Source organism: Cervus elaphus, chromosome 12, assembly GCF_910594005.1.
Source record: "Cervus elaphus chromosome 12, mCerEla1.1, whole genome shotgun sequence".
Taxonomy (NCBI): Eukaryota; Metazoa; Chordata; class Mammalia; order Artiodactyla; family Cervidae; genus Cervus; species Cervus elaphus.
Genome location: NC_057826.1, coordinates 76,527,510 through 76,649,405, shown reverse-complemented (window position 1 = coordinate 76,649,405; position 121,896 = coordinate 76,527,510). Strand labels below are relative to the sequence as shown.

The 121,896-nt window shown below is 40.5% G+C and overlaps 3 pseudogenes and 8 gene segments (V, D, J or C); all 11 read right to left on the bottom strand.

The window, feature by feature from the left end:
- Positions 1 to 17,770: 17,770 nt before the first annotated feature.
- On the bottom strand, positions 17,771 to 18,699 carry LOC122705781. The segment is given in 2 exon segments: positions 17,771 to 18,183; positions 18,626 to 18,699. Coding segments are annotated over 2 exon segments (453 nt in total).
- Positions 18,700 to 19,294: 595 nt separating this feature from the next.
- LOC122705780 lies at positions 19,295 to 28,856 on the bottom strand. The segment is given in 5 exon segments: positions 19,295 to 19,386; positions 22,731 to 22,741; positions 27,809 to 27,813; positions 28,217 to 28,533; positions 28,749 to 28,856. Coding segments are annotated over 5 exon segments (474 nt in total).
- Positions 28,857 to 32,848: 3,992 nt separating this feature from the next.
- Positions 32,849 to 33,462, bottom strand: LOC122705779. The segment is given in 2 exon segments: positions 32,849 to 33,270; positions 33,411 to 33,462. Coding segments are annotated over 2 exon segments (474 nt in total).
- A 7,540-nt stretch (positions 33,463 to 41,002) lies between these two features.
- On the bottom strand, positions 41,003 to 41,694 carry LOC122705777. The segment is given in 2 exon segments: positions 41,003 to 41,421; positions 41,611 to 41,694. Coding segments are annotated over 2 exon segments (471 nt in total).
- Positions 41,695 to 49,078: 7,384 nt separating this feature from the next.
- On the bottom strand, positions 49,079 to 49,945 carry LOC122704650 (annotated as a pseudogene).
- A 5,260-nt stretch (positions 49,946 to 55,205) lies between these two features.
- Positions 55,206 to 97,804, bottom strand: LOC122704630. The segment is given in 4 exon segments: positions 55,206 to 55,607; positions 55,773 to 55,990; positions 97,443 to 97,560; positions 97,688 to 97,804. Coding segments are annotated over 2 exon segments (399 nt in total).
- LOC122705776 lies at positions 64,581 to 65,078 on the bottom strand (annotated as a pseudogene).
- On the bottom strand, positions 67,102 to 67,924 carry LOC122705775 (annotated as a pseudogene).
- Positions 72,958 to 73,534, bottom strand: LOC122705774. The segment is given in 2 exon segments: positions 72,958 to 73,283; positions 73,416 to 73,534. Coding segments are annotated over 2 exon segments (435 nt in total).
- Positions 85,812 to 93,369, bottom strand: LOC122704611. The segment is given in 3 exon segments: positions 85,812 to 86,205; positions 86,321 to 86,601; positions 93,346 to 93,369. Coding segments are annotated over 2 exon segments (507 nt in total).
- A 12,032-nt stretch (positions 97,805 to 109,836) lies between the features above and the next one.
- Positions 109,837 to 110,461, bottom strand: LOC122704641. The segment is given in 2 exon segments: positions 109,837 to 110,178; positions 110,311 to 110,461. Coding segments are annotated over 2 exon segments (372 nt in total).
- Between the last annotated feature and the right edge of the window lie 11,435 nt (positions 110,462 to 121,896).

Below are 121,896 nucleotides of genomic sequence, written 5' to 3'. Positions count from 1 at the left end.
AGCCTTCCAATCGCATTGACTTTGCACTCTCTTAGCAGTGATTTTTAACAAAAAAGACAATCTATAAATATACTTTTATGCTCATAAGAAGATTCCTTGACAGTTTTGTTTTCTTTAAAAACTTTGAGAATGCTTTCCTTTTGTGACTGCCGTTGCTTGTGATGAGAAATCAGGCATCATTCTTAATGATGTTTCCCAGAACACAACATATTGGTTTCTCCTGACTATTAGCAAGATTTCCTTCCACTAAATTAGACCCTTGGATTTGTCTTCAATGCCTTGCAAACTTCTGCCAAAACCATAGTGGTGAACTTGCAGAATTCTTTATTCATCTTTAAGACTTTTCACATAGCATTGCTCCTGAATAAGGAGCTTGCTTTATAGGAAGTCAAGTAGAACAGTGAGTGGAGGTTCCTGCTATGATAAAGAGCTTATGGAATGGGTAATGGATGAGGTAGTTATAAATACCAGTTACAATCATGTGGTCATTTGCAGTAACAAAAGCTATAATAGTTATAAAATTATCTTCATTTTATGTGAATATATTTATGTGTACATTAACCATTTTTTAGCTTCTCTCTCCTCTTTGCCTGCATGTGGTAAAAGAAAACATGCCACTACAATTTAATCTTACATCTCAGTGTATCTCAGTAGTTAAGATACAGAATTCAATGGGAGAGTGTGATTCAGCTAGATAAGGAAAGAACATCACCTGTAAATGGATAAATGAACTCAGTATTCTCTTTGAAGGAGAGAGCTTGTTTTGGTTGAATGAAGAATAATTGCATCATATTAACAGGAAGCATGTTCAGACTTAAATTGAAGACAGTGGGGAAGACCACTAGATCATTCAGGTATAACCTAAATCAAATCCCTTCTGATTATACAGTGGAAGTGAGAAATAGATTTAAGGGACTAGATCTGATAAAGTGCCTGATGAACTATAGACAGAGGATCGTGACCTTGCACAGGAGACAGGGATCAAGACCATCCCCAATAAAAAGAAATGCAGAAAAGCAAAATGGCTGTTTGAGGAGGACATACAAATAGCTGTGAAAAGAAGAGAAGCGAAGATCAAAGGAGAAAAGGAAAGATATACCCATCTGAATGCAGAGTTCCAAAGAATAGCAAGGAGACATAAGAAAGCCTTCCTCAGTGATCAGTGCAAAGAAATAGAGGAAAACAATAAAATGGGAAAGACTAGAGATCTCTTCAAGAAAATTAGTGCTATCAAGGGAACATTTCATACAAAGATGGGCTCAATAAAGGACAGAAATGGTAGGGACCTAACAGAAGCAGAAGATATTAAGAAGAGGTGACAAGAATACACAGAAGAAATGTACAAAAAAGATCTTCATGACCCAGATAATCACGATGGTGTGATCACTCACCTAGAGCCAGACATCCTGGAATGTGAAGTCAGGTGGGCCTTAGGAAGCACCACTATGAGCAAAGCTAGTGGAGTTGATGGAATTTCAGTTGAGCCATTTGAAATCCTAAAAGATGATGCTGGGAATGTGCTTCACGCAATAGGTCAGCAAATTGGAAAACTCAGCAGTGGCCACAGGACTGGAAAAGGTCAGTTTTCATTGTAATCCCAAAGAAAGGCAATGCCAAAGAATGCTCAAACTACCACACAATTGCACTCATCTCACACGCTAGTAAAGTAATGCTTAAAATTCTCCAAGCCAGGCCTCAGCAATATGTGAACCATGAACTTCCAGATGTTCAAGCTGGATTTAGAAAAGGCAGAGGAACCAGAGATCAAATTGCCAACATCCTCTGGATCATCAAAAAAGCAAGACAGTTCCAAAAAAAATCTATGTCTGCTTTATTGACTATGCCAAAGCCTTTGATTGTGTGGATCACAATAAACTGTGGAAAATTCTAAAAGAGATGGGAATACCAGACCACCTGACCTGCCTCTTGAGAAACCTGTATGCAGGTCAGGAAGCAACAGTTAGAACTGGACATGGAACAACAGATTGGTTCCAAATAGGAAAAGGAGTACGTCAAGGCTGCATACTGTCACCCTGCATATTTAACTTATATGCAAAGTACATCATGAGAAACACTGGGCTGGAAGAAGCACAAGCTGGAATCAAGATTGCTGGGTGAAATATCAATAACCTCAGATATGCAGATGACACCACACTAATGGCAGAAAGTGAAGAAGAACTAAGGAGTCTCTTGATTTAAGTGAAAGAAGAGAGTGAAAAAGTTGGCTTAAAGCTCAACATTCAGAAAACTAAGATCATGGCATCTGGTCCCATCACTTCATAGCAAATAGATGGGGAAACAGCGGAAACAGTGGCTGACTTTAATTTTCTGGGCTCCAAAATCACTGCAAATGGTGATTGCAGCCATGAAATAAAAAGATGCTTACTCCTTGGAAGGAAAGTTATGACCAACCTAGACAGCATATTAAAAAGCAGAGACATTACTTTGTCAACAAAGGTCCGTCTAGTTGAGGCTATGGTTTTTCCAGTGGTCATGTATGGATGTGAGAGTTGGATGATAAAGAAAGCTGAGCACTGAAGAATTGATGCTTTTGAAGTGTGGTGTTGGAGAAGACATTTGAGAGTCCCTTGGACTGCAAGGAGATCCAACCAGTCCATCCTAAAGGAGATCAGTTCTGGGTGTTCATTGGAAGGACTGATGTTGAAGCTGAAACGCCAATACTTTGGCCACCCGATGCGAAGAGCTGACTCATTTGAAAAGATCCTGATGCTGGTAAAGATTGAGGGCAGGAGGAGAAGGGGACGACAGAGGATGAGATGGTTGGATGGCATCCCGACTCAATAAACATGTGTTTGGGTAAACTCTAGGAGTTGGTGATGGACAGGGTGCCTGGCGTGCTGCAGTTCATGGGGTCGCAAAGAGTTGGACATGACTGAGCGACTGAACTGAACAGGAATCATAATTTTCCTGTTTTCCTTATCAGAAAGTTTTGTTCTTCAAAAAGGTAATGATGAATTCTTAGTTAACAAGGAATGAAGATAACTAGTTAAGCTATTACAGTGGCTTTGTACTGTCTCAACTTAACTATCTGGAAATCTGTTTCTCAGAACTTGTTTCCCTGTATTGTTCTCATTTATGGTTGGCCATGAAAGATGTCTGTGTAAGATTTGGAAAGTACTTGCGATGCAGTAGCCATGTTTCTATTTTCCACAGGTTGGTGCAGGGCTCCAGGGACTATGGCAACTCATAATGTTGTTGCTGATCAGGTAGTTCAATTTATTGTTGACTCACAACTCCTTAACCTTCCACCAGATCTCTTACTCATGTTCTCTTTGTCTTTGACTAACTATGCTTGTAGCATGATGGCAAATGACATCCACTTCTCCAAATGTCACCCAGTACTTAGAGCCTAAAGGAGGTAAGAGAAAAAGACAAGGTTCAGTGTATCTTGTGGGTTCCATTGTCCTCATGTTATTTCCATACATGTCACAGTTTTTCTATGCTTTTGTCCATGTCCAACTTTCCTTCACAAATGTTACTCTGGTTGACTTTCTGTGAATTCAGACACAACACCAGATACAGATATAACATTTTTCATCTGTATTTAGTGTTGGAATACAAATGGATCAGACTCTTCCACCGGCTCTAGCCCCTGCCAGTGAATAATCCTTATCAGTTCAGTCGCTCAGTGGTGTCTGACTCTTTGTGACCCCATGGACTGCAGCACTCCAGGCCTCCCTGTCCATCACCAACTCCCAGAGCTTGCTCACACTCATGTCCATTGAGTCAGTGATACCATCTAACCATCTCATCCTCTGCCATCCCCTTCTCCTCCTGTCTTCAATCTTTCCCAGCACCAGGGTCTTTTCCAATGAGTCAGTTCTTCACATCAGGTGGCCAAAGTATTGAAGTTTCAGCTTCATCATCAGTCCTTCCAATGAATATTCAGGACTGATTTCCTTTAGGATTGACTGGTTTGATCTTTCAGTCCAAGGGACTCTCCCCAGGTCTCCTGCATTGTAGGCAGATTCTTTACCAGCTGAGCCACAAGAGAAGTGGAATAATCCTTATAACTAATCTCTTACTCTACATCACTGGTAGTTCTCTGTCTCTGAATATGCCTTGATACGATCTAAGAGGAAAGGGCTGTATAATAAGTCGCTTCTGTTATGTCCTACTTTTTGTGTCCTTATGGACTGTAGGCCACCAAGCTCCTCTGTCCAAGGGATTCTCCAGGCAAGAATACTGGAGTGGGTTGCCATGCCCTCCTCCAGTGGAACTTCCCAAACCAAAGATCAAATCTGTGCCTCTTACGTCTCCTGCATTGGCAGGCAAGTTCTTTATCCCTAGTGCCTGGGAAGCCCTAAAAAGGAAAGAACTAAGGAACAGATTTTCATTACATTTTCAGATACTATATCAAGATTTGTGATGTAAAGACCTTTAGGTGAAAGTGTCATTTTACATTATTATGGGGCAAGTTTTCAAATTTAGACAACTTTACACATGTTCTGTATGGTTGATTTAAAGTCAAAAATTCAAGAGGAGAATGTATCTGTAGAAAGTTACTCTGGACACCTGCTTCCATATGACACGGAAAGAGCTTTTATTTAGAATTAAATCTTCTGATCCAGACCACAGATGAAGCAACCACAGGACTACCATTTTTTGTCTGGGATCTGCAGGTGTGTATTTCAGCTAGGGTCCTACAGCAGAGAGGCTTTCTCTTATTAAGCTTGGGGGTTTTTGTTCAGCTTTTCCTATTGCTTCAAGCACTGTGAGTTCCCAGAGAGCACAGAAGTACTTTGCAGAATCTTCCAACTGTAAGGTTGAAATGGTGAGGCTGGATGATTTACGTGATCTCTCAACATTTACAGAGTAACGGCCACCCCTTGTAAGTAAAATCATTGCTCCACTGGGAAGTTGCTTGTACCAAAAAATGCTGTAACCGCTCCAACTTGTTTCATAACGACAATTCAGGGTAACTGACTCCTCAACTCGACTGGATATGTCTGGCTGGTCTTGAATAACTTTCTGATCCTGGATCCTGTGGGGAAAATCAGAAAACAGAGATGAAACAGTGAATAAAATAATATAGGAATTAGACTCATTTAGGACCACAGCCCCCCAAAACAGACTGAAATCATAAGATGCTTGCTTTTCTCCAGTCCTCCTTTCCTCCCCAAGTCCCTGTGAATCACCACGTGCCTGTGTGCAGTCCTTTCACCTGAACACCCGCATCCATGTGTAGGAGCATTCCTACCAGAGAAGGTGAAGGCCAGGAACACCCAGAGCAGGCTGGAGAGCGCCATGAGGCATGGATTCCCCTGCACAATTGTGCTCAGTTTTGCCTCAAGCTGAGAGTGTCTTTGTGCTCCTGGCAGCACATATACATATTACCTCAGGTCCTGTGTGACTCCTTCAAACATTAAGTGGGATTTGTCATTTACATATGTCATGTGGTCTGTGCACAGGTGGGAAAAAAAGTCTGGCTCACCACAAACTTTTACTTTCTCAATTTTTCTTTCACTGGTAATTAAGTCAGGCTGATCCTGAAAGGGGGCTTCACAAAAGCAATTAGTAATAAAGGTTTGAGCTGAGGGGAACTGAGGAACAAACTAGGTGACATTCACTGATAATTATTTAACACAATAATTTTGTCATCCCATTTAAAACAGCATTTATTTTTTGTTTTTGAACTTTTTATTAGAGTTGATTTACAGTGCTTGTTAGCTTCTGCTGTACAGCACAATGGAATATCTGTCAACGGAGGAGCGGGTGGAACATGTGTCTAATGAAATATCCGTCAACAGAGGAGCAGATGGAATGTGTGTATAATGAAATTGTTGCCGTTGTTGTTTAGTTGCTAAGTCGTGTCCCACTGTTTTTCAACCCCATGGACTGTAGCCCTCCAGACTGCTCTGTCCATGGGATTTCCCAGGCAAGAATACTGGTGCTGGGTACCATTTCCTTCTCCAGGGGTTCTTCCTGACCCAGGGGTCAAACCCTTGTCTCCTGTTTGGCAAATGCATTCTTTACTGCCAGGCCATCAGGGAAACCCATGATGAAATCATTCAGCTATATATACAAAAAAAAAGAATAAAATAATGCCATTTGCTGCAACATGAACAGATCTAAAATAAAATTTAGTATAAGCTACAAAGCTATATACCTTCTCGTAATCTACATACTGGTCATTTATTTAGCCTACAGTTATATTGCTCCATCCAGAATCTAAGTACTTTATTTAAAAACTCACAGACCTTTGGTCTTCTTGGTGAAATGTAGTCTTATCCAAAATTTTTAATGTACTTTTTTCTGGGTTTTAGGGCTCTACTTAGTTTTTTCAATATGTAAAATTACTTTGACATTAAATGATCACAAAAAATCAGTCCTTCTGACTTTAAGAGTCTAGTCTATTGATTGTGTTTATATTAATTTATGACAGAAATAAAATAATTATACTTTTGAAACCTGATATTGAGTCTTATTTATTAGATTTTGAGAAGGATCAGAATATTCAGTCTCATTGCCTCCACAAGTAGAATTGTACTTATTAGATCATATGTCTTGGAATCGTCCTCATGTCACATTTTCTATCCCACTGGCCCAAATTGTTCAGTCTCACTAGTTAGTTACTTATTAGTTTTTCTTCTTGCAAAATACACTTTAGATAAGCATGCTGGACCTTTCTGTGCCATAGTAGTATAATGCACTCCAACAAAACTTAGTATCTACGAGCTGTATCTACACCATAGATGGTGATGCATGAAGTTTTATAAACTGTTACATGTTCATTGAAGGCAGGAGGAGACGGGGATGACAGAGGATGAGGTGGTTGGATGGCATTACCAACTCAATGGACATGAGTTTGTGTTATACTTTTTATTATAGAAAGTTATACTTTTTATTTTATATTGGAGTATAGCCAATATAAACTGTAATCATTCCTGCCACAGAATGGCAGGATATATTTTCACAATGCATTTCCATCAAAGGATGGTATTCAGAATACAATGTACTCTCTAAACTCAGCAAGAAGAAACAGTAATAGTTTCTGGTGGACCCCAGGGGGAGTCTATCTGATTAACACTGTAGCATCTGTATTATTGTTTACTTTTCATTCCTTATATTTTTAATTTGTGCTTTCTCTTTTTTCACCTTGATAATTTTGCCTAGGAATATATATTTTATTAATCATTTTAGCAAAATTAACTTGGTATCTCATAGCTATTTCTATCATTTTCTTTCTATTTTTACCAATTTGACATTTTTCATTATGTTCTTGCTTCAGTTTACATTCGTTGTAATTTTTCTTCTTTTTTTTTGTTGAAAACGTACATAATTGTTTTCTCAACCTTTTTCCTTTAGCAGTATAAGCATTTAAAAAGATAAATCTCTCCTATGTAAAATATTAACTGTATCTCATAAATATTTGTATGTATGTGTTCTCACTATATTTTCTTTCAAAATATTTTCTTATAGCCCACTAATTGTTTCTTTAACCTAAGGGTTTTTTTTAAAGTTTAATGCCTAAATTCCAAATATTTGGGAGTTTCCAAAGATATCTTTTTGCTATTGATTTTCTAAGTCAATTCCAATTTTGATCAAAGAATAAATTCTACATAGTTTCAGTTTTCTTAAATGTATTAAGACTTTTCATGCACAAACCAGTGTGTGTGTGTGTTTCTCTACATGGCAGGGTGTGTCTGGAGCCTCGGCTGCAGATCTGGGCACAGGCTGCAGGTGCCCAGGGAGCTCTGTGCACTTGCTGCAGAAGTAGGTGCTGAGTCTCCAGGCTGGGAAGCTGTGATGGGCAGTGAGAGCTGTTCGGCACTCGTACTGAGGAAAACTGTGAGTCTTCCATCTTCCTTTTTATTCATAACTGAACCTATGGCTATCAGGAATGCAAGGCCTTTGCCAGGGTATTGACTGTACCATGGGAAGTGTCAAATGCACTCCTCTCCTACAGTTCAGAATGGAAATCTCTCCTTCCTGGACTATCAAAGATTGAGGGCTCTGTTTCACCTGCTGTTGGTCACTTTTTTCCTTCTCTTGTCCACCCACCCCTGTTTAAAGAGATAAAAAGTCATTAGGTCCACAAATTAATATTTCCTTCTTAAAGTTCCCATCTGCATGAATTTGTCCATTCCCCAGTTTTCTCATTCCCCCTAATTAATGAGATATCTTAGTTTTTGTCCACCACAACCCACAGTCTAATTGAAACTACAGAAGTAAAAACGATGCATCCAGAATCGTGTCCATTGTTCTTGTTACCAAAGGTCAGTGACAACTCAAGTTCCTCTTCTGGTCTTCTCAACCAGCTAGAACTCTGACTTTAAGTTCACATCTGCTTTAATGCTTTCAGCAGACCCCATCTTCTTACAAGTGCTTTCACTTAAACCTATCTCTCTCAAAGAAAGTATTCCCCATACTGAGACTAGAAGTGCTGTAAATTAATTTCACTGGGAATCAGAAATACTCTGCTTATACATGGATAAAGAGCAGGTTAGAATTTCTCACCTGCTCTGCACCTCTTCCTTTCCTTAACACCTCCTAGAAAAACTCATATATCATGACAGCATGATATGTTAATGGAGATTACATTATTTTACAAAGGGAAAGAGAGAGACTCCCATGAAGTTACAAATTAGTGTGCAGAGGGATATTTAATTTTTATTATAAATACTAATAAAGTCTATTGAAGATACACAGAAGCATAATATATATAATTACAAGAAAAGTCATGGATCTGAACAGAGAGAACATATAGCCCTTTTGCCATGATGGAACGTCATTTTTGACACAATCTTTCAGATGTGTCCACATTTTACATGACCCTAAAAAATGATAGAAAACCAATCAAGTTCAATTTATACTTTTCCTAAAATATAATTTAGGCAAATGGAATATTTCCAAGGTGATCATGGATCCTAAGCTGACATTCGGGTTGCTCAGAATACTTTTGATAAGGGTTGAAGTATAAAAAGTGAGTGTTAAATTATGAATCTGTACAGATTTAAGACATCCACATACTCTGTCTCTTCCTTCACACACATCGGTATCACAGATGTCCCTCAGCTTCTGATGTCCTTAAGATCACATGACCATTTCTGCTGATATTTTATCAGAGAGAGAATAAAACAATCCACCACCTGTGGATGGTGAAGATAATTCTGGAAAATATAGTGAATAAGAGAAGCAATATCAAGGGTCAAAGTGTAAGAGGTCTGAAGGAAAGGTTGGGGAGGAAAATATCCAGGGTCAGGAGAGAAACATGGGTTTGTGAGTGAAAAATGTTCTTCATCACTTAGGGAGCAGAGAAGTGTGAAGATTAAAGCAGATAGTGCTGGGGAAGACGTGTGTAGACGTGGCTAGAAAGAGATGAGGGTTGGTTGGATAGGCAGAGAAAGTTCAAAGACAAAAGTGAACATTGGAGAATTTGACTTGACTTTTTCACTGCAAAAGCAGTGAAACCTGTAGGACTGTTCCAAGGAATAAATGTTACAGTGGCTACATTAGACATTGTTGGTACCTTGCTCAAATTTTCTCAGAAACCTCATCTGTGCTCAGTCCCCAAGATCTTTGTGTTTTGCTGCCAGCAGCTTAGATAATAACTGATTTCTGGGACTATCCAATTTTTTTGTCTAAGTGGTACAGTATAGTCTGATATGTGCTCTAGCGCTCCCCACAGAATCAGGCAGACAGAACATTAGGAACATCTGAAATCTTCCTCTTGTTTGGCCTTTTCCTTTGCCCTAGTCGGGAAGATCCCCTGGAGGAGGGAATGGCAACACAGTCCAGTATTCTTGCCTGGAAAGTCCCAAGGGCAGAGGAACCTGGTGGATCTTCCTCTCGAGGTCTGAGTCTGAGGAAGAGTACCCAAGGCAGAGAGTATTTAAATAGCTTGTCCATTATTTTCATTAGTGAAAAACTATACTACTTCTCATAATTATGCTATCTTTGATACACTAATATTAGATATTATAAAAACCAACACTAATCATGCTTTCTATTGAAGAGTTAAAACTTAGAAGATATGACTGTTAATCTTTAAACGATGGATAATAGCTCTAAGTACAAATAGTGTTTCATAAAAGATATGATATTCCTGTTTTTTGATATTAATACTCTCAGAAAACATGATTGTGTTAATATGGAGATCCATGGTAGAATTATATTTGTGGCAGGTTTAGGCTAAAGACAAGAAGACAGCTTTTTTTGTCAATGGAGAAAGTCAATGAGTCTCAAAGAAAAGTTCAACTTTTGATTATATTCTGTCTAATCCTATTCTATTTGTGCTAATAATGTAAATAGCAGACTGTACCTTCCAGAATGACTTTGTGAGTTGATTTATGGATACTCTCTCCAACAAAACAGTTAAAACAGATGAAAATTATTTTTAAGAAACTAAACCACTGGACATAGTCTTTAGGTTATAGAGCATATAAAAAGGGTAACAGAGACACATTTATTCATAAAATCTCCTAAATCTCCATGACAGCAGAAAGAATCTGTGGCAATTGTACCACGACCCACTCCCCAGCCCCAGCTCAAGATGATGGAAGTTCTACTCAAGGTGGACACAGCCAAGGACACAAGGCTCCTCCTCTCCCCAGTCCGCAGTGCAGGGCTATCGTATCTCCTACAGAGGGGCTGACTGCTGTCCTTCCTTACCTCCCCCAGGCCTGGGTTACAGAAACTGTGTTACAAACAAGAAAAGCTGACAGCTCTATGGCCACTTCTCACCTCACTTACAGCACAGAGGTTCTATGTCAGGCATGGTGGACTGAGAATACTGGGTCCTCTCGCTCTCATCCCAGCTCATAGAGTGGTGATTTCATGCTGGCAAAGGCAAGCCAAGAAGACAAGCGGCTACTGCTCCCTTCCATCACGCTTCACATAACACAGGGATGTCACTCTGAGACAAGCAGCCAACTGTCCCTTGATACAGGTTCAGAGCAGTGACTCAGGTGTTGTGCCCATGGAGAGAAGCAGCTGTAAAAACAGAGGTCTCCCTTTGAGAAGATTTTATTTGAAATCATCATTGGGAAGCCCAAGTTTAAGGGTGCTGTTGAAAACAATGGAGATGCTTATGGTAAAGGATTAAGAGGAGGCTGGCAACTCAATGAGAGCAACAAGTTAATTCATAGACAACAACTTAAAATCTTAACAGAAAGCACAGGAAAGGGGATAGTTAGCAAAAGTCCTCTCTGGTCAGAAGAGCTCAAAGAAAATTTTCAAAGTATGTCTCTGCAAACAGGCTTGATTTAATTAGATGAGTCCTGGGGACAATTTATGGCTTCATAGCATTGTTGGAAAAAATCAGCCAGCGATTAGTGAAGTCTATTACTTAGGTGCCAAAGAATTGATGCTTTTGAACTGTGGTGTTGGAAAAGACTCTTGAGAGTCCCTTGGACTGCAAGGAGATCCAACCAGTCCATCCTAAAGGAGGTTAGTCCTGGGTGTTCATTGGAAGGTCTGATGCTGAAGCTGAAAATCCAATACTTTGGCCACCTCATGCGAAGAGTTGACTCATTGGAAAAGACCCTGATGCTGGCAGGGATTGGGGGCAGGAGGAGAAGGGGATGACAGAGGATGAGATGGCTGGATGGCATCACCAACTTGATGGTCATGAGTTTGAGTAAACTCCAGGAGTTGGTGATGGACAGGGAGGCCTGGCGTGCTGTGATTTATGGGGTCGCAGAGAGTCAGACACGACTGAGTGACTGAACTGAACTGAACTGAATACAAACAGAAGCAAATAGTCTAGCATAGAAATTAGAGAAAAAGACTGTTAAAGAGCCTTGCTAACCCACTACTGCATCAGGATGTCTGAGAATGTACCCAAGACTATATCCTTTGAGGAGGAACAACATCATAGGCTGTACACTATGGGAAAAATTAACTTACCTGAAATAATCAAGTCACTAGGCAAATAAACAAGCAGACAACAGCAAGTGTCAGAGGGGTGGAAAATGTATAGCCAGAGTTGCTGTAATGAATGTGGTAGCCTGAAAAAGGACTCCCAAAGTTATTCATGTTCTAATGCTTGGAACCTAAAAATCCAACTGTAAAAGGGATACATTTCTGGACACACACAGTTTTCCAAGACGGAATATGAAAGAAAAAGAAAATTTGAGCAGACCAATTACTAGTAATTAAGTTGAACCAGTAATCAAAAAATTCCTGAGAAACAGAAATCCAGGGCCATATGCTTCAAGAAGAAATTCAACTGAATATTTAAAGAAAAATTAGTACCCACCTTTTGCAAATTATTCCTAAAAATCAAAGATGAGGAAATGCTCTCACTCTCATTCTCTGAGGCCTACAATATCCCGATACCAAAATCAGACAAAGATTCTACAAAAAGGAAAATTCAGGCCAATATTTCTGATGAATATAGATGCAAAAATTCTTAACAAAATAGTAACAAACTGAATTCAACAAAACTTGAAAGAATCATGCATCATGATCAAGAGATTTATTTCACCTGTGCAATGATTGTTCACTATCCACAAATCAAGCAAGGTGATATACCAGGTTAGCAGAATAAAGGATAAAAATTACACGACGATGTCAATAGATGCAGAAAAAATTTTGACAAGATTTAACATTCATGATAAAAACTGTCAACATATTTGGTATAAAGAGAGCATGCCTTGAAATAATAGACCATTTGTTACAAATCTATAGCTGACATCATACTAAATGGTAAAAAACTTAATCATTTTCTCTGAGATCAGTAATAAGACAAGGATGCAACTCTCACCATTTCTATTTAACATAGTACTGGAAGTTCTAGTCCTAGCAACCTAGATGCCCATCAGCAGACGAATGGATAAGGAAGCTGTGGTACATATACACCATGGAATATTACTCGGCCGTTAAAAAGAATTCATTTGAATCAGTTCTAATGAGATGGATGAAACTGGAGCCCATTATATAGGGTGAAGTAAGCCAGAAAGAGAAAGAACATTACAGCATACTAAAACATATATATGGAATTTAGAAAGATGGTAATGATAACCCTATATGCAAAACAGAAAAAGAGACACAGAAGTACAGAACAGACTTTTGAACTCTGTGGGAGAAGGTGAGGGTGGGATGTTTCGAAAGAACAGCATGTATATTATCTATAGTGAAACAGATCACCAGCCCAGGTGGGATGCATGAGACAAGTGCTCGGGCCTGGTGCACTGGGAAGACCCAGAGGAATCAGGTGGAGCGGGAGGTGGGAGGGGGGATCAGGATGGGGAAGACATGTAACTCCATGGCTGATTCATGTCAATGTATGACAAAACCCACTGAAATGTTGTGAAATGACTGGCCTTCAACTAATAAAAAAATAAATAAATAAATAAATAAATTACACGACTATGTCAATAGATGCAAAAAAAATTTTGACAAGATTTAACATTCATGATAAAAACTGTCAACATATTTGGTATAAAGAGAGCATGCCTTGAAATAATAGACCATTTGTTACAAATCTATAGCTGACATCATACTAAATGGTAAAAAACTTAATCTTTCTCTCCAAGATCAGTAACAAGACAAGGATGCAACTCTCACCATTTCTATTTAACATAGTACTGGAAGTCCTAGTCTCAGTAATCAGATGGGAAAAAGAAATAATTGGCATTCAAGTTGAAAAGAAAGAGGTAAACTGTCTCTAATTACAAACAGCATGATACTCTACATAGAAAATTGTAATGACGCCACCAACAAAACTAATAGAAACAATCAACAAAGTTGATTACAAGATAAAGGTGCAGGATACAATATTAATATACAGCAATCTGTTGCATTTCTATATACTAATAATAAATATCAGAAAGAGAATTTAAGAAAGCAATCCAATTTCTAGTTGAATAAAAAAGAATCAAAAGTACCTAGGAATAAAGTTAACCAATGAGGTGAAAGACCTGTTCTCTGAAAACTGTAAGACATTGTTGAAAAGAATTTAAGACAATGTAAATTGAAAAAGGAAGTTGAGAGGGCAACAGAAAACAAGAGTCCATGGCTTTTCATTGGCTGAGTCCTTGCCAGGAAATAAGAGGCATCCTCATCTTCCCCTTGCCCTCCACTATGTCCACAGGTCATGAGAGCTCCCTCTGTCTCCCAACTCTATTTAACTGAGATTTCTGTTTAATATTTTTTATATCTTATAGGACAGAGACAGAAAGATATTTGACTCCAAAAGAGGAAGGAGCTATAGTGAGGGAAGCAAGAAGTTCTAGTGATTCAAGAAGGAGTCATGAACCAAAGAACTTAGTTAGCCTTCAAAAGCTAAAAAAGGCAAGGAAATGGATTATCCCTTAGATCTCATGAAGCAATCAACTCTTCCAAGACCTTGACTATGGAAATAGATTTAAGATTTCTTGCATCCAGAATAATTTTCTTCTAAGTTATCAAGCTCATATTAAACATTGAGTAAGGTTTATTGTTGTTGCTCACTTTGCTGCACTCGTAGGATGGGATGATGCAAGTGTCTTTTGGGACACATTCTGGTGAGGCAGATCTGAATATTCTTGAGACATTTAACTAATCAGGATAACAACTTTATTGGAGTGATTTTTTTTCTCTGAATTCTTCTCACTTTTTACCACTTTGGGTTCAGCATACTATGGTTGAATATTTATTTTATTTTGGCCCTCTTATCAGTTATTCTGCTAGTTCCAAGTTAGAAGTCTCTAATGCGGAAGGAAATATAGATTGAGAAAGGAAGATAAAGACCGAAGTTCACAATCTTGTGGCGGAAAGTGTCTGTGATTAAACTGTACCAGTGCAGGTAAGAGACAATCAGCTCTGCAAATGCCCTGTGGGGGCCTCACGGTGTGACTGGGGCTGGAGGAGGGGCTGCGCCCCGGGAGGGTTCCTGTAGAGGCTGCAGGTGCCTGGGGAGCACCGTGCTGCGCAGCACAGAAGTAAGTGCCCGCGTCTGTGGTCCGCGGAGAGGAAATGTGCAGTGAGCTGCGGCGTTCTGCAGGGACTGTGGTGGCCTTTAATCTTCCTTTCTGCTTTGTCCCTGAAGGGACGGAAAACAGGTGGATGAGGCGGCCCCCAGGGTTCTGAAGATACCAATTCACACTCTGTGTGAAAGTGGAAAAGTTACACCGAAGCGTGTAGCTGGCTCCCTCCTGGAGACTCAGGGCTGGGGGACTCTGCTCCACATCCGCCCCTCGCACACCTGATGAGGAAAGAGAAACAGTCACTGAGGGTCACTGTAACTCCTACTAAACCCTGAAAGTGTCCTCCCCCTCCCCACAGATGATGAGAAGGATAGAAAGTCTGCAGGACTTGTCAGCTCCTCTCCCTCCCTCAACAATAGAGCAGCGCCTCACTCCTCCAGGTTCCCTGTGGGGCAGCCCCAACTCACAGCAAACCTGGGCAAACAGAAGCCCCAGCACAGCGCCTGCTAGCCTCTTCATGATGCTTCCTCTTCTTGTTGGGACATTTTCACTGCAAGACACTTAACTAAACCCTGAGGGAGGGAGTGTCACAAGTCGTTCCTGCTCCTGCAGCCAATCAGCTCACCCAACAAATCCTGCTCAGGTGACGCTGACAGGACGCCCCACCCCCCACCGCAACCAACTCAATGTGCTGGCCAGGGGCGGGTGAGAGGGGGAAATAGAAAAGTCGTTATTTTATGACTTAAGAGATACTTTCTGAGAACATTCGGAGAAGGCAGACTCTGATTTGGAATTAGGGAGAATTTTAGGGAAAATAAAGCAAAAATTAATTGTATAGCCCCATCTTCCTCTCGCATGGCATGGATACAGTAGATTCTTCCATAATGAAATGCTTTTTCCCAGAAGTGCTGAGGATCCAGCTTTTGTTTCTCTTATGTTCTCACTTGTGGTTCTTTTAAAGGGTGCTCATAAATCAGCACAGTATTGGAAGTTGCCCCTATTGGCTGGAACAATTGGCTGTTTTAAACAGTATTTTTTTAATTTATTTTTTAAATTTATTTATTTTTAATTGGAGGATAATTGCTTTACAGTGTTGTGTTGGCTTCTGCCATACAATGATGTGAATCAGCCAGAAGTATACACACGTCCCCTCCCTCTTGAACCTCCTCCCAACTCCTCTAGGTTGTCGCAGAGCACTGTGTTGAGCTCCCTGCATCATACAGCAACTTCCCACTAGCTATCTCTTTTGCATATGGTAATGTATACGTTTCAATGCTATTCTCAACTCATCCCACCCTCTCCTTCCCCTAGTGTGTCCAAAGTCTGTTCTCTATGTCTGCATTTCCACTTTTGTCCTGCAAATAAGGTCCATCAACAGATGAACGGATAAAGTTGTGGTACCTATATACAATGGAATATTACTCAGCCATAAAAAAACACTTTTGAGACAGTTCTAGTGAGGTGGATGAAACTAGAGCCTGTTAACCAAAGTGAAGTAAGTCAGAAAGAGAAAAATAAATATTGCATATTAATGCATATATATAGATTCTGTAAAAATGGTGCTGATTACTTGAAAAGTTATATATATTTCTTTTAGACTAGGGCTGCATAAAGAGCAATTTTAGTTATCTTAACCACTAGCTGGACATTGAAAACTGAATTGTAAGTTTTATTTTTATTAAAACATCTATAATTTTAAAATAAATTATTTTAAAGAAAATTTCTATCATAAATACATTTTTAAAACTGTTGATTACTAGTTTTGTATTCTGCTTGCTAATTTTAGTAAGCTGTTTTAGAGAAAAATAAGTGTTTTTGAAACCATATGAAGATAATTTTAGTTTGTGCTCTTATCTCAGACTTTGTAAATAATATCAATTCTCTGTCAGTGGATTTGGGGGTAAAAGGGATGGAAGATGAGGACCTGTATATTTTCACTGCAGTGAAAGTGAAGTGATCTGCAGGTACTAACATTCAGATGGACAGTTCAAGGATGGTTCAGTAGTAGCAGCACATAAGCCTGGTTGCTCCAAGGCATGTGGGATCTCAGTTCTCCAACCAGGGACTGAATCTGTGACCCCTGCATTGGCAGGCAGATTCTTTACCACTGAGCCACCAGGGTAAGCCCCATGTGCTGCTTGCACACCTGCATGCTAAGTCGCTTCAGTCATGTCCAACTCTTTGCAACTCTAGGGTCTGTAGTCCACCAGGCTCTTGTGTCCATGGAATCCCCCAGGCAAGAATACTGGAGTGGGTTGCCGTGCCCTCCTCCAGGGGATCTTCCCAACCCTGGGATCAAACCCCTGTCTCTCTCCTGCAGCTCCTGCAGCAGGCAGATTCTTTACTGCTGAGCCAAAGGGGAAGCCCCATGTACTGCTTAGGAAATATCAAAAATGATGAAAACTCTTTAGAGAAGCAGGATTTCCAGACCTGCCAAGAAAGTGAAACATTGTCATTCACTTAATTTTTGTTTCTTTCAAAACACTTCTTCATGGGAAATATGAATGTTCTAGACTAGCAGCAATAACATTTCCGATTTTTCTAAGAGAAAGAGTAGTTTGTTTCTGGTAAGTGGAACAACTATAACACATCAGAGTCTGGACTTGGCCCTGGATCCAAGTGAAAGAAGCCTTTGGTACAAGGAGAATTATTTGCATGTTTTCCACTTCTTATGTTGGGACTAGTACACTAAAACCAACATTTTATTGACATGAGGAGGAGCCATAACAAGTTATTAACACCTCTTTACTTTATTGCTATGCTAAAATTATGATTCTGACACGCCTCAAAGTTCTTCTCAGCTGCATCAATAAACTAGGCGCTTATTCCGTGTCCTCTTTTTCTTCTTTTCCTTATCCATCTTCTTCCCTTTCCCTTCCCTTCATTTTCCTCATCTCTCACTGCTCTCTGACTCTCCTTCTAGATGACTCTAGATTTGCTCTCGTTGACTGCTCCCCCACTGTGTCCCCCCTTCTTCCCACCAGAGATACCACACAGGTGCAGCCCCATCTGTCCCCGTGTGCCCCTCTCAGGATGCAGTAGTACACAGCGGTGTCTCTCAGGGTGACCTGGGGCAGGACCAAGGTGCTGGACTTTCTGTCTGAAGCTATGGTCAGAGAGGCTTTGCTGTTGTTCACTGTGCCTCGTAAGCCATGAATGACATACTGTGGACTCTGATTGGGATTTTGCCGATACCAATGTATATAGTCATCTATCCTGATGGTAGAGTGGTTACAAGGCAGGTTTACATTTTCTCCTTCAGCACAATCCATGGAGTTGGGCTGGGTGGTCTTAGCATTAGTCACAGTTCCTAAAGAGTCAAGAAAATAAAATTAGCCCCTGACCACAAATCAGTGTAATTCTGTGGATCAAGCATACAACATTCCCATAACAGCCTGGACCTCCCCCTATTCCAGTGTTTTTATCTATGTCCTGCAAAATATCATTGGTGTTTATTATATAGAGACCAAAGACACATGGCAAGAATCTGAGACTCTATAGCCTTTATCTCATGGGTCCTTTGCTCAGTAAATGCAGGGATTTCCTACAAACTGGTTACTGCTAAGTGGTCCTCTGGGATCATGGCTATGATTTAACCTGTCATGTAGAAGTTTGTGCTCCCTAGCAAATGTATAGATCAGTTCTCAATTCCATCATTATGAGGCTGAATAGAGCAGAGGGAGAGCAGAGAGCAAATAGCACTTCATGACCCTTTGCCCTCAAGTCATCCCTTGTAGACACAGAGCACTTACCCAAGGTCAGAAACATGGTTACTCCAGTCACCAGCCTCATACTCCAAGGACAAACCAGGATCAAAGGCTCACAGCTCAGATTGTGTCTGCTTCTGGGCTTGTTTCCACAGAACAGAAACAACTACTGCTAGTGAAGACTTAGAACCAGAGCAGGTATCAGTGTGTTGTTGCCAAGATCTGTCAGCCAATGATCAAGCAGTTCCTTGTCTAGGTCTTCCTGCCCTGTTTTAGTCATGTCCCCTAAAGAAGGAGAGACATCCCCAACTCACACGGTGTCTGCTGCCATCCTCTGTGAAGTTTAAAGTCTGGCTCTGTAAAAGGAACACCAATCACAATGATATCCAGAGCCATTGTCCTATAATTTGGTTTCTTAAAGAAATTGGCTGGTGTTCTATGAAGCTTATGGAAAACATTAATTAATACCAGAAAACTGTACTGAGCTCTGTATTGTAAGGAGATAAAATTTCCATCCGCATTCCAGAAAATGTATGTGAAACTCCAGAGCAGGCAGTGATGTTCTCTGGAGGACAGAAAATATTAATAATGTTGAGACTAAAGCTATACAACCTGGAGTTCTGGGTTCCTGTAAAGGTCCTGGAAATCATGTGTCCTCCACCATCTAGGTAAACATTTCTCAATGCATCTGTTCTTGATACAGTAACTGATGACTCAGATGGTGTCCGCCTCACTCTTCTTGAACAGTGATCTGGAATCCTCATGTTCTCTATGCCCATGCTTGTAGGCGCTGTGCACCAAGAATGCTGAAGCAGAGAGAAAGACAGGAAGGAATGCAAACAAAGTCGGGGTGGGGTGTAGGGTGGGTGTAAGTGGTAGAAAAAGTCAAGGGAAGAGACAAAAGCGTAAGCAATAGGGAAGGGAAAAGATAATCAGAGGAGGGAAACAGAGAAAGCAGTGTTCAGGAATGTACATGGAAAAGGCTTAGGCTGTTGGGCTAAGAGGCCCAGAATCCTTGGCCACGGACCCTTAGCCAGGGATTATAAAGAACAAGCTGTCAAAAGATAATAACATCTTCCCATTGTTGGGATGTTGGGACCACAGTAAAGTCTCTGTCAGGGAAGACCACTCATTCCAACTCCACTGACCACAGAGGGTGGTTCCGTCTGGATCCTTCCTTCATCATCTTTCTACTCTCATCAGCTCAAAAACGGCCTCAGTTCTCCATTCTAATCTCTGCAAATGGCAAGATAGGTTGTCTATAAACCCAACAACCATCTCCTCCCTCAAAACTGTACTAAGTGTAATACACCGCGTGTCACCTGTTATGTAAAGGACCAGTATGGGTGGTGAAGAAGTTATGCTCAAATATGGAGAGCAGATATTTTTTGTGTGCAATATAGGCAATATACTAAAACACTGAAAGGTGTGTTGGAATAAATACCTTTTCAAATAAAAGCATGCAAAGCTGTAGGTTTTAAATGTACAGACATCCTGCTCAGAAATATCTAAATTGATGGTGGGAGACATCAGAACCTGATATTGCGAAATGCACTGAATTAGAGACGCAGCCTTTAGAGGGAATGGCTTCTGTTGGGACTGTGGATGGAATCTACCAGAACAGTTTGATCTTACTCTTCCTTACTTTTGGATTTCTATTTCCTTTTTTCTTTCTTCCTTTTTTTTTTTCTGGAAATACTTCAGAAATGAAAGTGACTTTGTTGTTCAGCATAAAGGTATTCTAACCACAGGATAACTCATCCTTTTTAACATGAAAATAAACATTTAAACATTAAAAAAAGAGAAAGAGAATGGAAGTATGTCGTTTTTCCTTTTTCTTTGGCACATCAATGGAAAACACGTTTCCCTTTCCCTCTCCCAGAAAGGACCACCGTTTTCAGTTGAAGCAGCCCCCTCCAGTGACTGAGTAAGTGAACTGCAGAACTAAACCCAGGCCAAAAGCCCACTGGTCTGGCTCAGGAGTGAAGAGTCTGCCTGCCAGTGGGGAAGATGCCGGAGATGCAGGTTTAGCCTCTGAGTCAGAAAGATCCCCTGGAGGAGGAAATGGCAATACACTCCAGTATTCTTGCCTGAAGAATGCCATGGACAGAGGAGCCTGGCAGTCTACAACAGTTCATGGGGTCACAAAGAGTCGGACATGACTGAGCAACTGAACTGAACTGAGCTGAGGACATCAGGAGAAAATAAATGTTTCATTTTGCATTTCCAGTTTCATCAGAATCATACATGTGTGTCTCTGCATGTACTAATGGAATGTATTAGATAAGAGACAGTTGAAGAGGTATTGCAAAGACTCAAAATTTATTGTTAGATGACCTAAGATCTTGAAATGGAAGATAATAAGTACCTATTTTTCTGTTGTCTTACAGATTACCCTGGTTGTGAATTATACAATTTGGAGCTCTTATTTATTGTCCCACTGTGTTATTTTACCACATACCAGTGATTTTTTAAAATCAGTATAATTTGACAGGAAGCCTTATCTATCAGATATGACTTTCTCTAAGACTTCCTTAAGCAAAACTCTCAGATAGAATACAATTGTATGGCTCCACAGAATTTGTCACTTATCACAGCACTTACCAGCCCATAGTATGATCTGTTAAATGAGGGGACTGGCCTCAAGATCTACAGAGTGTGTATTGTATCACCTTCAAGAACTGAGCTGTTCTATATAGCAGCTACTAGCCACATGAGGCTACTTAAATTTAAATTAATTGAACTTAAATAATATTAAAATTTTAGTTCCTCAATCATACTGGCCATATAACAAGGGCTAAGTACCCACACCTGACCAGAGGCTATTGAATAGTGCAAATATAGGGTGTTTCCACCATCTCATAAAGTCCCACTGAGTGGTGATTCTCTGCAATGTAGGGTCTATGAGAACAAGGAACTTTGCCTGTTTGGTGTCACAATTAAAGGCCTAGATATGAGGTATGCACTTAATAAGTGTTTGTATATTAACATCACCATGTTCCCAGAAACTACTGGAATACCTGATAAATAGCAGATACTCAAGCATTTGTAGTATAATAAATAAATGGATGTGTCTGCATGTGTGAGAGTTTGAACTCAAAACATTCCAAAGATCAGTTTAAAAACACCCTTCCATGACTGTAATCAGGAGTTGCTTGTAGCTATTTAGAAATGTTGCTTTTGGAAAATTGTGTTAAAACTCCAGTCTGTCATAACAATTTATCACAGATTTGATGGCTCTTACAGAAAAAAAATGGTTCCCTTACGATCTGGAAGGGCTTCCTTAGTAGCTCAGTTGGTGAAGAATCTGCCTGCAGTGCAGGAGGCCTGGGTTTGATCTCTGGATTGGGAGGACCCCCTGGATAAGGAAACAGCAACCCACTCAGTATTCTCGCCTGGAAAATCCCATGGACAGAGGAGCCTGGTGGGCTACAGTCCATGGGGCTGCAAGAGTCTTAGCGACTAAATCAATCTGGAGGCCAGAAGTCTGAGACAAGGTGTCAACAGAAACATACTCCTTCTGAATGTTCTGGAAGGGAATTCTTCAGTGCCTCTTCTAGCTTTAGGTGACTCCAAGTGTTCCTTCACTTGTGACTGTATACCCCCAACCTTCTCCTCCATTGAGAAGGCCTCACAAGGCTTTCTCACCTGTGTGTTTCTTAAAAGAAAAATTGTCACTGAATTTAGGCCCTACCTGAATAGTCCAGGATGACCTTATCTTTCATTTTTTCCCCCATTTATTTTTATTAGTTGGAGGCTAATTACTTTACAATGTTGTAGTGGTTTTTGTCATACATTGACATGAATCAGCCATGGATTTACATGTATTCCCCATCCCGATCCCCCCTCCCACCTCCCTCTCCACCCGATTCCTCTGGGTCTTCCCAGTGCACCAGCCCCGAGCACTTGTCTCATGCATCCAGCCTGGGCTGGTGATCTGTTTCACCCTAGATAATCCACATGTTTCGATGCTGTTCTCTCGAAACATCCTACCCTCGCATTCTCCCACAGAGTCCAAAATTTTGTTCTGTACATCTGTGTCTCTTTTTCTGGTTTGCATATAGGGTTATCGTTACCATCTTTCTAAATTCCATATATATGCGTTAGTATACTGTATTGACCTTATCTTTCTATCCTTAACTTTGTTTACTTTTACAAAGTCTCTTTGTCCAAATAAGTCACATTCACACTTTCTGTGATTAGGATGTGGGCATATCATTTGGGAGCCCTCTCTCCATCCCACTATAAGGTCTTTAATGTCTTTGAAGAATTGTCATGAAAATATATGAATGAGAGAAATCTCAACATTTCTTTCAGAGTCAAAAGTGAATCTGAATCTGAATTACTGCATAATATGGAAAGAGAAAGAAGCAAGTTTCGGATGCACTGGAAAATGAAGATACCATGAGTTAACAAAGTTTTTTGAAATGCACTCTCTTGGGACAACTTTTTCTTCTCAGGCATATTGGATTTGGACACCAAAATGAAGACAAACGTAGCAATGCTATGTTAGTGAAAGCTTCTGCCCCATCCTAAAAGAGCAAGGAGTCTGGAGAGCACTTGGGGTTGCTTTTAAAGTTCCCTGATCTTCATGCAGATCAGGAGCTCTGCTGCAGTTTACACAGAAGGATGTAAACTGGGACAGAATAGTCACCCCTTGGAGAAGGCTGCCCTTTCCCATTCATACCATCACATTTACCGTATGTTATCTCTAGATCTTGGGGTGAAAAGTAGAAATTTGCTAAATGAGGAGAAAAAGACCTGGCTTTGCTTTGGTTTATGGACTAAAAGGGAGCTCAACATGCTTAGTAGGAAATGACTCCACAGAATACATGTATAAGATAGCCCTTATTCACTAATATTCTTGTCAAAGCAATTTTAAAAGAGGACCAGATAGAAGAATATTTATAATAAACTGTTACAATTATTATCCTATGAGATTTCAGATAAGAAGCAAATAATACTGCTTGAACTGACCATGAATACTGAACACAAATGTTCATTTTCACAATTACATGGAGAATTCATTCTGGCCAAAGAGGACAGCATCTGCAAAGGCTCTGATTTAGGAAAGAGTTTAATATGTCTATAAATGGTTAGAATTTTAAAGTGGTTGATGTACATTAAGGAGTATGTGGTGGAAAAGGGGGAATGACAAAACTAGAAGCAATTTAGGGGAAAACTGTACAGTCTCTTGTATTTCTTAATATAGAATTTGATCTTTATATCTTCTAATGGTTCCTCATCACCCAACGATGACCAGGAAGTGATACGATTATATATACATTTTATAATAACTCTATGATCATGTAGAAGTTAGATTCAAGGAGTTGAGAGTAAAGCCAGGAAGAAGCCTAAGAGGTCCCTGCATTTACACAAGAAAGATGCACCAAATGGCTGAATTAGAAGAGTAGCGAAGAGTTTGGAAAGGAGGAGATGGATGTGGGTGCTACACAAGAGATACACTGACGTGACCTCGATGTTTATGGAGGGTGTGTGCTTCATTACACGCTGGTGCCCATCTGCCGTAGACGGTGTGTTTATTCTAACAGGGCTATTTAAAAGGGCATGACTGTATCTCTATTAATAATCAAAATTAAACAGACTGTTTCAACTTCAGATCCATTTGAGGATCTATATGTAGAACAAACTAGGTATATTTCCAAAAGCCATGGCATTCCTGCAGCTAATAAAATAGAATTCTGAAGCATAAAAATTATTAAGTCACTTTCCCTAGATCACTCAACTAATTAGTGGCAGATTTGGAAATATAACCTAAGTTGTTGTGTTCTGCTAACACAGCACATAAGTATCTAATTTATCATGTTCTTACTGTTAATGGGAAATTTGTTCGTTAGAGTGCTATGTTCAGAGATTGGGCGTATGACTAATATGATAATATTAAATAAGTATACAAAGTCATGTTTGCTATGATTGTTTGGTTTTTTCCCGTTATTGAGTCCTGCTCCCACTTCTTGTCAGATTTCTATACTACAAGAAAGACAGAGCAGTAGACAAAATTCACTTACCAGAGGAAAAAACCCCCACCTCATGCAACAATTCCAAACTTTCTGTCCAAGTTAGCTTATTACTCTCCAGGTTCAATTTATCATTTGAAGTCGATCAAGTTCACATCTGGCAGGCAAAAGATTAAAAAGCAGCCAGTTCTCCTGAATCCTCTCACTCATGGTTTCTGCATTTCGAAGTTTACTAATTGCTACAGCAATGGCAGGTCCTATGGTGATTAGGCTTCTGCACAGTTTAACCCACGATCACTGAGGGGAGCAAGGAGGCTAGTGTAGGCCCCACAAAATGTTTGAGTAGGACACCAGGTGGCAATGCTTCAGCTTTCATACTTGCTGCATGCACTCTGCTGGAACCTGATTCTCTAGGAGGGAAAATAGAAAAATTGAGATAAAGCATTCACCAAGGGGTGATATTCGAGTAAAGATGTGAAGGAAGTTCAGAGATACACCGTGTGGGTGTTTTGGGTAATAGCGTTACAGTAGCGAGGGCAAAGGCAAGGGACACAGGTCTTGATATAGAAAGATGTTTAGAGTGTTTACGTAATAATATCTCTTCTTTCTCTCTAACCGCTTATTCTTCCTAGGACACTATTGCATGAGAAACTTGCTAAAGCATTCAGCTGAATATTCGTTGGAAGGACTGATTCTGAAGCCAAAGCTCCAGTACTTTGGCCACCTGATGCAAAGAGCCCTCATTGAAAAAGACTCTGATGCTGGGAAAGAGTGAAGGCAGGAGGAGAAGAGGACAACAGAGGATGAGATGGTTGGATGACATCACCAACTCAACCGACATGAGTTTGAGCAAACTCCGGGAAATAGTGAAAGACCCTGAAGCCTGGCATTCTGCAGTCCATGGGGTCGCAGAGTCAGGCACGACTGAGCGACTGAGCAACAACAAAGCATTCAGCACTGTTACCTGGTTGGTGGATGATTTCCTCATATACTGATCCTGGGGCAATTGTGTCTATGGTTTGGCATCTTCTTTCCTGGTTCCCTTTAACTTCAGGTTTTAACTAGTAATGTCACTGCCATTGAGACATCCAGCCACCCTGGGGTCAAGTGCTTCTCCATAGTCCAAGTCTTTCTCTTTAGGAGCCCTTTAAGCTGTTACACACTGCCTGGCAATAAAAACTAGAGAAGCTTATCACAGTTAGAGAAGTTACGTCTCATTTCTCACAGATTAACAACTTGGGAACAATAAAATCATAGTTTTGATATTTAAATTAGATAATGAATCTGAAATGCATCCTACATTGCCTGAAATATAGTAAGCACAATAAATATCAACTTTCTTTTTTCTAATAAAACCTACCTTTCCTTCAATGTTCAGGTCTGTAACCTTCTACTGCTTTTTTTCTCCCTCTATATCAGGTCAGTGATGGGAGTTTCTAGACAGATACTTAATCACTTATTTTCCTGGAGACTCATTACTCTTCTCTATACTTTTAGGGTTATATCTACTAGCTACACTGATGCATTGATACTCTCAGGGTGCAGAAAAGACATGAAAGGAACACCCAGAGGAGGTAGGTATTATTTTGATTCCCTAGTGAATAATAAAATCAAGGTCATTTTTGTATGTTTACTGGCTATGGATGTGGATATAATATTTCTAATTGGATCTCCAAGATTTTTTCCGTTGTTTAACTATCTTCTTTTCTTTTTGATTTATGAGCTTTTCATATATCCTGCACTTGAGTTCTTTTTTAGAAATATGCATTGCAGATATGGTCTACCAGTCTGGAATTGACTTTCTACCCTCTTGGCAGTTATTATTTTTTTTAATAAAGACTATTTAAAAATACACTTTCTTGTTCATAAGAAGCTAGCTTGAAAGTTTTGTTTGTTTTCTTTAAGAACTGTAGAACTGCTTTCTTTTGGTGACTGCTATTGCTTCTGATAAGAAAGCAGGTATCATTCAAATGATGGTTCCCAGAATATAATATATCACTTCTCCCTGGGTATTGACAAGATTATTTCCACTTAAATAGACCTTGGGATTCTTCTTCAATGCCTTGCAAACTTCTGCCAAAACCACGATGTCCCATTTGCAGAATTCCTTATTCATCTTTGTGGCATTTCACAAAGCATTGCTCCTGAATAAGGACCTTGTTGTAGAGGAAGTCAATACAGCAGTGAGTGGAGGTGCCTCCTATAAGCAAATAGGTTATGGAATGGGTAACAGAAGTAGGTATAAATTCCAGCGACAATTATCTGGTCATTTTCAGTAACAAAAACATAAAATGTTATTAATGTTTTTCATTTTGATATGAACATATTCACACATACATTAAGAATTTTTAAATCCCCTATCTCATTTTCTTGCCTGTAGTAACATAAAATGTGCTAATATAAGTTAATCTTATAACTCATTCTATCTCAGTTATTAAGATACAGGTTTCAATGCAAGAGTTTGATTTAGCTAGAAGAGGAAAGAATATCACCCAAAAAATGGATAAATGAACTTGGTATAATTTTGCAGAAGGGAGTTAACTTATACTGGTTGAATGAGGAATTATTGCAGCAGAAAGAATAGTTTTCCTGTTGACTTCATGACAAAGTTGTGTTGTTAAAAGAGGTACTGATGGATGCCTAGTTAACAAATCAATTAAATAGTTAAGCTATTGCAGTAACTTTGTACTGCCCCAACCTAACTATCTAGAAATCTATTTGGAAGGTACTTGTCATGAAGTAGCCATATTTTTATATTCTGCTGGCTGGTGCAGAGCTCCAGGCACTGTGGCAACTCACACAGGTTGCTGCTGATCAACTACATCATCTTATTGATGACACACAACTCTTCCACCTCCCACCAGATCTCCAAATCTTCTGTTCATCTTAGGCCAAGTATGCATGTAGCATAACATCAAGTGACACTCTTCTCCTCAAGGTCAGTCGTTCTTGTGAGACACTAATGGAGGTGAGACAAGTTTTAGTGTGTTATGCAGGTTCCATTATCCTCATGTTCTAGTATGTCCTTATGAGTCACAGTTTGTCCATGCTTTTGTCTGCACCCACTTTCCCTCACAAATATTACTCTAGCTGGCTAACAGTGAATTTGGTCTCAACACCAGATACAAAGATAACAGCTTTGTATGGACTCCTCCAGCTCCAGCAATTGCCTGTGTTCAAATCTCAATAACTGATCTCTTATTCGACACCACTAGTGGTTCTGATCTACTGATTGTAACTTCAGTGACACAGAGTCTAAGAGGAGAGGACTAAGGAAACGATTTTCATGATGAGTCCAGATAACTATAACTAGACCCATGTTTGTCATGTGAGGGTCTTTAGGTGAAGCTGCCACTTTGATGTATTATGGGGCAAGTATTCAACTTTAGACAATGCATGTTCTGTATGATTGTTTTAAAGTCAAAAATTCAAGACCGAGAATGTATTAGTAGAAAGTTACTCTGGACACCTGTTTCCAAATGACATGGAAGGAGTTTTTGTTTAAAATTAAATCCTCTGATCCAGACCACAGATGAAACAACCACAGGACTACCATTTCTTGTCTGAGATCTGCAGGTGTGCATTTCAGCTGGGGTCTTGCAGCAGGGGGGCTCTCACTTATTAAGCTCTGGGGTTTTTGTACAGCTTTTCCCATTACTTCAAGCACTGTGAGTTCCCAGACTGCACAAAAGTACTTTGCGGAGTCTTCCAGCTGTAAGGCTGAAATGGTGAGGCTGATGGAGTTCTGTGCTCTCTGGAAGTTTACAGAGTAGCGGCCATTCCTTGCATTCCGGCCAGAAGATTCCTGACGAATAAGGAAAGTCATCTCTCCACTGGGAAGCTGCTTGTACCAAAAAAGGTAGTGCGTGTACCCACTCCAACTTATTTCATACCGACAGTTCAGAATGACAGATTGCCCTATTTGACTGGTTATGTATGGCTGGTCTTGAGTAACTTTCTGGGCCACACCAGATCCTGTGGAAAAAATCAGAAAACCGAGCTGAAGTAGTGAACAAAATAAAGTAGGAATTAGACTAATTTGAAACCCAAAGAAAACTCAAATTGAAATCATAATAAATATGCTTTTCTCCAACCCTCCTTTTCCTCCCCAAGTCCCTGTGAAGTACCACGTGCCTGTGTGCAGTCCTTTCACCCAAAACAGTCGCACCCACGTTTGGGAGCATCCCTACCAGAGAAGGTGAAGGCCAGGAACACCCAGAGGAGACGGGAGAGTGGCATGAGGCATGGATTCCCCTGCACAAATGTGCTCAGTTCTGCCTCAAGCTGAGGGTTCAGTGTCTTTGAGTGCCTGGCAGCACATATACATACTACCCGGTACCTGCGTGACTCCCCCAGACAGGAAGTGGGGGTTGTCGTGTTCATAGACCACGTGGTCTGTGCACAGATGAGAAAAAGTCTGACTCACCACAGACCTTTATTTTGTATACTTTTCTTGCTCTGGTCAGGAATTACTTGGTCACTAATGACCTATGCAATATCTGAAAGGGGCCTGAAAAAAACAATTCTCATGAAAGGTTTGAGTTGAGCAGAACAGAGGAATAAACAAGTTGACATACATTGGTAATTATTCAGCAGAATAACTTTACCAGTCCATTTTAAACATAATTTAGTATATGCCATGAACCCTTCTTATAATCTATTTACTGGTCATCATTTAGCCTATGCCTACTCTCTTCCATCCAGAGTCTAATGACTCTTTTAAGAAGCTCAAAGACCTTCAGCTTTCTTAGTGAAAGGCAATCTTATCCAAATAGTTTATATATCTCTTGTTTACTGGACTCTAAGGTTCTAGTTAGGTTTTCCTGTACATAAGTTACTTCAAGATCAAACAATAACAAATCAGTCCTTCTGACTTTCAGAATCTATTCCATTATCTATGTTTTTATGAAATTATAATAGGAATAAAACACTTTTTGTACAGCTTTTCCCATTACTTCAAGCACTGTGAGTTCCCAGACTGCACAAAAGTACTTTGTGGAGTCTTCCAGCTGTAAGGCTGACATTGAGTCTTACTTATTAGACTTTGAGAAGGATCAGGTCATTCAGACCTGCTGCCTCCCAAAGTGGAATCATACTTATTAGATCATGTGGCCTAGAGTTGTCCTCATGTCACGTTTTCTATGTCATTGGCCCAAAGAGGTCAGTCTCACTTGTTAGTGGCTCATTATTTTTCTCTTTGTAAAATAAAGTCAATAGAAGCATGCCAGATCTTTCTGTGACACAATGCTACAATGCACTCCTGCCAAACTTGGCTTCTACAGGCTGCAGACACTTAGTACCCACCAATACCACAGAAGCTGGTGACTGTAGCTGGTGATCTGCACACTGGTACAAGATCATGTAGAATGTAACTGTCAATCTTCCATCTGGTTTCATTGTTTTAATGGAAGAATTAACATAAAATAGTTAAAGGCAAATAGACAAGAAGAAAGGAAAGTACAGACTCTAAAACAGTGCCAGTCCTTTAATTTTAGGACAAGATAACTAGTGATGCAGGAATAAAAGTGTGTTTTTAGTTGAGATGTCTACTCCTCTGTCTCATTTCACCTCGGAGTGCTGATAGGCAGCTTATGCCCTGGTTTGCAATTATTTATAACTAAGTAGAGACCATGGATGCCCACAGCAACCTAGGCAGCAGCATGATAAAATTTTATATATATATATATATATATATATATATATATATATATATACAGAATGATTACAGATATAAATATAAGGAAATTTATATTGATAAATTTTTATCAAAACTCAGAACTTACTCTAATTCACCAGTTTTTACAGGCACTTTTTTGATGCATAGCTCTATGAAATTTTATCACATGTGTGGGTTCTTGTAACTGTCACAGAAATTACAATACAGAACTGTCCCATCACTCTAAAAAATGTCCCTTTGCACACGTTCTCACCCCTGCAATCCCTGATCACCCCTGGCAGCTACTGCTCTCCTTTTCATTTCTATATTTTTCCTTTTAAGAATGTCATGTAAGTAGAATCATACCTTATGTATGGAATCATTGTGGATCATAATCATACTATCCAATAAGTGTTATACATCAAATAGCTTTCTGAGATAGACCTTTTTCCACTCAGCATAACACTCTTGAGATCAATCTAGCTTATTGCAGTAGTCTGTTCCTTTTAATCACTATAGACTTTTCCCAGCTAAGGATGGTTTGACTTATGCTTATTGACTTTATGGTGGTGAGAAAGCCATATGCATTCAGTTGAGAGCATACTTTGAATTTTGATCTTTTCCTGGGCTAGCACCAGGCAGCATGATATTCTCAGGTGATGCTGGGAGTGAGCTGAGCATCTAGTTAGCCCCAGAATCAGGAACATAGACAACCTTTCTGTTCCCATACAACCTTTCTGTTTTTCACTCTCAGTTCAGCAGTCAATAAATTACATGAGGTTTTGCTATACTTTACAGTAAAATAAACTTTGTGTTAGATGATTTTTCCCAACTGTAAGTTAATATAACTATTGAGCATGTTTAAGCTAAGCTAGGCTAAACTAAGATGTTTGGAGGTTAGATGTAGTAAATGCTTTCTTCTCCTTAATACAATATTTTCTACTTACAATGGTTTATTAGAAGGTAACTCCACCATAAGTTGAGGAAGATCTGTAAATAATATGTCTATTTATTCATCAGTTTACCCAATGAAGATGTTTGGGCAGTTTCCAGTTTGGGGCCATCACAAAGAGAGCTACCATGAATATTCATCTACAGATTTTTGTATGAACATAAGTTTTTTATTTCTCAAGCATTAATACCACAAGTGTGATTGCTGAGTTGTAAAGAAAGTGGATAAAAAAAAAAAAGTGGATAAAGTTTATGTGAAACTGATGTACCGTCTTCTAGAATGACTGTACCATTCACCCACCAGCAATGCATGAGTGATCCAGTTTCTCTGCATCGTTGCCAGAACTTGGTATTGTCAGTACTTTTAGTTTTAGCCTTTATGACAGATGTGGAGTGCTATCTCATTGTGTCTCTAATTTACATTTCCTAACTACTATTGATGTGAACCTTTGTTCATATACTTATTTATATGCTTTTATTCCTACTACATATCCTCTTTGGTAAAGTGCCTGTGTTAGTATTTTGTTCATTTTTCAACTGGACTGTTTGTTTTCTTCCTATTGAGTTTAGGAGTCCATTGTATTCTGGATACCACTCTTTCGATGGAAATATAGTCTGCAAACATTTCCTGCCATTCAGTGGTTTGTCTTTTTCATTCTTTTAATAATAACTTTCACAGAGCAATCATTTTTAATTTTAATGAAACCTAAGTTTTTTTATGGGTTGTGCTTTTGGTGTCATGTCAAAAATCTGTTTGCCTAACACTACGTTATAAAGATTTTCTCTTCTGGTTTCTTCTAAAATATTTATAGTCTTACATTTGAATGTATGATCCATTTTGAGACTGAATTCAAAGTTTTGTATAAGATGTGAGATTTAGGCCAAGTTCCAATTATTTGTGTATAAATATCCAATTGTCCCAGTATCATTTGTTGATAAAACTGTCCTCTGTTCAATTGTCTTTGCACCTTTGTCAACAAATCAATTTTCCCCACTTGTGTGAGTTGACTTCTATACTCTTACTCGGTGACATATACTTGCCAATGATTTTTTAATTATCCTTTTAGCATTTGTAGTATGGTTTACTTTTTCATTCCTTGTATTCATAATTCATGTTTTTCTCTTTTTCCCTTGATACTTCTACCTCGAAACAGATCAATTTTATTAATCAGCTTTCTCCCTGTGTGAGTCTACTTCTATAGTGTTACCCAGAGGCATACATTTATTGACAATATTGTTTTATTACCATTTTCACACTGCAGAATCTGCATATGATTTTCTCATGTGTATAAGTCATGTTTTTGTTTATTATATTGATAATTCCCTTGATAATTCTAGCTAGGAATAGATCAATGTTATTAATCATTTTAAGAAAATTGACAATATTTAATGGTTATTTCTATTGTTTGTTTTAGAGTTCACCAATCTGAATTTTTAAGTTTATCCTTCTTTTAGATTATATTGGGTTTTATTTGTTCTTTTTCTATCTGCTTTTGTTGAAAGGTTTTATAGTCATTGTAATTGCTTCTTAAACATACATATGAGTTGTTTTAAATTTAGTGCCTAAATTCCAAATGTTTGGGAGTTTCTAGAGACATTTTTTCTAATTGATTTTCTATATCCATTCCATTTTGGTGAAAGAATAAATTCTGTATAATTTCAGTTTTCTTATATTAAGACTTCTTATGCACAAGCATGTATATGTGTGTATTTCACCTGCACTTCAGGGTGTGTCTGGGGCCTCGGCTGCAGGTCTGGGCACAGGCTGCAGGTGCCTGGGGAGCACCGTGCACTTGCTGCACAGAAGTATGCGGCTGAGTCTCCAGGCTGGGAAGTTGCGATGTGCAATGTGAGCGGTTTGGCACTCTCATTGAGGGAAACTGTGAGTCTTCCCTCTTCCATTTTATTCACAGCTGAACATATGGCTATCAGGAATGCAGGCCCTTTACCAGGGTATTGCTGGTACCACAGGAAGTAATCAAATGCACTCTTCTCATAATTACAGTTCAGAATGGAAATCTCTCCTTCCTGAACTGTCAAAGATTGAGGGCTCTGTTTCACCTGCTCTTGGTCACTTTTTTCCTTCTGTTGTCCACTCACCCCTGCTTAAAAAGATAAAAAGTCATTAGGTCCACAAACTGGTATTTCTTTCTTAAAGTTTCTATCTGATGAATTTGCCCATACTCCAATTTTCTCACTCCCCCAAATTAATGAGATATCCTAGGGTTTCTCCATCATAACTCACAGTCTACTTGAAGACACAGAATTAAGAATGATGCTTCCAGCATCTTGTCCATTGTTCCTGGCACCAAAGTTCAATGACAGCTCAGGTTCTTCCTCTGGTCTCCTCAGCCAGCTAGAACTCTGACTTAAGGTTCATACCAGCTTTAATTCTTTCAAGAGGCCCCACCTTCTCACAAGTACTTTCAACTAAAGCTATTTTTTTTTCAAAGCAAGCACTTCTTGATTTTCTCTATGTTAGACTTGCTCAAAATTACTTTCAATGAAAAGCAGAAATCCCCTCCTTACATATGGAATATGCTTAGTTTAGAATTTCTCACTCCTATTCCTCATCTTCTTTTTCTTCACGTATCCAAGAAGGTTAAAAATCATGTATCAGGACAACTAGATATCTTAACAGGGATTACATTATTTTACAACGGAGAAGAGAGGGATTCCCATGAAATCACAAGATGAGCATTTCTCTTTTTTTAATTACAAATTAAAGCCTATTGAAGATAGCAGTTCATGTTAGTCACTCAGTCATGTACGACTCTTTGCGAACCCATGGACTGCAGCACACCAGGCCTCCCTGTGTATTACCAACTTCCAGAGTTCACTCAAACTCATGTCCATTGAGTTGGTGATGCCATCCAACCATCTCCTCTTCTGTCGTCCCCTTCTTCTCCTGCCTTCAATCTTTCTTGGCATCAGTCCTTTCCATTGAGTCAGTTCTTCACATCAGGTGGCAGAAGTTTTGGAGTTTCAGCTTCAACATCAGTCCTTCCAATGAATATTCAGGACTGATTTCCTTTAGAATGGACTAGTTGGATCTCCTTGCAGTCCAAGGGACTCTCAAGAGTCTTCTCCAAAACCACAGTTCAAAAGAATCAATTCTTCAGCACTCAGCTTTCCTTACAGTCCAATTCTCACATCCATACATGACTACTGAAAAAACCATAGCCTTGACTAGATGGACCTTAGTTGGCAAAGCAATGTCTCTGCCTTTTAAAATGCTGTCTACGTTGGTCATAACTTTTCTTCCAAGGAGCAAGCATCTTTTAATTTCATGGCTGCAGTCACCATGTGCAGTGATTTTGGAGCCCCCAAAAATAAAGTTTGCCACTGTTTCCACTGTTTCCCCATCTATTTGCCCCATCTATTTGAAAGGTAAAATAAATAAGGAGCATATGTTTTTGAAGCCCAGCATTTTGTCTCTGAGCAAACTTTGATGTCATCTCAAATTCAAAGAAAACATCGTTACAGTCAAACAGGAGAAATAATAAAAGTTCTCATTCCTCAGTCAAATCCCATCTACCCCATCATTCTAAGGGGAACATTGATTGTTTGTTAGACTTCTGATATATTTTATTTTTCATTTATTCATTCACTAATACATCTCAATATATATTTAATGAGTGCTGCTAAGTGACTACTTAATATTCAATACTTGGATCTCAAGAAGGAAAGAGACAGTTCCCATCTTCAGTCAACTGAGGCCCAGTACTCAAGTACAATCAGATAAAAGCTACTAAGGAGAAATGTGTATCTCTAAGATGTTACAAAGAAAAAAGTAATAAACTCTGCTTCTCAATTCAACCAGGTAACAGTTTTAATGGAGGCGATACTTGAACTGGAACTTAGACCACTACTACATTTCCCATAAAGATGGAGGACATGAACCCTAGGCACAGATTAACTAAGTGTGGTATACATTTATATTAGAGAAGCTAAATGTGGCCATATCCTTGAGGACAACATGTATTATTCAGAGAAGTGTTGATTTTCAAAGCCATATTTTCAAACTATTAGACTACAATATACATCCATACTACCTAGGTAGATAGATGGATAGATAGAAACATACCATACATTCATGCATGATTGTTAGATGTAAACGGAACCATAATAGGAGATAAAACTTTAGTAGATTTTTAAGGGATCCTTTCTGGCTACTTGAAGAATATGTGTATGTGGGACTAGCATTACAGTAATCTCTGAAGCAGCATTGCCCCTTTTGTGGCCATAGAGAGAAATTACGCTGAAAAAAATGTATATAGCTTCTTAAAAATTCATGTTCACCACCTATGAACATCAATCAGAGCACTGAAATATGTAACCAAGTCTTCATCTTGAATCAGTGATTTCTTGAGACAGAAGGAGATATTACCTTGTTGAAATATTGACCCTCAGACTGAGTCAGTGTAAGGAGCTGTCTTTCTTCCCATAATGTCAACAGCAAATCAAGAAGAGCCCTTTATACTGAAGAGACCATGTCTTTAAATAGATTCTAAATCAGAAAATTTGTTATATATTCTGCCCACACTTAATACTGCTGTCTTTTTATTTTTTTGTTTGCACACTGATGACATGACTTTAGCTTGTTTTTGTTTTTGCATTATTTATTGTATCTATTATTGAGATAGTAACTGTACAGAAATATTTAAGACCCCAACAGAATGAAACAATAAGCAAGTGAACTAGAACTATTCTAAAAAGACCCTTTATAATCATACATCATGATCATCTAGGATTTACTCCAGGTATGCAAGGATGATTCAGTATCCTAAGATCAATCAATGTGATACACCGCAACAACAGAATGAAAGATAAAAAACACATAATTACTTCAGTAGATGCAGAAAAAGCATTTGACAAATTCAATATCCACTCATGATAAAAGCTCTCAGTAAACTTGATATGGTGAAAATGTACCTCAAAATAATGAAGGTTATTTATGACAAACCAACAGCTAACGTCACAATCAGTTGTTTTAAAAAATGAAAACTTTTTCTCTAAGACCTTAAACAAGACAAGTCTGCAAATCTCACCACTTTTATTTAACATAGTACTGGAAGTCCTAGCCATAGCAATCAGATATGAAAAAGAAAGAGAAGGCATCCAAATCTGAAGAAAGAAACTGCCGCTATTTGCAAATGACATGATGTTGTGTATAGAAAATTGTAAAGTACCATCAAAAAGCTATTAGGGTAAATAAGTGAAAGTAATGCTCAGTAAAGTTGCAGGGTACAAAATTAATATATAGAAATCTTTTGCATTTCTATACACTAATAATGAATTATAAGAAAAAGAATTTAAGAAAATATCCAATTTACAATTGAATCTAAGAGAATAAAATAATTAGCAGTAATTTCAACAAAGGAATTGAAAGACCTGTATTTTGAGAACTATAAGAATTGATGAAAATGATTTAAGATAATACAAATAAATAGAAAGATATCTCATGTTCATGAACTGGAAGAGTTAATATTGTTAAAATATCCATATACCCAAAGCAATCTACAGATTCAATGCAATCCTCATCAAATTACCCATGGCATTTTTCACAGAACTAGAAAACATAATCCTAAAATTTTTATGGAACCACAGAAGACCTCAACAGCTGAAGCAATTTTGAGAAAAAAGAGCAAAGTTGAAAATACTGCACTCTCTGATATGAAAATATGCTACACAGTTGTAGTAATCCAAAATTGTATGGTACTGGCACAAAAACAGACATAGATAAATGGGACAAAATAGAACCAAAATAAACCCATGCACCTATGATCAATCAATCTATGACAAAAGAGGCAAGAATACACAGTGGGGGGGAAGACAGATTCTTCAATAAGTATGTTTTGAGCAAACTGAACATGTAAAAGAATGTAAAAGAATGAAACTAGAAATTTTTCTCACAGTATGAATAAAAATAACTCAAAATACTTTAAAGACTAAAATGTAAGAGCTGATATCATAAAACTCCTAAAAGAAAATATAGACAGTGTGCTCTGTGACATTCATCTTTATAATATTTTTTTTCTAATCAAACTAAACTCTTGCAAAGAGAAGAAAACCATTAACACAAAGAAAAGGAAATCTGAAAAGGAGAAGATATTTGCAAACAACATGTCAACAAGGATTTAATATCTAAAATATATAAAGAACTTATACATTTAATATCAAAAACATGATCTTATTTTAAATTAGGCAGAGGACCTGTATAGGCATTTTACCAAAAAAGGCATACAGAATGTTTGACGGGAGGATTCTTACGCGCTGTCTCTCATGAGTCCTTTGTCCCTCTTCAAGCGGAACAGCACGCTGCTCCCAGGGACTGAGGTCATTGTGTGAGGCAGGCTTGGGTCTCCTTTAGTAAACATTCTCTTTAGAACAAAACTGCTTAGTCTCATTCCCCTTTCTTGAGATATGGATTGTCTCCTGACCTTGTGACTAACATTACCCCTTGTTCCCTTGGTAACAGTTGCTGTAAGTTTGGTTTTCTGATCTCTATCATTCCCGAAAGAAGTTTCTTGTACCACAGCCTATATATACTCATAGAAAAATCATTAAAGCACCTTTGCTCCATCAGAGCTTAGGTCCCCGGGTCTTTTTTTGTGTGTGTCTCTCTCTCTTTCTATCTTTTACTTTCTTATCGTTGACTCCGTACCACCAGGCTCTGGTCCATTAAAGGACCCCAACAAACAGGCACATTAAAAGATGCTCAATATCTTTAGTCATCAATAAAATGCAAATGAGAACAACAAATGAGCAAATCACCTTACTAGGGCTGTCATCAAAAAGGCAAGAAATAATGAGGGTTGGTGAAGATGTGGAGAACAGGGAATCTTTGTGCACTGTTGGTACTAATATAAATTGGTGCAGCCTCTGTGGAACAGTATGGAGGTTCTCCCTGCTCTGCCCTCCCCAGATTAAAAATGGAATGGTGTCTGCAACCTGAAGTCTTATCCTTCCTCAATTGCTTAGAAAGGAGGTAGCACCTTTGTGGGGAAAGAGATAGTGAATAGGATCCTATCTGGTTTTAGTGGTTGTGGTGGGAAAGATAACAGCAAATTGACTGACAATTTTTTTTTTTAATTAAAAATAGAATTACTACATGATACAGAACTTCCACTCCTGGGTATTTATCCAAAGAAAACAAAAGAGCTAGTTCAAAAATATATAGGCACCCCAGTGTTCACAGAAACATTATTTACAATAGTCAAGATATTGAAGATATCTCAGTGTTCATTCCTATCATAGATGAATGGATAAAGAAGATCTAGATGATAGATAGATAGATCAATATAGATATAAATAGTGAAATATTACCATAAAAAAATAAAATCTTGCCATTTGGGACAACATGGATAGACCCAAAGGGTATTATACTTATTAAAATAAGTCAGAGTGAGACAAATAAACTGTATATTTTAATACATATATGTGGAATCTGAAAAACAAATATAACAAAACAGAAACAGACTCACAGATATAAAGAAACACCCAGTGGTCACTGGATGGGAGAGAAGTGAGTGTAGGAGTGAAATAGGTGAAAGGAATTAAGTGGTACACACTCTCAGTTATAAAATAAATAAATCATAAGTTTGTAATGTACACCAAAGGAAATATGTCCAATATTTTATAATAATTTTGTATGGTATGTAATTTATCAAAAATATCAAATGACTATCCTGTACATCTGAAACTAATATAGTATTGTAAGTCAACCATGTTTCAATTTTAAAAGTTTTAATTAGATAAAAATGTGGCAAAGTAGACTTTGGGTGTAGGATTAGTTGAAGGATCTTGATACTGAAAGGTGGTTGCTGAACCACGCAAAGATGCCAGGATTCTTGGCCTCTGGAGGAGAAGTATTCAATCTAGGGCCAGAGACGAGGCTTGATTGCTCAGAGCTTTTGTGTAATAAAGTTTTATTAAAGTATAAAGGAGATAGAGAAAGCTTCTGACATAGGCATCAGAAGGGGCAGAAAGCGTACCCCCTTGCTAGTGTTAGCCATAGAGTTATATACTCTCTAGTTAGTTATTACAGTGAATCAAAAGAATGTCTGGAGGATGTAAAGACCTCACTAGACCTACTCTCATAATTTACATTTTAAGATAATAGGATTAGCCAGAAGGTTTTTTCCAGAGACTGTCCTCAAGCAGGATACATTATTGTTATACAATCCTAAGGAATGTAGAGGGGAAAAAAGTTTGTCCTTTCTTCCTCCTTGAGAATTCCAGACACCTCTCTCCTTGGGGACCCCTGGACTTCTTATCAAGCTGCCTAGGAATTGACTCTCTCAATACAAATTATTCTGGATTATCTGGGTAGGTCCTATACGTAACCACGCATCCTTTGCTGACACGGGAAAAAAAAAAAAAAAGACTATCAGATATTTTTCTAGAAGGAAGAGTTTAGCTGGGATCAGCAAAGGATTGCTATTTGGGGTCTGCAACCATGGCAAGCCTCATGCAAGTCCCCACAGGACAAGAGAAGAAAGATTTTATAGAGAAGAAAAGGAAGTTGGGAGTGCTACTGTAAACAGACATTTACATTTGTTTACATTGGGATGTCCCTGGTGGTCCAGTGCTTAAGAATCTGCCTTCCAGTGCAGGGGATGTGGTTCAATCCCTGGTAGGGACCTAAGATCCCACATGCCACCAGGCAACTAAGCCCATGTGCCATAACTAGAGAGCCCATGTGCTGCAACCACGGAGCCCACACACTCTAGAGACAGTGCTCCACAACAAGAGAAGCCCCTGCACACACACACACACACACACAAACACACACTCACACAAACACACTCACACACACACACACACACTCACACACAAACACACACACACAAAATAAACAGAGTCCATGGTTTTTCACTGGCCCAGTGTTTGCCTGGAAAAGAGGTGGCATCTTTCTTCTGCCCTTTAATCCTGTTATCTTCACAGGGTATGAGAGCTCTCCCTGTCTCCTAACTCTATTTAAATGAGTTTCTGTTTATTTACTAATTTCCTACACCTTAGAAGCAGAAGAGTATTTGACTCCAAAAGAGAAAGGAGCTGAGGTGGTAGAAGAGGTTGCAGTGATTCAAGGAAGGGCTATGACCCAAGGATTCCAAGTGACCTCTAGAAGCTAGAAAAATGCAAGGAAATGGATTTTTCTTTAAAGCCTCTAGAGGAGACCTACCAGCCAGCCAAGCAAAATTGATTTCATACTTCTTCAGCCCAGAACTATAAGAGAATTCATTTGTTTTAACTTATCATGTTCATATTAAACATTGAGCAAACATTTTTTGTTTGCTTTCCACAGTAGTAGGATGGCATGTTAATATTTGCAGTTGTCTGTTGGAACACTTTGTGGTGAGGCAGACTTGAACATTCTGGAGAAGGCGACTAAGCTGGATAATATCTTTATTGGAGTGATTTCATTTAATTCCTTTCACTTTTTAACATTTTTTAGTTCAGCTTGCATGCTCTGTCACTCAGTCATGTCCAACTCTTTGAGACCCCATGGACTGTTAGCCTGCCAGCCTCCTCTGTCCATGAGATTTCCCAGTATTTCCCAAGAATACTGGAATGAGTTACCATTTCCTCCTCCAGAGGATCTGCCCCACCCAGGGATCGAATCCATGTCTCCTGTGTCTCCTGCATTGGTAAGCAGATTCTTTACCACTGAGCCACCTGGGAAGCTGTGGTTAAATACTGATTTTAATTCTGTCCTTGTATCAACTACTCTGCTAGTTCCCAGTTCGAAGTTTCTAGTGAAGAAGGAGACAGATTGAGAAGGGGAGATAGAGACCGAAGTCCGTAACCTGTAGGGCCAAACAGTGTCTGTGGTTAAAACTGTCCTGATGCAGGTGAGTAACATGAAGCACTGCAAACGCCCTGTGGGGGCCTCACGGTGTGACTGAGGCTGGAGGAGGGGCTGAGCCCCAGGAAGGTTCCTGTAGAGGCTGCAGGTGCCTGGGGAGCACCGTGCTGCGCAGCACAGAAGTAAGTGCCCGAGTCTGTGGTCTGCGGAGAAGAAATGTGCAGTGAGCTGCGGCGTTCTTTGGGGACTGTCGTGGCGTTTAATCTTCCTTCCTGCTTTGTCCCTGAAGGAACGGAAAACAGGTGGATGAGGTGGCCCCCGGGGTTCTGAAGATACCACTGCACATCGTCTGGGAAGGTGGAGAAATTACACCGCAGAGTAAAGCTGGCTCCCTCCTGCAGACTCAGGGCTGGGGGACTCTGCACCACATCCATCCCTCTCACACCTGATGAAAAGGAGAGAAACAGTCATAGGTGAGGGTCACAGAGCACCGGCAAAACCCGGAAAGTACACCCCCAACCCCATAAATGATAAGGATGGAAAGTCTGCAGGACTTGTCAGCTCCTCTTCCTCCTTCAACAAAAGAGAAGCTGCTCATTCCTTCAGATTCCCCTGTGGGGCAGCCCCAACTCACAGCAAACCTGGGCAAACAAAAGCCCCAGTACAGTGTCCACTAGCCTTTTCATGACGCTTTGCCTTGTTGCTGGAAAACATTCACAAGATACTTAGCAAACCCTGGGTGGTGAGTGTCATGACTTGTCTGGATGTTTCAGCTCCTGCAACCAATCAGCTCAACCAACAAACCCTGCTCAGCTGACACTCTGTGACAGGAAGCCCCACCCTCTGATCTCAACTGAACAGGTTAAAGAGGGGTGAGAGTGGAGGGAAAAGGTGACATTCAATGTTTTATACATAATTTTGAACTTGTGAAATGGAAGTTCCTATTTTCTCCTGATATATATTAATAAATAAATCTTAGGCAATAAAAGTGGAAAAAAATCAGAAAAAGCTGGTATCTATACTTCAAAATTTTCCATCTTACCTTTTGTTTATGACTCCCTGTTTGATCCAGGGGACATTCCTGAGAGCTATGGATAAAGATAACAACATAGATAAAGATAATAACAATCAATGTAAATATAGATATTTTGCATTATGGTCATAAATGTCTAGTTCTTGAATCAGGGAATAAGGCAGAGCTATTAATTGAAAGGAATATTCATCAAAAAGCATGCTTCTTATATGCCGATAATGATTTAGCTTTTCTTCACACAAAATTATTCTCCTCTATTATTACTAACCCCATTTGAAAGAGTCTTCCAGGGGATTGAGCGGTAAAGAATATACTTGCCAATTCAGGGGACAAAAGAGATGGGGATTCGATCTCTGGGTCGGGAAGGTCCCCTGGAGAAGGAAACGGCAACCAGCTCCAGTATTCTTGCTTGGAAAATCCCATGGCCAGGGGAGCATGGTGTGCTGTAGTCCATCGGATGGCAAAGAGTAAGACCGGACTGAGCGACTGAGCGACTGAGCACATGAAAACTCACAATGAGTTTCGGAGGTAAGAGGTAGATGGGCCCCTGGGCTAGACAGCTGGTACTTGTTAAGCAGAGTAAAATTCAACCTTTGTTTTCCCTACACACTCCAAATACTGAGGGAAGAACCAATTCTACCTTGTTGGAACTGTTCCTTTGACTTGCTTTTCACTGCTTTTGTTATTATAATCATATATAATGGGCTGCCTCAGAGAATCAGCCCCTCGGCCTGACAGCTAAAAGGCTTTTGTTCATGACCTATCCACTTGTGGATGGTAGGAAAGAAGAAATCAATACATCCCCTGCCTGAGGCTTGCCATTCTAGGAGATGTTTACAAGATTAAGTTTGCCTTTTTAATTTGTTTCCTCACCTTCCCCCACCCTGTTCTGTAAAAGAACCTGCCATCCAGACCCAGACAAGATGATTATTTTGAGACATTAGTCTGCCATCTTCTTGGTCAGCCAGCTTTCCAAATAAACTCCTTGCCCACACACCTCTTCTCTCAGATTCATTAACCTGTCATGCTAATTAGCCTCAGTAACCAAGACAATTAATGGCAGGAGCTGAGCTCTACTAGAGTAAAAAAGTGACCACTTCTGAGGTCAAAAGGTCAAGGAAAACTGCAGGCACAGAAAGACTCCTCGGAGCTCAAAAAGGAGGTGGCATGGCCTCATAACAGATGATGCCAAGCATCCCACAAAGCTCTGTGCTGGAATCCATCTTGGCAAAAAGATGCACATGCATCTTTCAGGAGTGTCTAAAACAGGTCTGATGTGGGAAAAGGAGAGAGATATCTGGCCAAAGATAAACACAGACCCAGAAGAACTGCCCCCTATGGATGACTTAACCACCTCTTCACTGCACTCCTCATCTTCCTCCTCATTAGGGAGGATGCCCTTGTGTCTCCTGCATTGGCAGGCAGATTCTTTACCACTGCACCACGTGGGAAGCCTATTAATGGAGACTGAAGAATAAAGGAGAACTTTTTTTGCTTCACACTATATTGTGTTTGGAAAGGTCACCCATATACATCCTTAAGTGCCAACAGTAATTAGCTCAACCAGTCCCAAACGCTTTAGTCAAAGAGTTGAAATCCTTTAAGGAAAGAAGCTTCTTAGGATACTAGCAAAATAGTCTGGAGATAATGCAGTTAGAAATAAGGCATTGTCCTGGGTTTTTTGTTTGCTTGAGAGATGAGATTGATATTGTAAAGCAAATTCTCTAACTTGTGTTATATCAACTCACATGGCCAATCTCAAGCTATTATATCTCAGCCCATCACTATTCCAAATGACCCAGCAGTAAGTAGCTTTCTCCAGCTTGTTGAAAATTCTATGGCCTCATTTTCCCTAGAATTCTGATTCTAGAGGACAAAAATGCAAAATTTCAAGAAACAGGATTCTTTCCTTTGCAAAATGATAAGGAAAATAAATAGAAAAGACAAGAAAAAATGAAGAAAAGAAGAATCTAAGATGCCCATGGGAACCAAACACTTCCAGGATTCTGTATTGTCTGTGCTGTTTGCCTTCACAGAACATGCCAACCTCCTAATACAACAAAGACTGAGCTACAGGGTCCAGGAGGTTTGTGTTCAGCTCCTCCTGCAGCCCCAGGCACTGTGTCACTCAGAGCACAGAAGGACTTGGCCGAGTCTTTCCAATGAGCTGGTATTTTCCTCAGGTGGAAGGACTTCTCACTCTTCCTAAATTCAGCCTCAAAACCTCTGATGGCTGAAACAAGATTGTCTCCAGACACGTACTTCAGGAGAAGCTGGGGTCCTTGGTCCGGGTACTGCACATACCAGAGGAGGTATGGTGAAACAGAAGATGAGTAGCTGCACCTCAGCTCCAGACAGGCTCCTTCAGAGACAGTGATGTGGTCATCAGGCTGGGTCACTGACTGGGCTCCAGCTCCTGCTGAAACATCAGTGCTGAATCAGTGAACTCAGCTAAAACAAAAAGTCTCTATTCAACATGGAACAATATTCCATGTGTGGACAAAGCAGTAAAATGGAGTAATACTCAGAAACAGGAGCATCTCAAGCATCAAGGTGAACACCAAGGTCATAGTGGAGCAGTGAAGAGGCAGTGAGCTCCTTTCTAACAGGTTCCCCACAAATAAGTTTGAAGACTGGCTGACTTGAACCCAGGTTTCTCTGAAGTTAAGAATGACAAAGGATATATATTTCTTCTGATGGAGATTGTAGGGAGGTTGTTAGGAAGAGAAGCTGTCTTAACAAAATGCCTATCTCTGGTGTCTGAGATGTTTTACGTCTCACTGTGTTAAAAATGTTCAGAACATCTCTTTAAACCCGAGGGTTTTGTGAGGTTCTGATCCTTCACAGAAAAGCAATTTCCAATTTAGGCAGCAGTGCCCTCCAGAGGCCAAATAGAGAACTACAGAGAAGTTCACTTTTCATTAACATGCCCCACCTTTTTACTGCCCTTCTATGGTTGAATTTCAAAGCATTATGATTATGTACAGAAGAGGATTTATATGTTGTCAGCCTTGAACTATTTGGCTTTTTAAAAAAACAGAATTGTGAGTTAAAAATGTCCTGTGTTACTGTATAGCACAGGGAACTATATTCAATATCCAGGGGTAAACAATAATGGAAAAGAAAATAAAAAAGAAAGTCTATATATGTATAACTGAGTCACTTTGCTCTACAGAAGAAATTAGCATAACATTGTCAATCAGCTATCCTTCAACTTTTAAGTGTTGGATACAAAATAATTTTTAGAATGAAACATAAAATCACAATGTTATAATTTTTTTAGTTTCCAGATTTAACTGAACCAGAAGGATATAATCCAATATATTTCAACTGCAGAAAGAGAAGAGCCATTAATCCAGAAGCCTTCACTAATAAAGGTGAAATTCAGACATTCTCAGTTGAAGGAAAACTAAGAAAAGTGGTCACCAGAAGACCTATCCTAAAATTATGTCTAAAGGAAGCTCTATAAACAGAAATAAAATTATAAAGGAAGGAGTCTTGAAACAACAAGAAGGAATAAAGAATACAATAAGCAAAAATATGGATAAATATAATAGACTTTTCCTCTTGAATTTCCTAAATTATATTTGGTAGAAATATTTTATAGCATATTAAATGTTATATAATAACATATATATAAAATAATATAATTGTATATCTGGGAAAAATTATAACACTGTCTAATGAGGCTCTAGATACACATGGAGGAAATACTAAAGAAAATTATTTTATGAATGGGGAGAATAAATAAGTGTAAAGGGAGGCAATACTTATACATTACATTCAAATAGGTAAAATAATATTACCAATAGCCTGTGTTATGTAAATGCAATAACTGGAGCAACCATATAAAAACAGCTATACAACAAGACACATCTAAATGCTATAGGCAGCCATGAAATTAAAAGATGCTTACTCCTTGGAAGGAAAGTTATGACCAACCTAGACATATTAAAAAGCAGAGACATTACTTTGCCAACAAAGGTCCGTCTAGTCAAGGCTATGGTTTTTCCAGTGGTCATGTATGGATGTGAGAGTTGGACTGTGAAGAAAGCTAACCACCAAAGAATTGATGCTTTTGAACTGTGGTGTTGGAGAAGACTCTTAAGAGTGTCTTGGACTGCAAGGAGATCCAACCAGTCCATCCTAAAGGACATCAGTGCTGGGTGTTCATTGGAAGGTCTGATGTTGAAGTTGAAACTCCAATCCTTTGGCCACCTGATGCTAAGAGTTGACTCATTGGAAAAGACCCTGATACTGGGAGGGATTCGGGGCAGGAGGAGAAGGGGACGACAGAGGATGAGATGGCTGGATGGCATCACCAACTCAATGGACATGAGTTTGAGTAAACTCCAGGAGTTGGTGATGGACAGGGAGACCTGGCGTGCTGCGGTTCATGGGGTCACAAAGAGTCGGCCACGACTGAGCGACTGAAATGAACTGAACTTACTGACATGCTATCGGAGCTTCTCTTGTGACTCAGACCTTAAAAGAATCTTCCTACAATGCGGGAGGCCCGGGTTCAGTCCCTGGGTCGACACAATGCCCTGGAGAAGATAATAGCTATGCACTCCAGTATTCTTGTTTAGAGAATTCCGGTAGGCTACAGTCCATGAGGTTGCAAAGAGTCAGACACAACTGAGCAACTAACAGACACACACACACACACACACTAAACACTGCAGATAAATTGAAGTGTAATCCTAGAAAATGTTGAATAATTCACAGGAGGTTAGAAGGAAAAACATAAGGGACAAAAAAAAAAGCACACAAAAAATCAAATAAAATGGAAGTCTGAGCCCTAAAATATCAAGACATTAAAAACAAGTGATCTACACACAGAAACTAAGACACAGAAGTTGATCTGAACACACAAGTGACAAAACAGTTCAGACAAAAAGTGGATTAAGAAACATGACCCAACTATAACTGTCTGAGAGAAATTAATTTCAAATAAGACATGGTCATCTTGAAAGTAAAAGGATGGGAAAAGATGTATTATGCAAACATTAATCAAAGGAAAGTATAATGGCTATATTAACATCAGATAAAGTAGACAGACTCCTGAACAAAGAAAATTACCAGAGACAGAGAAATATTATCTACTGATGAAGAGGATAATTTACTGAGAAGACATAGAGATCCTAAATGTATATGTACCAACTAACAGAGCTGAAAAATAAGTGGAACAAAAATTAAAGCTAAAAAGAAAAGAGACAAATCTAGAAATATAGTTAAATACTTCAATATTCCTCTCTCAACAACTGGTGGAATAACTTGCCAGAAAATCAGCAGATGTATAGAAGAACTCAATAATAACACCATTAACCAGTAGGATTTAATTATCAGCTATACAACACTCCACCCAACCAGAGGAGAATATACTTCTTGTCAAGTGTCCGTGGAATATATACCAGGTAAATCCAAACCTTGGGACCTAAAAAAACTCAACAAATCTAATGTAAAAGAACTGAAATATAAAGAGTATGTTCTCCAACCACAATGAAATAATAGCATAAATAAATAACAGAAAGATACAGGAAAATTCCCAAACATTTGACAACCAAACAACACACTTCTTAATCATCTATGGGTCATAGAGAATGTCTCAAGGGAAATCATTGAATTTCCCATGAGTTGAATAAAAATGAAAATACAGCATACCAAAATTGGGGGGACACAGCCAAAGAAGTATTGAGAGTGAAATTTTAGCACCACATGCAAATATTAAAAAAAGAATAAAATCTCAGATTATCTAAGCTTCTATCTGAAGAACCTGGACAAGGAAAAGATAAATTAATCCAATACAAGCATAAGAAAATAATAAAGATAAAAGGAGAAATCAATGAAATTTAAAAGAGATAAACAGTAGAGAAAATCAATGAAACAAAGAGTTGGTTCTTTAAGAGGATCAGCAAAACTGACAAAGTTCTAGCAAAATAGACGGGTGGAGGGGAGTGGGAATAACAGGGACAATGTCAGCAGGCTAATTAGCAGTATGGCATCCTATGTGATTGGCTAAGGATGAACATTTGCCTTTCTCCAGTTGGTCCTAGGCTTCTGTCATAGCTCAGTTGGTAAAGAATCTGCCTGCAATGCAGGAGACCCTGGTTCGATTCCTGGGTAGGGAAGATCTACTGGAGAAGGAATATGCTCCCCAGTATTCTTGGGCTTCCCTTGTGGCTCAGCTGGTAAAGAATCCACCTGCAGTGTGGGAGACCTGGGTTTGATCCCTGGGTTGGAAAGATCCCCTGGAGAATTGAAAGGCTACCCACTCCAGTATTCTGGCCTGGAGAATTCCATGGACTGTATAGTCCAAGGGGTCGCAAAGAGTTGGACTCGACTGAGAGCCTTTCACTAACTAACTAACATTAGCAGTTGGTCCTGAGTTGAATGAACTTCCGAAGTATTATGCTAAGTAAAGTAAACAATGCCAAAATGCCATGTATTGTAAGATTCCATTTGCATAAAATGCATAGAATAAGCAAACCCGTGGTCAGAAAGCAAGTGGGTGGCTCCCAGGGACGTGTGCGTGGGAAGGCGGGGGAATGACTGTGTCATGGGCGCGTGGTTTCCTTTCCGGGTGATGACAAGGTTTCAAATCTAGATAGAGGTAGTGATTGTGCCATGTTGTAAGTATACTAGACGCACACTTAGGTGTTCATTTGAAAGAGAGAATTGTGTGAAATGTTGCTTAATCTCAACAAAACTACTATTTTTTTACTTTTTATTTTATATTAGAGAAGAGCTGGTTAACAATGCTGTGTTATTTTCAGGTGTACATCAAAGTGATTCTGTTATACATACACATGTATCTGCTCGTTTTCAAATTCTTTTCCCATTTAGATTGTAAAACTATTATTTAAATTGAAGTTGATGAAAATCTAACAATCAAAGAATTCACAATATAATTTTAGATCATTTTAAAATATTTTTTTAAATTAATTTATTTATTTTAATTGGAGGATAATTACTTTACAATAGTGTGATGGTTTTTGCCCTACATCAACATGAACTGGCCACAGGTATACCTGTGTCCCCACCATCCTGAGCACCCCTCCCACCTCCCCTACCACCCTATCCCTCCAGGTTGTCCCAGAGCGTGGGCTCTGGGTGGCCTGCTTCATGCATGGCACTTGCACTGGTCATCTATTTTACCTATGGTAATATACATGCTTCAATGCTATTCTCTCAAATCATCCTACGCTTGCTAATTGCCTCTATCTGGAAGGAAAGTCAATACAGAAAACCCCTTAATGGAAGAAGTTTCCTCAGCGCCAAGCCAGGACGTGGTTGGAGCCCCATCTGCAGTCTGAGTCCTGGGAACAGGCTCTCTCTGCGCACTGGGGCTCACAGCTCAGAGGTCGGTGGTCGAGTCACTGTGCTGAGAAGTCGCAATGTGTGAAGCACTGTGTCCTGATGGTTTATTCAACAAGACTGTAATTCTTCCACTTGTTTGCTCGTTCTGATTCGCCTGAATTGACAATAGGGATGTGAGCCCTTTCCCGGGATCCTGCCTAAACCACTGCAGGAAGTGCAGAGCGCTGTTGGTGTAACTGCAGTTGAGATCCACGCTGTCTCCCTCTCTCATGCTCAGAGCTTCAGGACTCTTGACTCACGTCCTGCTTACTGTTCACCCCTGTTCAGAAAGAAAACAGAGACAGGCTGGTCAGCGGCTGATTATTCTTGGAAACTAACTTAAGTTTACTTTTTCGCTCTCCACAGGAACTCCCAGAAACCATGCAGGTACAACTCCCTGACTTTCTGTCTTCCCTAGGGAGGAATATCCGGGAGTCGCCCATTCTTTGCCCATTTCCAAATCCCTCTAACTCACAGTTTAGTTGTAACCAAAGGATGAGCAGGCTCAGGAATTTGTCCATTCCTTCTGTCATTTAGACTCACTGGAGAACTGAATTCTTGTGTCTGTAAAATATTCAAGGACTCGCAGGATAAAAGACCTGCTTTACTACCTCTTGTGTTCAAAACTTTCTACAGGAAACACAGAGTCAGCCCAGCCAATCAGAGCAAGTCACAGAGGCACGGAGGAGGACGCGCTAGAAGCCCATCTGCCAGGAGTGCGAGGTTGCCATGGAAACACCACCATCTCAGGGCTAAGCCCAGCCTTGCCAGAGAAATGTTTATCTCTTCCCCTCCTCCTAAGGAAAACAATTTATAACACATCAGATTTGCAGAATGTGGCTAAGTATGTACCTAGAGGGGCTTCTCTGATAGCTCAAACAGTAAAGAATCTGCCTGCAATGCTGGAGACCAAAGTTTGATCCCTGGATGGGGAAGATCCCCTGGAGATAGGAATGACAACCCACTCCAGTATCCTTGCCTGGAAAATTCCATGGACAGAGGAGCCTGGTGGGCAATAGTCCATGGGGTGGCAAAGACTCATACAATACTGAGTAACTCATACACACAGGTACCTAGAGAGAAATGTAAGCATAAATGCTTATGTTAGAAAAGAAGAAATCAAAAGTTTTACTGCACAGCTGCAGCTGAACCTCTTCAAATTCCTGTAACTGCTCCCTCCTCTTGCCACTTCAGTTCTTAAGAATTGTTTTCTTTAATTCACACTTTCTTGAAAATCCCTTTCTATCATTTCTCAGCCATCAGGTTGCAAAAAGAGTTAAGAATCATAATATTCACATTCAATGTGTGTGATATATCAGGAAATGGGCACTTTCACATCCTATACCTGAAGTATAAGCTAAATAAGATTCATAGGTGCTATTTTCATATCATTGGCCAGATATTCCACTTGTCTGAGAATTTTTTAAGAAATAACCTTATAAATACATTATAAAATTGCATATTGTATGCAGCAAGGATATTTAAATATCCTTCAATACAAATACTCAATATGTTATGATAGATCAGTATTATACTATACAGTTGTCAAAAGAGTAAGTAGACTTATTTCTGACTTGCAAAGGTTTTTTGGACTTATTCAAACTGGTTATTTACATTTTAGATTAATTCTTGTTGGAGTATAGCTGATTTACAATGTTATGTTACTTTCTGCTGTATAGCAGAAAAAATTTTGAACTGTTTAATTCTGGAGTTTTTATTTTTTAATTCTCATTTTATGTTGCCTGCAGCATTTATCTCAGAAATCCCTTCATTTTTAAACATGTTTAAGGCTCAGTTTCCTTACCTGAGGATAGATTAATATTACTTTGTGGGTTTTAGATTACAGAAGGAGTATCTAAAGAGCTGAGCAATGGACCTGGCGTATGGTAGTGGTTCAATAAATGATAATAAAGACTCTGATGTTGAAGATGAGAATGACAAAAAGACAGCAGGTAGAAACAAGAATCTCATGATAATTCTCGGATCTATTCCACTGAAGACATTGGGCAGACTATAAAGCTAAAAACCCAAAAGATCAAAACTGAACAAAACCAGGAGGTATGGATAATAATACCTGTGTCTCTCTCCTTGAATCAGGAAGCTTCCACTTCTTTCCTTCTTTGTAAACCCCACCACCTCTTCTTCTACCCACAAAGGAGAAGTGAGGAGGGCTGATTCTGTCATTCAGAGTCCATTTATGAGTAAGAAATTGAAAAAAAAAGCGAAAATGCTAGTCGCACATTCATGTCCAACTCTTTGTGATCCCATGGACGGTATCCTGCCAGGTTACTCTGTCCATGGAATTCTCCAAGCAAGCATACTAGAGTGAGTAGCCAATCCCTTCTCCAGGGGATCTTCTTGGCCCAGGGGTTGAACCCGTGTCTCCTGCACTGCAGGCGGATTCTTTACCATTTGAGCCCCCAGAGAAGCCCAGGAGATGAGTTCTCAGTCTAACTTAAACACAGGGCTCCAGAGTCCACTTATTCTGCTTCTAGCTCCTGCATTTTGAAGTCTTTGCCTACCTGTGATAAATGCATTTCTATAGAGGGCTAATTTAGTGCCCTGGGATGGGCTGCCTCTTCTTTCTATTTCAGCCCAGATGCCTGAAAAGTAAATCAACTCTTGGCCAGTTTGAGGTGTGTCCTATCTTTCCACCTCACCCTTGTAGGAATTCTGAGCTTGCTATTCTGGATTCAGAAGGAAGTAGGAAACTCTACTTAGGCATGAACCTTAAGCTCACCTTTCCTAGAGGTAATCAGAGGACCAGTGATATTAGGTCCTGGAGGTAATTAGGTCCACGGTCAGCTAAAAGTCCTTCTTCACTTTCTGTTTGTCTTAAGCTAATATATACAGCATCTTCAGGAATCTTCCCTGTGGTGAGCAGGGCAGGATTTGGCCACTCTTAGGTCCCACTTCAAATGGAAATATTTTAGTTGAATAATAATGAATATATGACATATCAAAACATGTAAGATGCAGCAAAAGCAGTACAGAAAGTTCCTGACTTATTGTTTTCCAACTTTACGATGGTACAAAAATAATATGGATTCAGTAGAAACTGCACTTCTAATTTTGAGTTTTGTTCATGGGCTAGCATGATGCTGTCTTTTAATGCTGAACATCAGCAACAAGTTGCAGCTCCCAGTCAGTTACTCAATCGCAAAGGTAAACAACCAACACACAACCCTTCTGAACCTAGACAACCACTCAGTTTTTCATTTTCAGTACAGTGCCAAATAAATTATATGTGGTAGTCAGCATCAAATTATAAGATAGGCTTTGTATTAGATAATTTTGCCCAACTGTTGGCTAATATAAGTGTTCTAAACATGTTTAAGGTAGGCTAGGATGAGCTATGATGTTCAGAGTTTAGGTATATTAAATGAACTTTTGACTAAAGGTATTATCAGCTTATGATAAGTTTTTTGGCACATAACATCATTGTAAGTCAAGGAATATTTGTAATTAGAGACAAATTTATGAATTTAAATTATATTTGTCAGGAAAAAAGAAATGTTGAGAATTAATAGGCAAAGTTGCAACTCAAAGAACTGGAAAAAGTAGCAAGTTAAAATAAATGGAAGTAAAGGTAGCAAATAATAAAACATGGGCAGAAAAGAACACAATTTGTCAACCATCATAAGAGAAAACTAAATATATAAAGAACCCTTTATCTGTTAAACTAACTTAATCCATAATTTCAGGATTATTAAGTTTCTCCCATAAGGCTATGCTTACATGGCCTCACTATAGTGAACTTTCTGAAAATTTTTTCTAAATCATTAAAAACCCTACACAAATTCTTCTACAGGTAGAAAAGAAGCCATAAATTGCAAGTTACCTAATGAACCATTACAATCTTGATACCAAAATCTGACATTAACATGGAAAAGAAAAAGTTGAATACTAGTATCATTCAGGAAAATGGGGGGAAAGTGCTCAATAAAATAATAGTAAATCAATGTTTCATTATGTAAAAAGGACAAAACAACATTCCTAAGGGCACTTAACTCTAGATATGAAAGTTGGTTTCACATTTAAAAATCAATTTAAATAAATAAAGAATATTTATCAAAAACACTATAATTAATAATCACAGTGAAATATTGAATTCTTTACCTCTGAGTTTGGGAATAAATAAGAAGAATTCTATTCAACATTTTATAGGTGATCTTAGCCAATTAAGTAGGACTTGCTATATCATTTGTGGGGTGCAGTTAAAATGAAAATGCAGAACGACAAGTGGGCTGGGGAGTCATCTCCTAGGACCACTGCCCAGACCCCAGACCTACTGAAGAGCTTTCCATCAGTGAACACACAGAGGTGCTAGGCGAGTGGTCCCTGGAGAGGACATGGAAGCTCTACAGTTCCTCTCACAAACCTGACCCTACACGTCTCTTCCATCTGGATATTCATCTGTATCCTTTATCATAGCCTTTTATAATAAACAGGTAAAAATAAGTGAAATATTTCTCCTAGTTCTGTGAGTCATTCTAGAGAATTAATTGAGCCCAGGATTTTGTTTTGTTTTATCTTGTTTTGGGAATCTTCTATCTACAGTCTTTTGTTCAGAAGCACAGTTGATCACTTGGGCTTGTGACTGGCATGCCCTTTTCAAGTAGAAAATGTCAGAACTGAGTAGAATGATAGGATACTCAGGTGGGATTGCAGAGAATTGCTTGGTATGGGAAAAAACACATTTGTTGACCAGAAATGTTTTGTGCGAGTAGTAAAGGAGACTCATAGGAAAGAAGGACATAATAGGGCAGAACTGGGTTTTCCCTACACAAGAAGGGAAAATATCTGTTTTTTTCCCCTCACACACAGCTTTTTTTCACAATAGCACAAAACTGTAATCAATCCAAACATCCCAAATATCTACTTCTGGGAGGATGGATAATTAAATTGTTAGATATTCATATAGAGGAACTCTACACATCAGTTAAAAAAAGAACAAACAAGACATACACAAAGTGACACCAGTGAATTGCAAAGATATTATTCTGAGTGAAGAAAGCCAGAGATAATATACACTATGCATGTAGATATTAACAAGTGTAAAATTTCATTGAGTTCTAAGCTTCCGTTTTGTACACTTTATTATATGTGTTGTACCTCAGTTACAGAGAGAGAGAAGAGAAAGCCAAGAAGCATTTTGAATGTGGAGATAAATGTCAGTGTCAGCACCTGAGAATAAAAAGTGGTTCCTCTGGGGAGGCAAAAATAGACTATGTGGAAGAGTGAGAAGAAAAAGAGAGTGCTATTTGATTTTGTAAATAAATGAGAGTATTATTTTGATTAAAAAATTTTATTTTTAAAAAGGATGAAAAAGTGAGAATCTCAGATGAGATGAGGTTGAGAAACAATCATTGGCTTTATCACCACCAAAGCCACTGGTTTAAGTGAGAGCTTCTCACGGAGTAATGCTCACAGAAGTCAGGTTCAAGGAGGGGACAGTAAGTCTAGACAGTCAACTAATTTGATTATTAAGGAGAAGAGAAATGTAGTAATAGGGCTGGTGGAGATATGACCTTAGAGAGTATATTAAAATGGGAAAGATTCTCTTATAGATGTGTGGCCAGATTATTATAAGAGAATGCCAAAATATTTATTTTAGGGAAGAAGTTTCCTGTGGCATCTTTTCAAGGAGCCCAAGACTGGAAACCAAGACTCCATACCACCACTATCCCTTTCGAATCTACACAGGCGAAGCTCTGGGCTGTTTAAAAGAGCAGCCTGGTTCATGTACAGACGGGGGGGACTGTCTAGGATCCTGGACAGAATGCCCAGTAATCTCTGCTGTCTGGCTATGTCACAAGAGTTCATTGTCCATAGGACCACTTGGGAAGAGGCTCTGGGTGCTCGGGAGGAAGGAAAACAGCAAAGACGCCCTTATTCTAGAGCCGCAGCCTCAGGGTTTGGGTACTGTCTGCAGGTGCCTGGGGAGCACTGTGTCTGCACAGCGCAGAGGTAAGTGGCTGAGTCTTCGGGTTTGGGGGCTTCGATGTGCAGAGAACTTCCCTTCTTTAACAAGGTGGCTCTCAGTCTTTCTTTCTGCTTTTCATCCCCAGCTGAGTTAAGAAGGAAGAGGAGTTCAGGGCCCTTCCCGGGGTCTTGTCTATACCACTGTAGCCCTCTGAAACCGCTGACGGTGTGGCTGCAGTTGAGGCTGAGACTGCCCCCCTCCTGGGTTCTCAGGGTCTGAGGACTCTGCTCCACTCGGTCTTCTCCACGCAGCCCTGTTCAGGAGAACAAAGTCAGAAACAACACAAAGCTTTCCGTTCAGCAGTGCTTAAAATCCCAACACAAAGCCTGGGATGAGCAGTGTCTAGACTCCTCTCTCTCTCCTCCCCGTCTTTGGAAAAATGTGCCCGTAAGTTCTCACCTCTTAACCGGCAACTTACATCCAAGCTGAAGCCACAAGACCATGAATGCACATTCCAGCATGTTCTCCATCCTGCCACCTCACTCTTGATGCAATTTTAGTGATTCCAAATCTTCTCCCCTGAGGGGCTGCTCCTGTGTCTTAGTTCTTCTCTAATGCACAAGAGAGCCTTTCTGCTGGGCTCAGCCAGTCAGGAGCAAATCCTCAAGTAGCTTCATGCTTTTGACTTTTAAGACACTGGGAAAATGAAAGGAATGGAATCACTGCCCCCTGGTGGTCACAAACACAAACATCTCACTGGACAACTATGCCACCTACAAAGACAAATATTGAGGGAAGGACATCCTTGATGTTGGTGGGCACAGTACATAGGAGGTCTAAAGCAGTAATCAGAAAAGCCTTCTCTGCCTGCAATTTTAATCATGTATTTGTTCCTTGGATGTACTTTAAAACTAAACTGCTACCAAGGGTTATGGGAGTTGAGCCCAAGCATCAGTGTAATGGGGCTTCTTAGGTGGCACTACTGGTAAAGAGCCCATCTGCCAGTGCAAGAGATGTAAGAGACGTGGGTTCAATCCCTGGGAGGGGAAGACCCCCTGGAGGAGGACATGGCCATCCACTCCGGTATTCTTGCCTGGAGAATCCCATGGACAGAGGAGCTTGGCAGGCTACAGTCCACAGGGTCGCACAGAGTCGGATGCGAATGAAGGGGCTTAGTAGCAGTGGTATTGGTGTAATGAACTGTGTTTCCCTCTATGGTACACAAGAGTCTCAGCAGGGGAGACCTTAAAAAGACCAGAGTGCTGAGAGAAGCAGAGGGATAGAATAGTTGTGCATCTGTCTGGAAAGCTCTTTGACAGAGAATTGGGAATATAAGTTAAGAAATCCATTTCTTCAAATAATTTTATGTCTGGCTTCAGGGACCAAGCATAACTAAAACTCAGGGTCAAGAACTTGATAGATCTTGAGAGGACAGAACAGGCGATCATGGCAGAGGAAAAGAAGAGCTCTCCAATGTAGACATCAGACAGGTCAGAAAGTCACAGGGCAGAGTGGGTAGCAGAAGATAAGTATAGGAAAACTAGCCTTGCTTAATTTGCTTGGTTCTATGACACCCCATTGGATTTTGTCATTGAACGTGTGTCTATGCTGTGGAGTTGACCACCATTTATAGGAGCTCTCTTAAGACTTGTCTGAACAGCACACTCTGCCCCAACTCCCTTAGCGTCAATGCGGAAAAAGAGCATCAGCTCTCAGCTGCACTGTTTTGATGTCATTTTATCCTTTGCCCACTCAGTGACAAGAAAGAATAAGCAGCACAGAAGTTCTTACACTAACAGTGTTTGGAGTTTGTTGTTCTTGGACTTTTTATTTGAAAATTTGGTAATTTCTCAGTGATTTAAAAGTCATTGAACTAACATATCAATTTTAGCATCCTTTCATATAATTCATTTTACCCAGACTTAGCAAGCTCTCTTACAATCATAGTTAGAAGGCAGCTTTTCTTTGTTTCTGAATGTGTATCTCAGAAAGAAGATGAGAAAGATAACTGCAAGATAAATGCAGGAGCTCTTTGTAGAACAGACACTAAATGAATCTGGGAGCTGGATGAGTGATGTGTAATGAAGCTCAAGAGATGATTTACAGTTGCGAACTTTATGAAAATTGCATGTCATTTTAAAAATACTTTTAATTTTAAATCACTATATAGAGTCATGAAAGTTTCCAAAAATGTACAAGGGGGCTCTGTGTACTCTTTACCTGGTCTCCTCCATGGTATTTAAATCAGGAAATTAACATTAGTAAAATCCACAGGTTTCAGTTTTTAGATTTCCTCAGTTTTGCATGCAGATACATGTGTGTGTGTGTGTGTGTGTGTGTGTGTGTGTGTGTGTGTATGTGTGTGTGTGTGTAGCTCTATTCAGTTTTACACATGTACAGATTCATGTATTCATGTATATCACATGTATAGGTTCATCACCACAATCAAGATGCACAACTGCTTCATCAGAACAAGTTTTCCCTAGGCTATGCACACCTTTGTAGCCACACTGACCCCCTTCCCTAATCATTAACCCCAGACAATCACTCATCTGTTCTTCATCCATACAATTTTGTTGTTTGGTAATGTCATAGAGGGGCTTCCCTGGTGGCTCAATGGTAAAAGAATCTGCCTTCGGGAAATGCAGGTTTAATCCTTGGGTCAGGAAGAGCCTCTGGAGAAGGAAATGGCAACCCGCTCCAGTATTCTTGCCTGAGAAATCTCATGGAGAGAGGAGCCTGGTGGGAGTCCATGGGATTGCAGACTCAGGCCTGACTTATCGACTAAACAACAACAATGACCTAGAAATGGAATTATATAGAAGTAGCCAATGAGATTTTTTTCACTTAGCATAAGTAGTAAAAACATGAGATCTATCCAAGTTACTGTATGTATCCAACTTGTTGGTCTTTTTTATTTCTGAAGAGTATTCCATGGTGTAGATGTTCCACAGTTTGCTTAACCAGTAACCCACTGAGGGACACAGTTGTTTCCATGTTTCGGCTGCTGTGAATAAAGCTGTTATGAATATTCAGGTACAAGTTTTTATGTGAATAAAATCTTTTATTTATTTAGAATAAGTGTCCAAATGTGTGATTGCATGTTTAGTTTTATGAGAAACTTCCAAGCTATTTTCCAGAATGCCCGTATCATTTTATATCTTCATCAGTAATTTGTGAGTAATTGAGTTTTTCCCACATGTTTGCCAGAATTTAGTGTTATCACTATTTTTTATTTTAGCCGCACTGAGATTTGTGTAGTGATATTTCACTGTGGCTTTAATTTGCACTTCTCTGATGGCTAATATTGTTGAACATCTTTTCAGATGCTAATTTGCAATCTGTATATCCCCTCTTTAGTGAAACACCTGTTCGAATCCGATGCTCGTTTTCTTCCCTCATAGCTCAGTTGGTAAAGAATCCACCTGCAATGCAGGAGACCTAGGTTCGATCCCTGGGTTGGGAAGATCCACTGGAGAAGGGAAAGGCTACACATTCCAGTATTCTGGCCTGGAGAATTCCATGGACAACTTTCACTTTCACCTCCAGTTCTGTAACTTATCATTTCATATTTTAGCAGGGTCTTTTACAGAGGAAAAGTTTTTAATTTTGATTCAGTTTGGTGTGTGCATGTGTGTGTGAGTGTATCATGCTTTCAGTGTCAAATCTAAGATTTACTTAGCCGCAAGCCTGAAGTTTTTCTCTTATTTTTTTTTAGAGTTGCATAGTTTTATATTTTACATTTAAGTCCATGATCCATTTTGAGCTAACTTTTATAATGTATATATTTTTAATTTTTTTAAAGGGCTGTGTCATCATCTTTGTTTCAGGCTTTACCTATTTGCTGTTATCAAGTAACTAGCTCAAAGCAACATGACCAAAGTGTGAATGGAAGACTTCTTATAGGGGAGTGAAAAAAAAATTCGTTCTTTGAGCCTGTGGCTTTCCCTTTTTATACTTAGTGTGATTTCTCTACCTATAGAGTAAAGTTAAAATTGTAGTAAAAAGCCAAGCCCTTCTCAATTCATCACCTCTGAACTGCTCTATCGTGGGCAATGCTTTCTAGTATAGATTCAGAAAATGGTTACATCTGTCTTATGAGTGAAGATAACTGTAATCTCTTCTAACATTCACATTTCTTTAAACTTTAAAGTTCTCTGAGAAAAATGCTTATCAATCTTTAAGTCATCAAACTGAGCTAAACGTCAGAATCTCCTTCCTTGTCTCTAACTTCTTTCCTATAATTGAGCTTGTGTTTCTTGAAGAAGAGAATATTATTTACAAAATGTCCCAAGAATGAAAATTCCCTCCTTCTGTTATTACTTTTTGCTAAAATTACAGGCTTCCATTGACCTTTTTTCACAGTCAGCATTCCAAGGTCAAACAGCTCATTTCTCCAAGGATGTAGTAATTATTCTTTCTACTGTCCCAGGGGCAGAGTCTTTTAAACACCAATTTTTGAAATACAAATATTATAATTGAGGATAACACTTTCTAAAACTTTTCTTAAGGGTTGTGAATCCAGGAGCTTAAAACTGTTCTTGATCAAAATAAGTCAGCCCTTGAAAACAGAAACTAGAAAAACAGACAAGGCACTTTTCTTGTCTTAGGCTAGGACTCCCAATGATAGGAGTATTTATCCCTAAACTAGGTCTTTAGATTTGAAAGAAAAAATATACAGAGAAGCAGCACAAGTCATGGCAATGGTAAAGATAAATAGAAACAGATAGTTTGACACCATCCAGTTGTACTCATGGGCAAAATCTAGTGTATGGAGCCTACCTGTTATACAAAGGTCATTTTCTTTGAACCCTAGAAATTAGGATGGAAAGGAAAAGTATTGGGACTCAAAGAGAACTAAGGTAACTGTGACTTTCTTTCAGTCTGGACCACTGCTCCCTCCTTGCCCACTACCATCCTTAGCTTAATAGGATTCATATCTTTAGCCACAGCAAGTAAATATTTGAGGCTAAAACTCGGAGATTAAAAAGTCTAGAAATGAAAGCAAGAAAGAGGTAATGCAGGGGTACATTAACATTGGCTGAAACCTAGAAGAATCACTGATAACAGGGACTTCCAAGTTTACAAGAGAACAAGTCGATATACCTCACTATAGACTCACTCAGGTGATTAAGATGGCTCTGTCTATGCCAACAGGAGGGAGACCATTTAATTTAATTGCAAGCCTGAAAATAGTACCATATGAAGAAAATCTGTTCAAACAGAAAGGGAACTTATGACACATATAAACAGAACTATTCTTATGGTGATGAGAAATGAACTACAAGAAAAAATAGATCCACAATTACCTAACAGCATCCAAAGGGTAGATTTTATGATTTAATTATTCTGTTGATTTTATGAATTAATTATTCTTCAGTCAACCAATATTTAATACACAACCACTATGTGCTGTGTACTGTGTAATGTACAATGCATTCACGCTTCCTGACCCTACGGAGCTCACAGTTATAGTCATAACAGAGACATTACTTTGCCAACAAAGGTCCATATAGTCAAAGCTATGATTTTTCCAGTAGTCATGTGTGGATGTGAGAGTTGGACCATAAAGAAGGCTGAGTGCCGAAGGATTGATGCTTTTGAAATGTGGTGTTGGAGAAGACTCTTGAGAGTCCCTTGGACAACAAGGAGATCAAACCAGTCAATCCTGAAGGAAATCAGTCCTGAATATTCATTGGAAGAATTGATGCTTAAACTGAAGTTCCAATCCTTTGGCCACCTGATGCAAGGAACCGACTCATTGGAAAAGACCCTGATGCTGGGAAAGATTGAAGGAGGAGAAGGGGATGACAGAGGATGATAGTTGGATGGCATCACTGACTCAATGGACATGAGTTTGAGCAAGATATGAGAGACAGTGAAGGACAGGGAAGCCTGGTATTCTGCAGTCCATTGGGTCACAAAGAGTCGGACATGACTGAGCTACTGAAAAATACAACACATATTTATAGATATAGATGTAAGTACATAAAAGCATATTAATTGCAACGTCCCTTTTGTCTTAGGCTTTGAAGACAGCCTGCAGTACATGAGAACTCATGGAGAGAGACCACAATACATGCTTGAAGACACTTGCAAAACATATATGAAGCCCACTTTTTAACTTTCCTTAGCCTATTCTGCACAATAATGATACATGAGAAAACTGATAATTCACTAAAGAGTTAGAATAAATAGGGACTTCACAGTTAGAATAAATAGCCACAGGTGCAGCGGCTAAGACGCTGAACTCCCAATGCTAGGGACCTGGGTTTGACCCCAGACAGAGAATTAGATCCCATGTGCTGCAACTAAGAGCTAGCACAGCCAAATCAATTAAAAAATATTAAAAACAAAAGAGAAAAAATTGAAGCTGTGGTGGTGTGTGTTTTTTTCAATCTTTCTCAAGTTAGAAGAGATTCAAAGGACTGACTCAGAGAGTTTGAAATATTCCCCTGGAGTCTGGAGGATTTTGAGGCTCACATTAAGTTGCAATGACAACTTCTCTCACTTTACTGTGGTAAAGAATCTGACTACCAATGCAGGAGATGCAAGTTAATCCCTGGGTCAGGAAGATGCCCTGGAGAAGGAAATGGCAACACACTTCAGCATTCTTGCCTGGGAAATCCCATGGACAGAGGAGCCTGGTGGGCTACAGTCCATGGGATTGCAAAGAGTCAATTCTAGGATACATTTTTCTTCTTTCACACCTTTGATTTATTCCTTGAAACCGCTTACATCTATTTTCTTCATTAAAAGTTGGTCTCTAGGTGACTTTACTTCCTTCTTTCCAATATGTTTTATAAAATTCAACTCTTTTAACTAATTACTTGATTACTTGGCTATGTAAGTCTATTGTCTCTCTCATCTCTGTCCTTCACACACTTGCGTGCCATGCACACACACACTTATACTTTCTTTTCTGGAAAGTTGCTCTTTATTGGGATCATTGTTATTTGTACAATAGGGATAGAAAATCCTTACACAAGGAAGAGTAATATCTTCCTTTTTGGAATTCCAGATGAAAGCAAATCCACTAGGTCAATTCCCACCTGATGTCACCAAGAGTAGTGCAGAGACTTAACTCTTTTAGATGTTATATGACAGCTACTCTGCACATACGTGGTGCAGAATCATCCAAAATTGAAGCCATCTGGAGTTAACTGGGACTAAAGTATAAAGCAAAGTCTTCGTATAAAAGAATTTTGTGAAACAAGGAAAATATGACTATTCAGTAATTGAATAGTGAAAACGCTCTATACTCCAGGGTCACAGAAATGAGCAGGGAGCCACATCAGAAAGATTTAATGGTAAAGTCCTATTAAACTCCTAGGAGTCATCAAGAAAATCACCAAATACCTTTGTGTTTATTCCAGTATTGTTTACTACAGTCAGTAAAACAATCTAAAAATCTAGTAAAATGGAATTAGCCCAAAAGTATGATAAAATCACACATTGGAATATCACCATTAGAATGTGTGATGTTGACCTGTAAATATTGTTGTGAAATAATTATTTCACAATATACTGTCAGGTAAAAATTCAGAAAAGAAATATCCTATAAGGTATGAATCGCTAATAGAGTTTTTTTGACTAGTAAAATTGGTGAGTTATTTTGTTTTTAGCATTCCTTCTTTGCATACTCTATTCTCTACCTTAAACATACATACCTCTGTAATCACATATAGAGAATGTGACCAGGTGATGAGGTTAGTTCTGAGCAAACTTCAGGGTTTCATTTCCCCTTGGGGTGAAGATTTGTGGTAACAGTTACTCTACACACATCATTCCAAGTCATTCACGGCACAGGTGAGGCAGGGCACAGGGAGGGTCCAAGAAGTGTCCTTTCAGAGATATTTCAGATCCACAGTGATGGCCAGACTTAGCAATGCATAAATATCCGTACAGTGAACCTACAACTCTATATAGTTTTAGATTTAGTCAAACACTGTTTGACTAGTATTATTTGACTAGTACTAATAGTCTACTGATAGACTATAAATAATAGAGGACAGGCTCCTCTGTCCATGGGATTCTCCAGGCAAGAATATTGGAGTGGGTTATCATGCTGTAATTAAATTAACAACAATTACATCAGGGCTGCATGCATATTCAGTCAATGCATCTAGGATAGACATACATTTTGTGACAAAAACAATTTATTATGATTATAGTGACCTCTGAGAACAAATAGGCATCATTTTTGTATAGCTGTTTTTGGGGGGAGGGATCTGCAGCCCAAATCTACAGTGAAATTAGCTCGAAAGTTTTTCTTTCATACAGGAAGATAAAACTGCTTACTCTCAATCGTCGAAACTTTTCTTCCTACACTCCAAGGCACGGGTTTCTATGGAAATTTACACTGGATAAAGTTCCTTGTCTGTTTAATGCCATCACAGCAAGCTTCCTGGTGGACAAAATTTGTCCAGCTGTATGTGTCTAACAGGAATCAATAATGTGTGCTAAAATAATCTTGCTTTTAAATATCCACCCTATAGCCAAAATGAGTACAAGCTCACCAGACCAAGCATCCTTATTTCCTTACAACAGAAATGCAGCCCTAGAGGCTGCATGCCGCCGCTACTGAGCTACTGAAGCCGGTGCAGCGGGAGCCCGCGCTCCGCACCAAGAGGAGCCGCCGCGGTGAGAAGCCCGTGCACCGCAATGAAGAGCAACCTCCACCCGCTGCAACTGGAGAGAGCCCAAGGTCAGTAACAAAGACCCAGCCGAACCAAAAATAAAACAAACAAATAAGTAATAAAAGAAACATGGCCACTCAAAAGTCACAGACACTTTTTCATCCCATGGCTGCAGCAGCTCCGGTTCAAAGGCTTTCACTGCAAACAGCACCTCAATAGCGTTACATCTCAGCCACACGCAGACTGCTATGTGATTTGCCTGGTACTTCTGTGTTGGTTTATGATTATGCTTCAGGTGATGTGCTTTTAATCATCTATTCCTTTTCTCTAAATGAACTACTAATTTTGTGACATCTAATATCTATCTTACATTATGAGGAAAAATAGATTTTTTTTGAAAGTCAGTCTAGAGAAGAGGAATCTTTCTGGCTGAACAGGGGTGCTTCTGGGAATTGGAGCTTGGGTCTTCTTTAAGACTGACATCCACCGTATTATCCTGTAGAGCAATTCCCAACCCCCTGAGTTTCTAGGATTTGACCTGAGCTTGATTGGTTTCCCTGAAAAACTCTAAATGTACACTAAACTCTGATCAAGGAGAGAATATACCTCTCCCTGACTTCAGCCTCCTGCTCCCCTTGGGTTTGCGCTCAGCTCCCCCTGCAGCCCTCCATCACTGTGTCCCTCAGAGCACAGTAGTACACAGCCGAGTCTGATGCTTGCACTGCCTGTTTCTGCAGGTGGAAGGAGCTGTCCCTCTTCACAAGAGTGGCCTGAAAACCTTCATGCTCTACCTTCTTGTCTGCTGTTAAGCCCTTCAGGAGGAGCTGAGGAGCTTTGTTGAGATGCTGGACGTACCAGAAAGGATAGGAAGTTGAATACATGGCCTGGTAAGTGCAGTTCAGGGTCATGAGAGCCCCCTCTGAGACACTCACTGGGCCTTCTCTCTGGTTCACTGAGTCACCATTGGTCCCTCCTACAAGAGAATCACTTTGTTATAGTAGAAATGTACAGGAGGAGAGTTTTCAGCCAGAGAAGAAAAATGAAACTTACCTGTTATCATAGGAAAATGAGAAATCATTTTAGTATAAAATGCTACTTACCAAGTATTAAGAAGATGACCGAACTGAGTGAGGGGCAGAAAACATTCTGGTGACAGTTCTTGTTCCCTAGAAACATCAAATCTATCAAAGGTAGTCTTCAGCTGGATGTTACAGAAGCTCCTCACTCAGAAAATGGGGACCCCTTTCTGCATAGCAGCAGTCATCTGTCTTGTGGCTACAGAGGAGGCAAGTCAAACCAGCTCCTGAATACAAAAAGGAATCACATTTGAAGGAAGCCCCGCCCTCTGGTGGTGATCTTAAAGATTACACCACAGTCATGTCTGACCTCAGTTCAGTTCAGTAGCTCAGTCGTGTCCAACTCTTTGCGACCCCATGGACAGCAGCAGGCCAGGCTTCGTTGTCCAACACCAGCTCCCGGAGCTTGCTCAGACCCATGTCCATTGAGTCGGTGATGCCATCCAACCATCTTATCCTCTGTCACCTCCTTATCCTCTTGCCCTCAAACTTTCCCAGCATCAAGGTCTTCTCCAGTGAGTCGGTTCTTCACATAAGGTGGCCAAAATATTGGAACTTTAGCTTCAGCATCAATCCTTCCAATGAGTTCAGGGTCGATATCCTTTATGATTGACTGCTTTGATCACCTTGCAGTCCAAGAGACTCTCAAGAATCTTCTCCAAAACCACAGTTCAAAAGCATCAATTCTTCAGCGCTCAGCTTTCTTTATGGTCCAACGTTCACATTCATACATGATTACTGGGTAAACCATAGCTCTGACTATAGGGACCTTTGTCGGCAAAGTAATGTGTCTGCTTTTTAATACACTGTCTAGGGCTGTCATATCTTTTCTTCCAAGGATCAAGAGTCTTTTAATTTTATGAATGCAGTCACCATCTGCAGTGACTTTGGAGCCCAAGAAAGTAAAATCTGTCATTGTTTCCACTTTTCCCCATATATTGGCCATGAAGTGATGGGACCGGATGCCATAATCTCACATTTTTGAATGTTGAGTTTTACTCCAGCTTTTTCACTCTCCTCTTTCACCCTCATCAAGAGGCTCTTTAGCTTCTCTCTGCTTTCTGCCATTAGCGTGGCATCATCTCCATATCTGAGGTTGTTGATATTTCTCCTGGCAATCTTGATTCCAGCTTTTGAGTCATCCAGCCCTGCATTTCACCTAATGTACTCCACATATAAGTTACATAAGGAGGGTGACAATATATAGCTTTGAAGTACTCCTTTTCCAAATTTCAACCAGTCCATTATTGTATGTGCAGTACTAACTGTTGCTTCTTGTCCTGCATACAGGTTTCTTGGGTATTCCCATCTCTTTAGAAATTTCCACAGCTTGTTGTGATCCACACAGTCAAAGGCTTTAGCATAGTCAATGAAGCAGAAGTAGACTTTTTTTAATTCCCTTGCTTTTTCCTGTGATCCAGTGGCTGTTGGTAATTTGATCACTGGTTCCTCTGCCTTTTCTAAACTCAGCTTGTACATCTGAAGTTCTCGGTTCACATACTGCTGAAGCATAGCTTGAAGGATTTTGAGCATAATCTTACTAATATGTGAAATGAGTGCAATTGTATGGTAAGTTGAACATTCTTTGGCATTCATTTCCCTGAGATGAGGTTATTAGCAAAGAGAATATCCTGTACCCAGTATGAATACAAACAATACACACAACACCTGCAATATTTACAGAGAGGGCTGCTTTGATCCACAGGGCCCTTGACAGAAGGAATACCTTGTCAGAAACTTGTCAGTAAATTCCTCTTGGAATTTACTTAGGTAGCAGCATCACTGGAGCAACCAGAAGGGATGGAAAAGCCAAGGAAAGAGAGAATAAAGCTCCAGTCACTGAAGATGGAGTGTCTGCAGGTGAAACTCAGCAGGATACACAATCTTGGCCTGAATTTTAAAAACCAGAGACTAGCTTCCAGGTTGCACAGTCATCCATTAACAAGGTGCCTTGGAATTTTCATTAACATATTGTAAAATATTTCAGCATATTTCTGAATTGTCATTGAAGAGTTAATATCACCTTAAGGGATTCTATGCCATCTGGGAGCATGTGGATGGGCTGAAAACAGGCATTTCTGGAGAAAAGCGCTTAGGTTCCTTTTTGAACTGTCCTGCCCCAGATTCCTCTCTGTAGGGCAACCCAAGAATTCCTAGGTCCAATTGGCTCTGAGGAGCAGACCTGGAAGAGCTTTGACAAGACCTCTAGCATAGCACACTGGAGAGAGACACAACACCCCCTTCTGGGGCTGCCCGCAGCCGGAGCCCCATCTGCATCTGGGTTTGTGCTCAGCTCCCCCTGCAGCCCTCCATCACTGTGTCACTCAGAGCACAGTAGTACACAGCCGAGTCTGATGTTTGCACTGCCTGTTTCTGTAGGTGGAAGGAGCTGTCTCTCTTAACAAGAGTGGCCTGAAAGCCTTCATGCTCTACCTTCTTGTCTGCTGTTAAGGCCTTCAGGAGGAGTTGAGGAGCTTTGTTGAGATGCTGGACATACCAGAAAAGAGAGGCAGCAAAACCTGCAGTCTGGTAAGTGCAGTTCAGGGTCAAGAGCGCCCCCTCTGAGACAGTCACTGGGCCTTCTGTCTGGTTCACTGAGTCACCATTGGTCCCTCCTACAAGAAAATCACTTTGTTATGATAGAAATGTACAGGAGAGGAGTTTTCAGTCAGAGAAGAAAAACAAAACTTACCTACAGTTATAGGAAAGTGAAAAATCATTAACATTTAGAATAAAATGCTACTTACTGAATATTAAGATGATCAGAAGAACTGAATGAGTGACAGAATGCATGCTCGCGGAAGAAAACGGTCCTTGTTCCCTGGAATACGCCAGTCTAACGAATCTAGTCTCCATCTGGATGTTTCAGAAGCTCCTCACTCAGAAACTGAGAGCCCCTTTCTGTACAGCACCAATATTCTGTTTTGTGGCTACAAAGTAGGCAAGTGAAACCAGCTCCTGAACACGAGGAACCACATCTGAAGGAAGCCCCGCCCTCTGGTGGTGGTCGTGAGAATTGCCCCACAGTCGAGTCACCTATTCCTCCTGATAACAGCTTGTGGGATTACATGCAGGAGAATGGGACAGGACACTAGGAAGAGAGTCCTAAATATAAGCATGCTTAGGGAAATATTCTATTATTACTTCCATAATTTTTTGCATGGCACAGGTATCTCTAGCTTCACAAGAAACCCCAGTTATAATTTCTAGATGGAATAGTCAGAGGTTTCTTCCTTGCGTATGTCTCTGATTCCCATGGGTCAGAGAAGGATCCCTGTATATGGAAAGTGCTTCCTCCTCTCCCCAAGTCATTTCTCTGAAGTAGTTATATTCATGTTGACTCTGTCAACATGCCATGGAGAAAATTTTATCTAAGACAGGTGTCAAATAACACGTAGTTAAATGATAAGGTTATTATCCTGATTTATCATGGAATGACAGATTTGTAAAACACAATAAAAGTAAAATATGTGACTTCTTTTTCACTGACAATGGTAGAGTTGATCTTCCAACTAGAAAACTATTTTTGGACCTTGAACATCAGGTAGCACAGAGAGAAGGAAAACGGGTGAGATGAGCACTAACATTGCCCAGCTTACTTCATGGAGGCAGTCTCTAGGCACCAGTGCATGAGGGATTTACCAAAAATAGTGCAGCTGTCTCACTGTGGGATTGAGACAGAATAGGAGAACGGAGATCCTGAAATACCTAAAACTTGTGGACCTCTGTACCAGAGGGGAAGAATGTTGACAAAAATGAGAGAAAAAGAGAAATAAGTGCAAGGCAGGGTTTGGGGGGGAGAGTGGTGGGGAGTTGGACCATCCTGGATGACAGCAACCTTACACCTAAAGGTGTAAGCCTCATGAGGCACAGGTGACCTTACTTAGGTAACCTGGTTCTTGAAACATCTTTTAACCTCTTGTCACATTCTTGCTTTAACTCAACTAAGTATTTTTTTTAGAATGTCAAGTTTAGATGCTTAATATATTACCCAGACACTCTTCATTCCTGAGGCACGTGTGTGGTATTTATCTGTCTTCTGTTTGTTTATTAGAGATTCAGGAATCTCAGTGGAAAGAACTGTTTGCTCAGTGTCTGTCAGCCTGTTTGTCTAGTTCCCTGTGCAATTATTTGTGCTAGTGAAGTGAACCCAGCAGAAGATTTAATGGGGTCATTTCATAGCTTGTTCTTTTCTCTAGGATTGGGTTTACTTTATGCAAAGTCTAACTATCGTATGGTAAGAAGTCAAACCATTGTTCTTTGGTGACATAAGACATTTAAAGGCTTGGGGACATTGTGGCTGCAGACAGCTGTGAGGGTGCCTTACACGGGCTCTCAATGTTGTCAGTCCAGTAACAACGGCTGTGACTAAGTCAGCTGAACTCAAGAACAGTCTTCTTCAAATGTGCCTTTTTTAACTACTGAGATTTTCTCCCCAATTAAAATGAACTTTGTTAGTTCTTACCAAAACTGGGATCATTTTTAATGCACATCGGATGCTGAGCTGTTCTTTTTGCTTGTTTTGTTCTTTTGTCTGCACCAGGTCTTAGTTTAGGCTTGTGAGATCTAGTCCCTGACCAGGGATCGAACCTGGGCCTCCTGCAATGTGAGTGCAGAGCCCCAGTCACTGAAGCAATGCTCTCCCTAAAATTAGAATCTTGAGTTGAAGTTATCATGCTGGCAGGACTCTCTGGCTCAGCAGATCACCTAGATTGTCTTAAACTCTTGTGCATTTTCAGGAATCCCTCCAACATTCATTCTGGAAATTTGCAGGGTTGTCTACAATGTGGAAAACATTTCCTACCTCAAATGGCATTCAGTTGATTGAGGAGCAGGTGAGCAAAAAAAAAAAAAAAATCCTATGCCCTGTCTGTATCCCACTAGCCTGGCCCCCAGTACGTGAAATGAGGGATCAGACCAAAAGCAGAGAACTGAAGCAGTTACTACCAGGGAAATAAAACCAGCTAGAATACTTTTATTTTCCCACCGTTAAGATTTATTTTTGTTCTTTCATCTCCCTCTCCATTTCCAGGCCTGTTTATTAAGATGCTGAACCCCCAGGGCACAGGTGGCCAGCCCCCAGTGTGCAGGACTCTAGGATGTTAGGGAGGAAGGCAGTGCTTACCTTCAGGTGGGTGTCCAGATCCACCCTAAGTGACGATGGTGACTACATCTGCCAAGACCATAAAACTACTATAACTATTAAGCTCTGCATATAAGTAGTTGTGTCTATAAATTGATCTTCCCAGGTGCTAAGTGATAAAGAATCTGCCTGCCAATTGAGGAGATGAGGGCTCGATCCCTGGGTGAGAAAGATCCCCAGGAGAAGGGAATAGCAACCCACTCCAGTATTCTTGCCTGGAAAATTCCATGGACAGAGGAGCCTGGTGGGCTACAGTCCATGGGGTCGGAAAGAGTCAGACAAAACTTAGCAAATCATGCACGCCTATAAATTATGAAATGACAATGATTCAGTATTATGGCCACATCTCACAGACTGCCCAGCAGTAAAACATCCATCTCTTCCCACCTGTGTGCCCACCACTGTCCTGCCAGAAAGTCTGGTCCTCAAAGTTGCAGATGGCATGATTGTATCAGAGACGCAGATCAGGGATCACAGTGGCTCCGCATCCCGCTCATGAGCAGAGGAGTGTGGAAACGTTCCTGCTTTGGGAGTGGGTGATACTTTCTCCCAGTTTCTTGAGCAGGTGAAAAAGCTCACTCTGCTGCCAAGATAGCTTATTGTAAGAGTGCATAAACACTCTTTCCATGTGTCTGAAATATGACTGATTGATGAATTAATTTTCCCTGTTTTTGTTGTCGTTGAGTCCCTAGGTCATGTCTGACTCTTTACCATCCCATGAACTGTAGCATGCCAGGAGCTTTATTCTTTCTTTCCTTGACTTTTCCATCCCTTCTTGTTGCTCCAGAAATGCTGCTGCCTAAGTAAGTTCCAAGAGGAGAGCTTCCGGACAAGATATTCCTTCTGAAGGGCCCTGTGGCTCAGAGCAGCTCACTCTGTAAATGTTGCAGGTATGTGTCCTTCCCTGTCCTTCACTAGCTCCCAGAGTTTGCTAAACTCACGTCCATTGAGTCAGTGATGCCATCCAACCATCTTATCCTCTGTCACCTCCTTATCCTCTTGCCCTCAATCTTTCCTAGCATCAGGGTCTTCTCTAGTGAATTGGTTCTTCAAATGAGGTGGCCAAAATATTGGAACTTCAGCTTCAGCATCAGTCCTTCCAATGAACATTCACAGTTGATATCCTTTAGGATGGACTGGTTTGATCTCCTTGCTGTCCAAGGGACTCTTGAGAGTCTTTTCCAACACCACAGCTAGAAAGCATCAATTCTTTGGCACTCAGCTTTCTTTAGGGTCCAACTCTCACATCCATTCATGATTACTGGGAAAACCATAGCTCTTACTATATGGACATTTGCTGGTAAAGTAATGTCTCTGCTTTTTAACATGCTGTCTAGGTTGGTCATATCTTTTCTTCCAAGGAGGAAGCATCTTTTAATTTCATGGCTGCAGTCGCCATTTGCAGTGATTTTGAAGCCCAAGAAAATTAAATCTGTCACTGTTTCCACATTTTCCCCATCTATTTGCCATAAAATTTTGGGACTGAATACCGTAATCTTAGTTTTTTTTTTAATGTTGAGTTTTAATCCAGCTTTTTCACTCTCCTCTTTCACCTGCATCAAGATGTTCTTTAGTTTCTTTTCACTTTCTGCCATCAGAGTGGTGTCATCTGCATATCTGAGGTTGTTGATATTTCCCCTGGCAATCTTGATTCCAGCTTTTGAGTCATCCAGCCCTGCATTTCACCTGATGTACTCCACATATAAGTTAAATAAGCAGGGTGACAATATATAACCTTGATGTACTCCTTTCCCAATTTTGAACCAGTCCATTGTTCCATGTGCAGTACTAACTGTTGCTTCTTGTCCTGCATACAGCTTTCTTGGGCATCCCCATCTCTTTAAGAATTTTCCACAGTTTGTTGTGATCCACACAGTCAAAGGCTTTAGCGTAGTCAATGAAGCAGAAGTAGATTTCTTTTTAAATTCCCTTGCTTTTGCTGTGATCCAGCAGATATTGGATCTGCTCTGGTACCTCAGCCTTTTCTAAACCCAGCTTCTACATCTGAAATTCTTGGTTCATGTACTGCTGAGGCATAGCTTGAAGGATTTTGAACATAATCTTGCTAACATGTGAAATGAGTGCAACTGTATGGTAATTTGTAATTTGAACATTCTTTGGCATCCATTTCCCTGAGATGAGGTTATTAGCAAATATAATGTCCTGCACCCAGTATGAATACAAACAATACACACAACACCTGCAATATTTACAGAGTGGGCTGCTCTGATCCACAGGGCCCTTGACAGAAGGAATACCTTGTCAGAAACTTGTCAGTAAATTCCTCTTGGAATTTACTTAGGTAGCAGCATTTCTGGAGCAACCAGAAGGGATGGAAAAGTCAAGGAAAGAGAGAATAAAGCTCCAGTCACTGAAGATGGAGTGTCTGCAGGTGAACCTCATCAGGATACACAACCTTGGCCTGAATTTTCAAAACCAGAGACTAGCTTCCAGATCACACAGTCGTCCACCAACAATGAGCCCTGGAATTTTCATTAACACATTGTGAAATATTTCAGCATATATAATCTGAATTGTTGTTGAAGAGTTAATGTCACTTCAAGGGATTCTATGCCATCTGGGGGCATGTGGATAGGCTGAAAACAGGCATTTCTGGAGAAAAGCACTTAAGTTCCTCTTACACTGTCCTGCCCCAGATTCCTCTGTCAGGCAATCCAAGAATACCAAGGTCCTTGGCTCAGAGTATCAGAACTGGTAGTGCTTTGACAGTACCTCTGAGAGAGAAACTACACCCCCTTCTGGGGCTGCCCACAGTCGGAGCCCCATCTGCATCTGGGTTTGCGCTCAGCTCCCCCTGCAGCCCTCCATCACTGTGTCCCTCAGAGCACAGTAGTACACAGCCGAGTCTGATGCTTGCACTGCCTGTTTCTGCAGGTGGAAGGAGCTGTCCCTCTTCACAAGAGTGGCCTGAAAACCTTCATGTTCGGGCCTCTGGTTTGTCATAGAGCCCTTCAGGAGGAGTTGAGGAGCTTTGTTGAGATGCTTAACGTACCAGAACAGATAGAGAGCCGAACCAGCAGTCTGGTAAGTGCAGTTCAGGGTCAAGAGCGCCCCCTCTGAGACAGTCACTGGGCCTTCTGTCTGGTTCACTGAGTCACCATTGGTCCCTCCTACAAGAAAATCACTTTGTTATGATAGAAATGCACAGGAGAGGAGTTTTCAGTCAGAGAAGAAAAACAAAACTTACCTACAGTTATAGGAAAGTGAAAAATCATTAAGCTTTAGAATAAAATGTTACTTACTGAATATTAAGGTGATCAGAAGAACTGAGTGAGTGACAGAATGCATGCTGGCAAAAGAAAACGGTCCTTGTTCCCTGGAATACACCAGTCTAACGAATCTAGTCTCCATCTGGATGTTCCAGAAGCTCCTCACTCAGACACGGAGAGCCCCTTTCTGCACCATAGCAGTATTCCGTCTTGTGGCTACAGAGTAGGCAAGTCAAACCGGCTCCTGAACACAAGAGTATCGGCATCTGAAGGAAACGCCGCCCTCTGGTGGTAATCGTGAAAATTGCACCACAGTCCGTTCTGACCTGTTTCTCCTGATAATAGCTTGTGGGGTACATACAGGATAATGGGACAGGACCCTAAGAAGAGAGTCCTAAACATAACAGTGCTTAGGCAAACTATTATTACTTCCACAATTTTTTGCATGGTACATGTATCTCTAGCTTCTCAAGAAATCCCAGTTACAATTTCTAGATGGAATAGTCAGAGATTTCTTCCTTCAATGTGTCTCCAAGATAGCCATGAATCAGAGAAGATTCCTCCTGAATGGAAAGTGCTCCCTGCTCTCCTCAAGTTCTTTACCTGAATTAGCTCTGTTCATCCCCAAGACTCAGTCAACATGCCATGGAAGAAACCTTATCTACAGCAGGTCTCAAATAATGTGTGGTTGAATGATAAGGTTATTATTACATACCCTACCATCATCAAATGATACATTTGTAAAATACCAAAAAAAAAAAAATTACCCTTACTTCTTTTTCAGAGTTAAAGGTAGAGTTGACCTTACAACTAGAAAACTGGACAAGATACATGAAACAAATTTTGGACCTTGGACATCAGGTAGCACAGAGATAAAGATGACAGATGAGATGAGGGCTAACACTGCCCAGCTTACTTCATGGAGGCAGCTTCCAAGCACCACTACTGGCGGGGTTTACCAAAACTGTCTCACGTGGGATTGAGATGGAACCTAGAAATGTGTGGACCACTGGACAAGAAAGGAGAGATGTGGGCAAAAAGAGAGAAAGGGAGAGAGATAGGGGCAAGGGGGTAGCATGCAGAGGACAGAGATCCAAGGTGAATCTTGGGCTGAGTAACAATCTTCAGTAAAAGAGAGAAACCTCAGGGAGTTTGGTAAACCTCCCTGGAAAGATCTCCTTTGGGGCCCCTGGACCATACTTAGATGATAGCACTTGTCACATTCTTGTTTTAATTCAACTAAGTATTTTTTTTTTTTTTTTTAGAAAATCATTCTTTTACAAGTGGTTGACCAGTTTTCCCAGCACCACTTGTTAAAGAGGTTGTCTTTTTTCCATTGTATATTCTTGCCTCCTTTGTTGAAGATAAGGTGTCCATAGGTATGTGGATTTATCTCTGGGCTTTCTATTTTGTTCCATTGATCTATATTTCTGTCTTTGTGCCAGTACCATACTGTCTTGATGACTGTGGATTTGTAGTAGAGCCTGAAGTCAGGCAGGTTGATTCCTCCAGTTCCATTCTTCTTTCTCAAGATTGCTTTGGCTATTCAAGGTTTTTTATATTTCAATACAAATTGTGAAATTATTTGTTCTGGTTCTGTGAACAATACCATTGGTAGCTTGATAGGGATTGAGTTGAATCTATAGATTGCTTTGGGTAGTGTACTCATTTTCACAGTATTGATTCTTCCAATCCATGATCACGGTATATTTCTCCATCTGTTTGTGTCCTCTTTGATTTCTTTCATCAGTGTTTTATAGTTTTTATGTATAGATCTTTTGTTTCTTTAGGTAGATATACTCCTAAGTATTTTATTCTTTTTGTTGCAATGGTGAATGTTATTGTTTCCTTAATTTCTCTTTCTGTTTTTTCATTGTTAGTGTATAGGAATGCAAGGGATTTCTCTGTGTTAATTTTATGTCCTGCAACTTTACTATATGCATTGATTAGCTCTAGTAATTTTCTGGTAGAGTCTTTAGAAAATCGAGTTCAGATACTTAATGTATTAACCAGGCTTGCTTCATTTCAAAGGCATGTGTGTGGTGTTTATCAGGCTCCTGTGTATTTATTTTATTAGAGATTCAGGGATCTCACTGGGAAGAACTGTCTGCTCAGTGTCTGTCAGCCTGTTTGTCTAGGTTCCTGTGCAATTATTTGTGCAAGTGAAGTGAACCCAGCAGAAGATATAACAAAGTCATTTCACAGCTGCTTCTTTTTTCTAGGATTTACTTCATGGAAAGTATGGTTGTATTATGGTAAGAAGTCAAAACATTGTTCTTTGCTAACATAAACCATTTTAAGGCATGAAGACTTTGTGGCTGCAGTCAGGTGTGAGGTTGCCTTACATGGGTTTCAGGGCAGTGCTATCAATACAGTAACATTTGTGTTTGTTTTTCAAACTAGGCTTGATGCACCTGAGATCAGGAACTTAATCTTATTAATCTCAGTGGCCAACTTCTCAAAATACACAGAACACTAGTTCAGGGCAAATGGTTTAAAAATATTTGAAAAATGAATGAATAAGTGAATGAGTGGACATGTCCAGGTGTACAATGATCTGTTTATGAAGTATAGCCTCTATGAGAAATAGTTCTCAGGCCTGCGGTATGATGAGCTTCTTCCAGTGGCTTGTCTAGGGTCTGAACACAGAGGCATTAGGCATTTCTCAAACTAAGGCACAGTTCTTCATGTAAGAGACCACTCTCATACTGACTATTTAAAAAATGCTATAGCAGTTTTATACATACAAAACTCAGGTTAAGTATAAATGTCTTCGGTTCACAGTTCTTAATCACCAAATTGAAACTCGCTTAGTCGAGTCTGACCCTTTGTGACCCCATGAACTACATGGGGCTCTCCAGGCCAGAATACTGGAGTGGGTAGCCTTTCCCTTCTCCAGGGATCTTCCCAATCCAGGGGTCAAACCCAGATCCCGCATTGCAGACAGATTCTTTACCAGTTGAGCCACAAGCAAAGCTCTAGAATATGGAGTGGTAACCTATCCCTTCTCCAACGGATCTTCCCAATGTAGAAATTGAACCAGGGTCTCCTGCATTGCAGGTGGATTCTTTACCAACTGAGCTATCAGGGAAGCCCATGCATACAAAATACAAAGTTAATAAAATTCATATTAAAACATCAATGTGAAGAGTGATATTTTGCTGAAACTAAAGAGGTGGTAAAATCTCATTAGAAGAAAGCTATAGATCGTGTCATTCAACAATTCACCTGATTGAGATGATTTGGAGCTTAATGCACTATTTGCTGCTGCTGCTGCTGCTAAGTTGCTTCAGTCGTGTCTGACTCTGTGTGACCCCATAGACGGCAGCCCACCAGGCTCCCCTATCCCTGGGATTCTCCAGGCAAGAACACTGGAGTGGGTTGCCATTTTCTTCTCTAATGTATGAAAGTGAAAAGTGAAAGTGAAGACGCTCAGTCGTTTCTGACACTTAGCGACCCCATGGACTGCAGCCTACCAGGCTCCTCCTTCCATCGGATTGTCCAGGCAAGAGTACTGGAGAGGGTTGCCATTGCCTTCTCCACACTGTTGTCTGAATTCCTGTGATTACTGATTTGCAGTATTTTTACTTCTATTCAAAAATATCCATTTAAGTCAGCATTATATAACTCTATTATTGAACAAAGCATCAAAAAATCAGCACTGAAAAAATAGTATGCATTTACTGCTACTCTTTTTTCTACTGAATTGCATGTTGATACATTCAAACTTTTTAAATGTTTAAAAATATTCTTAAAACTTTCATCTATTTAAAGACCTATGATGCTTTTATTTGTAAAGTGTCATTATTCCATTTGTCTTTATTAGATTAAAAAATGACATAACACAAAATCTTCAGAAAGATGGGAGTATTCTAAATTGACCCAACAGATGATTAGAAATATGCCTTTATTATTTAATTTGTTGTCATCAAACAAAAAAATCCAGATCAAAAAGTTCTAATGTAATTCCTACACCCTGTAGGTTGGCAGACTTTTTTGTTCATAAAGGGTCAAATAGTAAATAGTTTAGGTTTTGAAGTCGTACAGGCTCTGCTACAACTATGCTGGTGTAGCACAAAGCATCCATGGTCAATCCATAAATGAATGAGCATGGCTGTCTTCCAACAAGACTTTATTTATAAACATAAATATCAAGCTACTGCCCTGTGGCTATCCTTTGCCAATCCCCACTATACTCCAGGATTTATCCATAAACCTCTAAAGATTACTTTTTTCACTAAATATTATCAGAGCTTTTTGAGGAGGCTTAAAATAAAGAACACATTAATGGATAGAAAAGAAGAGGGAAATTGAATGATGCTAATACCAAAGATACTTCCCGGGTGGCTCAGTGGTAAAGAATCCACCTGCCGATGTAGGAGATGTGGATTCAATCCCTGGGTCAGGAAGATCCCCTGGAGGAGGAAATGGCAACCCACTCCAGTCTTCTCACCTGGAAATCCAATGGAGAGAGAAGTCTTGAGGCATTGGTTTTCTATGTAGAGGATCATGTCATCTGCAAACAGCTAGAGTTTCACTTCTTCTTTTCCTATCTGGATTCCTTTTATTTCTTTTTCTGCTCTGATTGCTGTGGCCAAAACTTCCAAAATTATGTTGAATAGTAGTGGTGAGAGTGGGCACCCTTATCTTGTTCCTGATTTTAGGGGAAACGCTTTCAATTTTTCACCATTGAGGATAATGTTTGCTGTGAGTTTGTCATATATAGCTTTTATTTTGTTGAGGTATGTTCCTTCTATCCCTGCTTTCTGGAGAGCTTTTATCATAAATTGATGTTGAATTTTGTCAAAGGATTTTTCTGCATCTATTGAGATAATAGTATGGTTTTTATCTTTCAATTTGTTAATGTGGTGTATTACATTCATTGATTTGTGGATATTGCATAATGATTGATATTGCATTCCTGGGATAAAGCCCACTTGGTCATGACGTATGATCTTTTTAATATGCTGTTGGATTCTGTTTGCTAGAATTTTGTTAAGGATTTTTGCATCTATGCTTATCAGTGATATTGGCCTGTAGTTTTCTTTTTTTGTGGCATCTTTGTCTGGTTTTGGAGTTAGGGTGATGGTGGCCTCATAGAATGAGTTTGGAAGTTTACCATCTTCAACTTTCTGGAAGAGTTTGAGTAAAATAGGTGTTACCTCTACTCTAAATTTTTGGTAGAATTCAGCTGTGAAGCCATCTGGTCCTGGGCTTTTATTTGCTGGAACATTTCTGATTACAGTTTTGATTTCCATGCTTGTGACGGGTCTGTTAAGATCTTCTATTTCTTCCTGGTTCAGTTTTGTTAAGTTATACTTTTCTAGGAATTTGTCCATTTCTTCCAAGTTGTCCATTTTATTGGCATAGAGCTGCTGGTAGTAATCTCTTATGATCCTTTGTATTTCAGTGTTGCTGTTGTGATCTTTCCATTTTCATTTCTAATTTTGTTGATTTGGTTCTTCTCCCTTTGTTTCTTAATGAGTCTTGATAACAGTTTGTCAATTTTGTTTATCTTTTCATAAAATCAGCTTTTAGCTTTGTTGATTTTTGCTATGGTCTTTTTTGTTTCTTTTGCATTTATTTCTGTCTTAATTAAATCTGTTCCTCATGTCTGTGTCTCCTTTGCTGCCCTGCAAATAGGTCATCATCACCATCTTTCTAGATTCCATATATATGCATTAATACATAATATTTGTCTTTCTCTTTCTGGCTTACTTCACCCTGTGCAATGGGCTTTAAGTTCATCCACCTCATTAGAACTGACTCAAATGTGTTCTTTTTTATAGCTGAGTGATATTCCACTGTACATATGTACCACAACTTCCTTATCCATTCATCTGTCAATGGGTGTCTAGGTTGCTTCCTTGTCCTAGCCATTGTAAATAGTGCTTCAATAAACTGGGATATACGTGTCTTTTTCAATTATGGTAGAAGCAAAATTTTTGTTGTGAGTGACAACATACTGAAATTGAAAAGATCCTGATATCCCAACCTAGACAGCATATTAAAAAGCAGACACATTACTTTGCCAACAAAGGTCCATATAGTCAAACCTATGATTTTTCCAGTAGTCATGTATGATGTGAGAGTTGGCCCATGAAGAAAGCTGAGCACCAAAGAATTGATGCTTTTGAACTGCGGTGTTGGAAAAGACTCTTGAGAGTCTCTTGGACAGCAAGGAGATCAAACCAGTCAATCCTGAAGGAAATCAGTCCTGAATATTCATTAGAAGGTTGATGCTGAAATTGAAACTCCAATACTTTGGCCACCTGATGTGAAGAACTGATTCACTGGAAGAGACCCAGATGCTGGGAAAGATTGAAGGCAGAAGGAGAGGGGGATGACAGAGGATAAGATGGTTAGATGGCATCACAGACTCAATGGACATCAATTTGAGCAAATTTGGGGAATTGGTGATGGACAAGGAAGCCTGGCGTGCTGCAGTCCATGGGATCGCAAAGAGTCGGGCACAACTGAGCGACTAAACTGAATTGAACTGAAAACAACAATTTTGTTGTGAGCGACAACATGCAGAGACTGAAAAAATCCTGATATCCCGGGCTCCTTTGCAGATGTAAGAAATGTGGAGACACGGACTAACACTCGTGGATGAAATGTAAGTAGGAGCTGCAGGGTGAAGCTTCTGAAAATGGTTGACATGGCCAGCATGTGCTCAGTTGCCTCTTGACGTTCTTCCTGGAAGGTGGAAAAAATGGATAGACTTCTTGCTCCTTCGGCAAAGTATATAAACAAAAGTGACAATTTAAGGACAAGAGACAGCCAGAAAGAAGACCCTTGATTCCTCACAAAATTACGAAGCTAGTATACCAGCCCTGGACTGCACATGGTCCATGCGATAGAGCTTCTTTATATGAGAGGGAAGTAAATTCCAGCTTGTTAAAAATGTTACCTGAGTTTTTTGTGATGTGAAGCTGAACCAATATCTGATATAAATGATGTTCATTAAAAATACATCACTGCATCAGTCTGATTGAGTAAGCTCCTAATAACCCACTTTTTCAAAGGTGTTCTAGGTGATTCTGATATAGGTGATGGTGGTGGTTTAAGGTCTGGAATGTGGGAACCACAGTCCTTCCAACCTTTCCCCTGCCATCCTACCTTTAACACCAAGTGTCACATAAATACAAATGCCTTTTGTCCACAAACACATTTTCAGTAGCATCAAAACTGTATCAAGAAAACTACTCTTACCAGGAACAAGAATACAATGGATGGAAAACTGTTATATATGTGATAATAAACAGAAGTATCCACTTTCAAAAAACAATACTTTAGGGGCTGATAGCAGAAAACATACATCTCTCACTTGTAAGAGGAAAAATTCCGACTTTTGGATAAATTCCCATCTCTTTAATGGAGAAATTGAAGCTTAGAAATCATACAAATCATAAATGGCAGAATCAGATGCACATCTTTTTCTTTTTTACTCCAAAGACTGAGATCTTTCTGTCTATTATTACATAACATTTTCACTCCTCAGTTTTAAAGTGAAACGTTTCATTGAAACAGTCCTAAATCCTTTTTATTTCTAATGCCTGATGAATCTACTGTTTCCTATAGAGGAATTAGAGAAATAGTAAAATCATCTCAGGCATCTTAAAGCCCTCCCTGCTGCACATATAACAGATGGGCCCTTCTATACTGAGAAGTCCTTCTTCATCCTCCAGAGGTGACCTGGTAAAATTAGAACTTGAAGGGTCTTTAGGCTCATCCAGTCTAAATCCTTTGTTTAAGTTGAGGAAACCGAAGGCTGCTATACCTATGATATGGCTAAAGACACAGCCAGGATGGGCAGAGGTGAATCTGGCATTTCAGTTTCCTGTTCTAAACCTTATGCACTTTGCTACAGTCTGACACGCTACTGAAAACATCAGGAATTTGAGAGGCACTCCCTTTCGTGTTGCTAGCCATTTGCAGACTCTCCCTTGTGGGAAGAAAAAACCACCAACTCTGCACACTGTTGCGGCTTCCGAGAGACAGCTCTGGCAGGTCTGTGCTGGGGCTGTGGGTGCACGCTGAGCACTGTGGGTCTGCAGCACAGAGGTAAGTAGCAGCGTCCTCAGCCTGGGAAGCCGTGATGGACAAGGAACTGCTTTTGATGGAGTTGTCAAGTGTGAAGTGTAGTCGCCCACTGTATTTCTGTCTCTCATTTGAACGCATTAAAATCAGATGAACAAAGCCTCGCCTTGAATCCTGTCTGTACCACTGTAAGGCAGTTATAGTAATACTTTTATAACTGCAGTTCATGGTGACATTTTCACCCTCCTGGATGCTCAGGGTCTGAAGATTCTGTTCTCCTTGCTGGCTATTCACCTCTAGGCAGAAACACAAGGACAGAGGACAGGAGTCAGTCACTGCATTTTCACTCCCTAGTGTTTGCATTTCCTTCCATAAAATGAGGGTACATTTCCCAATTAACAGGCTTTCCTGGTGGCACAGTGGTAAAGAATCTGCCTCCAAAGCAGGAGATGTGGGTTTGATCCCTGGGTCAGGAAGATCTCCTGGAGCAGGGAATGGCAACCCACTCCAGTATTCTTGCCTGGAAATTTCCACGGACAGAGGAGCCTGGCAGGCTAGTCCATGGGTCGCAAACAGTTAGACAGGACTGAGAGACTAACATTTTCACTTTTCACTTTTCCAAATTAAAGAGAAGATTTTGCCCCTCAGTCTTGTGGGCTCTGAACTTTGGTCACCCTCTTCCCATCACCAAGAGCCCCAACTCACTGGCCAGCTGAAGCCACAGAATCACCAAAGACAGAGCCAGAAGCTTCTCCATTCTTCTTCTTTAGGGGGATCATGGAAGACGCAGCTCTCGCCCTGAAATAAAGCCAGGTTCCTCAGTCTAGCTCTCTTTTTTGAGTGTACTCATCCAGTCCCTCTGAGGCCCAGGGAGAGTCTCAGGTTTCTTACCCAGCCAATCAAAGGAAGCTTAATCTTCTGCTTTCAATACAAACATGCTGATTTCAAACAAAATGAGTCTGAGGAGAGAGGCAATGCCATCTTGTGGGGGCAACATCATCCTGCAAAGGGAACCACCCGAGGAAGATGAAGTGTGTTAGGGCTGGATCAGAGGAAATCGCAAAGCTGTTCTATTCTCTGCCTTTGTCAAACTCCAGTCCCAGCCTAGAGTGAGAACAGCTACAAACTTATGCACTACAAACTCAATTAAGAAAGAACATTGATGCCCAGTATTTACAGAACCCCTCTGAGGAGCATTGTTAGACTTCTCACAGTCACTTCTGATACCATGTCCTTCTTCTTTTTTCCTAACTTGCCTAATGCTGGGATGAGATTGGATATCATTCAAGGTTCTTATTTATGAGTAACAGAAACTGACTCTGGCTGAATTAAATAGAAAAGGAATAAGTTAATTAATATTGGGTTTGCCTCAGAATCTCCAATATGGTCAGAGAACTGGACTCCAAAGCTATAGAGTCAGTCTACCAAACATTTAAGGAAGAGCTAACACTGATCCGTCTCAAACTACTCTCAAAAGTTGCAGAGATCGCAGAGGAAGGAACATCTCAGTGCAACCTGCTTCATCACTTTGGTCTCATGACTTCATGATCCGGCCTTGCTAGCAGTCTGAAAGTTATGCCTGAGCTCAGAAACACTGATTTGCACTTACCAAGTTTGACCTCGATAATGCTATTGCTCAGGGCCTAATCTGTCAATGACACAGACTCATACTGAGTCCCTGATGTGGTGTCATTCCCAGAGAGACTTCCCAGATGCCTGGTGACGACTGGATTACATTAGACATCTCCTATGATGGAGACGGCTGAGATTTGTTCTCACTGGAATAGACACTTATACCTGCTGTTGTACTCTGCCAGTGTCCTCCTCATAAACTCACAGAATGCCTAATTTCAGCAAGATATTCCCCACAGCACTTCTTCTGAGGAAGAAACGATTTTCAGAGCAAAAGATTACAGCCATGGGCACATGCCCACAGGATTATTTTTCTTACCACATACCCTATCATCCAGGAATGGCTGGCCTGATTAAATTTAGAATGGCTTATTGATTGTATGGGCTTCCCAGGTGGCACAGTGATAAAGGATCCACCTGTCAATACAGGAGATGCAAGAAACACAGGTCTGAGCCCTGGGTCAGTAAGATCCCCTGGGGTAGGAAATGGCAACCCACTCCAGTATTCTTGCCTGAAAAATGCCAGGGACAGAGGATTGTGGTGGACCATAGTCCATGGGGTCACAAAGGGGACTGAATGATGAGCACTCTCACACACATTGATTCTGTAATAGCATCGGTTGAAAAACAACTCTGAAAAGACGGCATTCTGTCTCATTGGATGCAATGTATTGCTTTATAGCAGAGATAAGTAATGGTGTTGTCTCCCCATCGCCAGAATGCATGATTCCAGAAATCAAGGAGGTGGCACTGGGAGTGGATCCTTCACTGTTATTTTCAGTAACTCACTAGCAAGATTTTTGCATGTAATGTTTGTAACTTTGAGTTGCATTAGTTCTTATTCTCTAAAAGAAATAATGCTTTCCCCAGGGAACACAGCAATGGTTTCACTGAACTGGAAGATAAGACTTCCATGTGGCTATTTGGGCTACATACGTCTCACAACCAATGAATAGAAAATGAGGTTACTCTACTGACTAGGGTGGTTGATACCGATTACCAAGGAGAAATGGGGTTGTTGCTACATATCAAATAAAAAGAGGACTATGTCTGGAACCCAGGAGATTTCCTAGGGGAGCCTCTTGGCACTTCCTTGCCCAATACTAAAGGTTAATGTTAAATTACAACAACCAATAAAAAGACATGATTTTTGAGTACTCAGATCCTTTGAGGATGAAGAATTGGGTCACACCACTAGGTAACTAACCCAATTCACAGAGGTTATGGCTGTGAGTAGGGAAAATATAAAATGTGTAATAAAAAAAGTCATCTATATCAATTGCAGCATCACGACCAAATCGGGAATCAAAGAATGTCGTAGTTTTCTACATTTTCTTCTTGCTTTTTACTTTCATGTGTTCCTTTGTGTACACTGCCATTTCTTCTTGTTCCTTCTCCTCACTATACTTATTCTATATACAACTTGAGAGAGATTAACTTTACAATTTAGTCTGTGTATAGCAGAATTTTCAGTGGAATTTCCTCTGAATTTTAGAAGTAATTAATACAGCTAGTGATCCGTAGTGACTGTTGGGACCACAGGTCTCCTCATTTGGGAGAAAGGATGAGAACGTCTTTACTTGTTAAAAGGACAGACTTAGCTTGTTAGATGGAAACAGTCATTTCACCCTTGCTTGAAATTTCAACTGTGTGTGGAGGAGTGTGTATGAAAGATGTGCCAGTTATCAACTTATTGCCTTTGAACTACAAGTTCCCCCTTCATAGATTCAGAGGGTAATTCTGGTCATGGACCTTGTAAACATTTCTCCTTTGCCAGCTGGCACGATGTGAAGCTTTGTCAGTAGAGAGAGCGGAAAGGACCCTGCAGAAGAGGCAGCTTCTCCTCCAGGTCCTGGCGCGTGTCCCACACTTCTTGCTCCTGTGGTGCTTGGCCATCCGGAGGGACACCTGTGATGCTCCCTTCCAGCAACGTTTAGTGACAGCCCCCAGGTGGTTTCTTGGCAAGTTTCACAGGCACCCGAGCAAGTTCAGCAGTATTCCTTTGCCAGCTTCCTACAAACTGTGCCAGAGCCCTGGGACCTGTTCTTCTGCTTGTTAGTCTTTTTCTCTGGCACCTCGGCAAACTTCCCCATCCAGCAGACTACAGTCACACACTCCCCAGTGAAGTCTGAGTCATCACTGTGATAGGAAAAGAGAGTACATATTATAATGTGCTACTTTCCGTGAAACTCTAGCATAGTCCTAAAGATAAGTGTCTCCCTACAGATGCTATTCTTGTGTTCTTTAGAGTTCTTTCTAGTGTTCTTTAGAGTTCATTAGTAAATAATGCTCTGCTATTTGTTAATAATTCTTTATATTAAACTTTCCTTTTTCAACTTGCCATGATTTTTCTCCTGATTGCCCCTACTCGGATAGTATGAGTCCATCAAGTGCATGAGAAGAAAGGCATCAGCTGCAGAAAGATCAGCAGTCACATGTCAGGAGGCACCATTCCACTTTTAAGGAACTTCAGCATGTGGTGATGCACACGTGGGTGTGGATGAGGTAGCAGCACAGTTGGAGAAATGGAACTCTGTCATTAAACCTGGGGAGCCCACCTGGGCCAAGATGAGAATTTTCATGCTATTACATAGTTTTATTTCAGAAGTATTTTTCCAGGTACTAATATCTAAAATAATACACTTGCTATTTAAAAATTAACTTATACAGAGTAGGCAATGAGAATTCCCTTTAAAAAAATTCTACAGCTAGTTGACAACTGATGACAACTCTGTATCTAAGAGGTAAGTAAATTCAATGTCAGTCTCCAGAGAGACAATGCCCCACGGTGGTCAAATAAGGTACATGGAATTGCTTTCTGTAAGGGGTTTGTGCTCTGCTTCTCTTGTGAAGCCAGGTACTGTGTTACCCAGAGCACAGTAATACACAGCTGAGTCTTCCTCCTGAGCTGAGGGTTTTTTCAGATGGAAGGATGCCTCAGCCTGGTTGAGGTCAGCGGTGAAACCCTGGATGCTCTCTCTTGAGGAGTCTTTCAGGAGTAACTGGATGTGCTGTCTGGGGTACTGGACATACCAGAAGAGCCAAGGACTCCCAGAATACGAATAGCTGCACTTCACCTGCACTGGGTCCCCTTTAGACACAGAGATGTGGCTCTCAGGCTGAGTCACTGTCTGGGCTCTTGTTCCTCCTGTAACACAAATTCTGGGTCAGGGATTGACTTGCAAACAGAGGAGAATATTTCGTTAAGCCAATTCTAAATCAGAAGACCATAGTAAGATAAAATAAAAAGAGACTTGACTCACCAAGTGTGAATATCATCACAAGCCCTGAGATGAGGGTGTGCATCATATCTGAGCTCTGAGGAAGCAAGAGGCTCCTTTCTGCAGGTTTTTCCTGGAAACAATTCAGCCACACGGACCGCCTGACAGAGCAGTGAGTGGGTTTACAGGGCATGCAAAGTAAAAGCTCTTCCTCAAAGGGCTGGTGGCTTTCTGACTTTCCATCAAGTTCAAGTTGTGTAGCATCTCCCTCTAGAGGCCAAATATGATACTGCAGGCAATCTCAGGCTTCAGGAAGACCAATTCTGACACCAAATGGAGAGAAATTTCCTCCACAGTTAGTAAGACTAAGTGTAATGCTATGTTAAGTAAAGATGCTTGTTGCCAGAAAGATCCAGACATCAATGGAACATAATAGAAAGTCCAAACACACAAATTACTTATGAAAATTTAGTTATTAAAAAATAAGAAAAAGATGGTATGTTCAATAAAACATGCCCTCAGAAATGGAGAATCGCCTAGAGATTAACAAATAAATTTGGACACCTACCTTAGCATCTGTTATTAAATAAATTCTAAATATAGATAATTAATATCTTTAAGTAATAGCTATTTTTTGATAAATTTAGTATGATCGTGAATTTTCTAAGCATGAAAGCCAGAAAGAGTATAGGGAAATATTAGCAGATCAGACTTCACAGAAATTTAAGCTTCTGTATAGGTTTGTTAATGAAATGCTTAAGCATTACCATACCGAGTTATTTTACATTCATCATCATTGATTCTGACCTTCCTCACACCAGGAATGGGCCCTTAGAATTTTAGATCTACAGTCATTTTTAAAACAGTTCATTAACAAAGTAACAAGCATTTGAACTAAAAAGAAGGCAATTCTAGAAAGAGTGTAGATTAAAAATGTTCCTGATCCCCTGTGTTTAGCCAAGGAGCTTTCTGCTGAAGCCAGCCAACGCTGTGCCAAGAGAGCTCAAGTGAATTCTTCCATTGGGGCTCGTAATAAATCTGGGGTCAGTAGCAAGGAACTTCAGGATGAAGAGCAGAAAACTATAGGTCATGAAGAAAGCTTCACATGCAGAGGTCAGTGGACCTCTAAGGAAGCTAGTTCTTTTGAGAAAGCCTTTTTTTTTTAGCCCCCAAATAGCTGAGAAGAAAGTAGCAGATTGAGTCCCATCTATCCTAAATGGAGAGGAGTACAACGAGATCGGAGAGCAAAGACATGTCTTTCTAGTTTTTCAGCAAGATACTAGCATTGCTGCTGAGACCAGTGCCCTACTACCTAAGACATTGCTGACCACAGGTACAGAAGTATCTAGACATTTCACTCTCACATCATTGCCTCCACTTAACGTGCCCCAGCAATCAGACAGGTCAGAAAGGAGTAAAGAAAGGGAAAGGATACTTCAGAGAAAAATAAGCGCTTCATCTGGGGAAAATAAAGTCTGAAAAAATGATCAGAGTCAGTGACCCAATTCCCCTAGCCAAAAATCAGGACACAAAGTTTTCAGTGATTGAGAATTCATTTACAAGGAAGCTCTCACAAAGAAGGAATATCTCACTGAATGCATTACTTATTTATTGAATCCTCTTGAGGGAATAAAAACAATTAAATAAAATTAGGAGAAATATGTAAACCTCAAACATAATTATCATGAAAAAATAGAGTGTCTGCAATGAGATTTTGATTGATGGAAGAGAAACAGGACATGTACACGATGACCACCTGACCTCAATTCCACTGCCCTTCTGATCCTATCCAGCATTTTCCCCATTCACCTTGCAAGTGCATCTGACTGATTCTGCTCTGTGACTATGAAGTAGGGGCTACAAAGAGAAATATTGAGGGAAGGACATCTTTTATGTTGGTGGGCACAGTACATAGGAAGTCTAAAGCAGTCATCAGAAAAGCCTTGTCTGCCTGCAATTTTAATCATGTCATTGTTCCTTGAATGCACTTTAAAGCTAAACCGCTACCAAGGGTTATAGGAGTTGAGCCCAAGCATCAGTGTAATGGGGCTTCTTAGGTGGCACTACTGGTAAAGAGCCCATCTGCCAGTGCAAGAGATCTAAGAGACGTGGGTTCAATCCCTGGGTCGGGAAGATCCCCTGGAGGAGGACATGGCCGTCCACTCCACTACTCTTGCCTGGAGAATCCCATGGACATAGGAGCTTGGCAGGCTATAGTCCATGGGATCACACAGAGTCGGACATGGCTGAAGGGGCTTAGTGGCAGAGGCATTGGTATAATGGACTGTGTTTCCCTCTATGGTACACAAGAGTCTCAAAGGTGAGACCTTAAAAAGACCAGAGTGCTGAGAGAAGCAGAGGGATAGAATAGTTGTGCATCTGTCTGGAAACCTCTTTGACAGAGAATTGGGAATATAAGTTAAGAAATCCATTTCTTCAAATAATTTTATGTCTGGCTTCAGGGACCAAGCATAACTAAAACTCAGGGTTAAGAGCTTGATAGATCTTGGGAGGACAGAACGGGCTATCATGGCAGAGGGAAAGGAGAGCTCTCCGATACAGACATCAGACAGGTCAGAAAGTCACAGGGCAGAGTGGGTAGCAGAAGATAAGTATAGCAAAACTAGCCTTGCTTAATTTGCTTGGTTCTATGACACCCCATAGAGAAGGCATTGGCACCCCACTCCAGTACTCTTGCCTGGAAAATCCCGTGGATTGAGGAGCCTGGTAGGCTGCAGTCCATGGAGTCGCTAAGAGTCAGGCATGACTGAGGGACTTCACTTTCACTTTTCACTTTCATGCATTGGAGAAGGAAATGGCAACCCACTCCAGTATTTTTGCCTGGAGAATCCCAGGGACAGAGGAGCCTAGTGGGCTGCTGTCTACGGGGTCGCACAGAGTCAAACACGACTGAAGTGACTTAGCAGCAGCAGCAGCAGCAGCATGACACCCCATTGGATTTTGTCACTGAACATTTGTCTATGCTGTGGAGTTGACCACCATTTACAGCAGCTCTCTTAAGACTTGTCTGAAGAGCACACTCTGCCCCAACCCCATTAGCTTCAATGAGGAAAAAGAGCATCAGCTCTCAGCTGCACTGTTTTGATGTCACTGTACCCTTTACCCACTCAGTAACAAGAAAGAATAAGCAGCACAGAAGTTCTTACACTAACAGTGTTTGGAGTTTGTTGTTCTTGGACTTTTTATTTGAAAATTTGATAATTTCTCAGTGATTTAAAAGTCACTGAACTAACATATCCATTTTAGCATCCTTTCATATAATTCATTTTAACCACACTTAGCAAGCTCTTATAATCATATTTAGAAGGCAGCTTTTCTTTGTTTCTGAATGTGTATCTCAGAAAGAAGATGAGAAAGATAACTGCAAGATAAATGCAGGAGCTCTTTGTAGAACAGACACTAAATGAATCTGGGAGCTGGATGAGTGATGTGTAACAAAGCTCAAGAGATGATTTACAGTTGTGAACCTTATGAAAATAGCATGTCATTTTAAAAATACTTTTAATTTTAAATCACTATATAGATTCATGGAGGTTTCCAAAAATGTACAAGGAGGCTCTGTGTACTCTTTACCCGGTCTCCTCCATGGTATCTAAACCAGGAAATTGACATTAGTAAAATCTACAGGTTTCAATTCTTAGATTTCCTCAGTTTTCCATGCAGATATGTGTGTGTGTGTGTATAGCTCTATTCAGTTTTACACATGTACAGATTCATGTATTCATGTATATAACATGTATAGGTTCATCACCACAATCAAGATGCACAACTGTTTCATCCTAACAAGGTTTCCCTAGGCCATGCACACCTTTGTAGCCACACTGACCCCCTTCCCTAATCATTAACCCCAGACAATCACTCATCTGTTCTTCCTCAATACAATTTTGTTGTTTAGTAATGTCATAGAGGGGCTTCCCTGGTGGCTCAATGGTAAAAGAATCTGCCTGAGGGAAATGCAGGTTTAATCCTTGGGTCAGGAAGAGCCTCTGGAGAAGGAAATGGCAACCCGCTCCAGTATTCTTGCCTGAGAAATCTCATGGAGAGAGGAGCCTGGTGGGAGTCCATGGGATTGCAGACTCAGGCCTGACTTATCGACTAAACAACAATGACCTAGAAATGGAATTATATAGAAGTAGCCAATGAGATTTTTTTCACTTAGCATAAATAGTAAAATCATGAGATCTATCCAAGTTACTGTATGTATCCAACTTGTTGGTCTTTTTTATTTCTGAAGAGTATTCCATGGTGTAGATGTTCCACAGTTTGCTTAACCAGTAACCCACTGAGGGACACAGTTGTTTCCATGTTTCGGCTGCTGTGAATAAAGCTGTTATGAATATTCAGGTACAAGTTTTTATGTGAATAAAATCTTTTATTTATTTAGAATAAGTGTCCAAATGTGTGACTGCATGTTTAGAGTTATGAGAAACTGCCAAGCTATTTTCCAGAATACTCGTTATCATTTAGATCTTCATCAGCAATTTGTGAGTGATTGAGTTTTTCCCACGTTTGCCAGAATTTAGTGTCATCACTAATTTTTATTTTAGCCCCACTGAGATTTTTGTAGTGATATTTCATTGTGGCTTTAATTTGCACTTCTCTGATGACTAATATTGTTGAACATCTTTTCAGGTGCTAATTTGCAATCTGTATATCCCCTCTTTGGGGAACACCTGTTCGAATCCGTTGCCCGTTTTCTTCCCTCATAGCTCAGTTGGTAAACAATCCACCTGCAATGCAGGAGACCTAGGTTCGATCCCTGGGTTGGGAAGACCCACTGGAGAAGGCAAAGGCTACACATTCCAGTATTCTGGCCTGGAAAATTCCATGGACTGTATAGTCCAAGGGGCGCACAGAGTCGGACACGACTGAGCAACTTTCACTTTCAACTCCAGTTCTGTAACTTATCATTTCATATTTTAACAGGGTCTTTGACAGAGGAAAGGTTTTTAATTTTGACTGAGTTTGGTGTGTGCATGTGTGTGTGAATGTATCATGTTTTCAGTGTCAGACCTAAGATTTACTTAGCTGCAAGTCTGAGGTTTTTCTCTTAATTTTTTTAGAGTTGCAGTTTTATATTTTACATTTAAGTCCATGATCCATTTTGAGCTAACTTTTATAATGTATATATTTTTTAAATATTTTTAAAGGGCTGTGTCATCATCTTTATTTCAGGCTTTACCTATTTGCTGTTATCAAGTAACTAGTTCAAAGCAACATAAACAAAGTGTGGATTGAAGACCTCTCATAGGGGAGTGAAAAAAAATTTGTTCTTTGAGCCTGTGACTTTCCCTTTTTATACTTAGTGTGATTTCTCTACCTATAGAGTAAAGTTAAAATTGTAGTAAAAAGCCAAGCCCTTCTCAATTCATCACCTCTGAAATCCTTTATCATGTATTACAGGGCAATGCTCTCTAGTAAAAATCAGAAAATGGTTACATCTGTCTTATGATTGAAGATAACTGACATTTCTAACATTCACATTTCTTTAAACTTTAAAGTTCTCTGACAAAAATGCCTATCAATCTTTAAGTCATCAAACTGAGCTAAACGTCAGAATTTCCTTACTTGTCTGTAACTTCTCTCCTATAATTGAGCATGTGCTTCTCGAAGAAGAGAATATTCTTTACAAATTGTCCCAAGAATGAAAATTCCCTCTTCCTGTTATTACTTTTTGCTAAAATTACAGGCTTCCATTGACCTTTTTTCACAGTCAGCATTCCAAGGTCAAACAGCTCATTTCTCCAAGGATTTAGTAATTCTTCTTTCTACTGTCCCAGCGGCAGAGTCTTTTAAATACCAATTTTTTAAATACAAATATTACAATTAGGATAACACTTTCTAAAAATTTTCTTAAGGGTTGTGAATCCAGGAGCTTAAAATTGTTCTTGATCAAAATAAGTCAGCCCTTGAAAACAGAAACTAGAAAAACAGACAAGGCACTTTTCTTGTCTTAGGCTAGGACTCCCAGTGGTAAGAGTATTTATCCCTAAACTAGGTCTTCAGATTTGAAAGAAAAAATATACAAAGAAGCAGCACAAGTCACGGCAAGGGTAAAGATAAATAGAAACAGATAGTTTGACACCATCCAGTTGTACTCATGGGCAAAATCTAGTGTATGGAGCCTACCTGTTATACAAAGGTCATTTCCTCTGAACCCTAGAAATTAGGATGGAAAGGAAAAGTATTGGGGCTCAAAGAGAATTAAGGTAACTGTGACTTTCTTTCAGTCTGGACCACTGCTCCCTCCTTGCCCACTACCATCCTTAGCTTAATAGGATCCGTATCTTTAGCCACAGCAAGTAAATATTTGAGGCTAAAATTCGAAGATTAAAAAGTCTAGAAGTGAAAGCAAGAAAGAGATAACACAGGGGTACGTTAACATTGGCTGAAACCTAGAAGAATCACTGATAACAGGGACTTCCAAGTTTACAAGAGAACAAGTCGATATACCTCACTATAGACTCACTCAGGGGATTAAGATGGCTCTGTCTATGCCAACAGGAGGGAGACCATTTAATTTAATTGCAAGCCTGAAAATAGTACCATATGAAGAAAATCTGTTCAAACAGAAAGGGAACTTATGACACATATAAACAGAAGTATTCTTATGGTGATGAGAAATGAACTACAAGAAAAAATAGATCCACAATTACCTAACAGCATCCAAAGGGTAGAAGCTCTATATCTGTTGATTTTATGAATCAATTATTCTTCTTCAGTCAACCAATATTTAATACACAACCACTATGTGCTGTGTACTGTATAATGTACAATGCATTCACATTTCCTGACCCTACGGAACTGACCCCAGACAGAGAATTAGATCCCATGTGCTGCAACTAAGAGCTGGCACAGCCAAATAAATTTAAAAAAAATATTAAAAACAAAATAGATAAAAGTGAAGCTGTGGTGGTGCGTGTTTTTTTTTTAATCTTTCTAAAGTTAGAGGAGATTCAAAGGGTTGACTGAGAGAGTTTGAAATATTCCCCTGAAGTCTGAAGGATTTTGAGGCTCACATTAGGTTGCAAGACAACTTCTCTCACTTTACTGTGGTAAAGAATCTGACTGCCGATGCAGGAGATGCGAGTTCAATCCCTGGGTCGGAACGATCCCCTGGAGAAGGAAATGGCAACCCACTCCAGTATTCTTGCCTGGGAAATCCCATGGACAGAGGAGCCTGGTGGGCTACAGTCCATGGGATTGCAAAGAGTCAATTCTAGGATACATTTTTCTTCTTTCACATGTTTGATTTATTCCTTGAATCTGCTTACATCTATTTTCTTCATTAAAAGTTGGTCTCTAGGTGACTTTACTTCCTTCTTTCCAAAATGTTTTACAAATTCAACTCTTTTAACTAATTACTTGATGACTTGGCTATGTAAGTCTGTTGTCTCTCTCATCTCTCTCTCTCTCCTTCACACACTTGCGTGTCATGCACACACACACTTATACTTTCTTTTCTGGAAAGTTGCTCTTTACTGGGATCATTGTTATTTGTACAATAGGGATAGAAAATCCTTACACAAGGAAGAGTAGTATCTTCCTTTTTGGAATTCCACATGAAAGCAAACCCACTAGGTTAATTCCCACCTAGAGTCACCAAGAATAGTGCAGAGACTTAACTCTTTTAGATGTTATATGACAGCTACTCTGCACACACGTGGTGCAGAATCATCCAAAATTGAAGCCATCTGGAGTTAACTGGGACTAAAGTATAAAGCAAAGTCTTCGTATAAAAGAATTTTGTGAAACGAGAAAATATGACTGTTTAGTAATTGCAGAGTGAAAATGCTCTATACTCCAGGGTCACAGAAATGAGCAGGGAGCCACATCAGAAAGATTTAATGGTAAACTATTAAACTCCTAGGAGTCATCAAGAAAAACACCAAATACCTTTGTGTTTATTCCAGTATTGTTTACTGCAGTCAGTAAAACAATCTAGAAAGCTAATAAAATGGAATTAGCCCAAAAGTATGATAAAATCACACATTGGAATATCACCATTAGAATGTGTGATGTTGGCCTGTAAATATTGTTGTGAAATAATTATTTCACAATATACTGTCAGGTAAAAACTCAGAATAGAAATATCCTATAAAGTATGAATCTCTAATAGAGTTCTTTGTGACTAATAAAATTGGTGAGTTATTTTGTTTTTAGCACTCCTTCTTTGCATATTCTATTTTCTACCTTAAACATACATAACTCTGTAATCACATATCAAGAATGTGACCAGGTGATGAGGTTAGTTCTGAGCAAACTGTAGGGTTTCGTTTCCCCTTGGGGTGAAGATTTGTGGTAACAGTTACTCTACGCACATTATTCCAAGTCATTCACGGCACAGGTGAGGCAGGGCACAGGGAGGGTCCAAGAAGTGTCCTTTCAGAGATATTTCAGATCCACAATGATGGCCAGACTTAGCAATGCATAAATATTTGTGCAGTGAACCTACAATTCTAACAACTCAGATGCAGATTTAGTCAAATACTATTGAATTTTTTAAAGCCAAATTTCATGCTTCAATAAATCACCATTTAAGTTTTTTTTTTAATGTGGCAAATGATCTTCTGTAAGATAAAGAACTGAAGATAAAGGTATTTTTGATGAATGACACTTTGAGATATGTTCTCTGAACCAAAGAGATAGCATTTTCCTTACAGTGAGGTTTTCACTTCTAACCCCTCTACCTGTTCCTGTCCTTACTGAGAATCTCACGAAGGTGTTTATAGCTGGGGGACTCCACATGTTGACATCTGAGGTTTCTGTGGGGCTCCCTCAGGCACCGCATCACTGTGGTCTCTCAGAGCACAGAAATACACCGCTGAGTCTTCAAGCTGTAAGTCTGTGATGGTGAGGCTGATGGAACTCGTTGCTTTCTTGAAGTTCAAAAAATACTGACCTTTTGTTGTATTCAGTTCATTGTAAGACTCCTGATGAATAAGGAAAATCATTTCCCCACTTGGTGGTTGCTTGTACCAGAATAAATAATAAGTATAACTATTAGCTTCATATGCACAGTTCAAGGTTACATCTTCCTTCTCCAGCACAGGAATTTCTGACTGGTTTTGTGTTACTTTCTGGGCCATGATGGATCCTAGAGAGAAGAAGGAAAAAAAAAAAATATATATATATATATATGTATGTATATATTATATGGAGAGTGAGAGAGACAGAAAGGAAGAGGCTGATTCCCCTGGTGGAACTCAGAGGGCTTCAAGGAACAAACAGAGGATTGAGTCCTAATCCCTCTGCCAGTTAACCAACTCTCCTAAACCCCAACAGACAATAATCACCTGCCCTACCTCTACACATGGGAGCTGAGCAGAGCTGAGTCTGCTGGTGGTCATCCTTACCAGCCTTACCAAGGCAGACAGAGGCTATGAGAGCTCTGAGCAGGCCAGGGAGCCCCATGTGGGAAGTTCTTCCTCTGAGTAGATGCCTGAGCCGTGCCTGAGGGCACATGCACAGTGACTGAACTGTGAGACGCTTCTGCATCAGAACAGGAGATGTAACTGGCTGATACCAGTTTGCCTGGGTCATGTCATGGCTTGTTGATGTGGTTGGTGATTGTAAGCTGCCAAGTGACTGGAAAGTCACTTGGTCATAGCTGACTCTTTGTGACTCCATGGACTGTAGCCCACCAGGCTCCTCTGTCCATGGGATTCTCCAGGCAAGAATATTGGAGTGGGTTGCCATGCTGTAATTAAATTAACAACAATTACATCAGGTCTACCTGAATATTCAGTCAATGCATCTAGGATAGACATATATTTTGTGACAAAAACAATTTACTATGATTATAGTGACCTCTCAGAACAGATAGACATCCATTTTTGTATAGCTGTTTTTGGGGGGAGGGATCTGCAGCCCAAATCTACAGTGAAATAAGCTAGCAAGTTTTTTTCTTTCATACAGGAAGATAAAACTATTTACTCTCAATAGTCGTAACTTTTCTTCCTACACGCCAAGGCTTGGGTTTCTGTGGAAATTTACACTGGATAAAGTTCCTTGTCTGTTTAATGCAATCACAGAAAGCTTCCTGGTGGACAAAATTTGTCCAGCTGTATGTGTCTAACAGGAATCAATAATGTGTGCTAAAATAATCTTGCCTTTAAATATCCACCCTATAGCCAAAATGAGTACAAGCTCACGAGACCAAGCATCCTTATTTCCTAACATCAGAAATGCAGCCCTAGAGGCTGCGTGCCGCCGCTACTGAGCCCGTGCGCCGCCGCTACTGAAGCCGGTGCAGCGGGAGCCCGCGCTCCGCACCAAGAGGAGCCGCCGCGGTGAGAAGCCCGTGCACCGCAATGACGAGCAACCTCCACCCGCTGCAACTGGAGAGAGCCCAAGGTCAGCAACAAAGACCCAGCCGGACCAAAAATAAAACAAACAAGTAATAAAAGAAACATGGCCACTCAAAAGTCACAGACGCTTTTTCATCCCATGGCTGCAGCAGCTCCAGTTCAAAGGCTTTCACTGCAAACAGCACTTCAATAGCGTTACGTCTCAGCCACACGCAGACTGCTATGTGATTTGCCCGGTACCTCTGTGTTGGTTTATGACTATGATTCAGGTGATGCGCTTTTAATCACCTATTTCTTTTCTCTAAATGAACTACTAATTTTGTGACATCTAATATCTATCTTGCATTATGAGAAAAATAGATTTTTTTTTTTAAAGTCAGCCTAGAGAAGAGAGGAATCTTTCTGGATGAAGAGGGGTGCTTCTGGGAATTGGAGCTTGGGTCTTCTTTAAGACTGACATCCAACCTATGTTCCCTGTAGAGCAATTCCCAACCCTCTCAGTTTCTAGGATTAGACCTGAGCTTGATTGGTTTTCCTGAAAAACTCTAAATGTACACTAAACTCTGATAAAGGAGAGAATATACGTCTTCTTGACGTCAGCCTCCTGCTCCCCTTGGGTTTGCGCTCAGCTCCCCCTGCAGCCCTCCATCACTGTGTCCCTCAGAGCACAGTAGTACACAGCTGAGTCTGATGCTTGCACTGCCTGTTTCTGCAGGTGGAAGGAGCTGTCCCTCTTAACAAGAGTGGCCTGAAAACCTTCATGCTCGGGCCTCTGGTTTGTCATTGAGCCCTTCAGGAGGAGTTGAGGAGCTTTGTTGAAATGCTGGATGTACCAAAAAAGATAGGGATCTGAATACATGGTCTGGTAAGTGCAGTTCAGGGTCATGAGAGCCCCCTCTAAGACAGTCACTGGGCCTTCTGTCTGGTTCACTGAGTCACCATTGGTCCCTCCTACAAGAGAATCACTTCGTTATAGTAGAAATGTACAGGAGGAGAGTTTTCAGCCAGAGAAGAAAAATAAAATTTACCTGTTATCATAGGAAAATGAGAAATCATTTTAGGATAAAATGCTACTTACCAAGTATTAAGAAGATGACCAGAACTGAGTGAGTGGCAGAAAACATTCTGGCGACAGTCCTTGTTCCCTGAAACATCAAATCTATCAAAGGTAGTCTTCAGCTGGATGTTACAGAAGCTCCTCACTCAGAAAATGGGGACCCCTTTCTGCACAGCAGCAGTCATCTGTCTTGTGGCTACAGAGGAAGCAAGTCAAGCCAGCTCCTGAATACAAAAAGGAATCGCATTTGAAGGAAGCCCCGCCCTCTGGTGGTGATCTTAAAGATTACACCACAGTCATGTCTGACCTCAGTTCAGTTCAGTAGCTCAGTCGTGTCCAACTCTTTGCAACCCGATGGACAGCAGTAGGCCAGGCTTCCCTGTCCAACACCAGCTCCCGGAGCTTGCTCAGACCCATGTCCATTGAGTTGGTGATGCCATCCAACCATCTCATCTTCTGGCATCCCCTTCTCCTCCTGCCTTCACTCTTTCCCAGCATCAGGGTCTTTTCTGATAAGCCAGCTCATCCCATCAGGTGGCCAAAGTATTGGAGCTTCAACTTCAACATCAGTCCTTCCAGTGAATATTCAGAACTGATTTCTTTTAGGACTGACAGGTTTGATCTCCTTGCAGTCAAAGGGGCTCTCAAGAGCCAAGGGATTCTCTTTTGAACACCGTAGCTCAAAGCATCAATTCTGCGGCGCTCAGCTTTCCTTTTTGGTCCAACTCTCACATCCATACATGACTACAGGAAAAACCATAGATTTGACTATATGGACCTTTGTCAGCAAAGTAATGTCTCTGCTTTTTAATATGCTGTCTAGGTTGGTCATAGCTTTTCTTCCAAGGAGCAAGTGTCTTTTAATTTCATGTCTGCAGTCACAATTGGCAGTGATTTTGGAGCCCTAGAAAATAAAGTCTCTCACTGTTTCCATTGTTTCCCCATCTATTCGCCATGAAGTGATGGGCCTGGATGCCGTGATCTTAGTTTTTCAATGCTTAGTTTAAAGCCAGCTTTTTCACTCTCCTCATCCTGACCTACTCCTGACCTAGTCCTCCTGATGAGAGTTTGTGGGGTACACACAGGAGAATGGGACGGAACTCTAAGAGGAGAGCCCTAAACACAAACATGCTTTGGGAAACGTTCCATTATTACATCCATTATTTTCTGTGTGGTATGATATCACTAGCTTTGCAAAGAATGCCAGTGAACAATTTTTAGGAGGAATAGTCGGAGGGTTTCTTCTTTACATATGTCTCCATAATTCCCATGGGTCAGAAAAGGACCCCTCTGCATGGAAAGTGCTCCCTCCTCTCCCCAAGACCTTCACCTGAATTAGCTCTATTCATCCCCAAGGCACAGCCAACATGCTGCTGGAATGTTGGAATGTTACATAATGTTGGAAACATTATCTAAGTCAAGTCTCAAACAAGGTGTGGCTGAACGATCAGGTGAATGAATGATCCCTGTGCCCTGTGCTGGGCTCAGTCACTCAGTCGTGTCTGACTCTTTGTGGCCCTAGAGACTACAGCCTGCCAGGCTCCTCCGTCCATGGGATTTTTCAGGCACGAATACTAGAGTGGCTTGCCATGCCCTCCTCCAGGGGATCTTCCCAACACAGGGATTGAGCCAGAGTCTCCTGCAGCTCCCACATTGCAGGTGGATTCTTTACACATCTGAGCCACCTGATCATTTAAGGCAGATCTCACCTAATGTGTGGTTAAATGAGCAGGTTATTACCCCTATCCATCATAAAATGTCATATTTGTAAAATTAAAAAATAAATTGCTGTTACTTCTTTTCACTGATAAAGGTAGAGTCGACCTTCCAACTAGCAAACTGGACAAAATATATGAGACAAGTTGTGGATCTTGGACATCAGGTAGCACAGAGGTAAGGAAAACAGATGAGATGAACCAGGACGTTGCCCAGCTTTCTTCATGGAGGCAGCTTCTAGGCACCAGTGCATGAGGGGTTTAGCAAAAATGGCCCAACTGACTCACTGTGAGATGGAATAATATTTTGGGGATCCTGAGGAACCTAGTACTTTGTGGACCAGTGTACCAGAGAAGAGGGACGTTGGCAAAAGAGAGATAGGGAGAGAGATGAGGGCAAAGGGGTGGGGGGAGGAGTCACTGTGAATCTTGGACTGAGTACTGATCTGTAACTAAACAGAGAAGATTCAGTGGGTCTGGTAAACCTCCCTGAAGGGGCCTCCTTTGGGGCCTGGACCCTACTTGGAGGACAGCCACCTTACACCTTCAATCTCATGAGGGACGGGTGACCTTACTTAGGAAACCTGGTTCTTGAAACATCTTTTTACCTCTTGTCACATTCTTGCTTTAATTCAACTAAGTATTTTTTTTAGAATGTCAAGTTTAGATGCTTAATATATTAGCCAGGCACTCTTCATACCAGAGGCAGGTGTGTGGTTTTATCTCTCTTCTGTTTATTTATTAGGGATTCAAGAATCTCAATAGAAAGAACTGTTTGCTCAGTGTCTGTCAGCCTGTTTGTCTAGTTCCCTGTGCAATTATTTGTGCTAGTGAAGTGAACCCAGCAGAAGGTTTAATGGGGTCATTACATAGCTTGTTCTTTCCTCAGGATTGGGTTTATTTTATGCAAAGTCTGATTATATTATGGCAAGAAGTCAAAACATCGTTCTTTGCTGACATAAACCATGTTAAGGCATGGAAACACTGTGGCTGCAGACAGCTGTGAGGTCGCCTTACATGGGCTCTCAGGGCAGTGCTGTCAATCCAGGAACAATGGTTGTGACTAAGTCAGTTGAACTCAAGAACTGCTGCTGCTGCTGCTGCTGCTGCTAAGTCGCTTCAGTCGTGTCCGACTCTATGTGACCCCATAGACGGCAGCCCAGCCGGCTCCTCTGTCCCTGGGATTCTCCAGGCAAGAGCACTGGAGCGGGCTGCCATTTCCTTCTCCAGTGCATGAAAGTGAAAAGTGAAAGTGAAGTTGCACAGTCGTGTCCGGCCCTTAGCGACCCCATGGACTGCAGCCCACCAGGCTCCTCTGTCCATGGGATTTTCCAGGCAAGAGCACTGGAGTGGGGAGCCAGTGCCTTCTCCGGAACTCAAGAACAGGCTTCTTCAAATCTCTACAGAGATTTTCTCACCAGTTAAAATGAATTTTGTTAGTTCTTACCAAAGCTGGGATCATTTTTAATGCACAACTGTTTGCTGAGTTGTTCTTTTTGCTTGTTTTTTGTCTGCGCCAGGTCTTAGGTTAGGCTTGTGGGATCCAGTTCCCTGACCAGGGATCGAACCTGGGCCTCCAGCAATGTGAGTGCAGAGTCCTACTCACTGAACCAACCCTCCACCTAAAATGAGAATCTTGAGTTGAAGTTATCATGCTGGCAGGACTCTCTGGCTCAGCAGATCACCTAGATTCTCTTAAACTCTTGTGCATTTTCAGGAATCCCTAGCTTCCAGCATTCATTCTGGAAATGTACAAGGTTGTCTGCAATGTGAAAACCAAAATCAGATACAATTCCTATCTCAAATTGCTTTCAATTGATTGAGAAGCAGGTAAGCAAAAAAAAAAAAAAAAAAAAAAAATCCTATGCCCTGTCTGTACTCCCACTAGCCTGGACCCCAATACATGAAGTGAGGGAACAGACTGAAAATAGAGAGCTGATGCAGTTACCACCAGGGAAATTAAACTTGCTAGAATACTTTTCTCCCCACCGTTAAGATTTATTTTTGTTCTTTCATCTCCCTCTCCATTTCTAGGCCTCTTTATTAAGATGCTGAACCCCCAGGGCACAGGTGGCCAGCACCCAGTGTGCAGGCCTCTAGGATGCCAGGGAGGAAGGCAGCTCTTACCTTCAGGTGGGTGTCCAGACCCACCCTAAGTGACGATGGTGAGTACATCTGCCAAGACCATAAAACTACTGTAACTATTAAACTCTGCATTTAAGTAGTTGTGTCTATAAATTGGGTTTCCCCAGTAGCTCAGCAGTAAAGAATCTGCCGGCCGATTGAGGAGATGAGAGTTCCATCCCTGCGTCAGGAAGATCCCCTGGAGGAGAAAATAGCAACCCACTCCAGTATTCTTGCCTGGAAAATTCCAGGGACAGGGGAGCCTGGCAGCTACAGTCCACAGGATGGCAGAGAGTCGGATGCCACTTAGCAACTGAGCACCAGACACAATACACACAGGCCTGTAAATTATGAAATGACAAGATTCAGTGTCCTGGCCACACCTCACAGACTGCCCAGCAGTAAAACATCCATCTCTGCCCATCTGCTGTGCCCACTACTGTCCTTCCAGAAAGTCTGCTCCCGGAAGTTGCAGACAGGAGTTCAGCCTGAGAAGATGAGGGACTCTCTGTCAATGGGCACGACTGTAGCAGGGACACAGAGCAGGGACCAGAGTGGCTCCGCATTCCGCTCATGAGCAGAGGGGTGTGGAGATGCTCCCGCTCGCTGAGTGGGTGGTAATTTCTCCTAGTCTCCTGAGCAGGTGAAAAGCCCACTCCTCTGTCAAGACAGCCTATTGTAAGAGAACATAAAGATGTCCCCCACGTGTCTGAAGTATGACTGACTGATGAATTAATTTCCCCTGCTTGTGCTGTTGTTCAGTCCCTAGGCCATGTCTGACTCTTTACGACCCCAGGAACTGCAGCACGTCAGGCTTCCCTGTCCTTCACGAGCTCCCAGAATTTGCTCAAACTCCTGTCCATTGAGTCAGTGATGCCATCCAACCATCTTATCCTCTGTCACCTCCTTATCCTCTTGATCTCAATCTTTCCCAGCATCAGGGTCTTCTCCAGTGAATTGGTTCTTCACATCAGGTGGCCAAAATATTGGAACTTATAGCTTCAGCATCAGTCCTTCCAATGAGTTCAGGGTCGATATCCTTTAGGATTGACTGCTTTGATCACCTTGCAGTCCAAGAGACTCTCAAGAATCTTCTCCAAAACCACAGTTCAAAAGCATCAATTCTTCAGCGTTCAGCCTTCTTTATGGTCCAACTTTCACATTCATACATGATTACTGGGTAAACCATAGCTCTGACTATAGGGACCTTTGTCGGCAAAGTAATGTGTCTGCTTTTTAATACACTGTCTAGGGCTGTCATATCTTTTCTTCCAAGGATCAAGAGTCTTTTAATTTTATGAATGCAGTCACCATCTGCAGTGACTTTGGAGCCCAAGAAAATAAAATGTGTCATTGTTTCCACTTTTTCCCCATCTATTTACCACCAGATGTCATAATCTCAGTTTTTTGAATGTTGAGTTTTAATCCAGCTTTTTCACTCTCCTCTTTCACCCTCATCAAGAGGCTCTTTAGCTTCTCTTTGCTTTCTGCCATTAGAGTGGTGTCATCTGCATATCTGAGGTTGTTGATATTTCTCCTGGCAATCTTGATTCCAGCTTGTAAGTTATCCAGCCCTGCATTTCACCTAATGTACTCCACATATAAGTTACATAAGGAGGGTGACAATATATAGCCTTGACCTACTCCTTTTCCAAATTTGAACCAGTCCATTATTCCATGTGCAGTACTAACTGTTGCTTCTTGTCCTGCATACAGGTTTCTTGGGTATTTCCATCTCTTTAGAAATTGCCACAGTTTGTTGTGATCCACACAGTCAAAGGATTTAGCATAGTCAGTGAAGCAGAAGTAGACTTTTTTTAATTCCCTTGCTTTTTCCTGTGATCCAGTGGCTGTTGGTAATTTGATCTCTGGTTCCTCTGCCTTTTCTAAACTCAGCTTGTACATCTGAAGTTCTTGATTCATGTACTGCTGAAGCATAGCTTCAAGGATTTTGAGCATAATCTTGCTAACATGTGAAATGAGTGCAATTGTATGATAATTTGAACATTCTTTGGCATTCATTTCCCTGAGATGAGGTTATTAGCAAAGAGAATATCCTGTACCCAGTTTAAATACAAACAATACACACAACACCTGCAATATTTACAGAAAGGGCTGCTCTGATCCACAGGGCCCTTGACAGAAGGAATATCTTTTCAGGAAGTTCTCCTCCTGGAACTTACTTAGGCAGTAGCATTTTTGGAGCAACCAGAAGGGATGGAAAAGTCAAGGAAAGAGAGATTAAAGCTCCAGTCACTGAAGATGGAGTGTCTGCAGGTGAAGCTCAGCAGGATACACAATCTTGGCCTGAATTTTAAAAACCAGAGACTAGCTTCCAGGTTGCACAGTCATCCATTAACAATGTGCCTTGGAATTTTCATTAACACATTGTGGAATATTTCAGCATATATAATCTGAATTGTCATCGAAGAGTTAATGTCACCTTAAGGGATTCTATGCCATCTGGGGGCATGTGGATGGGCTGAAAACAGGCATTTCTGGCGAAAAGCGCTTAGGTTCCTTTTTGAACTGTCCTGCCCCAGATTCCTCTCTGTAAGGCAACCCAAGAATTTCTAGGTCCAGTTGGCTCTGAGGAGCAGACCTGGAAGAGCTTTGACAAGACCTCTAGCATAGCACACTGGAGAGAGACACAACACCCCCTTCTGGGGCTGCCCGCAGCCGGAGCCCCATCTGCATCTGGGTTTGCGCTCAGCTCCCCCTGCAGCCCTCCATCACTGTGTCCCTCAGAGCACAGTAGTACACAGCCGAGTCTGATGCTTGCACTGTCTGTTTCTGCAGGTGGAAGGAGCTGTCTCTCTTAACAAGAGTGGCCTGAAAGCCTTCATGCTCTACCTTCTTGTCTGCTGTTAAGCCCTTCAGGAGGAGTTGAGGAGCTTTGCTGAGATGCTGGACATACCAGAAAAGATAGGCAGCAAAACCAGCAGTCTGGTAAGTGCAGTTCAGGGTCATGAGAGCCCCCTCTGAGACAGTCACTGGGCCTTCTGTCTGGTTCACTGAGTCACCACTGGTCCCTCCTACAAGAAAATCACTTTGTTATGATAGAAATGTACAGGAGAGGAGTTTTCAGTCAGAGAAGAAAAATAAAACTTATCTACAGTTTTAGGAAAGTGAAAAATCATTAACATTTAGAATAAAATGCTACTTACTGAATATTAAGATGATCAGAACTGAGTGACAGAATGCATGCTCGCGGAAGAAAACGGTCCTTGTTCCCTGGAATATACCAGTCTAACGAATCTAGTCTCCATCTGGATATTTCAGAAGCTCCTCTCTCAGAAACGGAGAACCCCTTTCTGTACAGCACCAATATTCTGTCTTGTGGCTACAAAGTAGGCAAGTCAAACCAGCTCCTGAACACGAGGAACCACATCTGAAGGAAGCCCGCCCTCTGGTGGTGGTTATGAGAATTGCACCACAGTGGAGTCTGACCTCTTTCTCCTGATAACAGCTTGTGGGATTACATGCAAGAGAATGGGACAGGACCCTAGGAAGAGAGTCCTAAACATAAGCGTGCTTAGGGAAATATTCTATTATTACTTCCATATTTTTTTGCATGGCACAGGTATCTCTAGCTTCACAAGAAACCCCAGTTATAATTTCTAGATGGAATAGTCAGAGGTTTCTTCTCGCGTATGTCTCTGATTCCCATGGGTCAGAGAACGATCCCTCTGTATGGAAAGTGCTTCCTCCTCTCCCCAAGTCATTTCTCTGAAGTAGTTATATTCATGTTGGCTCTGTCAACATGCCGTGGAGAAAATTTTTCCTAAGGCAGGTGTCAAATAACGTGTAGTTAAATGATAAGGTTATTATCCTGATTTATCATGGAATGACAGATTTGTAAAACACAATAAAAATAAAATATGTGACTTCTTTTTCACTGATAACAGTAGAGTTGATCTTCCAACTAGAAAACTATTTTTGGACCTTGAACATCAGGTAGCACAGAGATAAGGAAAACAGGTGAGATGAGCTAACATTGCCCAGCTTTCTTCATGGAGGCAGTTTCTAGGCACCAGTGCATGAGGGATTTACCAAAAATAGTGCAGCTGTCTCTCTGTGGGATTGAGACAGAATAGAAGAATGGAGATCCTGAAATACCTAAAACTTGTGGACCTCTGTACCAGAGGGGAGGAATGTTGACAAAAACGAGAGAAAAAGAGAAATAAGTGCAAGGCAGGGTTTGGGGGGGAGAGTGGTGGGGAGTTGGACCATCCTGGGTGACAGCAACCTTACACCTTTAGCCTCATGAGGCACAGGTGACCTTACTTAGGTAATCTGGTTCTTGAATCATCTTTTTACCTCCTGTCACATTCTTGCTTTAATTCAACTAAGTATTTTTTTTAGAATGTCAAGTTTAGATGCTTAATATATTAGCCAGACACTCTTCATTCCAGAGGCACGTGTGTGGTATTTATCTGTCTTCTGTTTGTTTATTAGGGATTCAGGAATCTCAGTGGAAAGAACTGTTTGCTCAGTGTCTGTCAGCCTGTTTGTCTAGTTCCCTGTGCAATTATTTGTGCTAGTGAAGTGAACCCAGCAGAAGATTTAATGGGGTCATTTCATAGCTTGTTCTTTCCTCTAGGATTGGGTTTACTTTATGCAAAGTCTAACTATAATATGGTAAGAAGTCAAAACATTGTTCTTTGGTGACATAAACCATTTTAAGGCTTGGGGACATTGTGGCTGCAGACAGCTGTGAGGGTGCCTTACACGGGCTCTCAGTGTTGTCAGTCCAGTAACAACGGCTGTGACTAAGTCAGCTGAACTCAAGAACAGTCTTCTTCAAATGTGCCTTTTTTCACTACTGAGATTTTCTCACCAGTTAAAATGAACTTTGTTAGTTCTTACCAAAACTGGGATCATTTTTAATGCACGTCTGATGCTGAGCTGTTCTTTTTGCTTGTTTTGTTCTTTTGTCTGCGCCAGGTCTTAGTTTAGGCTTGTGGGATCTAGTTCCCTGACCAGGGATCGAACCTGGGCCTCCAGCAATGTGAGTGCAGAGCCCCAGTCACTGAACCAAGACTCTCCCTAAAATGAGAATCTTGAGTTGAAGTTATCATGCTGGCAGGCTCTCTGGCTCAGCAGATCACCTAGATTGTCTTAAACTCTTGTGCATTTTCAGGAATCCCTCCAACATTCATTCTGGAAATTTGCAGGGTTGTCTACAATGTGGAAAACATTTCCTACCTCAAATGGCATTCAGTTGATTGAGGAGCAGGTGAGCAAAAAAAAAAAAAAAATCCTATGCCCTGTCTGTACTCCGACAAGCCTGGCCCCCAGTACGTGAAATGAGGGATCAGACCAAAAGCAGAGAACTGAAGCAGTTACTACCAGGGAAATAAAACCAGCTAGAATACTTTTATTTTCCCACCATTAAGATTTATTTTTGTTCTTTCATCTCCCTCTCCATTTCTGGGCCTGTTTATTAAGATGCTGAACCCCCAGGGCACAGGTGGCCAGCCCCCAGTGTGCAGGACTCTAGGATGTTAGGGAGGAAGGCAGTGCTTACCTTCAGGTGGGTATCCAGATCCACCCTAAGTGACGATGGTGACTACATCTGCCAAGACCATAAAACTACTATAACTATTAAACTGCATATAAGTAGTTGTGTCTATAAATTGAGCTTCCCAGGTGCTAAGTGATAAATAATCTGCCTGCCAATTGGGGAGATGAGGGTTTGATCCCTGGGTGAGAAAGATCCCCAGGAGAAGGGAATAGCAACCCACTCCAGTATTCTTGCCTGGAAAATTCCATGGACAGAGGAGCCTGGTGGGCTACAGTCCATGGGGTCGGAAAGAGTCAGACAAAACTTAGCAAATCACGCATGCCTATAAATTATGAAATGACAATGATTCAGTATTATGGCCACATCTCATAGACTGCCCAGCAGTAAAACATCCATCTCTTCCCACCTGTGTGCCCACCACTGTCCTGCCAGAAAGTCTGGTCCTCAAAGTTGCAGATGGCATGATTGTATCAGAGACGCAGATCAGGGATCACAGTGGCTCCGCATCCCGCTCATGAGCAGAGGAGTGTGGAAACGTTCCTGCTTTGGGAGTGGGTGATACTTTCTCCCAGTTTCTTGAGCAGGTGAAAAAGCTCACTCTGCTGCCAAGATAGCTTATTGTAAGAGTGCATAAACACTCTTTCCATGTGTCTGAAATATGACTGATTGATGAATTAATTTTCCCTGTTTTTGTTGTCGTTGAGTCCCTAGGTCATGTCTGACTCTTTACCATCCCATGAACTGTAGCATGCCAGGAGCTTTATTCTTTCTTTCCTTGACTTTTCCATCTCTTCTTGTTGCCCCAGAAATGCTGCTGCCTAAGTAAGTTCCAAGAGGAGAGCTTCCGGACAAGATATTCCTTCTGAAGGGCCCTGTGGCTCAGAGCAGCTCACTCTGTAAATGTTACAGGTATGTGTCCTTCCCTGTCCTTCACTATCTCCCAGAGTTTGCTAAACTCACGTCCATTGAGTCAGTGATGCCATCCAACCATCTTATCCTCTGTCACCTCCTTATCCTCTTGCCCTCAATCTTTCCTAGCATCAGGGTCTCCTCTAGTGAATTGGTTCTTCACATCAGGTGGCCAAAATATTGGAACTGCAGCTTCCCATCAGTCCTTCCAATGAACATTCATGGTTGATATCCTTTAGGATGGACTGGTTTGATCTCCTTGCTGTCCAAGGGACTCTTGAGAGTCTTTTCCAACACCACAGCTAGAAAGCATCAATTCTTTGGCATTCAGCTTTCTTTAGGGTTCAACTCTCACATCCATTCATGATTACTGGGAAAACCATAGCTCTTACTATATGGACATTTGCTGGTAAAGTAATGTCTCTGCTTTTTAACATGCTGTCTAGGTTGGTCATATCTTTTCTTCCAAGGAGGAAGCATCTTTTAATTTCATGGCTGCAGTCGCCATTTGCAGTGATTTTGAAGCCCAAGAAAATTAAATCTGTTACTGTTTCCACATTTTCCCCATCTATTTGCCATAAAATGATGGGACTGAATACTGTAATCTTAGTTTTTTTTTTTTTAATGTTGAGTTTTAATCCAGCTTTTTCACTCTCCTCTTTCACCTGCATCAAGATGTTCTTTAGTTTCTTTTCACTTTCTGCCATCAGAGTGGTGTCATCTGCATATCTGAGGTTGTTGATATTTCCCCTGGCAATCTTGATTCCAGCTTTTGAGTCATCCAGCCCTGCATTTCACCTGATGTACTCCACATATAAGTTAAATAAGCAGGGTGACAATATATAACCTTGATGTACTCCTTTCCCAATTTTGAACCAGTCCATTGTTCCATGTGCAGTACTAACTGTTGCTTCTTGTCCTGCATACAGCTTTCTTGGGCATCCCCATCTCTTTAAGAATTTTCCACAGTTTGTTGTGATCCACACAGTCAAAGGCTTTAGCGTAGTCAGTGAAGCAGAAGTAGACTTTTTTTTTAATTCCCTTGTTTTTGCTGTGATCCAGCAGATATTGGATCTGCTCTGGTACCTCAGCCTTTTCTAAACCCAGCTTCTACATCTGAAATTCTTGGTTCATGTACTGCTGAGGCATAGCTTGAAGGATTTTGAACATAATCTTGCTAACATGTGAAATGAGTGCAACTGTATGGTAATTTGAACATTCTTTGGCATTCATTTCCCTGAGATGAGGTTATTAGCAAATATAATGTCCTGCACCCAGTATGAATACAAACAATACACACAACACCTGCAATATTTACAGAGTGGGCTGCTCTGATCCACAGGGCCCTTGACAGAAGGAATACCTTGTCAGAAACTTGTCAGTAAATTCCTCTTGGAATTTACTTAGGTAGCAGCATTTCTGGAGCAACCAGAAGGGATGGAAAAGTCAAGGAAAGAGAGAATAAAGCTCCAGTCACTGAAGATGGAGTGTCTGCAGGTGAAACTCAGCAGGATACACTATCTTGGCCTGAATTTTACAAACCAGAGACTAGCTTCCAGATCACACAGTCGTCCATCAACAATGAGCCCTGGAATTTTCATTAACACATTGTGAAATATTTCAGCATGTATAATCTGAATTGTTGTTGAAGAGTTAATGTCACTTTAAGGGATTCTATGCCATCTGGGGGCATGTGGATAGGCTGAAAACAGGCATTTCTGGAGAAAAGCGCTTAGGTTCCTTTTTGAACTGTCCTGCCCCAGATTCCTCTGTCGGGCAATCCAACAATTCCAAGGTCCTTGGCTCAGAGTATCAGAGCTGGGAGTGCTTTGACAGTACCTCTGAAAGAGAAACAACACCCCCTTCCGGGGCTGCCCACACTAGGAGCTCCATCTGCATCTGGGTTTGTGCTCAGCTCCCCCTGCAGCCCTCCATCACTGTGTCCCTCAGAGCACAGTAGTACACAGCCGAGTCTGATGCTTGCACTGCCTGTTTCTGCAGGTGGAAGGAGCTGTCCTTCTTAACAAGAGTGGCCTGAAAACCTTCATGCTCGGGCTTCTGGTTTGTCGTCGAGCCCTCCAGGAGGAGTTGAGGAGCTTTGTTGAGATGCTTAACGTACCAGAACAGATAGAGAGCTGAACCAGCAGTCTGGTAAGTGCAGTTCAGGGTCATGAGAGCCCCCTCTGAGACAGTCACTGGGCCTTCTGTCTGGTTCACTGAGTCACCATTGGTCCCTCCTACAAGAAAATCACTTTGTTATGATAGAAATGCACAGGAGAGGAGTTTTCAGTCAGAGAAGAAAAACAAAACTTACCTACAGTTATAAGAAAGTGAAAAATCATTAAGCTTTAGAATAAAATGTTACTTACTGAATATTAAGATGATCAGAAGAACTGAGTGAGTGACAGAATGCATGCTGGCAAAAGAAAACGGTGTTTGTTCCCTGGAATACACCAGTCTAACGAATCTAGTCTCCACCTGGATGTTACAGAAGCTCCTCACTCAGAAACGGAGAGCCCCTTTCTGCACCATAGCAGTATTCCGTCTTGTGGCTACAGAGTAAGCAAGTCAAACCGGCTTCTGAACACAAGAGGAACGGCATCTGAAGGAAACCCCGCCCTCTGGTGGTGATGTGAAAATTGCACCACAGTCCGTTCTGACCTGTTTCTCCTGATAATAGCTTGTGGGGTACATACAAGAGAATGGGACAGGACCCTAAGAAGAGAGTCCTAAACATAACAGTGCTTAGGCAAACTATAATTACTTCCATTATTTTTTGCATGGTACAGGTATCTCTAGCTTCTCAAGAAACCCCACTTACAATTTCTAGATGGGATAGTCAGAGATTTCTTCCTTCTATGTGTCTCCAAGATACCCATGAATCAGAGAAGGATCCTCCTGAATGGAAAGTGCTCCCTGCTCTACTCGAGTTCGTTACCTGAATTAACTCTGTTCATCCCCAAGACTCAGTCAACATGCCATGGAAGAAACCTTATCTACAGCAGTTCTCAAATAATGTATGGTTGAATGATAAGGTTATTATTACATACCCTACCATCATAAAATGACACATTTGTAAAAATGCCAAAAAAAAGAAAAATAATAATTACCATTACTCCTTTTTCAGAGTTAAAGGTAGAGTTGACCTTACAGCTAGAAAACTGGACAAGATACATGAAACAAATTTTGGACCTTGGACATCAGGTAGCACAGAGATAAGGAAGACAGATGAGATGAGTGCTAACACTGCCCAGCTTACTTCATGGAAGCAGCTTCCAGGCACCAGTACTGGCGGGGTTTACCAAAACTCTCTCACTGTGGGATTGAGATGGAACCTCAAAATGTGTTGACCACTGGACAAGAAAGGAGAGATGTGGGCAAAAAGAGGGAAAGGGAGAGAGATAGGGGCAAGGGGGTAGCATGCGGAGGGCAGAGATCCAAGGTGAATCTTGGGCTGAGTAATAATCTTCAATAAAAGAGAGAAACCTCAGGGAGTTTGGTAAACCTCCCTGGAAAGGCCCCCTTGGAGCCCCTGGACCATACTTAGATGATAGCACTTGTCACATTCTTGTTTTAATTCAACTAAGTATTTTTTTTTTTTTTTAGAAAGTCATTCTTTTACAAGCGGTTGACCAGTTTTCCCAGCACCACTTGTTAAAGAGGTTGTCTTTTTTCCATTGTATATTCTTGCCTCCTTTGTTGAAGATAAGGTGTCCATAGGTATGTGGATTTATCTCTGGGCTTTCTATCCTGTTCCATTGATCTATATTTCTGTCTTTGTGCCAGTACCATACTGTCTTGATGACTGTGGCTTTGTAGTAGAGCCTGAAGTCAGGCAGGTTGATTCCTCCAGTTCCATTCTTCTTTCTCAAGATTGCTTTGGCTATTCAAGGTTTTTTGTATTTCCATACAAATTGTGAAATTATTTGTTCTGGTTCTGTGAACAATACCATTGGTAGCTTGATAGGGATTGAGTTGAATCTATAGATTGCTTTGGGTAGTGTACTCATTTTCACAGTATTGATTCTTTCAATCCATGATCACGGTATATTTCTCCATCTATTTGTGTCCTCTTTGATTTCTTTCATCAGTGTTTTATAGTTTTTATGTATAGATCTTTTGTTTCTTTAGGTAGATATACCTCTAAGTATTTTATTCTTTTTGTTGCAATGGTGAATGTTATTGTTTCCTTAATTTCTCTTTCTGTTTTTTCATTGTTAGTGTATAGGAATGCAAGGGATTTCTCTGTGTTAATTTTATGTCCTGCAACTTTACTATATGCATTGATTAGCTCTAGTAATTTTCTGGTAGAGTCTTTAGAAAATCAAGTTCAGATGCTTAATATATTAACCAGGCTTGCTTCATTTCAAAGGCATGTGTGTGGTGTTTATCAGGCTCCTGTGTATTTATTTTATTAGAGATTCAGGGATCTCACTGGGAAGAACTGTCTGCTCAGTGTCTATCAGCCTGTTTGTCTAGGTTCCTGTGCAATTATTTGTGCAAGTGAAGTGAACCCAGCAGAAGATATAACAAAGTCATTTCACAGCTGCTTCTTTTTCTAGGATTTACTTCATGGAAAGTATGGTTGTATTATGGTAAGAAGTCAAAACATTGTTCTTTGCTAACATAAACCATTTTAAGTCATGAAGACTTTGTGGCTGCAGTCAGGTGTGAGGTTGCCTTACACGGGTTTTCAAGGCAGCACTATCAATCCAGTAACATTTGTGTGTTGTTTTTCAAACTAGGCTTGATGCACCTGAGATCAGGAACTTAATCTTATTAATCTCAGTGGCCAACTTCTCAAAATACACAGAACACCAGTTCAGGGCAAATGGTTTAAAAATATTTGAAAAATGAATGAATAAGTGAATGAGTAGACATGTCCAGGTGTACAATGATCTGTTTATGAAGTATAGTCTCTACGAGAAATAGTTCTCAGGCCCGCGGTATGATGAGCTTCTTCCAGTGGCTTGTCTAGGGTCTGAACACAGGGGCATTAGGCATTTCTCAAACTAAGGCACAGTTCTTCATGTAAGAGACCACTCTCATACTGACTATTTAAAAAATGCTATAGCAGTTTTATACATACAAAACTCAGGTTAAGTATAAATGTCTTCGGTTCACAGTTCTTAATCACCAAAGTGAAAGTCACTTAGTCGAGTCTGACTCTTTGCGACCCCATGAACTACATGGGGCTCTCCAGGCCAGAATACTGGAATGGGTAGCCTTTCCCTTCTCCAGGGATCTTCCCAATCCAGGGGTCAAACCCAGATCCTGCATTGCAGACGGATTATTTACCAGTTGAGCCACAAGCAAAGCTCTAGAATATGGAATGGTAACCTATCCCTTCTCCAACGGATCTTCCCGATGTAGAAATTGAACCAGAGTCTCCTGCATTGCAGGTGGATTCTTTACCAACTGAGCTATCAGGGAAGCCCATGCATACAAAATACAAAGTTAATAAAATTCATATTAAAACATCAATGTGAAGAGTGATATTTTGCTGAAACTAAAGAGGTGGTGAAATCTCATTAGAAGAAAGCTATAGATTGTGTCATTCAACAATTCACCTGATTGAGATGATTTGGAGCTTAATGCACTATTTGCTGCTGCTGCTGCTGCTAAGTTGCTTCAGTCGTGTCTGACTCTGTGTGACCCCATAGACGGCAGCCCACCAGGCTCCCCTGTCCCTGGGATTCTCCAGGCAAGAACACTGGAGTGGGTTGCCATTTTCTTCTCTAATGTATGAAAGTGAAAAGTGAAAGTGAAGACGCTCAGTCGTTTCTGACACTTAGCGAACCCATGGACTGCAGCCTACCAGGCTCCTCCTTCCATCGGATTGTCCAGGCAAGAGTACTGGAGAGGGTTGCCATTGCCTTCTCCACACTGTTGTCTGAATTCCTGTGATTACTGATTTGCAGTATTTTTACTTCTATTCAAAAATATCCATTTAAGTCAGCATTATATAACTCTATTATTGAACAAAGCATCAAAAAATCAGCACTGAAAAAATAGTATGCATTTACTGCTACTCTTTTTTCTACTGAATTGCATGTTGATACATTCAAACTTTTTAAATGTTTAAAAATATTATTAAAACTTTTACCTATTTAAAGACCTATGATGCTTTTATTTGTAAAGTGTCATTATTCCATTTGTCTTTAATTAGATTAAAAAATGACATAACACAAAATCTTCAGAAAGACGGGGAGTATTCTAAATTGGCCCAACAGATGATTAGAAATATGCCTTTATTATTTAATTTGTTGTCATCAAACAAAAAAATCCAGATCAAAAAGTTCTAATGTCATTCCTACACCCTGTAGGTTGGCAGACATTTTTGTTCATAAAGGGTCAAATAGTAAATAGTTTAGGTTTTGAAGTCATACAGTCTCTGCTACAACCATGCTGGTATAGCACAAAGCATCCATGGTCAATGCATAAATAAATGAGCATGGCTGTCTTCCAACAAGACTTTATTTATAAACATAAATATCAAGCTACTTTGCCCTCTGGCTATCCTTTGCCAATCCCCACTATACTCCAAGAATTTATCCATAAACCTCTAAAGATTACTTTTTTTCACTAAATATTATCAGAGCTTTTTGAGGAGGTTTAAAATAAAGGACACATTAATGGATAGAAAAGAAGAGGGAAATTGAATGATGCTAATACCAAAGATACTTCCCGGGTGGCTCAGTGGTAAAGAATCCACCTGCCGATGTAGGAGATGTGGATTCAATCCCTGGGTCAGGAAGATCCCCTGGAGGAGGAAATGGCAACCCACTCCAGTCTTCTCACCTGGAAATCCAATGGAGAGAGAAGTCTTGAGGCATTGGTTTTCTATGTAGAGGATCATGTCATCTGCAAACAGCTAGAGTTTCACTTCTTTTTGTATCTGGATTCCTTTTATTTCTTTTTCTGCTCTGATTGCTGTGGCCAAAACTTCCAAAATTATGTTGAATAGTAGTGGTGAGAGTGGGCACCCTTATCTTGTTCCTGATTTTAGGGGAAACGCTTTCAATTTTTCACCATTGAGGATAATGTTTGCTGTGGGTTTGTCATATATAGCTTTTATTTTGTTGAGGTATGTTCCTTCTATCCCTGCTTTCTGGAGAGTTTTTATCATAAATCGATGTTGAATTTTGTCAAAGGATTTTTCTGCATCTATTGAGATAATAGTATGGTTTTTATCTTTCAATTTGTTGATGTGGTGTATTACATTCATTGATTTGTGGATATTGCATAATTATTGATATTGTATTCCTGGGATAAAGGCCACTTGGTCATGATGTATGATCTTTTTAATATGTTGTTGGATTCTGTTTGCTAGAATTTTGTTAAGGATTTTTGCATCTATGCTTATCAGTGATATTGGCCTGTAGTTTTCTTTTTTTGTGGCATCTTTGTCTGGTTTTGGAGTTAGGGTGATGGTGGCCTCATAGAATGAGTTTGGAAGTTTACCTTCTGCAACTTTCTGGAAGAGTATGAGTAAGATAGGTGTTAGCTCTTCTCTAAATTTTTGGTAGAATTCAGCTGTGAAGCCATCTGGTCCTGGGCTTTTATTTGCTGGAACATTTCTGATTACAGTTTCGATTTCCGTGCTTGTGATGGGTCTGTTAAGATCTTCTATTTCTTCCTGGTTCAGTTTTGGAAAGTTATACTTTTCTAGGAATTTGTCCATTTCTTCCAAGTTGTCCATTTTATTGGCATAGAGCTGCTGGTAGTAATCTCTTATGATCCTTTGTATTTCAGTGTTGCTGTTGTGATCTCTCCATTTTCATTTCTAATTTTGTTGATTTGGTTCTTCTCCCTTTGTTTCTAGTTATACTTTTCTAGGAATTTGTCCATTTCTTCCAAGTTGTCCATTTTATTGGCATAGAGCTGCTGGTAGTAATCTTTTATGATCCTTTGTATTTCAGTGTTGTGTGTTATGATCTCTCCATTTTCATTTCTAATTTTGTTGATTTGGTTCTTCTCCCTTTGTTTCTTAAAGAGTCTTGATAACAGTTTGTCAATTTTGTTTATCTTTTCATAAAACCAACTTTTAGTATTGTTAATTTTTGCTATGGTCTCTTTTGTTTCTTTTGCATTTATTTCTGCCTTAATTAAATCTGTTCTTCATGTCTGTGTCTCCTTTGCTGCCCTGCAAATAGGTCATCATCACCATCTTTCTAGATTCCATATATATGCATTAATACATAATATTTGTCTTTCTCTTTCTGGCTTACTTCACCCTGTGCAATGGGCTTTAAGTTCATCCACCTCATTAGAACTGACTCAAATGTGTTCCTTTTTATAGCTGAGTGATACTCCACTGTACATATGTACCACAACTTCCTTATCCATTCATCTGTCAATGGGTGTCTAGGTTGCTTCCTTGTCCTAGCCATTGTAAATAGTGCTTCAATAAACTGGGATATACGTGTCTTTTTCAATTATGGTAGAAGCAAAATTTTGTCATGAGTGACAACATGCTGAAATTGAAAAGATCTTGATATCCCAACCTAGACAGCATATTAAAAAGCAGAAACATTACTTTGCCAACAAAGGTCCATATAGTCAAACCTATGATTTTTTCAGTAGTCATGTATGATGTGAGAGTTGGACCATGAAGAAAGCTGAGCACCGAAGAATTGATGCTTTTGAACTGTGGTGTTGGAAAAGACTCTTGAGAGTCTCTTGGACAGCAAGGAGATCAAACCAGTCAATCCTGAAGGAAATCAGTCCTGAATATTCATTAGAAGGTTGATGCTGAAATTGAAACTCCAATACTTTGGTCACCTGATGTGAAGAACTGATTCACCAGAAGAAACCCAGCTGCTGGGAAAGATTGAAGGCAGAAGGAGAGGGGGATGACAGAGGATGAGATGGTTAGATGGCATCACAGACTCAATGGACATCATTTTGAGCAAATTTTGGGAATTGGTGATGGACAAGGAAGCCTGGCGTGCTGCAGTCCATGGATTGCAAAGAGTAAGACACAACTGAGCGACTGAACTGAATTGAACTGAGAACAACAATTTTGTTGGCAGCGACAACATGCAGAGACTGAAAAAATCCTGATATCCCGGGCTCCTTTGCAGATGTAAGAAATGTGGAGACATGGACTAACACTCGTGAATGAAATGTAAGTAGGAGCTGCAGGGTGAAGCTTCTGAAAATGGTTGACATGGCCAGCATGTGCTCAGTTGCCTCTTGACGTTCTTCCTGGAAGGTGGAAAAAATGGATAGACTTCTTGCTGTTTCGGCAAAGTATATAAACAAAAGTGACAATTTAAGGACAAGAGACAGCCAGAAAGAAGACACACAAAATTATGAAGCTAGTATACCAGCCCTGGACTGCACATGGTACATGCGATAGAGCTAGCTTCTTTATATGAGAGGGAAGTAAATTTCAGCTTGTTAAAAATGTTACCTGAATTTTTTGTGATGTGAAGCTGAACCAATATCTGATATAAATGATGTTCATTAAAAATACATCACTGCATCAGTCTGATTGAGTAAGCTCCTAATAGCCCACTTTTTCAAAGGTGTTCTAGGTGATTCTGATATAGGTGATGGTGGTGGTTTAAGGTCTGGAATGTGGGAACCACAGTCCTTCCAACCTTTCCCCTGCCATCCTACCTTTAACACCAAGTGTCACATAAATACAAATGCCTTTTGTCCACAAACACATTTTCAGTAGCATCAAAACTGTATCAAGAAAACTACTCTTACCAGGAACAAGAATACAATGGGTGGAAAACTGTTATATATGTGATAATAAACAGAAGTATCCACTTTCAAAAAACAATACTTTAGGGGCTGATAGCAGAAAACATACATCTCTCACTTGTAAGAGGAAAAATTCTGACTTTTGGATAAATTCCCATCTCTTTAATGGAGAAATTGAAGCTTAGAAATCATACAAATCATAAATGGCAGAATCAGATGCACATCTTTGTCTCTTTTACTCCAAAGACTGAGATCTTTCTGTCTATTATTAGATAACATTTTTACTCCTCAGTTTTAAAGTAAAAAGTTTCATTGAAACAGTCCTAAATCCTTTTTATTTCTAATGCCTGATGAATCTACTGTTTCCTATAGAGGAATTAGAGAAATAGTAAAATCATCTCAGGCATCTTAAAGCCCTCCCTGCTGCACATATAACAGATGAGCCCTTCTATACTGAGAAGTCCTTCTTCATCCTCCAGAGGTGACCTGGTTAAATTAGAACTTGAAGGGTCTTTAGGCTCATCCAGTGTAAATCCTTTGTTTAAACTGAGGAAACTGAAGGCTGCTACACCGATGATATGGCTAAAGACACAGCCAGGATGGGCAGAGCTGAATCTGGCATTTCAGTTTCCCGTTCTAAACCTCAGCCCTTTGCTATAGTCTGACATGCTACCGAAAACATCAGGAATTTGAGAGGAGCTCCCTTTCGTGTTGCTAGCCGTTTGCAGACTCTCCTTTGTGGGAAGACAAAACCACCAACTCCACACACTGTTGCGGCTTCTGAGAGACAGCTCTGGCAGGTTTGTGCTAGGGTTGTGGGTGCCCGCTGAGCACTGTGGGTCTGCAGCACAGAGGTAAGTAGCAGCGTCCTCAGCCTGGGAAGCCGTGATGGACAAGGAACTGCTTTTGATGGAGTTGTCAAGTGTGAAGTGTAGTCTCCCACTATATTTCTGTCTCTCATTTGAACGCATTAAAATCAGATGAACAAAGCCTCGCCTTGAATCCTGTCTGTACCACTGTAAGGCAGTTAAAGTAATACTTTTATAACTGCAGTTCATGGTGACATTTTCACCCTCCTGGATGCTCAGGGTCTGAAGATTCTGTTCTCCTTGCTGGCTATTCACCTCTAGGCAGAAACACAAGGACAGAGGCCAGGAGTCAGTCACTGCACTTTCACTCCCTAGTGTTTGCATTTCCTTCCATAAAATGAGGGTACATGTCCCAATTAACAGGCTTTCCTGGTGGCACAGTGGTAAAGAATCTGCCTCCAATGCAGGAGATGTGGGTTTGATTCCTGGGTCAGGAAGATCTCCTGGAGCAGGGAATGGCAACCCACTCCAGTATTCTTGCCTGGAAAATTCCACGGACAGAGGAGCCTCGCAGGCTATAGTCCATTGGGTCACAAAGAGTTAGACAGGACTGAGTGACTAACACTTTCACTTTTCACTTTTCCCAATTAAAGAGATTTTGCCCCTCAGTCTTGTGGGCTCTGAACTTTGGTCACCCTCTTCCCATCACCAAGAGCCCCAACTCACTGGCCAGCTGAAGCCACAGAATCACCAAAGACAGAACCAGAAGCTTATCCATTCTTCTTCTTTATGGGGAAGAAGACGCAGCTCTCGTCCTGAAATAAAGCCAGGTTCCTCAGTCTAGCTCTTTCTTTGGGTGTACTCATCTAGTCCCTCTGAGGCCCAGGGAGAGTCTCAGGTTTCTTACCCAGCCAATCAAAGGAAGCTTAATCTTCTGCTTTCAATACAAACATGCTGATTTCAAACAAAGTGAGTCTGAGGAGAGAGGCAATGCCATCTTGTGGGGGCAACATCATCCTGCAAAGGGAACCACCCGAGGAAGATGAAGTGTGTTAGGGCTGGGTCAGAGGAAATTGCAAAGCTGTTCTGTTATCTGCCTTTGTCAAACTCCAGTCCCAGCCTAGAGTGAGAACAGCTACAATTTCATGCACTAAAAACTCAATTAAGAAAGAACATTGATGCCCAGTATTTACAGAACACCTCTGAGGAGCATTGTTAGACTTCTCACAGTCACTTCTGATACCATGTCCTTCTTCTTTTTTCCTAACTTGCCTAATGCTGGGATGAGATTGTACATCAGTCAAGGTTCTTATTTATGAGTAACAGAAACTGACTCTGGCTGAATTAAATAGAAAAGGAATAAGTTAATTAATATTGGGTTTGCCTCAGAATCTCCAATACAGTCAGAGAACTGGACTCCAAAGCTATGGAGTCAGTCTACCAAATATTTAAGGAAGAGTTAACACTGATCCTTCTCAAACTACTCTCAAAAGTTGCAGAGATTGCAGAGGAAGGAACATCTCAGTGCAACCTGCTTCATCACTTTGGTCTCATGACTTCATGATCCGGCCTTGCTAGCAGTCTGAAAGTTATGCCTGAGCTCAGAAACACTGATTTGCACTTACCAAGTTTGACCTCGCTAATGCTATTGCTCAGGGCCTAATCTGTCAATGACACAGACTCATACTGAGTCCCTGATGTGGTGTCATTCCCCAGAGAGACTTCCCAGATGCCTGGTGATGACTGGATTACATTAGGTATCTCCTATGATGGAGACGGCTGAGTTTTGTTCTCACTGGAATAGACACTTATACCTGCTGTTGTACTCTGTCAGCGTCCTCCTCATAAACTCACAGGATGCCTAATTTCAGCAAGATATTCCCCACAGCATTTCTTCTGAGGAAGAAACGATTTGCACAGCAAAAGATTACAGCCATGGGCACATGCCCACAGGATTGTTTTTCTTACCACATACCCTGTCATCCAGGAATGGCTGGCCTGATTAAATTTAGAATGGCTTATTGATTCTATGGGCTTCCCAGGTGGCACAGTGATAAAGGATCCACCTGCCAATACAGGAGATGCAAGAAACACAGGTTTGAACCCTGGGTCAGTAAGATCCCCTGGGGTAGGAAATGGCAACCCACTCCAGTATTCTTGCCTGAAAAATTCCAGGGACAGAGGAGCCTGGTGGACCATAGTCCATGGGGTCACAGAGGGGACTGAACGACTGAGCACTCTCACACACATTGATTCTGTAAGAGCACCGGTTGAAAAACAACTCTGAAAAGACGGCCTTCTGTCTCATCGGCTGCAAAGTATGCTTTACAGCAGAGATAAGTAATGGTGTTGTCTCCCCAATCACCAGAATGCATGATTCCAGAAATCAAGGAGGTGGCCCTGGCAGTGGATCCTTCACTGTTATTTTCAGTAACTCACTAGCAAGATTTCTGCATGTAATGTTTGTAACTTTGAGTTGTATTAGTTCTTATTCTCTAAAAGAAATAATGCTTTCCCCAGGGAACACAGCAATGGTTTCACTGAACTGGAAGATAAGACTTCCATGTGGCTATCTGGGCTACATACGTCTCACAACCAGTGAATAGAAAATGAGGTTACTCTACTGACTAGGGTGGTTGATACCAATTACCAAGGAGAAATGGGGTTGTTGCTACATATCAAATAAAAAGAGGACTATGTCTGGAACCCAGGAGATATCCTAGGGGAGCCTCTTGGCACTTCCATGCCCAATACTAAAGGTCCTCTGCAGTCCTCTAGAGGTTAACAAATAAATTTGGACACCTACCTTAGCATCTGTTATTAAATAAATTCTAAATATAGATAATTAATATTTTAAGTAATAGCTATTTTTTGATAAATTTAGGATGGTCATGAATTTTCTAAGCATGAAAGCCAGAAAGAGTATAGGGAAATATTAGCAGATCAGACTTCACAGAAATTTAAGCTTCTGTATAGGTTTGTTAATGAAATGCTTAAGCATTACCATACCGAGTTATTTTACATTCATCATCATTGACTTTGACCTTCCTCACACCAGGAATGGGCCCTTAGAATTTTAGATCTACAGTCTTTTTTTAAAATAGTTCATTAACAAAGTAACAAGCATTTGAACTAAAAAGAAGGCAATTCTAGAAAGAGTGTAGATTAAAAATGTTCCTGATCCCCTGTGTTTAGCCAAGGAGCTTTCTGTTGAAGCCAGCCAAATCTGTGCCAACAGAGCTCAAGTGAGTTCTTCCATTGGGGCTCGTAATAAATCTGGGGTCAGTAGCAAGGAACTTCAGGATGAAAAGCAGAAAACTATAGGTGGTAAAGAAAGCTTTGTATGCAGAGATCAGTGGACCTCTAAGGAAGTTAGTTCTTTTGAGAAAGTCTTTTCTCTAGCCCCCAAATAGCTGAGAAGGAAGTAGC